The sequence below is a fragment of the Chaetodon trifascialis genome, chromosome 14 (genome assembly GCF_039877785.1).
Source record: "Chaetodon trifascialis isolate fChaTrf1 chromosome 14, fChaTrf1.hap1, whole genome shotgun sequence".
Lineage (NCBI taxonomy): Eukaryota > Metazoa > Chordata > Actinopteri > Chaetodontiformes > Chaetodontidae > Chaetodon > Chaetodon trifascialis.
This window is the reverse complement of record NC_092069.1, coordinates 17783676-17927010: the sequence shown is the minus strand read 5'-3', so window position 1 is coordinate 17927010 and position 143335 is coordinate 17783676. Positions and strand designations below refer to the sequence as shown.

The 143335-nt window shown below is 42.4% G+C and overlaps 11 protein-coding genes across 13 annotated transcripts; 3 read left to right on the top strand and 8 right to left on the bottom strand.

The window, feature by feature from the left end:
* Positions 1–28833: 28833 nt before the first annotated feature.
* On the top strand, positions 28834–62289 carry spred1 (sprouty related EVH1 domain containing 1). Its single transcript, XM_070979958.1, has 6 exons — positions 28834–29670; positions 41958–42234; positions 46716–46884; positions 51360–51406; positions 56760–56915; positions 57085–62289. The coding sequence occupies exons 1-6, from the start codon at positions 29639–29641 to the stop codon at positions 57781–57783; spliced, it is 1380 nt and encodes a 459-aa protein (XP_070836059.1). The 5' UTR covers positions 28834–29638; the 3' UTR covers positions 57784–62289.
* Positions 62290–63802: 1513 nt separating this feature from the next.
* On the top strand, positions 63803–67191 carry fam98b (family with sequence similarity 98 member B). Its single transcript, XM_070979959.1, has 8 exons — positions 63803–64006; positions 64200–64348; positions 64446–64574; positions 64669–64844; positions 65204–65284; positions 65414–65530; positions 65691–65858; positions 65954–67191. Exons 1-8 carry the CDS (start codon positions 63969–63971, stop codon positions 66230–66232), a joined length of 1137 nt encoding a protein of 378 aa, XP_070836060.1. The 5' UTR covers positions 63803–63968; the 3' UTR covers positions 66233–67191.
* Positions 67192–67293: 102 nt separating this feature from the next.
* On the bottom strand, positions 67294–81488 carry ptpn21 (protein tyrosine phosphatase non-receptor type 21). The gene is made up of 20 exons (XM_070979956.1): positions 81319–81488; positions 80175–80471; positions 78531–78700; positions 78240–78337; positions 77135–77202; positions 76955–77025; positions 76567–76654; positions 76285–76373; positions 75648–75735; positions 75233–75312; positions 75013–75120; positions 74151–74211; positions 73967–74048; positions 72277–73805; positions 71635–71775; positions 70570–70788; positions 70152–70280; positions 69823–70057; positions 69467–69627; positions 67294–69342 (listed from the first exon to the last, which is right to left on the bottom strand). The coding sequence occupies exons 2-20, from the start codon at positions 80352–80354 to the stop codon at positions 69214–69216; spliced, it is 3726 nt and encodes a 1241-aa protein (XP_070836057.1). The 5' UTR covers positions 80355–80471; positions 81319–81488; the 3' UTR covers positions 67294–69213.
* A 552-nt stretch (positions 81489–82040) lies between these two features.
* spata7 (spermatogenesis associated 7) lies at positions 82041–88067 on the bottom strand. Of its 2 annotated transcripts, none has more exons than XM_070979992.1 (12): positions 87835–88067; positions 87025–87087; positions 86814–86903; positions 86619–86666; positions 85335–85438; positions 84762–85228; positions 84612–84657; positions 84007–84128; positions 83852–83902; positions 83612–83689; positions 83421–83478; positions 82041–83315 (listed from the first exon to the last, which is right to left on the bottom strand). In XM_070979992.1, the coding sequence occupies exons 1-12, from the start codon at positions 87875–87877 to the stop codon at positions 82674–82676; spliced, it is 1812 nt and encodes a 603-aa protein (XP_070836093.1). In that variant the 5' UTR covers positions 87878–88067; the 3' UTR covers positions 82041–82673. The 2 variants fall into 2 exon arrangements, with proteins under 2 accessions (XP_070836093.1, XP_070836095.1); XM_070979994.1 differs by lacking the exon at positions 87835–88067 and adding an exon at positions 87571–87645 and having other exon boundaries at positions 82042–83315.
* A 3241-nt stretch (positions 88068–91308) lies between these two features.
* kcnk10b (potassium channel, subfamily K, member 10b) lies at positions 91309–109685 on the top strand. 2 transcript variants are annotated; one of them, XM_070980096.1, is made up of 7 exons: positions 91309–91443; positions 95328–95743; positions 103697–103814; positions 105887–106047; positions 106277–106469; positions 106559–106701; positions 107544–109684. In XM_070980096.1, coding segments are annotated over exons 1-7 (1683 nt in total). In that variant the 5' UTR covers positions 91309–91442; the 3' UTR covers positions 108195–109684. The 2 variants fall into 2 exon arrangements, with proteins under 2 accessions (XP_070836197.1, XP_070836196.1); XM_070980095.1 differs by lacking the exon at positions 91309–91443 and adding an exon at positions 91535–92057 and having other exon boundaries at positions 107544–109685.
* An 8502-nt stretch (positions 109686–118187) lies between these two features.
* Positions 118188–119159, bottom strand: gpr65 (G protein-coupled receptor 65). Its single transcript, XM_070978929.1, has one exon. The coding sequence runs from the start codon at positions 119157–119159 to the stop codon at positions 118188–118190; it is 972 nt and encodes a 323-aa protein (XP_070835030.1).
* A 2365-nt stretch (positions 119160–121524) lies between these two features.
* LOC139341852 (G-protein coupled receptor 4-like) lies at positions 121525–122496 on the bottom strand. The gene has a single exon (XM_070978574.1). The coding sequence runs from the start codon at positions 122494–122496 to the stop codon at positions 121525–121527; it is 972 nt and encodes a 323-aa protein (XP_070834675.1).
* A 2888-nt stretch (positions 122497–125384) lies between these two features.
* Positions 125385–128166, bottom strand: LOC139342537 (B2 bradykinin receptor-like). Its single transcript, XM_070979679.1, has 2 exons — positions 128066–128166; positions 125385–126384 (listed from the first exon to the last, which is right to left on the bottom strand). Exons 1-2 carry the CDS (start codon positions 128083–128085, stop codon positions 125406–125408), a joined length of 999 nt encoding a protein of 332 aa, XP_070835780.1. The 5' UTR covers positions 128086–128166; the 3' UTR covers positions 125385–125405.
* Positions 128167–131989: 3823 nt separating this feature from the next.
* On the bottom strand, positions 131990–133099 carry bdkrb1 (bradykinin receptor B1). The gene has a single exon (XM_070980080.1). The coding sequence runs from the start codon at positions 133097–133099 to the stop codon at positions 131990–131992; it is 1110 nt and encodes a 369-aa protein (XP_070836181.1).
* A 2039-nt stretch (positions 133100–135138) lies between these two features.
* LOC139341820 (B2 bradykinin receptor-like) lies at positions 135139–136167 on the bottom strand. Its single transcript, XM_070978518.1, has one exon. The coding sequence runs from the start codon at positions 136165–136167 to the stop codon at positions 135139–135141; it is 1029 nt and encodes a 342-aa protein (XP_070834619.1).
* A 3639-nt stretch (positions 136168–139806) lies between these two features.
* On the bottom strand, positions 139807–142719 carry LOC139342401 (B2 bradykinin receptor-like). The gene is made up of 2 exons (XM_070979484.1): positions 142638–142719; positions 139807–141094 (listed from the first exon to the last, which is right to left on the bottom strand). Exons 1-2 carry the CDS (start codon positions 142655–142657, stop codon positions 140056–140058), a joined length of 1059 nt encoding a protein of 352 aa, XP_070835585.1. The 5' UTR covers positions 142658–142719; the 3' UTR covers positions 139807–140055.
* Between the last annotated feature and the right edge of the window lie 616 nt (positions 142720–143335).

Below are 143335 nucleotides of genomic sequence, written 5' to 3'. Positions count from 1 at the left end.
GCGACCAGCCTTATGAAGAAAGCTTAAATGAACTGTTATTCTATACCTACAGTAAAAGATGTAATAAATCAGTCTCACACATCATATTTCCAATTTACAAACATTTACAAGATGCTGTATAACCCTTGCTATTCCTTCAATCACTGATTCATTTAGGCACTAATACATCTTCAACTCCATATGAATAACTATCACTCATGTAAATGAATTATTAAAATGGCATTTCAGCTTCTCTCAAAGAGAGAACTGACACCCTCATTTTTAACGTTTCATTTCAGCACTCTGTTGCGTGATTATCAGCAGCTGAAATGTTGCGGCGCTATTTCGGGGATTTGATTAATGTTTGTGTTTGCGTATGTTCATTTTGTCTGGAATTACGTAGGCACCTTAATTCCTCAGTGAAAAAATGCCCAATTACCATAAAACGTATGAATGATAATTGTGGAACAATGTAATGTCAATAGCCTTCTGATTAATCCCTCTGAACACAGCCAAATGGCTGGCACAGTAACTCCATAAGTGATAAGCAATTTCATTTGTTCCTAATTACTAAGAGGCCCATTTTGCCACTGTCATGATGAGATTTCTAAACCTCCTTAACCAGCCAAGGCTTATACATTTATAAAAGCATCTTTTTTTTTAGCCTCTCTTCTTTTGGAAGGTATTCAAGTCTAATTACTCACAAGAGGGCATGTGTGCTTACAGTAGCACAAGAGGTGCTTGACAACAAAGTTTATCCCAAACAGCCAGGACTCTAAGTACATTCAGGTACTTTTTGAGAGGAACGGCGGTCGTCCTAATGGGAGAGAATTTGTGTGTGTGAGTGTGTGTATGTGTGCATGCGTCCCCATTGGTCTCTATGTATGAGTATGCACACAGCCGCCATCATGCCTGCATACTATGAGGGTTTTTCTTTTCATGGGGTTTCAGAGCCAATAGAGGAAGCTTGTTTGTGGTCATCCATGAAATAGCCTTGGGCCTACATGCCATAGGTTCTTTAAACAGCCTGACTTTTTTCCCACCTTTCTCTTTCTTTTAGTAATGGATTGTGGAGGAGGTCTGGTCAGATGCGCTCAAATACAGCATCACACAGTTTTTCCTCAAGGCTTCCTCGCTGTCACCCAACAGCACCCTCAAGACCACTATTCTCCTCCTTATCCCAGACCTGAATTCTTCATTTGGTCACACTGCTTGCTCCTGAATAGTCACCTCTGAGGAGATTAACCCTTTCATTAAAAATGCCTGACCAGGGTCAATCTACTGCCTGGCTCTGCAGTCCCTGCGCCTTGCTTTGATCTATCAGCTATGGAGAAATTATTAGCAAACTCTAAGCCGTGCCATGTGATTTGTTTTTGTAAATTTGTAGAAATTATTCATAATCCTATTATGTGGCCAAGGGGCAAACCTGCATAAAATATATGAGGCCTTTGTTATCATGGGGAAGGCAGAAGGAAGAAATGTTGAATGTGGGTGCAGTGGAGTTATGGGAAAGCAGAAGGGTTTGGGATCTGCACTAATCTTCTGGACAAGGCAGTACGCCTTTGATAAATAACTGCCTCTGTAACCACTGACTCCACTCACCTAAAACTGAACAACTAGCATCCATATTTACCCATTTCCCAACTGTACCCCGATCCTAAGTACACCTCTTTTGTTGCAGACAAGGAATGATTGTGACGTTACAAACCTCAGTCCCAGCAGCATGCATTATCAGGAGGGTAATGTATTGCACATAACCAGGGGAAGAGGAGAAATCACAATTTTTACACCTCCCATCTCCCTTTCAGGGGCCAATACTTTGCAGAACAAAAGTCAATGTCTCAGCCCAAATCTTGTCTGACAACGCGTAGCAGCCCGTGCTATTTTGGGCTCTTTGTGGTGCCAATCTCCTATCTCTCCCGTGACATTTTTTCAAAGAAAGAGTAGATTTCCTAGAGACTCTGCCCTTTGCAACTTCCACAGTGTATTCTTGCACATAGAGCAAGGACCCTCCTCCTCAGTCTAATGCCGTCGCTCTCCGCAGTGACCTGAGAAAGGGAAAATTAAGACAGCGTATCAGGCTAAGAGCCCTATCTTTAGCTGGTGGAGTGAAAAGACGTTATACAGATGCTTAATTCCCAGTTACACATTTGGAATAAAAGGTGCAGAACCTGGGAAAATTTGGCCGGCAACTATCCAGTAAGCAAAAGCCAAAAATACTGAGTATAGCATTTGATAGTCTTTAGCTGTCCTAGAACATCTCTGACTTGTAATATGTTCAATGTCTAATTGTCTCTGAAGGTATTCATAAACCCCACTTCTAAATCATCTTGTGCTCTATTCAGAAATAATTTACAGCTTATACAAAAACTTGCCTTCATGCTTTTAATGTCCCCATTTTAGATGGACTGGCTTACTGGCAGGCCACCAACTTCACATTAATTTGCTGCAGTGTCTGAGTGTACAGGTCTTATCTGGGCCCGCTTTTATTCAGGGTGAAAAGCTGAGTCGTTCTAAATAACGCAGGTCTAATTGGCTATGTTTTGCAGTTAATTTCCATAAAGAGCCTAGGAGACTGTCACCTCAGTTTGGGAGGACAAGGTGCTGGAGCTGAAGCCATGTACCTCAGCCAGCCGTTAATCAGGAAACACACTTTCGCCTGCTTCGCAAAGGGCAGAGGTCAAGGAGGAGGGGCCGACACCATATCTGCACCAGAACGCTATAATTGTAGGAGTGTAAATTGCTGTAGAAAAATGCCCTGTCTCTGAAATTCAGCGAAAACTCATGGGGAGGCTCTGTCCAAAGGGTATAACGAAGGACCAAGTGTCTCTTTGTGCAAGCAGAAAAGTAAGACGTAAGAAACTTATTTGGCATGGTTTCCTTATGAGCAGAGCTGAAGTAAGTAAATGTCACAATATTCCATTCCTTCCTTCCTTCCTTCCTTCCTTCCTTCCTTCCTTCCTTCCTTCCTTCCTTCCTTCCTTCCTTCCTTCCTTCCTTCCTTTCCTTTCTACATTCAAGTAATTAACAACCTGTCCAACAATAGCACATCCAAAAACTTCTGATTTAATAAGGCAACATTTATTGTACATGCAAAATTTATGAGAAATCACAGCTATTTTCTTAAAGTGAATCACAATCTGCTGCACCAAATACCTCCATGCACTCTGGTTTTAACCTGTGAAAGCTGTGCCGGTGCCTCAACATCAGTGAGAACATCAACTCGCCTTTGGTATTCTATTTGTGCTCTACTGTACCCTTGTTTGGGGCCGGACTTTCTCTCCTAATGTGGCGTGCTTGATCCCACAGCTGTGATTTTCCGGCTGCCACTTAGCACCCAGTGGCTCTGGGGCCATGAATAGAGGTGGTCTCAACAGAGTCAGGCCCCCTCATTTTATGGCTGCCTGCCTGTGGTCAACAGTCCTCTAGATCACAACAGCATCACAAAAGGAGAGAACATCTGAACTCCAGATCTGCAACCTATAAATTTATGGAGATATATACTCATATCTTGTGATACTCATCCCGTATGCTCTGTGCTGTTTATTTAACTTGTCAGCAGAAAGTCCATATCAAAGACCAGCTACCAAGAAGTTTAAGATATAATACCTAATCTGCTTTAAGCTCACAAGAGGTCAAAAACTGACCTTCCTTCCAGACGTTATCAATACAATCCATTTTTAGAATGCAACGAGAAATACTATAAACATAAGCATGTACTAGAGGTACACTTCACAACTTTATGGCAACACTCACAGCATGCATGAAAAGCCACAAGATTTGAGAGCTGTTTCCTTTACACTGCTTCCCCAAAAAGGGGGCACAGCCTAACTTAACTGGCTTTATTTATTCACTTTAAAGCGACCATATTGGGTCTATGCAACACACTAACCCCCAGTGGTATACTTAAGTGGCTCACAAAGAGATTCAGAGGATGGTGCTGCCAAGTGCGGCTTTATGGGGACAATTTAACATAATGGTCAAATAAATACTGTTGTAAAAAAACACCTGTGAACAGTGGTGGCAGGTTGAGGCCCATTACTATATTTTTTGTGTGACAGTTCAGCGGCGTACAACAGATTTCATTCCATTTTGCTCGAGCAGACGGTCGCGTTTGGGTTTTACATGCAGGATCAGAAAGTACAGCTCAGTGAACCTGGCAAGGCGGTAAAGATGCAACAAGAAATGCAATGATGTGGGAAAATAATGAGAAAGTCTGCTCTTAGTTCCTCATTATACTGTCTAATCATTCTCATACTCATTATTCTCTAGAGCAATATCTATTAACACTTGATGATTCCTCGGCAAAGTCTCAATTTTAGACTCAACCCCGGAAGAAGCTAATTGTGGACTTTATGAAACACGAATTTGACAGCAACACATGAAGAAGCAACCATTGACAGCTCACTGCTGCTGCACTGCTCTCTGTCGGCTCAAACGTTCAAGCCAAACGCTACTCCACAGCATCACAGCTACCACAAAAACACTAAAGTCCTAGTCTGAATTACAAGGTGACTGGTATGTACGAGTGGGAAGATGGTAATTATGCTAACCGTCAGAGGATGTAAACTTGGCACTGAGCCCACTGTGAGTCAGCGTGGATTTAGCCTTTAAATACTTCCTTTACAGGCTGAAAATGTTGATCAATTCAAATCAGAAATTTGAAACTTCTTCCAAAGGTGAATACATTGTGCGTTTTAATGATGTTTTCCTTTCGTGATCCGCAAAGAGACGGCAGCTGATTGAAAAAGTAGCAACACAGAGAGACTCCATGAGTTCTGGTTAGCACACGTGAACAATGGTCAGAGGCACAGGCTCTGATTACTCTGTTTCTGTCACATTTCTGGCACTCAGCTTACTCTCAGGAGGGTCAGAGTGATGACTGCTATCTATGAGCTGTCAAAGTAGTCCAGAATTATCAAGCAAAAGCTAAAATCAATACCACAAAATCAAAATGACAATAATGGTTGTCATTAGAATGGAGATTTAGCATTAGTACTCGTTTCCTGTAATTATGGAGTCAAGTTATTTATAAGCCTTGCTTCTGACTCGAATGGTCTAGCAGCATTTCAAATTCTGCTTTGTCTAAATGGTAACTTCAAATAAGGTTTACTTTAAAGGAGTAAGGCTTCATTAATCATCAATATATGATAAATTAATGCTTTATAGATCAGTAATAACCTAATAATACAAATATTTTCATCCAGATGCATTGCTTCTCTGGGATTTGCAACAATCTTTTTGATCGATTAATCATTTAAGTCATTTTTAATCAAAATGCCAGAAATTCTCTGCGTCCAGCTTCTCAAAAGTGAATATTTGCCAACTTCTTAATGTTCTGTGATTGTTAAGTTTTTCTTGTCTTCGGGTTTTGGACTGTTAGACAAAAAAATATATATATATATGGAGATGTTAATTCAGCCTCTGTAGACTTAGGGTGGAAATGTTTTCATACTTACACTCTTGAACTAACATTTATATTGACTGGGATAGTAATCGATAATGAAAATAATTGGTAGTGATTTTGGTAAATTAAAAAGCTGAATGATGAGAAATTATGAAAAAAACAAGTTTGCACAGGATACCCACTAACTAAATGCATTTTTCACATCCAGGCTAAAGTTGTGCTTAATAATGTCTTATTACTCATTTATAAAGCATTAATTTATTAACCATTAATAAAGCCATTCATTCCACCTTTCAAATCCTATGCTATTAGAAACTAAAAGCATGTATACGCCCTCAGTAAACACTGTTCAAACACAGTTACAAACTGCTACAAGACACGCTCTCTGTTTTTGTTCTGACAGAATAACACCTTGCATAAACCCGACTCCAGACAACAGACGTCACGTCAGAAGTCAGCAGTATTAAGATGCCATGCACCCAAACCCTGATATTTCCTCCTCGTCTCTGTCTCCCACCCCTTCTGCTTGTCACACTTCTTCCACTGTGCATCAGAGGTATGACCCCTGCCTCACCCCCGGCACAGGGTGTGAGCTGGGTGTCCCAGTCAGACCTGTCCTGCTGAATGCCTTATGACAGGTTGTTTGTGAAACTCTTGTGTTCTGTTTGTTCCCTCTCCCCTCCGCCGTCCTTGCTGACAGTGTCCCCATTGTGAATCTGAAGGGCTCTGCTTTGTTTTGCCCGCCTCATTGGAGCCAGTGTTGGTCCAAAGAGAGCTCGCACACACCTCTGTTCACTCTGTGGGAGCATCTGTTGACCTGCCTGCCCATTATTTAACTTTTTCTGCCTATTAATTAACTTTTCTGGGAGGTTCTGGGGGTTCAATGTGCTGCTGACACCGGAATTATTACAATGCAAACATTTTGAAAGTGATGATTGAACCACCGATACACAGAAAACGTACTATACTGTTCTGTAGTTCGTTATTTATTTTTATTTTCGGAGGAAAGCACAAGACATCCATATGTGTAACTAATTGAAATTTACAGGCTGCATACAGCGAGCAAGACCTCAGTCTACGTCATTTGTTTTAACTGAAACATGCTCCTTATAGCTCTTTTTTATATACACATAAAACCACTGATTTGGGGGCAAAAAAAAGACATTATATAAAAACACAATACAATACAAATCCAGCCTCGTGTCTACATTCAGTCATCCACCTAACTCCCCGCCTTTTCCCTCCCTCCACCCCATATCTCCTGTCCCGAACATCAGCGGGGAGCGTGGCTAATTTACGAGCATGGGCAATGCCAACATACTCTGAGGAGGGCCCGTTTTAACACCTCCAAATGCTGTAATGCATCCCAGCTGACCTTAATTATAAAAGCATGTGCCTCCCCTGTGCTTCCCCCATCCCCCCACCCCCTACCCCCTATGCACAATCCACAAGGCCGGGGGTGTGAGCCAGTCTTCTTACCTGCAGAGAACAACACAGCAGCAGCGACCATCGCAGCTCAATGTTAATAGTTGCATCCTGAGAGGAAATCAATAAAGCTATAAAGGGTGATATCACAGTGTGTCTGGGCCTCCACGCACACATTCTCCCCTGCTCCCTCCCTCCTTCAATGGGACCAGTTTATGAGGCGGTCTGGTGGTTGGTGGGAGTAACTGAAAGGTCAGTAGTATGAGGTTTTGATCCAAGGATGAGACGTCCTCCCGGGGAGTAAACGGTGCAGTGGGACCCCTGACTCATCTGGAGAAGAAGTGGATCTTTTCGAGGGCTTATGGCTGCTGTGTGTTGTCAAGGTAGCGAAGCATTAGTGCCTGCAAAGGCCCATCGATGCCGCCTGGTTACGATCAGAGGAGAATCCCAGGAGGTAAAACAGGGCCTTGCTAAACTGCTGATGAACCGAGGGAGATATTAAAAGACCGACTCACCCTCTTCTTCTGTCTGTATTGCAGATTTTTGCCCATAATATTGATATACGCACAGCACGGGGCTCTAGCATCATTGGGCTGATAAACTGCTCACACAATAGATAATCTTTTATGTACCTCCCGTGCACAGCACAAATATTATGACTATTAGTACATTAATTAACTCACTGGCCTGGGGGTCCTCTGCCCAGCCAAGGTTAAGAGCTTCTTTAATTAAAGATCAATACAGTTTTGCAGTATATTTCTACAACACCAAAGGAGACTTGGAGCTCTTTACTGTCTACATGTCAGAATGATATAGAAGTTCACAAGATATGTATAGACAGAGATTCAAGGTGCAAAATTAGACCATTTGCAAGTATAGAACAGTGAGCTGGTATATGTCAACTGGTAACTGCTGAAGTGATGGTGTGAAAGACATAATACCTTCTTTATGGATTGAGTTATGTTTGTAGCCATAATGTGAGTTCACCTTTCTGCAGGTCTGAGCTCGAAACCAAACACACAAACCCATTAGCAGCACAGCTAATGGGTGCAGCATTAATATCCAGCCAGCCAATCCTCCAGTCTTCGTTGACATTCGCCTGTCTAACATCACTTACTAATACACCTATGCACTGTGCAAAGGAGGTGAGCAGCGATGGTGATGGAGGGGATCAAAGCCCAGGCCGTTCTTTCTGCTGCCATCCAGGTGTGTACACCTTCGGATTTAGTCCTTGTTTGTAGAAGATGGCAGGGCCCAAAGCGCACACCTTCACGCTCAAGGCTCCAAAGTTCCCGTCTGATCAGCGTAATCTGCCCGGATTATGCTTGACAGGACAAGGATCCACCTGCTGGCCTGCCCCCGTCTGTTCCAGAGCACAGCCCACAAAGGGTGGCTACAGGCAAAAACCCAACCCCAGACCCAAACCAAGCACCAACCTGCCTTTGTCCATAAGACCCTTGAAAACATCTGCAGCATGTTGCATCTACAGCATATTAATCTACTAACATTCTTTTTCAAATTCCACTTTCAAGTAGCTTAGGATCAAAAGAAACATATTTTTAGGATTTTGGGTCTCTTAATCAACATTTTAAATTAAACATTATATCACATGTGTACATACTATATCAATTAACATTCACTCGATCTGCAACACAAAATAACTGTGTGTGCGAGAGACTTTTATATTTAGAGTATGCTATGTTTATGTTTAGTTTACATATAAATATTGAGGTCAAACTTGATCTCGGGATCAAGTGTCTGTAAATATGTCTGGGGCCCTCGTAATTGATAACTCACTGGTCCATTTGCAAAACACACTGTAGCTACTTATTCTCATGTGCTGTGTATTATAGGCAAGACATGAGGGTTGTAACTGAAGGAGGACCAATATGATTCTGATTTATTAGTCTGAGGTACCCAGGGGAAGCCACTCACAAACACACACAACCTATTATGCATTCTCAGCCTCTCCCTCACACTCACACACACACACACACACACACACACACACACACACACACACACACACACACACACACACACACACACACACACACACACACACACACACACACACACACACACACACGCGCTTTGGTGCTCTAACAACTCCACTGGAGATGTGATGGATAAGGAACCCTCTCTTATCAATGCTGGCCTGGCTCTGGCTTAGCCCACCTGGGTCTCTCTGGGCCTGTTGACCAGTCTCTCTCCAAAACCCTGCTTCCTCTCCCTCCCACCACAGCCTGCACCCCTTTGCCACACAAGACTAAGACAGGTTAAACAGTTAAACACCAGCAAATCCAGCACTGCCCTGTGGGAAATTTGCTTCTAATCCCTAACTTATAGGCACAGAATCAAAGCCAAAAAGCCCGAGCAACAAATCTGATCCTCCCCCTAACAATCTTAGGCCTCTTGGGAGGGCAGGGAGAAGCTCCACAGACAAGGCTGAGATGGATAAATACCTAAATGATGAGACAGTCTGGGGACAGGGGAGTAGTGTCTGGCTATGGCCGTTCACCTCCAATTTGGCATCCGCGCAATGAAAGGCAATTGGGCGGCAGCCCCCACACAGCAGCCAGTCCTTATTATTATATGTTGAAGTGTGGCTTGGGCAATGATTAATGACAGTGTCAGGGCGAAAACAAAGCACAGCGCAAGTTATCTCCAATCCACCTGCTCCTGTGGCCCGATTGGAAGAGAATGCAATAGAGTGCAGGCAGCACATGGCTTGATAATGGGAAAGCGAAGGGGAAAGAGAATGGAAAAGAAAAAGAAGAGAGGAGGAGGAGGAGGAGGGCATAGGCTGGGATAGAGGGTATAGTGAAGGGGACTTACTGACCACAGCAAGGTGACAGTAACTTGGAGAGACACTACATACATACACAAAGGAATTTACAAAAACCAATGCCAAAGTCTGCGCGGTGCACACTACAAATTCTGTCTTACATTCAAGATCAAAATAATTCCTAACAACCCCACAGGGATTTATTCTTTGCATCTTTAAACTAACCGAATGCCAACTCGCAGGTAGTTTCCATGTGAGGTGTGAACATGCAGCTTGTGGCTTGCCGCGGTGATTGATTTGACAGACAGAGTGGACTTTCATGGCGTCTGTGTTTGTTACATCCAGGCCCACTGTCCCCTGCTGTACTGGTGTTGACATTTATGAGACATGTCGGAGGGGGCCTGCTAGACCTCACTAATGAGAGAGCCGAGGCTGACAGCAGGTAGCACAGCCTGACACTGCCATCCAGAGGCGACGCTTGGTAATGCTGCTTTAGTATGGCGGTCAATTACCATGTTTACACTTGTTCCACTTCTGTGATTCTTTAACGGTGTTCTAAATTGCACTGCTTACAGATGATCAGAGAAACTTCGCTTAAACCAAACGGGAGAAGAAAAAATATAATAAACAAACAATTAACTTCTAAACTAAAGGCCAGTAACACACCAGTTGTGGCACTGTGCATGTTGGCTCTCCGGTGTGAATGTGTTTATCAGTGTGATCTGCCTTAACTGCGACAGTGAGTTTATGGCAGCGAGTACCAAGTTCACTGTCAGACGCAGTCCTCTAATTCAGGTCATGATGTGACGGTGAGTCGCAGGCGCCACAGTAACTGTAAGAGAACACTGACTGTAGACTAGAGCTGCCCTAGATAATGTCAGGGTATGGTACAGTATTTTATTTATGCACGTGACCCAGCCCTGAGTTGCAGGAGACAACCCTTACTCGCTCATTTATTCACGCAGCAGGGAAAACTGATTAGTAACCTGCTCACATACAGAGAACCCGCACTATGACCAAAGAGATTAGGGCACTGTCTGATATCTGTCCCTTTCAACAAAGAATGAATGTAAGACGGTCATCTTTTCCACATGTTTTAAGCCCCGTCTAATGACAACGTCTGATCCTCTCTGACAGTGAAAAATGACGAGGCGAAAAAATTCCCTGACACTACCAATTACACCTTTAAACCACATAATATATAACCACAGCAACGAACAACTTCAAATGAGAAAGAATGAGGTTTTCTGTTTTCTCTGTCCTCAGAAGCGGCAGAAAAAAAAAAAACATTAAAGTCTCATTTTGACCCACGTAAGGACCGAGAGACTCTCTCCATTAAAACCAGGAAATGAAAGCGCACCACCCCTGGCTTCACTAATAAATGTCTCTGCACTTTCCAAAGAACCCCTCGCTGGATGTATAATATACACCCTGGCCAACCTAGGTCTGATGCTCCCCCTCAAGTGACACCAAAAACAGCTTTGTGTGAAGCATGCCAGATAAAATATGACTGAAAGAACTTATGTACATGCACGATCATTCACATTTTTTTTTTATTGCCTGAATATCTACATCAATGCATTATTCCCTGGGTTTAATTTATGCGAAAAAACTTACAACAATTAAAATGCAAGTAGAGTTATGGGCCTTAAAAGAAGACTCAATGGAGCAGTAAATACAGTAGTAGTAATCAAATGCATGTGTAGGAAATGTCTTTGTCAACTTTTGGTGCACAGTACATCAGCAGACCCAGCAATGGGCACCAGAACCACAATGGGTTCCCAAACACAACTCCCTCACTGCACGTTTTTTGTCATGCAGCCCTGGGATGCCAGCCAAGTGTATATGCGGTACCTAGTGTACACAAGCCTGTAGACTTTTCTGGCCTTTTAACCATCAGGATCTGTCACGAGGTCTTGACCAGGCGTAAGGTGCAACAACAAGCTGAAAGCATGCAGGCCTCACAAAAAGGCTAGACATTTCTAAACATCAAGAACGCTGAGACTTCTCTGTAAACAACCTGTCAATCATTTCCATTAAAAATGTTTTGTCATTTTTTTTTGTGAACACTTGTTTTGAGCCTTCTCCAACTGTATGCTTTATTTGACAGTTCCAATCATGTAACACTGCATCTTTCAGCTGCAGATGTGGCAAGGGTGTCTTCCCTGTGTAGTTTTCCCGTAGCAGTGTAATCTGTGGAGGAAACAGTAGTGTTTTTAATGAGAAGCCATGGTCTCCTCTTCTTCATAACAGCTCCTGTCTGTCTGTAGCACAGTGCAGCGCGGCACAGCATGCTCCGCTGAAATGTGGTCTGTCTATGTGGGATTGCCGGGGCTCCTTTGAAGTACTGAGCTGCGGCTGTTTCCTTTGTGTGTAACAACGTAAAAAATCAAACCTAAAACCAAAACACCCATAAGAATAACTGAAAGGGGTACAATATAAAGTGCCATATGTATATGATGCTTTACACATCTCTTCTTTGTTTCATCCCCTCCCCTCTGCCATGATTATGCATGTCTTCTGTGAAGAACTGCGCTGCGTCTGGAGAGCCCCTTGAATGGAAACTGTGAGGTACAGAGAGGCACATTAAAATCCTCTAAAGCTCTCAAACGAACAACCTAGGGACAAAACATGAATTCCATGCGGTTTCTCCCCTTGTAGTGGTGCAGCTCAGACAAGTTCACATTTAGCACTGGCTGGCATCTCAGACAGTGGGTCCAGTGGGATGTGTAGCTATGTGTTTATCACAGGATGAACTTCCTCTAATATGTGGCACGTTTCCCCCCCGTTCTCTGCGCCCTCCCCCTCCCCGCCTGCGTCTCCTCTTAGACTGCAGTTGAAGGTGAAGCACCCGAGTTCAGAGAGCAAGAGGAGCAGCCGCCGCCTGAGTCGCACAGAGCTCTGCTCTTTGGGAGCTCAGGGTTTTTGTCCCTGTGTCGATGCCGTGGCACACTTACAGTAATGAGAATATATGATGTATGAATTTATGGCTTATATGATTGTGGCCTACATAGCATCTGTGTTGGCAACCTACCAAATATCATATTGGTAAATTAAATAATTAATGATTAAACTGATAAGGGGCATTAACATGAACCTGAAAACATGACTGCTGGCATTGCGCTCTTGCTACAATCGAATACGTTTAATCTTACACACAGTAAAATCAAATAATAATGTGTTGTATTCCCCTATATATATTTTTAAACATTTTTATCGGTGTGGTTAAAGAGCTTTTCATCTGTTTGATTAGCATTTACTCCCACATAATGAAAGTTAGTTTCAGTAATAAAACATCATAAAATAACAGGTGGTGCGAATATGTTTTACACTTCTACAAAAGCTCATTTCTAACTCATACACAGTTGTAATACAATCTATGTTATTGCTTCTCTACCTTTCTCATTTGATCATCCAATAAGTAAAACATATCAGCTCTATATCAACAAACAAAATGTTTTAATCATAGAACAATATAAGATATAAATCTACTGTAAAACAGTGCTGAGTTACCACAACTGTCAGCTCCAGAGGGTAACACTCAACAATAGTGCTCTCTAGTGGACATTTAGCATCACTGCCACAATGTACAAAGTCCACCAACACATCCAAGAGGGAGAGGAGCCAAAAAATCCAGTTCAGCAAGCAGACGTTCCTTGAGCATTTGTAGTTATCAGACAATATTTCAGGAACCAACCGTGGTTACTGTGGTCTGCCTGAACTACTGAAGCCCAATAATTGGTGGTTCAGATTCACTACTTTGAAACATCATAACTGTGGATATCCTAATCAATTTTTAATATTGGGCATCTCCAATATGGAGCCTGATGCAATGCTTATGTGGATACTACTTGTGGATTAAATATGTATCTGCCTTCTAAACTGGCACACATTATTTTTCACCAGCTCCTTGATCCAAATACTGAAGGTTAATTGGGAGAATGAGACTTCTGACATGAAGCAGTTCACTGCAGATGAGACTTTGCTGGAGTTGATGGGACTACAAGTCCACTTGCGGTTGTACAGCGGTGGGACAAAGTGATGCTTCTTTGACCTCGTAAATAATCTTTGGCCGAGTACAGACACTGCTTGCAGAAAGCACATACACTTTTGTGTGCCAGAGACAGTCAATCACTGGAGCAACCAAATAATTTTTCACATTCAAATTATACTTTTGGCTCTCGCAGCATAGAGCCTGGCTGTCATTAAGAAGAGGAGCTCTGCAGGCTGAGGTGGACAGAACGGTAGAGGACAGTATTGAAAGGATCAGATTTTGAAGTGCTTTATTTTAGCCACACAATCCATTAAAATAAGCCTGGACCCTTAGGATCAGCTCCGGACATCTCTAATCATATCACCCACATGAAACTACATAGAATCTAGACAGAAATTGTGATTTTTAGTATTTAATGATCCTTTATCAATTTCTTTGGTTTCCCACAGCACCACATAGCATATTCCTAGTTCTGCTGACTGAAAAGAATTATGTCAATACACCTTTTCATTCATAATGAGAACACAATGATGAAGTTTGTTCATATCCCAAAACTACCTTGAGACAAGGTGCAGTGAAAAAAAGATGCTGGGCTGACACAAATGAAGTAAGGAAGTAAGAAACTCCCACTCATTCTACACTGCTGGAAACCCAAAAAAGACAACTAGTCTTTATTACTACTCAGCAGCAGGGCCTGTTTGTATATTTTGTTGAACAGGAAGTGAAAGCAGGAAATGCAAGCTGCTGGGACAGCAGTGTGAAATCCTCTGCCTCTCCACTGCACGAGGGCACCTGCCCATTTGGTGTTAACCTATGGAATGTCACATGAAATACTGTATCTCTGAGGAAAGTACAGGTCAGCCAGCAGAGATATTCCAGTCATCAGGCTTGTTTCAAGTAAATTACAACAAAAGTAAACAGGCGTGGAGCACCAGCTCACGGTAGCTGCTTGATCAGAGATGCCAGAATTATTTCAGAGGAACAAAATATTCCAAATGTCCTCTTATGAAAACCTACTAAATACAGCATTACTACACTGATGTAAGTTCCCTCTCAACACCACCAAATGCTGACTTTAAATGCTGCTATTTCTAAAACCACAGTACTGATTCTGATAGCTATAGTGAGTCAAATACGGAGGGCAAATTCCTCCAAAGGGGTGAATAAAATATATTGTAACATGAACATTCACTGAACATAAACAACAGGAGACAGAAATCATTGTATATACAAATGTTAAGATTTTATACAGAGACACATGAGTTTCACACTTTTAAACGACGGAAACTATTGAAAAAACTTTGTCAGCTTCATTTTAAAAGCTTTAAAATTATACAAAAATAATTGCTCAGTACTAAATGACAGATCTATTGTCCACCTCTGAGTCTTGAAGCCCCAGGGGTAAACAAAACAACATTTAGGTCTCATAAGAATTCAAATCTCTTTCAGTAAACAAATACTTGCCCATACGGAGAAGCTATCTTTATAATGAAGCCAAACTACTGCCACCCAAGTTGCAAATTTGCATATTATTTTGGCAACCAAATTCTCCACCACAATTTAAATGAAATCACAACAACTCCTGCTGGAGAAGTAGTGAGAGGTCCGATTTAATCCCTCCTACTAGTGATTACATTTTCATTGTTGTGTATGAACTGACAACATGTTTGCTTTGTGTCAATCAAAATAAGTTTAGCAATAAGATAAACTAAACTTGCACACGCTGATGTACCACAGCAACAAGAAACTTCAACAGCAGTCGACACGTCGGACCACAAGTCAGCCAGTTTCTCTGCTGCCCTGCAGACGTGCACAGGTGTGTTCAATTACTGACTGAATGGACAGGCGCTCAGGAAGAAGCTGGGTGGAACTGTGCAAAGAACTGCATGATAACACTAGAGCTGCAACAATTAGTCGACTGACACAAAATTAATCAACTATTTTCAGAATCATTTCCGTTTTTGCTTAAATTCACAATATGTAACATTATATATTTATAAAGTCAACAAAATCAGAAAAGTAAGTGAAAATACCTGTATGAGTGTACTATGGTTGTGTAGGGGCTCTTACGACATGGCAGCTGTGTTAATGACATCCTCGTGAAGCTTGCTGACAACAGCTGCAGATATCATGTAAAATACTGCAAAATACACCCGTGTATCAGGAACTACTCTACTGACAAAAAACAAACTTTTAACTAGATATCCTCCAAAAAAAAGGTATGGGCAGATAAGATTTTTCCTAAAATGGTAACAAATAACACAAGCAGCAATCTTGTTTTTTAATGAATTGGGAGCAGGATAAACTGAGCGGGTTAATAATCAACTTGTCAGCTCGCTCCGGTGGACAAGCTTTGTAATATCAACACTATTTTTAAATTCCCTCTAACTGTTACTTCATATCTGTGATAAGCTACTATCGGCCAGGCTGATTTAGAGTGAGCTAGAAATTCTTGGTTTTTAGGTTTCTCCTACTATTGCTGTCACAAAAACAAACTGTTTTGAGTCTACAGTTCATTCAGCTTCAACATAAAAGCAGACTCAGAGATAACAGGCAGCATTTAAAAGTCCTTTCTGCAGCCCCTCAACACCTGCCACACCTGGGGTTGTATAAATGGTTCACCTCCTTCCATTTCTCTAAACATCTTTACTATTTGGTAATGAGTGGTTGCTCTGCATCTAGCATGCTGCTCCTTATCGCCAGCGTTAGCAAGCTGAAAAGAATTTTTATCAAGACTCGCTCATCAAGTTGACAAAAGTATACTTCAAACAAACATGACACTGTGGAGGAAGTTGGGATGTTCTTACCAACTACATATTTGGCATAATTTAAGCCAGATGTTGATGTAATGGACAAATGTTTCGCCAAGATGCCACAAACTGACAGAGCTGCTGGTGGAATCAGCTCCTGTGTGTGCATATGTATGTGTGGTTGCACATATAAATGTCTGGGGTACACACTGCTGTTTCTTTGCAAGGGGGTGTGTTAAATGACAATGACACTCATCCCTTCATGGTGACAGGATGAACACATCACTGTGATCAAAGCACCGGTGACAGGCCTTGAGGAGACAGATGCGTGCTTTGCGTGTTAGGGTGGGGGTTTGTTATCCACGAAACAAGCAAAGTTTGTTTTTTTTTACCATCAATAAACATGTGTTTGTCTCTGATAAGGTCATCTCTCCGTCTCTCTCTCTCATTTATGTGTGCATTGCTGCTGTATATTAAGAGCTCTTCACATAACACTGCACAACTCAGCTGAGCTGATTAATCTGTGTAAAAACACAGAAAGAGATCTTAATCTCATCCATACATGCTCAAACAATGAAGCAGTACGAAATATAGCCTGTTAAAAATGTAATAATGCATCAACTATGTTACGATGCCAACACAAAAACTTACAGAGTAGAATAAAGAGATAATAGAAAAGAAATACCAGCTTTTTCTCTTAAACCCTCCAAAATCCTACATTAATAACATGTCATGGTTCATCCCAGCAGATGGCCCCCAAAGGAAGAAACACTTCACAAACTAACCAACTTTTTACAGTTGATGGTAAATGGCCTGCTTTTTTATGGTGCTTTTTTGTAGTCTACCAACCACACAAAGCAATAACACACAGCTCTATGCTCAGCCACTCACATACACACAACCTGAGCCCAGTATCTTGCTGAAAGAAACTGTGACATGCAGACCTCAGAGGCCGGGGATCGAACCACAAACCTGAGCCCAGAAACTGTGCAATGACAAGTCTGGCTTCAGTTAGCCTTTCTGAACCCAATTAAAGCCAAGGATGTGGACACCACGGCCGGTGCTGCATGCTTACATACAAGACTTAGACTAGACTAGACTTAGACTTAGACAGCAGAGATACCACCAAGCAAGACAACACATAAAGCCAAACACAGTTAACACAACAGCAGACGCTGCCGACTTTAACTCACCGTTAGCCGGCGACTCCTCTTGCTAGCTAGCATCTTCCGCTTCCTTTGCTGACGACAATTCGGGGAACAAAATACAATTTCTTTGGTTTGGAAACTTCTTTCTCCAAACTGTGTTGTTGTTTCGTCTGACAGCTAGCCACGCTTCTGCATTTGGACAAACATTCATCTTTTTGAGACAGTTTCACTCCGGGGGACTTGTTGGACGCGCGGTTACCTTGAGGGTGCGTTCGATTTGGGTCACTAAACGTGCTAGTCGGGCGGTGCGGTGAATCATGGATGAATAAAGTTACGGTATATGCAGTCTTTGCTACCTATGCCGAGGTACAATAAATATAAGCCTAACCATTGTCCACAGTTCGTTCATCATTAAGTTTACTGCATGATACAGAACTTCTCTGTACTCATCACATCCAGGTAAGCACAATGGAAATCCACCTGCGCACTAAATCAATGTGCAGGGTTATGCACGTGACGCGGAAGTCAAGCGGTTATTGTCTAATAGTTTAGGTTTATTTAAGCAGGCTGTTAGAAACAGTTGCTACAGTTCACATCATTAGTTGCAATGATACTATCCAGCAGAAAATCTGAAAAAAGAAAAGTCACTCAGAACATATTTCAGTATTTAAGACAGACAGAAGATGAAGACATGAGTTAGATGGATGCAAGTGGAGAGGAAGGAAGACGACACTGTGTGCAGGTGAGCATGGACACCCAGGTATAACTAATAACAACAATGGCTTTGTTTCATTGCGCCATGTGTTTTGCACCAATATTTTGTTCCAATGATGTGCAACGTTTTGCAACAGCTTTGAGATACGCTTGCTCCTGTTTTGGTGCCTTGACTGAGAAACAATACATCCATGGTGAAGATCCAATGGAGCAATAAAGTGTGTAAACAATACACAGTTCTAAATACCCATGAATGCACCATGGAGCACAATCTGCACCTTAACACATGCATTTAAACCTTTACTTTCTGATATGGGACAAGTGGCAAACTACATTCATTATTGCTATATTATCAGCTCATACAAACATATTTTACTACAGTTTTGCATTTACAGTGCAAATGTAAGTTTGCAGACATGTTGAACATGAAGACAAAATTGCATTTTCCATTTTAATGATAGAAATCCTGATGTTGTTGATGGCCTGTTTGGGTCTGCTACAAGCACACGTGTTGATAAATGTGTGTAATGAGTGTGGATCATATTAATAATTATTATATTGCTAGATATGAGAAAACACAATAAACGATGTGGCAAACTGAAAATATCAAGCATCTTGTCCTGGCGTACATCAGAGCAGAATGACAAAGGAAAAAGCATGACTTACACTTCGGGCAGAGACCAGTTTCCTGAACCACACATCATCAGCCACAGGGGGGTGCTAACCACACTTACTTCAACAAACAGTATGTGCTGTGTGCTTTTGAGGATAAAACTGAACCTTGTTGCTTCTGACTCTTGTCCTGTGCTTTGCTTCAGACTTGTCTTAGCCCTGAGTTAGCATGAGTATTTTTGTATCCAACTATGAACTTACACCCGATACCAATGCAAACTAGTGAATAAAATGAGTAGAAATCAAAGCTACATTCTAGACCTGAGTCTTGGCTTAACCTTGGTCCTGGAAATGACTCTAGTCTCTACTTGGGCCTCTCCCGGAAGAGAGCTTGACTTTAACAGTGTGCATCACAGAATAACGGTTACAATATTCACAATACTATCTTCACCCACATGATGGCAGTATAGACCAAAAGAAAGCACTGACAATCAGCCGTTCAGATTTCACCTAGCAACAGGAGCTGCTGCTTGTTCATTCACACACCTACATGGTTACACATGATGCCCTTCCACTGTCACATGTACAATTCATCACAAGTACATACAAGCACATTAGCTCAGGTACAGTTGCACAGGTATATAGGCTGGAGGTAGATTAGCACATAAAACCTTATTTATCGGCAAACACTGACATCCATGTGCAGATGAACAGTGGGTCTCTGCATACGTACACAATAGACAATGGAATTTAACAGGTGATAATCATTACAAATGAACAGAGCAGGCAGCAGTGTTAAGAAGGAGTTGTGTCCATGTGACACCAGGGCTCTGTCATACAGCCCAGTGCCCCAGTGCTACTGTCAGCCCACATAAAGCCACTTTCACTGTGAATGGAAACACTTTGATTTGGCTTTCAGGCCACGGTCAGAGTCAATGCAACAGGCTCTAATAGTAGAATTACTCCCACCACTTTTACCCCTCCGTCTCCCTCTTTCCTCCATTCACCCTCGCCCACATCCCTTTTTTTTCCTCCTCCCTCCCTTCTGTGTTCTCCAATTCTCTTTCCCTCTCCTCATTCTAAATAAACACATGGACCCTGTTTATTTGTGCCATTTGAGAAAATAGTCCAGAGATCCTGGTGCTGTGTTGGAGGTCAAAAAAGCAATGCAAAAATCGATTGGCTCTGCAAGTCTCAAGACTGCTAAATTGTCTCTGAATGAGGCACTATGTGGACCGTCTTTTTTTCATAGGTTTTGAAAAATAAAAACACACTTTGGTGAGTTTGGAGTGCACAACTCTTGTCTTCCTTTCTCGAAAATCATGTCAAGGGACTTTTGACAGAAAGCATGTGATTGGTTTTGTGGTATTGTCATTCCCAAGTGGCCAAACTTACAGAAACCAAGCTTCTGTGGTTTTTGATAATGCTTACGGGAACAAATGATCGTTGTGTTAAATTGACTCCATTTTCTAGACAAATCCATCCACGAATCTTTTCATACATTTGGCTCCTTTAGAAAGCTCAACAACATCACGTTAGTCAAATATCGTCCAAAGGACGCTGAAAAGCCACACACTGTAGGAAACAGACTAATTACTCCCGATCAATTAAGAGACCTAGTTTTCCGGTCTGGATGTGTGCTGGCGGGTGACAGACATATAAACCATAGAGGCCAACTTCCCCCATACTTCCTAGGCTCTTTAATTAACTCTTTGATGTGAGTTCTACGTAGCAAGCTCAGGCCGGAGGCAGCTCTGAAGAGAGAATGGATAACATTTCATATACAGCACACCACAGCAGGAAGAGAGGAAAATGCTGACGTACCCCTACTTGGATCCAAATGAGAGTTTATATTCTTGTTTACTTTGGGTCTAGGTTGGTATTGTGTAAATCCAGTAGAATTCTGGGGGGTTTACACTGTTTGCTACACTGTATACAGCACTTAAGGTTAGCTCTGTGCATGTGGATACAAGATGTGCAAGTTTGTTTCTACAGCAAAATCTGCATTGTCCCCTTTGACTCAAAAATATGTTTTTCTTCTTGTTCCTGCAGTTCAATGTTTGAGCTTCGCTGTGCAGAATGATGTGTGAGCAGGGTTTGACACCATGCGTCTGTTTTCATATTAATCTGCTGAAAGTGGAAGGTTTGTGCTCGTTTTAAATCCAGTTTTAAAGAAGTGGGCCTACGAGCAGGATTTGCGACATCACAAACAGTTTGGAAGCCAATCCTGGTCCAATATTCACCTTAGACAGGTGTGATGTTGAAACTTGAAGTCTCCAATGCACAAATACTGAGAATGAACTTTTCACTAAAAGTACAGTGTTTTATATACATCTTAAAACTTGTCTGGAGCAGATCTTTAAGTCTAAGTTTTTGTGCCATTCAGTTAAATTACAGCACACTAACTGGGTTACTCAGACGCTGTGGGTTAAGGATTTGACCGTCAGCGGAGTGTGTTGGGATTTGAAGGGGTTGAAGTTAAGGACCAGTAGATCTGGCAAGTTTTAAAAGGAGCAGCAAGCTCACTTTGTTGGTTGGAATTTGCAGCACCACGGAACGACTTAATAACAATGCGTGAAGCAATGAAAATTACACAGCTCTTGCTCGAAAGGAAAAATTAATTGCTCTCAGGTTGCACTCTAGAGGAGTTTGTTCATTCAAGCACGTGCATGCATGCACACACACACACACGCACACACAAGTACACTCGGGCAGGCAGGAAAGCAGTTTTACACCGCTGTGCAACACACACACATACACATGCACACAGACACACAGGTGCACGTGGAACCTTGGCTGCAAGCGGAACCAGGCCTTAGGACTGGATGTGCAGCCATGTGTGTGTGTGTCTGTGTGTGTGTGTGTGTGTGAACCTGCAGCTCTCCTGTGGAGGGAAGAATAGGGCCTGGGCCACATTCCAGCCCTGCCTCCCTGGGCGAGAGACAGTATTCAGCATTCCTCTGCCTGCCTATCAGGCCAGGTGCATTCCAGAACACACACACACACAGACACACACACACACACACACACACACACACACACACACACACACACACACAAACACACACACACACACACACACACACACACACACACACACACACACACACATTTAGACAAAAAACACGGAGTTCAGCAACACATATTTATGCTCTATCACAAATACAACATGTGTAGGCATGTACATTCATACCCATGTGTGCATACAACCACTTATAGGCGATCATACAATATAGCTATGTGTATATAACATTCTTCAACTAAATAAAAAGGAGCATGACAACCAAACATGAGACAGCCTATTACCTCATTAGCATTCTGCTAACCACACACCCACCCACATAAATCTGTGCAAGACACACATACAAAGCATACTGTACATACATGTGCTACCTCACTCACATGAACAACATGTAGGCTTAAACCAAGACAAACTAGCATTGTCTGTGCAGGGCTGATGCTGTGTGCTGTCTTAAATGAAAAACTGTTCTCTGGCTCTTTAATTCTTGTATGATTCAGTCATTTTTAATGCATGGATTTTTTTTCTGTTTGGAGGAGGCTGAGCTATTTAAAGAGCAGGGGTTGAATACACTGTGAATGTACAGCCAGCCTCTTTTTGAAGTTCATACGGTGCTGCGATGCACTGTGAGTCACACATGACAGTGCAGACGGGGGTGGTGTGTGTGTGTGTGTGTGTGTGTGTGTGTGTGTGTGTGTGTGTGTGTGTGTGTGTGTGTGTGTGTGTGTGTGTGTGTGTGTGTGTGTCCATCCGGGTCTTTTCTTTCATTTATCAGGAGATTTGCTTAGCTTCTTTTCTTTCTAGACAAGAATAATACAGAAAATCTCAGGTAGTTCTTTATGTGAACCAACGCAGCACACACAGGAAGAACATGAATAATTTAAATCTTCACAAAGGTGAGGCAAGTTAAGGAGATAAAAGTGGTTACTGGGAGACAACTGCAGGAAAAGGGGGTGTAGAGATAGGTGGTTTGATGAGAGAGGGAATGTGACCTCATGCAAAGTCTCATCTACAGACTGGTCAAATGTAAAGGCACAACATCCCCCTTAACAAAAGCTCCATTCAGTGTTAACGCGCTGCTTCCCTTCCACACCATTCCACCATTAGACAGAGAAAAAGGTTGTTGGTTACATGCTATTTGACAGGCACGGGACTCCATGCTTGACAAGCCCTGAATCAGACCATTACTCTCTGGCATTCCTCCCTCACTGTTTCGCTTACTTCCCCTATTCTTGCATTCCCCATCGCTATCCTTATCCTTTTTCTCCTTCCTTGTCTCTCATCCTTCACCTCCCTCCCTTTACATCCCCGTTCATGTCTGCTGGTAGCGCAAGCCAATTCCCGCCCTTCTCCCACTCACCCACCCCCCAACCCCCTCAGCCCACTTCTCATCCATTTCCATGTGGTGACTTTTCATCAGTGAAGTGCCTTCCTGGCCTGACTACCCCCAACCCACCTACTCCCTCCGCCGCTCACTGAATGGATGCAGCATTAAAGAGAGAGGGAGAGAGAGGGCTGAAACCATCCTTCCTTCCTCCTACAAGCGCCACCCCTTTGGCTGTCGCAGAAGTGGTATGTTCCACAGCGAGGACTGCAGAAGTTGAGAGAGCACATTGTTTGTAATCTGGCATTGCAGGGGTCACTTCCTGACTCGTGTGTCCGCTCCCTGAGCCCCGCGCCGATCCCTTCTATTCCCCCTCCTCCCTGTGTGTCCATCCATTGGCCAAGTAGCCTAGGGCTTTTGGACAAACCCTGTTCTTCCCCTTTTGTGTAGGAAAGCTTCAACATCTGAAAACAATCAAATAATCTGGGCACAAAGCGTCTCTTCATGGAGGGGTGCTGGTGGTTCCCAGATGAGCGGGAGGATTAAGTGGAGGAGGCCATGGGGGAGAGAAAGAGAGGGATGGGGATGAGGGCTACACAGCTGACTGGGGGGGGGGGGCAACTTATTGTTACGAGATTTTCATAGCAAAATGTGTGTATGTGTGTGTAGGCAGTTTTGAGTGAGGGGTGAGTTTTGGGAACGGGGAGGCCATCTGAACACTCTTCCAAAGAGTAATGTGAGGAGTCATCTCTGACTCAGAGGTTTTACAGTCATTGATTCCTTCTCGTTTGATGCAGAATGGAAACATTGCAGTGAAAACAACACAGTGAAAATTAATCACTGCTCATCTTTTTTTAAACAGAAAAAATATGAAAGCCTCTAGGGTAAATTCCTTGCAATATTGGACAATCAAAGTATGTAAATGGCCAAAAAAAAAGTGGTGCAATGAGTCAAACTAACTCTAGCAAGCAGGAGGCCATTTGCTTACGCATATTTCCATGTTTCCTGTGAAAACAGGAACTTGTCGATATTGATTGGCATTTACAATAGTTAAAAGCTGACTCTGGGAGCTCCCAGTGAAGACAGCCTCAGAGACCGATGGAGGCCTGAGCCAGCTAATAGGACCGCTAGCTGCATGGCTAACCGAGCTAACTAGCACAAGGCAGCTACACTTAAGAGCATGTGGCAGTTACTTTAGCAACAAGGAAAACTATCTGTCTATCAGGAAACTCTATAAATCACGTATCATAACATTATTCCTGACTGTGAAACTGGCCTCCATCAGTCTCAAAAGTTGTGTTTGGGTAAAGTCCAGCTGTTCATTGGGAGACTGGTTAGCATTTAGCAGTTACTCTCTTTGTACATCCATGGTGGTGTCATAAAAATTCACAAACCTAATTGGACACAAAATTGGTATATGCCCCCAAGTACAGGAAGAGTCTTTTTTTTTTTTTTTTTTTTTTAGCGTTGTGGTTTTATGTTGCGTTATGTGCTGTATCATTTCTTGGCCGTGCTAGCTGTTTCCGCCTGTTTCCAGTCTCTGTACTAAGCTAAGCTAAGCTAACAGGCTGCTGACATAAGAATGGTATCAAGCTTCTCAACTGACTCTTGGCATGAAAGCGAATAAGCCCACTTCTCAAAATGTCAGCTATTCCTTCAAGTTTATTGTAATAAGATATCAATATGAGATAATGATAATGAAAAAATGATGTCTCTTTAGCTCTCTTTCCTTCCTCTTTTTTCTTATATACATAAATGCACACACAACTGCACATGCATGCACTTGCCCACACACACACACACACACATGCAAACTTCTGCTGCGTCTCTCATGCCGTTCCTTCTCATCTCCATGAGAATGGTAAATAGTCATCTGTAACTTCCCCTCCAACATATTCATTAATCCCTTCTATCCTGTGGGGCTGGATGATGATTACAGGGAAGCCAACTGAAGCCGCCCAAATAAACACCCCTCAGGCTGCAACAAAGGCCTGTCCACCTCACCCTAAACACAGCTTCCCCAGCTAGATCAGGTTTCAATCAAGCCCACGCACAACATGCAAACAATAGGAAGTGTCTTGAGCACTGAGAAAGCTAACTGTGGCTGAAACCAATTTAGTTTCCCATTTTTGTAGCTGAGACGTTAGCGACTGGTACAACTTTACTGTAAAGCAGATCTTCAGCTTTAACCGTAATCGAACCAGGCGTCAAAACCAACAGCAAATTGAAAGCAGAGTGACGGACTGTGGTAACCTCATGACACATGTTATGCATGATATATATAGAAAGCTGTATAATAATAATTTACTGCAAAGTCTAGCGCTAAACTTCTGTTTTCTGTTTAATCCAAGCATAAGCAAAAGCATAGCACACAACCTGTGTCCCCCTCTGAAGCACATTCCAGTGCAGTTTTTGCAAGTTCACATAGTTCAAATTCTAACCATTTACAGAATTTACACAATCCCAGAGATGTCTTATCATCAAGAACTTTGCAGCCATAACGACCTTCCATCTGAACCAACATCCTTGTGCGTGATCACAAGACCTGCTCTTTAAGCCTGACACACTTCACTCATCTAGTTATCCACATCCATCTGTCTTCTAAGACATTCTTGAAACAAAATCTTGGGGGGTGGGTGTGGGGGGTGGTGGTGGTGGTGGTGGAAATCCCTTCATGCTGCTTAAATAACATAAAAGATTTCTTTACTAGCATTCTGGGGACGACTAAGGAATATCAGAAATGTTTGCATCTTTAGTTCTGCACTGGTCATGTGCATATACACACAGTCAGAGAGAAAGAGAGAGAGAGCTAGCACACAGCACATAGTCAAACATGCCTGACGGCCCTCACACTTCCTTCCCCTCTAGCCACTACACCTTTTTCTACTCAACACCCTACAATTAGCGTGCCTAAAAGTTGCAGGCTTCCGAGGCCAGGCCCACACTAATCATAGGTATGCATTGTTGTGTTCAGCTGCCAGGTCTTTAAAAATCAGCACCTCTTGTTTAAGCCACACCTCTTTGGCCCGGATTGCCGGGAGTCCACCGCTGTTGTCCGAGGGGTCCCGCAGGCAAACTGGAGAGACTTTACAGGTGTGAGTTTTTAAGAATGGAGAGAAACATTGTACCACTCAGAAAAAAAAAAAACAGAAGTCCACACATCAACAAAAGTTAAATGTGTTTAAAAGTAGCTAATTGGGGAAAAAAGAGGGAGGTAAATATAAGGCAGGGGATCCTAAGATTAGTTTATTTACCAAGAGCTGTCAGCAGCCATCTCCGGTTGTTCTCACTAGAAGCTCTGAGGTCTCTGCAGACTGTATGGCAGCAGCTACACAGACACTGGATTTCCTGTCCATAGTCGCTGTACAAAGAGAGGCCTTCACTTCTCCTCTCTTGTGACCAGAGGCTGCCTGAGCTGGTGATCACATCACCTGTGTTTTGAGGTCATCATCTGATTCTAGTCCCCATGGTCCAATGCTGGGAATGAATCCCCTGTGTTATTTTGAATAAAAGTGGCCATGTAGAGATGTTTCTGTGGGTTTTTAAATGCCATAATAACCTGTGGTTTGTCCCCGTTTGATGTCTGTTGGCTGTCAAGTTCATCTGTGAATTTTCAATTTGTCAATTCAACTTAATTCAAATTCTGTTTATTATCTGCAAACAGCCACTCAAAGTAAGCATTAGAGTCCACTCCAAACCTACACACCTTTCAGATTTACGCAGATTAATTAGGATTCATGTCAACATTACGAAGCTTTCATTCATGCATTTCAAGCGTTAACTCATATCTCAAGTCAGAAATGAAAGCTTTCAAATTCATAAGTGGACTAACAAGTCAAATCTAGCAAAATAAGTTACGAACATGAGTGTCAGCGCTAAAGTAATTACTGACAAATGAAGAAACGTGACCAAACCCCAGACTACGATCTGCAGATCATTTCCGCAATGTTCCTGAAAGTCAAGCACGGTTCTGTTTGTGTTGGACTCTGCTGAATGAGGTTTGTGTTAAGATAGAAACATCCTTTATTCTGCGGTTGCTTGCTGGCAATGTAGGAATGTTAGCTTGTTTACCGTCTTAAAGAGAATTGTGATGACCCTGATTGCACTTAGTGAGGGAAGCCAAGGGATGCCTCTGTTAGCTAAACATCCTGTTGCCTTGTTTAAGTACACTACAGTGTGTTGTGTTCGGTGTGTGAAAAACACAGGAAATGCACTTGGGCCGTACAAATTTGTGAGATGAGAAAGAAGGCTGACTTCCTGAACTCTGAATACTCTAAAGGATACAGGCATGCTAGTGGGAAAATTCATGGTCATCGCTTTTTCTGCTCCATTTGAAACAAGGGACACTTTATTTGCGCTCGCAAGCTCGGTAATGACAGCGGTAACCCAATTCAAAAAAGGACGAAGCGAAAACAAGAGGCCACATTTACTAAAACGCAGACTTGGTGAGAAAGCAATCCCAAGAGACGATTCACCTTCGCTCTCGAGCAGCCATCAGGACAGCAGCACACACCTCAGACAGAAAATCTAATCAGATACCAAAAGGAGTGCACAATATGTGTCAGGGCGACATGTGAGGGCCCTGTGTCCACGGGCTATCTATATACAGTGACACAGAGGGGTGTTTTATATGCTCTGCGACATAAGGCTGTGGCACAAGCCGTATGAAAGCCCGAGAAACACAAAGAAACTTCTCACACAACATGCAGTCACTATGACAACCAGGCAGAATCATTTAGCCCGATCTCTCGCCGTTCCACACAGCACAGAAATCCAATAGCATTTAAGTCTTACGCAACCAAGCCGCCGATTCGCTCTGCAAGCCTTTGAACACATTTGAAAATAAGATTCATAGGTGCACGCATGGGTTTTTTCTGGTTGCTTCTCAGGCTGCTGTGTTTTGGAGTGCGCTCCAGCTGCCTGGTGAGAGTTTGGGGTGCAAGGTGGGGCAGCTTTAAACACAGGACTAGACCTGCTTGTATGTGTTTTAGTCCCCTCCGCAACAAAATTTGCAAGTGCGCCATCTCAAACCCCCTCCCTGTGTTTGTGGTTTAGTGGTGATGGAGTTTAATCTCATGCCTTATTTTTTTTATGCACAATCATAAACCACGGCATTACTAAAACGCCACAATCTTCCCTATCAGAGTAGCCTTCAGAATAATTTCACTTGTGTTTCAGAAAATATCCTCCTTTTCTGAAAAGCCTTTCACTTTCCCTTTTGGTTTGCCGCTAATCATGTATGCATTATAAGTGAATGATGAATCAAAAAACGCTCAGATGCAAACAGCAGCTTGGCTTCAGCCACAGAAATCATGAAAGGGGTCTAATGTACTTCCACGTGCTGCAGCGGTCGTTGCTGTGTGCATTTAAAGCATTCCCCCACAATTTTACACCTTGATTTTAAAAAGTGGTGTCGGGGGCGGTCGATCACGTTGAGGCTGCTTAATGAAAGAAAACAACAGAAATTGTTAATGGCCGAGTGTGTGTGTCAGCCCAAGTCCTTCCTCCAGATTATTTTCTACTTTGCGTGCTATCACACGGACGCTTCCCTCTTGTATCAATGCGTGATTGAAGGGAAACTTCTTTTGGGAAGTGCGGGGACTACTTTAGGTCAACTTTGAAGAGAAACGCTACCAATTTAAAGCACACGGCTACGAGGGAACGCAGGTCAGCACAAAATGCGTTAGTCTTTAACGAGATGCGATGAACTGCGTGCGGGTTGAACATATTTTATCGCAGGAGTGCTATGTTTTTACTACGTCGCGGAAGGATCTAATTTTCTCAAGCGAGGGTCGACACATCCGCCCAGTTTTCCGATGTTTCATTCCCCCCGAGTTGAAAATGGAGTTCGATTAAAGCAGATGTCCAACAACTTCTCAAGGAAATTTCAAGTGTAGAAGCTTTTACTTCACGCGTCAGTGTTCATATCGAGAGCAGCTGAGCCCTTTTTTCCGCTTCGGATGCCTTTACTGCAAATTACTCGGACACGTTGACGGAGCGACGCTCCACAGCGCTTTTTCAAGTGTTGTCCTGGACCTGAAGTTGGCGAATGGATGCTCGACAGCCAGCCATAAATAACCTGCCAAACGTTACAGCCTTCAACAATCTCTACATTTTTTGAGGATCTATTCACGTCTTTGCAACCCGGGGATCTGTGTGTGTTGAGGAGGATGATGCCGATGGCCCGTTTGTTGTGGTCGGATTTTACTTCCAGGGAGGATAAAATGAATCAACGGTTGTCATTCCTCCTCGCGATTTAACGTTAGTTCCAGCCAGCGAAGCTAACGTTAAGCTAGCTCCACTTGCTACTCACAGGGACGCTTAGTGAGGCATGCCCCATTGTACGTGGTTTACTTACTATCCGAAATAGGGGTATTTTCTATATGTGAAGGAAAATGGTGATATTTGTGGTATTTTATCCCGCCGTCACTGCGTCGTCGATGCTATTGCTAGGATTTGGATCCCCGTGAGGAAAAAAATGAGTGAAGATTCAACAAATCCAAACAACGAGTGAGTACTGTTGATGCATTTTCTCCATGTACACGTACAGCTGTAATAATATGTACTTGCATGTCTTTGGGTATTAACACACGCTTTACTCGATGAGCTTTGCACTTCCAATGACATTTCCACCGAGCGACGCTGGTATTTCATCACCCCACTTTCTTAATATCAACAAAAAGAGGCAAAGACGCGTCATTTTGGTTTGTTTTGATGGCTTTATGGGCTAATAGAAAGGTAATCTGTGGATTAAATTAGGAGTTTAGTTAGAGCAGTGGCTGACAAGCAATGGCTCAGGCCCATAGTAACAATAAGATCATCTCATTCTTAATAATTCTTATCATTCAAGTATGCTGTGAGAATTGGATATTATATCACAGTATGTATGTAGACATATGAGTGATCGGCTGCGTATGATTTATTTAAGAGGACAATCACATACACAGGAAACGTATTATTGCTTTCAAGGTTTGCAGTCATAAAACAGCTGATGAGGAATCACTCATTGTAGACATGTTCAAAGCAATAATCCAGTCTAAATGTGAGTATTTTCAGACATCTCTGATCAGTACATCGTGATCGGAAAGCGTTGTAGTCACAATCTAGATGTGTATGTAACTGTCGTCCGCCATGATTTCGGATCATAATCATCGATTAAAATCGCGCACATCATGTTTGCATTTCAGCCCAGCCTTTCTTAAACGAACAACCCTTCGAGCCGATCGCGGCTGTGTCAACGTTGAAAAGCTGAAGATGCCATTTTTTTTTTCTCAATCACACTCATTTACATATCACGATCTCCATTCATAAAAACGCTTAAAAAAAGGCGCCACACGCACGCCCAAATCCCCGCAACCCACGGACATCGGCTGTGATCTGCACATGAGGTGTTTTTGTGCACGTCGCGTCCATTTCGGGTCGCATTTTGGTCTTGTTTTAATGGGCTGATCCCTTGTGTGCGCTTGTTGACAGTCAGTGAGAAATATCTGCTTCGGGAGGTGCTGCGGTCACATGATCCCTTCCATTCATAAAGTACCTGCCTGCCCATTCACAGCACTGTACACTGTTTCGCATTGCACCGCCGATCACACAATGATCACATTTCCTGCATTTCCTGCACAATGCATCTCACATAAAACAGCACTTTCCGTCTGTTAGCTGTTTATTTTGCATAAGCGCCGCACGTGTTTTATTCCAGCGCCGTTTCTTCACTATCTCCGAGGATTTTCTTTGATCGTGTATTTGTCACAGAGGAAGTCATATGCCCCTTTCAGCCTTTTACAGTGTCACGGCTTGATGTTCGAAACACACCCATGTTTTTCCCCATTCCGTTTATCTCGCCGATTATGGCTCTGATTGATTTAATGCATGGAGGCCTTGTCCTTGAACTACACTTCTGTTTTTTTTTTTTTACGTAACATATGTCACGGAGTTCTTTTTCTTCACATCAGGCCACAGCAAATAGTTTACACTTACTCCACTCACCCTCAGTTGACTGTGTTCTGTTCTGGGGAAATTTATGTGACCTGATTTTTAAAGTTAGTCATGATATAACTTAAATTGTGTAATAACCCACAGTGGCATGTTTAATGGCAGTGGGAGGAGTGAAACCTCTGATTCTCGCAGTCTGAATCCGTTTTCTCATCGCCTTAACCTCCAGTGAGACATAATACAGTGAAATGAAACTGTTCCTGAATTTGCCGGGACTCCCCGCAAACCTCAGGGACTCCTCGAGGCCCCCCAGGTCACTCTTTGGGACCTGCTGCCGTAGGCTACAGATCATCTATGGTGTGCAAGCTACAGTAGATGCAGGGTTTGTTCCACGCTGCATGATGGCAGCAGCTAAGATGGCGAAGTGATCCAAACATTGTTGCTATGATTCCACCACCTTTCTGGCTGTTGTATGATTCATAGTAATGGAGTGAACTGAATACCGAGTGTTGCCGGAGCCATTTATTTTTGCTCAACAGAAACACCTTTATAAGCTCTTTCTAATGACACAGTTATTCAGAAAAAATCAGATATTTTGCATCTTGTTTTTTTTTTTTAACCCTCAGGGTTAATAATCAAAATGTTTTTCATGGTTGTAGGTCTGTTTCTACGTTATGCCGCTGTGCTCTCTTCCATTGATAAGATACATTCTGATCTTTGATGAGTCACTTGCTCAATTTCTTTAAGAAATGGAAATTGTCTGCATAAATTCTGGTTATCTTTTAACTTGATGCTTCCATGTAGATGTCTGCTGTCCTGTAGCCTGCACTGTAAACATTTGATTTGAAAATCTCCCAGAAAAATGTGTGAAGCGATAGTCCTGAAGTGGTTTCGTCTGAATGATGGGTGGTAAGCCAAGCTGGTGTACACGCAGCACACCCTTCGCTGAGAACATGCTACTTGGCCTTGGTGCAGCTATGTTCTCAAGGCTGAAATGACAAGAAGGCACATGAAGCCTCGTCAGATTTTGGTTTGCGTCCGCGCCGGGATGCGCGTTGGTGTGGAGAGCGCGGTGTGATGCAAGGCTCATGTGAATTTTTACAGACGAGGACTACGATCGTGCTGAGAGAAGTGGGAGATTTATGAAAGTACGTGCAAGCAGCCTCTCTGCTGAATGTCACGTTTATCTAAAATATTCATCTCAACCAAGGCGGTAGTCTGCTGGGGTGCACTGTACTGCTGCCTTTTATCTGTGTACTGTAGATTCTATTTTTACATAGTCTTTATATGTGAATCGCTCATTCTTACACTTTACATCTTATGCCCTGCTAAGCTAACATTTTACATTACAAGTTCGAGGTTTCTTTTCAGAACCATGAAGAAGATTACATCCAGACAGGCTTCTCTGTCCTCTCTCAATCCATACTATAAGGAAATCAGAAATCAAGGAGGTTGTCATGTCGAGTTCAGTTCATGTAGGCCTCTGTTAAATGAATCCTTCATCCGTTTTTATCAGTGAAGGTCAGTTGCCTCTATATTCCACTGAACATGCACACGGTATGGCCTCATTGTTTTAGATTCCTGCAGTTCTGTGGCATTGTCTGTTGCCAGTCAGGTGATCCCTCCGCGATTCCTCCCTCTGTGTCCTCTTCCTATCTGTGTGATTGATTTGACAGCTCGGCGTTTTATCTGCCAATGTGGGTGTCGTGATCTTATCACCTGAGGGCTGTTTTGCACTCCCATTCCTGTTGCAGAGCTTTCCAAACACATTCCTCCTAAACAACCCCCATCATGTCCTGAAACGACAAAGGGAGACAGCTACTTCAGCTGTTAGGCTAGTGCTTTATGGCCTGGGTAATTGCCTATATCCTGTGGCCCTTATGTTAAGCTAAATAATTTCCTGGCCTTTTTTTTTTTTTTTTTTTTTATAGATGGTATTATTTGAGGTTATTGCCAGTTGTTGGATATGACCTCCATGAACATTAGCTTTACTAGCTGAACTAGTCCAAGCTTACAGACATATGTTACCTTTGACAAAGTCTGCTGAGCTGAACACATCTTTGGTTTTGCTTCTGTATTCTTTTGGGGAAGTGCTGCTTGTGACCACAGTGGTTTATAGAGACTAATGAAATGTGTTATGTGTTATTTGACAAATATACATAAGGGCACTTGTGCCTGAATTTTCCTCAACTGGTTGCTAAGCATGTTCTTACATATTGTTAGATTTAGATATACCTCTAAAATATACATATAATCTAGAAATTAAGGTGTCTACATTGAATTCATCTCAGGTTCCCCTTATTTGCTTGGGGTAAATGCTGAATGATTCTAAAAGTTATTTTGCATACAGTATTTATAGAGTATTTATGTCTGACTGGCTGCTTGTTATATTAGAAGTTGTCGTATTGTTTGCGTGATTAATGACAATGATCCTCTGTATAACCAGAGGGCTTGGGCTGTCTGTAACTGAGACGAGCCAACAGACTGAACAGGCCTTGTATAGTGGTGGACTGTTCCATTCCCATGGCCAGATTTAGGCCTGGATTCTGTATATTTTAAACCCGGGCCACTTCCCTCTTATAATTTTCATTTCCTCTTCAAGTATTTTAGGAGCAAGCATAAATGTAAATGTCAGCAGTGTATTTAGAGCATGTTTCAAACAAAAGTTCTTATTTGTGAGACAGAGACCTGGTGTGTGGACCTGCGCTGTGTATGTAGGCTGTGAAACCCACACTTAAAAACTTGTTTCTTTTTTGCGTGTGTGTGTCTCCATCAAAACATCCAGATCGCAGGGCTTGTCTTTATTTCTTTGTCAAGAAGGGCCTCTGATGTTCGCAGACCATATCTCAGTGCCTCCAAGAAGTGCTTTCAGCGCTAAGTGTCTGAATTGTGGATATTGTTTTCGGTTGTGCTGCATGCGGGAGCATGAAGGCTGGGCCTTGTTGTGAGCTCTTTGCTGCAGCTGGGCTGAGATGGTTCTTTCCTGCGAGGCCACAGACATAAAAGGGCACAGATGTAAATCCTAAACCTTGTGTCTTTGGTCGAGTTTCCAAACACTTTGAAAACAGGAAGGGGTTTCTGTGTGTGCATCTGTGCGCGCACACACACGCACATGTACACACACTTTTGTGTTTATTTCTCTGGGAACATTTGGCATGTGTATGTGTCTCTGGGAGAGATGGGCCCAGATCCTAGATGAGTGAATTCAAGCAAACAGCTTCATGTTATCAAATGAATGAATTAATGAGTCAAGTTTTCAAACAGGATTGAAATTGGAGGCCTGGAAGAACATATATTTTTATCTGCCGAGCAACTTTTGATCAGAGTTTGTCCTGTCTAGTGGCTATATTTAGACTTTGGAACAGACTTTTATTGGTTGGCGAAAGTGTTTCTTGATTCCTTTAAATCTGAGAGACAGAGATTCAGTGGAAAGCTCCTTGAATGTGAATCTAATTGATTTTCAAGATAGACTAATAGGTTGGTTTCTGACGATGCTGATGATAATGATAATGTTATGTTATTCCCAACAACGGCGCATGCTGTGATGGTTTACAACTTGTCATGGCAGTTTCTCTCTACAGCCATGGGCCATCATCATGGTTTGGTGGTTTATCCTTCCCCAGTTGCTCCTGAGACGTATTGATGGTTTCTCCCACAGTTAGACGGCTGCCTTGTTCCCTCAGCTTCCTGTCTCCCCCTTGGTCTCCGAGTAACTGACGAGTAGACACTCGGGTCCCTGGGGACTACTCTTACATCAAAGAAGACCAGAGACACCGCAGCAGTCGAATTTTGTGGTTCCTCTTTTTTTTTCTTTCTTTTTTTTTTATGGCAAGCGCAAGGTTTTAATTTTCCAAATGCTTGCGGTTCAAATTAAGATCATCTCAATATGTGGATTTGATTGATGTTTGAGAATAGTTTTTTGGCATTGAATACACATATGGGATTCTTTTGATTTATAGTGCCACGGCGCAGCGGCACCTCGAACATTGTTGTTGGGGTTGCAGGCCCAATCCAGTAATAGAGGGGTTGGTTAGAAAATCAGTGTTCGAAACCCTGTCTGAGTGAAGAGTTTTGACATGCATTTGTTGGTTTAGGTCTATCTTTGATTTGGGCTACAGGCTTATTTGACCCACAAAGTGCTGCCTGTGACGGATGCTACCAGAAGTGACTATGATCGGTTAATTTGTCGTCATATTAGGCGGTATTTCTGTGAAAGGACGGTGGTGAGCTTCAAGTGTATAGCTTCAGTGTGTGGTGCAGCAGCAGAGTAGGCTTGTTCTGTTTTTTTTTTGTTTTTTTTTTCCTGAGTCAGTTGGTAGCTAAGCTGAATGTTCTTGTGAGGGAGATGACTCACCAGCAGCCTGAGGTGTTGAGAGGAGATAGGGCAAATTTCTCTTTCACTTCTCTTTCTATAGCCAACATATTAGTTTTCACTGCAGCTAATGTAGCAGGCCTGTGATGCCGGCTGCCTGTTGGTGCTTCTGAAGGCATTGTTCCTCTCATTAGTTCTGTTTTATTAATGGCTGACAGACAGCCCCTTCAAAAGTGTCTTGTTCTGGCCTTATGTCATAATTTGCACTGCATCCATGTTGGGTCATGTTGGTGTTTGTTTTGGGTATGTCTGTGCCCTTGAGTTTGCCACTGGTTATTTAGGGGATTTGAACCATGGCTAATTGGCCAGCTAGTTTGCACCGTTCAGATTAGATGCACTGCTGGAATCGACGGTTGAGTCCCAGATTGCATGTTATTCATTTCTTCAATGAGGCGTGATCACAATGAAGGAAACTGCACCACTTTATCCGCTTACAGCTTTAGCTCCAACTTGCCGTTTGTTACTCTAGATTTTGATCTTGGAGGGAAATATTATGCTGGATTACATTTTATAAATTCTTGTCTGCATTCAAATATTACATACTTTCCTGCTGCATTATTTCTGCAAGCCTTGAACTTGTGTAGATCTTTTGGCAAGTTGATCTACATTGAATGCATCCAAGACGTATCGCATTTTAGGCAAGGTTAAAGCTGTTAAGGAGATGTAAAAGAAGCATATTTTATCTATGATAACAGCTGGTGAAGATGGCCACACATTGTAGTAAGCATAGCGAGTGAGTCACGCAGAGTAGCTTTTCACGCCATCTTCCATTCCCCCCTCTACTTTCCTAGTGATTGCTTCCTTTTGGAGGATAATCTATAGAATCGGATTGGGATAAGTAGCTTGTGTTTATTTTCCCAATGATATTTTAATGATTTTTCTCCCCCTCAAAAGTCTTACGAACCAAAGTGGCCTAGTGGAGCTTGACCGAGCTTGACAGCTTTCCTCCGGTTTTGATACAGGGGAGAGATGGGGAGGAAAGGGGGCAATGGAAAAAAGAGGTTTGTTGGGGGGGGGGGGGACTTTTCTCCCCTTTTCTGATGCTAATGAAAGGAGGAATGGTTTTCCAGCTTTTAGCTTGCAGAGTGTGTCTCCCCTGCAGCATGCTCCGCTGCCTGGACATTGTGGGAGGACAAAACTCCAGGCCCGGGATCCAATAACGTGAAATTTCAGCAGAGAAGCGGCCATTGTGTAGAGAGAGGCAGCCGGGGAGGGGTTGGGTAGAAGGGGGAGACGAAGTGGAGGAAAGGGAGGGTGACTTGGCGAGCACCCAGGGCTCAGGCCACATCCTTTTTCTCTCTCCTCTCCTCCTGCACTCCTCCTCTTCCTTCTCCTCCTTCCCTTCTTCTCACCCTTCTGTCTTCCTTTCATAACCCCCCTCCCCAATGCCCCTGTCCTCGCCCACCCCCACCACTCCCCTCTGGGGTGGGAAGCCCAAGGCTGAGACAGGAGCAAAGCATGATGGCATGCTGGAGCCCAGTGAGCCATGGGCCGGAGCAGCAGACAAACGGCCACTTTGTCAACTTAGGAAATGGTTGTCCCAGGATCCCCCTTCTCCACCGTACACTGGAGCAGCCGGCCTCGAGGCCCAGGCCTGCCTGGTCTGCACGTGCTCCCCCATCACGCCTTCTCCTCTCTTCTTTTCTCTCCTCTTCTCCTAAGTCATGCTGTTTTGTTTGCTCGTTGTTCTCACTTTAAATAAGGTTTGAAATAGGGAGATACTGCTAACTCTCTCATTGTCATATGCTATATTATATAAAGGCCAAGAAGGCGCATCTTTTTTATGAATTGGAAAAGGCCATATTCAAATGCGGGAGGGAGCATTTGACTGTCACCTTGGTCTCCACCCTGTTCCCATCCACCGCCACCTCCTCCTCCCCCCACAGTCCTCCGTTACACTCTCACCCCTCCCTCCGTTTTTCTGTCCTGCTTTTGGTCGGAAATGAAGTCAGTCATCCAGCAGAATAACTTGGAATAATTTGGAATGGGGGGCTCCTTTCTCTCTATCTCTCCCTCCCCCCCTTCTCCTCCCTCTCTCCCCTGCTTGCAAGCCCAGGCCAGCTGATCTGCTTCCGCTCTCAATTGTGTGTCCAGTCGACTGTGTGCTCGCAGCAAGGGGCGTGGAGGCCAGCCTTTGTCTCCACTATCCCACTCTGAACTCTCTCTCTCTTCTGTGTGTGTGTGTGTGTGTGTGTGTGTGTGTGTGTGTGTGTGTGTGTGTGTGTGTGTGTGTGTGTGTGTGTGTGTGTGTGTGTGTGTGTGTGTGTGTGTGTGTGTGTGTGTGTGTGTGTGTGTGTGTGTGTGTGCGTGCGTGCCGCTCAAATATCTTTTTGGACCTCTTACTGTTTTTACCATAAGAAAGTAAAGGTTTATACGTGAGGGAGAAGAAGAGGAGCTGATGGAAGCTTTATTTCCCTGTTTTATAGACTTTGTTAAATTGATCTCGTTGGCTTGATTTCTGTTGGTTGGGTTGAGTTTAGCTGTTGGTCTGCAGATTATTGAAAATTTCAGTGCAGAAATGGCCAGTTCTTGTTTCAGGTATTTGTCTTGCTCTTAAAATGAGGTTGACATGGGCAGTTTAAGCTCGATGCAAAATGCACATATACAAAGTTCACTTAACTTCCTCTCGGGGCCCGGCCCCCCTCCCTGTGAGTGTCATGGTTGCTGGCATGTGTGTGATGCTAGGTCTGAAGGGTCAGGCCCTGGTCATTGTGCCCTGGTCATGGCTGAGCGACACCACCGCCTGCCTTCTGTTCACCCCAGGGACCCCTGCCTGATTGACAGCCCCTCCTGCACCCATCACCCGCATCCTTTATTGGGGGCCATAGAGGGGTGTAACAGCAGCAGTATTTCCCTCTTTTACTGCCTGTTATGCTGCTCAAAAATGAGTTTTTCTTCTGTTGTTGTCTCAGTTTAAGCACTACTTCTGTGGCGATGTTAAAAGGTGTAACCAGAAAGGGTGTTGCTGGGAGGTTGCAAGGGGGAAGTGAGTTGTGGTTGTGTTTTTGTGTCACTCTCCCACGACTGGCTACTGCTCAAACTTTGGGGCAGCACATGAGAGATAAAACCGATGTGAATATGAGTACATGTAGGCTACTAAGAGTTTGATCATGTTAGTAATTTGGTGAATTCTGTATGTTATTGTCCATCTCTACTATCCATTATTATTTGCTCATATTTAATTAATTGGCAGAATAGTTGCTTATTTTTGGATCAGTTCACTCATTAAGTGGCAGAAAAATGACAAAATGATATTTGAAAATGTCCTTGGAAGCGTGATGATTGTAATAACGACTAAAGACTTCCAGTGTTGTCCACTTTTGTTTGCACCATGACTGACGAGGCCTTGCTGAGAGCTTACAAAGACTGGCAAGGCAGCGGTGTGCACAGTTCTACCTTAAATCATTGAAGGATTTGATAGGCATTCGGTCTGAATTCAGGATTGGTTGGATGTATTTTGTGTGAGTAGATGTGGGACAGACAAAACAAGGACAGATAGTCAAGAATATTAAATGAATTAGTATAACATAATAATTGCTATTAGATCAATAATATTACAAATGTGTCTTTCACCACTGACAGAAGCGCGGCGAATCACCTGACTTGGATTTGAAGCAATAATATAAACAGAAGTAATTCAGCAGAATGATGTAAAACTTTTTTGGCCTCTTGGTGCATGCGGAAAACAAGTTTACACAACACTGATGTATCATCACCTTTCAATTTGATATGGCCATATCAGCTGTTATGGAGCAACATTAGGATTTATTTGGAGTCATATCTCTGGCTAATTGATGAATGTAAATCCATATTTACCCTCTTTTTAGCTCTGCTTTTGGTCTCTACCATCTCTGTTTAAGTGGTAAATGCTCCACTGTATTTACCAGCTAGTTGTTAGCAGAGCAGGAATTGTACAGTGGGCTTTTAAAGTGTTTTTGCTGAAAAGAATGCTAAGAGAGCAGTGAGAGTGAACCAAAACAGTGAAGCTGTGGACCAGACAGCACCTCTGTCTGTGTGAAGTAGAGGTCACTGGCCAATGGCTAAGTAGTCTCCACTGGTCATGCTGGTATATACATCAGGTTTTGCATGGAAGTCAGGGTAATGTCATTGTGTACCTGAGATCATTTATATTTAAATCAAAGTTAGCTTCATATAACAGCTGTATTTGTAAATTCTGAGCGTGATAAAGGTGTTGGTCATAGTATGACATTATTAACACATGGTGAGCAAGGCAAGTCCTCTTTGAGGTCCTAGTATCCACAGCACCATGGAAAAAACGTTACCATGTGACCGTCGACTCAGACAAGTTCACAAGCAGCACTCTGACCTGAAGCAGTGTGAAAATCCACAAACAGAGCAGAAAGAAGTGACAGTCTCTATGTCTCTCACATATCCTTATCTGTTATCTTTATGATTATCTGTCCCACACAGTCTGTCTTATGCCACCACTTACACCAACTGTGGGGGAGTCGGGCAGTTTGGCGGTGTGTGTATTGGCCTTAAAAAAATCCACAATTGGTCAACCTCTAGTCTGAACAAGCTAGAACTAGACAGAACCTAGAGTGTGGTTTTCAAAAATGCTGTCTGTTTTATTGATTGTCACCCGTGTTTTTGATGTTCATCAGTCAAGTGTTTCCAGGTGCCAAGATATCAGAGCCTTCACACGAAGAAAAACATAGCTTCAGATTTAATGCTCCCTGGCTCTCAGATGAATTACTAAACAATAACCTGTGTGCTGAGGTTTACCTAGGGTGTGGAAGGCAGGGGGCCAAAGGTTAGCCTTATTGAGTCAGCCAAGATTTAGACAGGAGAGGCTGTGAGGGGTAGGACGCAGCCATTGTTCTTTTTAGAGCAGGAGCTACTAATTAACTGTGTAATGTATTACGTGGTGTAAGTCAGTGACATTCCTCTCCCTTAATCACCGTTTCATATTTGGCCAAAATCAGAGAAGAGATTCTTTACAGAACACTCAGGACCCTGTGACATCATCCTCATTGGTCAGCCCGAATGGCAGTCAGAGAGCAATGTGTTACAGGAAGACATCCGGCAGTCACATTCTTGACTGTCTTTGCCCGTTTCTGTCAGCACTCAGATCTTTCTGTCTTTAATATGTTACCAGAAGTTTCTGCAAAATGCTGCCCTCAGCACACCCTGACCTTTGTCATTTCCGGTGGCCCAGTTCAGTCTGTGTTATCTAATCAGAGAAACATCTGACTCCAAGTGAAGGGACGGAGAGGCAAAGAAGGTGGGCAGGGAGAGAAACATGGCGTAAGGGACAAATAGACACAGTACAGTTGTGATGTATTTATAATAGTCTTTATCAAGGTATGAGTGTGATACAGTCTACTGATAAACTTGGACCAGTGTGGCAATGCATTCAGCTGTGATATTGTAGTAGAGGTTTATTACACTGTTCAGCCTTTTTCTGGTTTGTGGCTATTTGACATTTGAATGATAATGCATGCGTTCGCGTTGCTGTGTGTTTGAAAAAAACCTAAAGTTTTATACATTTTTGAATGCACCGCCTCATGTCAAACCTCTGAGACTTAAAGGCTTTCATAACACAGTGAAAAATCCCTCCAATGTTTCATTCCTGCTTTGTTATTGGTATGTTTTCCTTTAGTTGCATAGATAATTTTATGTATTACAGATAACTGCAGTGTACCGTCATTCAAAGCATGAGAAAGATGAGAATATAGCACCAGAATATGATTGAGAATAAGAAAGGGAAGGGATTGACGTGGGCTTGAGCAGCCGTCATGTGCTGTCAAGTTTGAAACCACCTGCTTTAGGGGAAATGTTGGAAATGAGCAGTGGCCACAGCCTGAACTTGGCCACATGGTCAGTCACCCCCTGGCCGGGGTTAAACATAAACTGACAGCTCCACGCTTTAAAAATTGTAGCCAGTAGTCTATTATATAATGCACTAAAACCAAAATATACATTTAATCCAGAGTTGAATTGTTGTCTGTGCTCCTTCACAGTCTATTTTTAGATTTGTTGCAGATTTTATGCTCACTTGTTACTAGTAATAGCACCTGCCACCACCCAGATTTCCCCACGGTTTCATTTGTTTTATTCGATCCTGGCATCAGAGTCGTTCTGGTGTGTGGTGAACTCTTTTTAAATGTGATGTGGACATTTTAGACCCATCTCCTCCTCATTTTTGTGTCTGCATAGTGTCTTCCTCACTACACATTCACAACCATTTTGTGTAGGCTACATGTGCTGTGCTGAGGCTGGTTTATGCTGCGGTTCAGCTGTATTATGTGGGCTGGTATTCCATGTAGGCTGTCCACTTCTGATGATGATTTTGTAATCCAAGTGATAAAAGGTCACCAGAAAAGACCCTCAAGGAAAAAACCCTGATTGAGAATTTTAAAAGCTGATTACTGCTGATTATACTCACTAAAAGCATTGTTTTGTCTTTTGCTCTTTCCCTCTCTTCTTATTCCTTCCACCCTCCTCGTCTTCCTCCCTTCCTCCTCCACAGTGACAGTTATGCGCGTGTGAGAGCAGTGGTCATGACTCGGGATGACTCCAGCGGTGGGTGGCTTCCCCTGGGGGGCGGAGGCCTTAGCTGTGTCACCGTCTATAAGGTCAGCCGGGCGGAGGACAGCAGCAGCACCCACAGTGGAGGCAGTGGAGGAAGCAGCAGCAACCTCAGCCCCTGTAGCCCCAGTCCCAGTCCCAGCCCCAGCCCCAGCCCTAGTCCCAGCCCCACTGCTGTGGAGTTCCACATCAAGGGCGAGAGGCTCAAAGACAAATTGGTAAGCTCATTTGAATGTATTAGATTATGCTACACTGCATAAATTCATATTAACACAACACAAGTTGATACGTTTACTTTCTCCTTTACTCAGTCGTTCCTTCTCTTTCCTGCACATTCAGGTGCACAAACCAGAGATGGTGCATTCTCATGCATGAGATCACCCTGAGCCCCCCTTTCCCAGACTCCCCTCTCTCTGTCTCACTCACACACACACACACACACACACACACACACACACACACACACACACACACAGGAAGTGGTTGTTTGGCTTTCCTCCATGGCGCAGGTATCTGAAAATAGGAGCGAACTGCGTGATGCTGTGATGCATGATGATGATATCATCAGGGAGAAGGGCAGATTACTCAGGAGAAAAGAATGTGGGATGAGGGATGTGGGAAACGCACAAAGAGCTTGGAAGGGACCTAAATTATGGAATAGGGGCTGGAAATTCACACTCACTCCGGTTTTCCATGAGTACACAAGTATTTGCCCACCTTTTTTTACAGTAAGCATTTCCTCTTTCTTGATGTGTGGTGTAAAGACTACATGTCTGTAAATTAAGCCAGGAAAATATGTTCCTGGTTATTCTAACAGTAAAAAACGATGTGAAGCGCTCTGAAGTGAATATAGTTAAACTGTGAGGAAAATGGGATTTTAGACATGCTCATATTACCCTCTGTAATCTTTGTTAGTTGCCGTGTGGATTGACACACTGACTATTGGATAAATGTTCAAAAAGATTAGGATTTTGTTCAAAAAGCTGTTTTCATTTGTAGTATGGCTACAGTTGACAGTTATTTTCATTATTGATTTCATTTGCTCAACAGAACATGTTGAAAAATAGCCACCACAATGTTCCAGAGCCCGAGATGACATAAACACAATGCTTGTTTGTCTGAACAAAAGTCAAAAATCCAATGATATTCAATCAACTGTCATGTAAGACAAAGAAAAGCAACACATCCTCACATTTGAGAAGCTGGAGCCAGCAAACTCATTAATCAACTGCTATAGGGCTTCATTCGCCTTGCAGCGCTTCACTTTATAAGAGATGTGTATATGAGCAAAAAGACAATACAACAACGTCATGTACAACATGTACACATACAAACACATCACCTTCAAAGCGCGGGGTCATTTTGTTCTGTACTTTTAATCCTTATGGCTTTTGCTGTACGTGCTGTAAAGCTCATGACCTTCTTGTCACAGACTCATTCTGTGTTGTAGATGTGAAACAGATCCAGTAGATGCACTGGGATAATCCTGCTCTGTGGTAATGAGAGTGTAAATCTGTGCGTCTGTCAGATGTCAGGGGACCGAGGAGGCCACCATGATGCACAGAATCTGGCTGCTCCTGACGATCAGACATCAGAGGCTTGTTACAGCTGGGCGTCTAAATCACCTTTTTTTAAATCTTCTTTGACTGAACACATTTTATGTGTGTTTTGTGTTGACGGCGTGTTTGTGCGTTGCTATCCAGGCGTGTGTGTGTGAGGCACAGGAAAGGGTGTGACGGGAATGCTGTTGTTCAGACAGGGTACAGACATGGCTCAGAGACCCCGGCAACTCTGCTGGGATGTGGTAAAACACCCCTATCACCGTCAGAGTCTACCCCCAGCCACCACAACAAACACCCAGCCATATGTAGGTCTGTCGGGATGCCACCCAGTGCCATGCCGTCGGCGTCAACCACAGCGCTACCGACAGTCTGAGGGCATCAGAGGAGAGGCGGAGTGATGAGTCCATGAAAACAACAGCAGTAGAAAAGAACACATAGGAATATGTTAGTCAGTCAGGAATAATGCAGGACCATATCAGTACTTGTGTTGTCTAAAACAGCACCGTTTTGATTTCAGAGGTAAATGAAAGACCATAATTATGTTGCATGAGTGATGTTGAAAACAGAAAAAAAAGAGGTTCAGGGAAGAGCTTCTGAGTGTTTGAGGCTGTTTGGTCTGATTTGTTATGTCTAAAACACAGAAAAGGAGAGTACAGTTCAGTGTTTTAGATGCTGTTCGTTGTCGTCTTAAAGGATATAATTCCAGCGTTTTAATTCAGCCGGAAACTGACAGAACAGCAACCTGGTAGGAACCTGAGCTCGACGGAGGGAAAACAGATTAGAGACGCAGTTATTTTGAAATCACAAAGGCACGATTTTGGCTGCTAGAAAAGAGGTGATTGGGGTGCATAAGATATGAGATGAATCAGGGAAAGAAATGTGTGTAGTCAAAGAGCAGGAAACAGAGGTGGAGCCAGATAGACGGGAGACGGAAGAGGTGGAGGGGATCTGTCTATAAGCGCAGTGATGCGGCACAGAGTGTACTGGTGATGACTCAGCTGGCTCTCCATATAGCTACCAATCACTCTCCTCCTTACCCCCCTTCTCTCTCCGTCTCCCCACTTCACTCTGATTCTCTGACTCTCTTTAAAACTACAGCTCTAATTGGTCGATGATTACTAACCGCACTGGCTCTCGGATTATGACAGATCTCTTGGTTCAGCTCTCACCTCGCTTCCTGTCGTCCGTAGTCTTCCTGATTGATACAGCTGGGAATGTGGTGGAGCCCAGGCTTACTCTCAAAAGCTTTGCCATGGGGCGAGGGCCCTGTCAATACGGTCTCTACTGTTAACCTTGTCATGTGATTGTTTTGAATTGCAAGCAAAATATGGTTTATTAGCTGTAACTCGTGCTTGAAGGGAAAATGTGTATCAGTTGCAACCAATGCCCTCAAAACTCAGTGCCTAAATATTAATGCACACCATCCTTTTATGCTATATCTACATATTTGATGCACCAATTCATTGCATATTACATTATACTCTCAAAACAAACACAATTTTGTTCCAAGATTATAATATATCCTTTTATTTCAAGCATTGTTATTGAAATGTCTTGGAAATGATTATCAGGTTGTGGCATAATTATAATTCTGATGGCAAAGGCTGTGTTTATAGATAATAGGCTGATTTCTCCCTCTTGGTTTCTTGCCTGCATGTAAACATCTCTCTCCCTCTCATCCACTTCCCCCCCATTTCCGCTCTCACGCTATCTCTACTCTCTGCACGTCTTACCTCCGTCTGTCTGTGTCCGTTCCTCGCCTCCTCTAAGATCTCTAGCCTCCATTCTGCTTCTATCTCTTTTGTGAACCTAAGTCAGGGTGGCTCCTCCTCTCTTTTCTCAGAGCGCAGTGTGGAATGTGGTGTTAAGTGTCGTCCTTCCATGCAACTGTGATACTTCCTCCTCTGTCGGCCTCGCTGCGCGCTCACCTTACCTGCTCCGGCTCCATTCAGTCTCGCCTCCACAATCAGCCCCAGAGGCACAGCGGACTCCCCCCCCCACACCTACCCCACCCCTTCCTTGCCACCCCATCCTCCTCACATCCATCCCTCTCATCCACTGGTTCTGAGTAAACACACAGGCTTAACCTTTGCCCTCTTTTACTCAGGGAGGCATGCATGCAGTTGTGACACAAGGACAGATATTGTTAGACGCATCTTCCACATGCACAAAAATGATGTTGCGGTACACTTGCAAAAGAGCATAAAAAAGCAGCTCTCAGTCAGACATTCAGAATGAAATGTAGACCTGTGTGCACCCTCTCTGACACACATATCACATATCATCAACCTCTCACACAGCTGCCACGTATCAGCCTCTTTAAGTGCGCGTGTTGACTGTTGTCCGGATCGACGGCGAACCGTGCCATCTGCTTTCAGTTGTCCCCCGACGAGGCATTTGCGGTGCGAAGATGCACAGGGCAGCACGCGGGTCATCGAGGTTTTCATCACACCGGCTCCTGCGCTCACGCATTCTCTCGCCACGCGCACGCTCACACATTCACACCCCATTAAGCCACCCCTCGTGCACGACGGTAAAAAAGCCTCAAAGACGGTAATGGCCGTCTCTCATTTCATTTAATCTGCCTAGAGGAAGGCCGGGAGGCGGCCCAGTAGCCCTGATTAATAATAGGCTTTGGAAACACAGTCTTTCTGCCACACACTTGGCTTGCATGGCTCCAAAACATACTCAACCTCCCCTTCTTCTGCCACCACCGCTGCTCTCCAACTTTATCATCAACTGTAATGAAAACCCCACCATTTAGAATGTGTTTTACAAATTATCCAAAGACGTACGTTAAATTATTGGGTTTAGGATGATTTTTTTTTTCGTTTTCTATTTTAGAAACTCTGGAGTTATGTGGTTCCAGATGCAGGCCCCTGCTCTCAATCTTTTTCTCTCTTTTCTCTTCCTCGCGGTGCTCTGGAATGATTGAAAGTGACACATTTAAATAGCTTAGGGTGAGGAGTAAGATGAAGGATTTACATGCGTGTTACCCAGTGAGTTTCCTCATCAAGCCTTTAAATGATGCTTCCAGTTTTCATACTAACAACTTAAGCTTGACCAAATGTAATCATGGTGTCGTTGAGTGCTAATGTGCCTTGTTTCACTGTGAAACTCTGTGTGTGTGTCGTCAGGTGGTTCTGGAGTGTGTCCTGCAGAAAGACTTAGTATACAACAAGGTCAACCCCATCTTCCACCACTGGAGGATCAACGACAAGAAGTTCGGACTGACCTTCCAGAGCCCCGCTGACGCCCGTGCCTTTGACCGGGGCATACGTCGGGCCATTGAGGACATCAACCAAGGTATGTGTTGGCGGGTAGTTAATGGTGCCTGCATGTGTGTGTTTTTGGAGTTTAGAACCCTATCAGCAAAACACCAGATTTGTTTGGAATTCCCTCTAAGAGGTCGCACTATACTGTGTATGTTGGCAGCCATCCAGCATGTGTAAAATAATGCGGGTGTATGTGTATGAACATGCCATGCATTCTGTTAGCGGGTATCTACAGCCTGTATTCCTGCCTGCCTGTGTGTCATTGGCTTTGTAATGGCTGACCTAGCATCTGTTCTAGGAGAGATGCATAGCGTTGATTAGCGTTGATGACTTCCCCCCACTGCTACCTGCTCACTCACCCAAGCATTACCCCTCCCGCGTTATCTTATCAGCGCCAGCTGCCCAGATAAACTCTCCGCTTCCTGTAGAGACTGGCAAGGCAAAGCTGTGCCCAGACAGTGGGTGATATGGGGGGGGGGGTTGTTAAGAAAGAGGTAGGGCAGCAGTTGGGACACATAGGAGTGGCAACCTGAGATAGGGGCAGCGCTCTAGTCACAAGAAACTTGACCAGGTTGGGCTTTTGTGCTGTGTAGACTTGGTAAGTTTGAGGACTGGCTAGTCCAGTCTTCAAAAAAAGGGTTTGTTGTGTCTTTGTTCAGTGTGGCATTCATACACTTTTTTTCAAAGTTAAACTAGATACTACACTTTGGCGGAGTTGAGTGTCTTGAGTTCAGTTCGCAGCTCTGGGTCCTGATAAGCATTATTTTTCAGTACGGTGCCAGAGGTAGCAAAGTCATCCAATTAGCAGGAGAATTGCCAGCTCAGCAATCTGCCACCCAGCCGCAGCCTGTTACACAAGACGCTGGCTGGCTGGCTGGCTGGCTGGCTGGCTGGCTGGCTGGCTGGCTGGCTGGCTGGCTGGCTGGCTGGCTGGCTGGCTGGGGAACTATAATCTCCTTTACTCTCTAGACCTGGGAACCCTGGGGAGCATAGAGGAGGTATAGGAGAGCATATCGTAAAAGGCTTATCACTGCGAGGCATCGGTCGCTTCATGCCCACAAGCCTTTATCTGAGATTTGCACTTCCTGGGCACAAGTCCACACATAGTCTAGGTGAAAGGTAATCATGGACAACAGCTGGAAGGCTGGCCTTGCAAATAGCTCTGCCTGCGAATTTTAGCTGAAGATGGAAAACAAAGAGGCTGTTTTACTGGATTTCATATATTAGTCGACAGACAGAAAATTAATCAATGTTTTGATAGTATATTATAACTGTCAAAATTGGCTAAAAATGAATTTTTTAAATTGGTCTAGTATCGAGTGACCGTGCTGCAGCCCATGTAATACCTATGGCCGTTAATGTACAATGTCAATGTACGTCCACTAAAAGTGTTTGTTTTTGCCACTGACAGCCTCAGATTGTTTTTCTAAGTGTCTGACAACGTTATGGAAAGGATCCCTACAGAGATAGACCTTTTTGTTAAAGAGTAAGATCCTTTTTATTTAACCAGAAACAACTGCTATGTTGCTCTCGCCAAAGCCACCAGACTCCATTTACAGAAACAGTCATTTTAGCATCGTAAAACACACTTCATTCAAACTCCACAGAAACAAAATAAAACTCACCAAAACTGTCTTGGTTTGTCTTTCACTGTTCCAACCATCACCACCAAGTCTGCTTTGGTCGAAATAAACTCTTAATTCACCAAACTGGGAGAGGAGCGAGCGGACATCAGCAGCAGGATAAACAGCATGTAGAGACGCAGTATTTTTACATCTAAGTCAGACTTCAGCAGACTTTCCCAGTGAAAAAACAGTAGTGGCCAGACAACGCAAACTCTGGTTGTGTGACTCTTGTCCGTCATGCAGTGCATTCAGTGCAGCGGCGCAGGCCCGTTACTTTAATTCTTATGAAGGACTGCTATTTATGTATAATAGAGTATTTTTACACATCGGTACTGCTACTTTTACTCAACTAATAGATCTGAATATCACTGCCTTTAACCCCAAAAGGCCCCTTCTTCGCCCTTGTCATATAGCACACTGACTGTTATTGGATTTTGGGGTGTCTGTAGAAGTCTCCCTGGACTCCTTGAAGCTGTACAGTTTCTGCGTGCTTGTAAACGCTTCCACTCTTTCCTGTGCATGTCAGCTAGAGCAGCTGATGGAGACTTTCTTCTCCCCAGTGCCCCTCTCTCTCTCTCTCTCTCTCTCTCTCTCTCCTTCCCCTGCTGTCCTCTCCTGCCTCTGCTCTCCTTTCTCTCCTGGCATCTTCTGTATTCTGCCAGTGTTGTGTAATGCCTCTCCTCAGCTCAGGCAGGCAGCTTCTTCTGTATTCCTGTTGCATCGTTCTGCTGCTGGACTGCTGCGTGAATGTGTGTGGGGAGAGAGAAGAGGCAGAGAGAGAATATGTTTTGCCCGTGTGTATGTGTGCGCACGTGTGTGTACCAGTCTTGCAGTCCTCTGTTGCCATGGCAACGCCGGGCACATGGCTCAGGCAGCTTCGCAGCCCAGCACCGCCAGAGTCGTGCTGCAGGAAGCCTCTTTCTCTCTGTAGTGGAGAAATGCGCAAACACACACACACACACACACACACACACACACACACACACACACACACACACACACACACACACACACACACACCTTTCTCCGTGTGATTCAGACGGACAGACTGATGGACTGACTCAAGCCCAGTGAATTCTTCTGGCCTCTCTGTGGCAGAGACGGCACTGCTGCCTATTGCTGCATTTCCTCCCTGAATACAGACAGACTGACTGATGCCCCACAGCTTCAAACGAGGCCTCGGTGATCCTAATTAAGTGAACCTAAGTTTTAAAAAGAACCTCTTGATGCCCCAGGTACAAACAGTTTCCCCTCCATCCCAGTGGAAATGGGTTAATCCCTGTTTTCCCTAACGTTGCCGAGACAGTAGCCCCAACCATTTTCCCCTCTATTAAGTTTCTTTAAGAGTGTTTTCTTTTCTAATGAATATTCTGGCTGCTGTTGCCGCTTGAATATCAAGTGCTAGGTTTGTTTTCATGAGACGTGCACTAGTGTTGTGTGTAAAATTACAATACTAGTCTGAATATCAGTCTTGTAAAGTAATATTATAGTAAACAGTACTATATTTTAATCTTAATCATACAGCTGGAAGCGCGTGGGTATAACACACGTCATGTCCCTTTAAAACGCCATTTGGCAGTTGAGCCTGCTGTTCAACTTGCAGCACATCTCAAAACAGATCTGGGGCCAGACATGTCATAATATCTGAGTACTTAGCATGTTGCAGGTATAAATTCTGTGTTTTTTCTGAACACTTGCATTGCAAAGTAGACCGTATCAGAAAACCTTTCATTCGCACAAGTAATGAGACCAAGAATGCAGAATTGAAACAAATAACATCAGCTCACAAGTTACACACAGAGCTAGGTATGACATCATTCAGTGAATATCTTGCATACAGCACAGTTTGACACCAGTCGTTCACTCCTTTTATTTGCCAGACTTTCACTGCAGTATGTCATGCATTGCTCATGAAATGCTGCACTTTGAACTCCCACAGTGAAGTGTGGTGCTTTCGCATTGACACATATTAACACAATTACAATTTACAGCAAAATCTGATACGGTATTTAAGTAGAGCTTATGGGTAGTGTTGTTTTATAAAGGGCAGTAATACTACAATATTGCCAGTATAACAATATTATCTATGTAACAGCGGCGTTCTCAATCGGAAAAACATCTTCCTGCGTGAGTGGAAAAAGGGTTTAACAAAACAGCACTTAGTGCTAAAATATCAGTAACATTAGTGTCCTTCCTCGGGTTACGCCATCCACTGTTTCATTCTCTATAGTAATGAAAAGCTGTAACATGGTCGGCCCGGTACCTGAAACATAAGCTGTGGCTCCAGCATCAGCAGACGAGGTGTTTTGGATGCGGAAATGGCACATGGTGCTTTAGTATAGGTTGGGGTTTCTTTATTCTAGGCATGCATATTTCATTAACTTCTGTGTGTCCCACTGACACAAAGCAGCTTTCATTTCCCCATTAGGCTACAGTCAAGAGGAAAGCAGAAGTCTTGTCTTATTCTGGCCTGATGAGAATCAGCAGCGAAAATCTGTTGGCTCAGACGTGCGTTGAGATGTCATCCTTTGAGAGTGAAATGGTTTTTGATAAATACATTTCGATTACACATATTCTTAGAAATGTAGCTACGGTTTGAAAATGGGACAAGGAAGTCAGCACGTCTGGTGCAAGCTTTCACTGGTGTTCCATGAGGTTTCGCCCCCTAGTGGTAAAGTTCCAAAAATTAGTCACTCCAATTAAGCTATCCAAGACACTATGTGTGAGGAGGTTTTAATGCCATAGATAATGACGATGTATTGTTTTAAGCTGTTAATCACTTATTTAACTGCAGCAGTGCCTGTATTGGTTTGAGTGTTTAAAACGATCAAATTGGGTCTCTGATCTGTTTCCCGTCTGGGTTCTTTGTTCTCTCTTCCAGGTTGTCGGTCGTTTGGGGAAGGGGACACTCCCGAGGATGGACTACCGGTGAGTGAGATAAAAGCCGAGAGCTTCTGTCTGAAAAAAATGTGTTTGTGTGCGTGCAGATGAGTCCATTTTTATGTTTTCTTGACTTGGAGGAGTCTAGCTTCTCTGTTTGAGTGTGTTGGAGAAAATTTATTTAGGCTAACGGCATTTCTTTTTGTCAGAAAATGCATTACACTGTAAAACATTTACAAAAAAACTAAACATTAAACATGACGATTCATTTTTAATGATGTGTCTTCGTGTCACGGAGTGGGAAATGGATGATTATAATGTTGAAGTGCACCTGGTGTAGATTTTTGTGAAATAAGATTCATCGCTCGGCTCTCCCTCGCGATTAAAGATGAGGCAGGTCATAGCTAGAACCTGAGCCATATGTTTGAGCCCTGATGCGTCCCACCCAGGTGCTGACACCTGCCTTTGTTTTCTAACAGTTGTTCTTGAAGATTTACAGGTGTTTAACTAGTGCCAGCCAGACCCTGAGGTGAAGCTGGGTGTTGGCCAGCAAATGTGTTAGAGCAGGCTCGGCTGTCTCTATCAATCTAACTTGGTTGCTGTCACTCTTGTTACAATTGATGCCGATATAATAAGTATTGCCTCAGGAGCTGGTTGTTCAAAGGCAGTTGTGGTGAAAATACTTTGTGACTGCAGTGGTCTCCAAACTGGATGCGTTGCTTCATGAGCTGGGCCTCTTTTTGTCGACAGGTTGAGATCTGTTAAGGTGCGTTATGTTAAGAAATGTATATGTTTGCCCTGTTCCCGGCATGTGGCGCTCTATTGACTGCTGATGTGTGGTTAAGAATGCCGTCGTCTGTTCAGCAGAGAAAGGCAGCAGGTCTATAGTTCACGTCTACACACCCATGTTGATTTGTTTTAGATATCAGGCTGTTACAGGAACACCGGTCACCTGTTCTACTTCTGATTGCAAGTAGGTGAAAAGACACCTTTGTGGGCGTGAAGGGCCGTTCTTGCAATGCACACTTACACTGAGTGACAAGAAATGCAGAAACCTCAGACAACAGTCCTGCAGTAGGTGCTACCTTTGTGAAACATGTTATTAATTACTGTTGACACAGTGTCAGAGAGGTGTTGATTCAACTCTGGTCATTTTTTACACTGTAGTTTATGGTGCACACAAAGGCACAGCTTCAGAACATACTTAAGAATTGAGTCAGCACACAAATAACTCAAATAGTAGCCTCAACAAGTATTACTGTCCGGGCCGCTGTGTTGCATTGCATTGTGTTTCTAGTTTTTGCTGACTATTGAAACTGCCCCACCAGATCTTTGACACTACCCGGTGCCTCCTAAGAGTTGTTTGCTAGCGTTGTCAGAGTCAAGTCATCACCTTTGACCTGCCCTGGTATCTTACATCCTGTGCATCGTGGACGAGAGGAGCATTGAAGGAGGGAGAGCTGCGTTCCTGTTCCTGTGGCGAAGTTCCTCTTTAAGGAATCAGCCTGAACATACAGGAAATCCAATGGCACCACTGTTGCTAGGCAGCAGGAGGGGGGTAGAAGGGGGTGTTCACAAGGTTCAGTGAGTGAGCCACCGAGGGTGTCACCATGGTGATTTGGCATCCGAATGTTGCGGTCGGAGACCTGGGCTACAGAGAAGGAGAAGTGAACCAGTGGCAAGTGCTGCAGCCAAGGAACTAGCAAATACCAGCACACAACAAGGCGCAATGTTAGCCGCGGTGCACCACTGTAGTCACCCCCCCCCCCCCCCCCCCCATAGAAGCAGGAGATGGGTCCTGAGTAGCCTTGACCTTGTTGAGAAAGCAGACACTGTCTCATCAGCATGGGAGGTCACCATCCAGCCTCCTTCTCTTCCTTGATTAGATTCAGACATGTTTAAAAAGAATCTCTTGGTCTTTACTGGAATTCACGATAGCCTTGCATTGCTGCAAGCGCCGGACTCCTGTGTGTGTGTGGTGGTGAGCCGGCTTGTCCGTGCGTGTGTGTCAGTGTTCAAGACGGTCCTCTCCACCCACATCCTGCCTACTGAGGCTCAACACCCTCTTGAATGCCCTTCACAAGCTTACCACATTCTTCCTGTCACTCAGAAACACACACCACACGCAACATGTTTAACCCATATTTTTTTAAAAAAACAACAACAACAACAAAAATGTGGTTGCACAACACCCCACTCAGCTGTGATGACCCACTGCCAGGAATTATGCCGTACCACCACAGTCCTTCCGCTTGTACAAAGTAAAACGCATTTTTTCCGAATGCCACAGGAAAGCATCCGCTTCTAATTTAGCTCTGGCAGGAAGTTTTCTCTTATCAGTTTAGTACACAGAGGTTTTGTTGGCCAGTTGACTTTTACAGCCTCGCTCATAGACCAGAGACTCAGCCATGCTTCATAAAGCACCCTGGAGCCAGGAGGAAGAGCACTTTAAAGGAATAGTTTGACATTTTGGCTTTGTTAGAAGAGCTGTATGAGAGCTGATACCACTCCTCATATATGAGAAGCTTAGAATAAACACTGGAAGCGGGGAAACGTCAAGCCTGGCTCTAGTTTTACTGGTTAGGTGGTCATTTTTGGCCAAGCAAAGCAGCCACAACTTTTACACTTTGTTTTTTGTACATATTAAACAGCCAAAATATAAAGTGTTGATTAGTGAGCTTTAGAGGCAGCGGTAGCCAGGCTAGCTGTGTCCAGTCTGTATGCTAAGCTAAGCTAACCAGCCGCTGGCTATAGCTTAATATTTAGCCTACAGACCTGAGATCGCCGTCTTCTTCTTATCTAACTCTGGGCAACAAAGCCAATAGGCATATTTGAGGGATACATGGGGAGGTGCCTGGACCTTTTTCCTGTTAACAAGACACAGAGATGAGCGCTCCTCATGATTTGCCTCATTTACCCTATTTCTAGAGTGTGTATACATGTATACAGACGTAAAGCAGTCAGTGTTTGTGATGAAACAGCCGGACATGCACACCATCACCTCTGCTCCTCTTCATGTCTACTTTCGAGATCCAGCATGTTCTCTGGGTTTTCAGTATGTGGGCCGACCCCAGCCTTCCCTGTCCTGAGCCCCTGCGCCTTTTAGGGCGGAAGTGCATGGAGCCAGGTTGCCCATGGCTCCCACCACCTCCATCCCTCGTCTCCCCCTCCCCTCCCTCACCCAGCCACATCTCCAGGGTCAGCTCTGCTCCAGATTGGCCCCCACGCATGCCTTTGAATGGTGGGGCTTAGGCAAGCGCTTTAAAAGGAAGCCCGAGTCTGTTTCCCATTTCACCCCCCCACCCCCCACCCCACCCCTCGCTCCTTTCTTTCTTTCTCTCACATACACACACAGCTGTCATCTGGCTTTTTAAGTTCTGTGCTGCATTTCTCCAGCTGGAGCTGGTTTATGACATTCCCTCGGCAGACTCTTTGGCCTCCCGCTCTCCTTCTCCCTTTCTCTCTCTTCCTCTCTCTCTCTCTCTCTCTCTCTCTCTCTCTCTCTCACACACACATACACACACACACACACACACACACCCAAACATGAATACAACACAAAGTCATTTTTTCCTGTTCTGTTCTTTCTCTTCTCTCCCTCCACTGTCTCCTATTCCTCACATTCCCCTGCAGACACTCTGGATGTGCGTTACACCACTTGGTATGTTTGGAGGCAAAGAAGGAGCAAAGTCTCACACACACTCACACACACACACACACACACACACACACACCATGTGTTAGCAGTCTAGAGGTGGGGGGGCAAGCAGAGGAGAGAGAGAGGAAAAAAAGAAGAGAAAGAGAGGGAAAAAAAAGAAGTCAAAGGAAGCATCTCTTAGCAACCACAGGACAGTAATTACTGTAGCAGCAGCTGGGAGCAAACCAGATTTCCGCTGTGCGTTAAAGCACTGGCGTGGGCTACTTTACACACGGCACTGACTAACCAGAGCCAGCAGCCTCCTCCACACGCAGAGCAGAGAGAGAGAGAGAGAGAGGGAGGGTGGGAGAAGGAGAGGAGAGGAGGACTAACCCTGCCTTGATGAGGTCGGGGTGTGTGTGGGAAAAGAGGGACAGCGAGCCAGTGTGTGCGAGGCTCGACTGTGGTTGGATCGAACTCGTACGTGTGAAGATACCTCGGCGCGTGTCCATGTTTGTGTATTTCTGAGTGGAAGAGAGATGTAACCTTGAAGACATTTATTTTGCAGTTTTGCTTGATTGATTTTCTTGAATGGTTTTCAGACTGCCTCTAAAGGCTGCACTGAGGAGGAAGGCGCAGTTTTAATTTTCCGTTGTGAATCGAATCGGCCCCAGTTCTGCTCGTTTTCACAGGATTTGCGTGTGTGATGTGAGGTTTGGTGCGCGGACGTTGTCCAGTTGGTTGTGCTTAAATAACGCTGGACATGAAATATCATCACACGGCTCTTGATGTAATAACCGACTATCCTCCCCCATCTCTCATCACCTCTGCACACATGAATCATGAATAGCCCTCACTTTTGATTTTGTTGCCATGAGCACTGAAGTATCGGACTAATCCTATTGGATCTTTAACTATTTACTTTATTTCCATCAATGTGTAGAAATACATTTTTGCAGTGTTTATATTTTCAAATGCATTTGCAGTCTGTAGCATTCAAAAAGATGTTATTTATAGCCCCCTCGTTCTGATTGATGCCAACAGTGAGCTTCCCTCTTGTAATTAAAAGGTTGTTTGGTGTGAGGTGGAAGGAATGCTCACACGGTTTCCAACGTTTCTCTCGCTTTATTTTCGCATGTTTCGAGTGCCTCTTTTTTTAGGCCCGTGTTTGTAGATTTTGCATCAGCTAAAATGTTTGTGGGAACACATGCAAGGCTGATGGGAACTCTGAGTTCTTAACAGAAGGGGCCTTGAGTCATCACCACACAGCACAGTCATTTGGGCAGGCGTGGGCGCAGGATGCCCCCTGGTGGTTTAAAGTGGAACACACACACACAGCCTACACACCTTGAGTCAAAACAGTTGTGGTCATGGAAAGTGAACTGATGGACCATTAGTGCTTTTGACAGGGTAATGGTAACACAGAATGTGAGAGTGATGGATGTGAAGGGCTTCAACTGATCATTTTTAGCATGTGCATATAAAATAATGATGATTGCACATCACCGTTTAGCAGAGCCTGAGGTGATACCTTAAAATAGTATATAACTGCTTTGAGTGCTTGCAAAAATTCCCCAAAGTATTCACGTATTCTAAAAATGTTTTTGTTAGCAACTAATTAATTGATGAATCAAGGCGGCGCACAGATGTTTCTTTGATGTGCGTCCTTCTGAAGGCAAACATGAGTTTTCCTTTGAATGTGTTTCCACAAGCCGTCTGTCAAACTCAGCTGGCTGACTTGAATTATTGTCTGTGTTTCTGTAGGTGTGTGATGAGCCTCCCTCCATCTGTACCCCAATGAAAGAGCCCTTCTCTCCCCTGAACAACGTCGTCTCCACCGAGCCATTCAGGGGCTGCTACGTCCGCGCCCAACCCTTCGACGAGTTCCCCTCCAGCAACCGGCGCTACCTGCCTCCACAGGTCTGCCTCTCCTTCATCCAACCAGTCACATCTTTGATGTTCTATAGAATTTATATATGATTGTTATAACGATGTCTTGGAGCAAGATTGAAGCCTGTGAGATAAGTTAGTTACTACAACAAAAAATTGTATTCTTGTTGAGTAATTCTCACTTTCTCCTCCTTCCAAGGTCTCCTTTAAGTCCACCCGTCATGTCAGCTTTCATATGGACGAAGAGGAGATCGTTCGCATCAACCCACGCAAGGACGTGCTCATCCGCGGCTACGAGGACTATCGCCACCCTGTCATGTGGAAGCAGGAGGCCGACCGCGAGGACCTGGACTTCCCCACCGCCTTCCACAAACTGGACAGTAAGAAGTGCGAGTACCTCTTCCCCGACGGCCCCGGCGGGGACTCCCACTCTGGCCCCGGTATGGGCCTCGGAACGGGCATGGGGCTGGGTCTGGGTAAGGACACGGCCATCAAGACCCAGCCCTCTCCCCTGCTGAAGTCCAAGAAGGGCAGACGGCGGCGGGAGGACGGCGAGCGTTCGCGCTGCATCTACTGTCGGGAGATGTTCAACCACGAAGACAACTGGCGGGGGCAGTGCCAAGACGCCCCCGACCCGATCAAGCAGTGCATCTACAAAGTCAGCTGCATGCTGTGTGCCGAGAGCATGCTGTACCACTGCATGTCCGACTCTGAGGGCGACTTCTCAGACCCCTGCTCGTGTGACACGTCTGACGAGCAGTTCTGTCTGCGCTGGCTGGCCCTGGTGGCGCTCTCCTTCATTGCGCCCTGCATGTGCTGCTACCTGCCTCTGCGCGCCTGCCACCACTGTGGCGAGGCCTGCCGCTGCTGTGGGGGCAAGCACAAGGCCGCAGGGTGACCTGACGACGGACTCTGGGACACCCTCAAAGCTAGCTAACACAGGAAGTGGATAAAAGCGGAAAATTAAAAGCCGGCGTCCTTTTTTCATTCCCTCTCAGACGGGGTGATATGTTGTTGATCCCCAGCTCTGAGGGCTTTTGGAGATTTCAGTTTGTGTTTGTCGCCGACAAGCAGCAGTGGAGGACAAACCATATGCTTTGTGGGGGCTCTGAGCACCAAGCTAAGTTCAGGAGCTTAATCTGAGGAGAAGAGTAGGAGGAGGCTTCAAGATTAATAGACTTGGAGATGTTACTAAACACACCTGTACACTCACACATACTCTCTCTCTCTCTCTCTCTCTCTCTCTCTCTCTCTCTCTCTCTCTCTCTCTCTCTCTCTCTCTCTCTCTCTCTCTCTCTCTCTCTCACACACACACACACACACACACCCCTCTCACATTCACACTCATGCATTGACAAAGCCAGGCCACAAACGTCAGAACTCTACTACAAGTAATGTGTAACTTTATGAAGGAAAATTGTCTTTTGTACAGAGAGCGACAACTTGATGACAAAAAAAGAAAACAAAACTATTCTGCGTTGAGAAAAAATACTTGCTGTTTGAGTATGCTAAAAGGGATCTGTTCTTGCTTTTTTGTGAATTTGCAGTTGGGTAACAGTGGCCTTTCCTTCATGGCTTAAGCATTTGCTGACAATGTAATTACTAGACAGAGAAAAGTGCACTAGAAATGGTATTCCCCATCCCCTCCGCCCCCTCCGACTTAAGGTAACCCTCTCAAATTCTTGTGGTACATTAACCACCGTATTTAGTGTAATTTTAACATTTGAGAGACGTTGCTGTGGTGGATGTATGGCCAATTCCTTGTTTTCCTTTCCATTGAATGTTGAAAAAAAAAAGAAGAAGAACAAATCAAAGAGTTAACAGCTTGTTTTTGAAGGTACAGCTTCTGACATTCAGCGAGAAGATGTTAAAATAACGACTTTCCCGACGTGATTTAGACCATTTGATTGCATTCCAAAATAAAGGGATTGACTCCATGATTAGAAGGGAAAAAATGGTAACGACTCTACCATGCCGACTTCCCCAAAACAGTTTTTCCACATCTTGCAAACAGCATTAGAACCTCTTGAACCATTTGAATTGAAACCAATACGTGACAATTTCATCCACTTCAGTGAATTTCAGTTTTAGTCCGGTTATTTACTGCTGTAGTGAAATTGTTTGGTGTTTTTGTTTCTTCACTGTTATTTTCCTGCTCATTTTATAATTACTTTCGAACAAATGCTGAAAATGTTGCTCAACCAGCAAGTTTTGTTTTGGTGAGTAAAGGGGTGACAGTGCTCCTTGGTTAGATGATGAGGCACTTAAAGTAGGCTCTTCTTTTATTGAGAATCCCACAGATTTTAAACTTAATTTCGACTTAATTTAACATCCAATTTGGCATGAAAGCACTGCTCTCCAAGCTTTGGTTGCAGCACCCTCTCCAAATTTCAATGTTTGTCCCATGAATTGGTGGTTTTCTTTGTTTTACTTTCCCCTCTTCTCCTGTGTAAATGTCGTTGTAACCACGTTGTTCCTCAGAAGTTCAAGTCCACTCCATCCGTGTGTCTTCATGTAACAGGCCCTGAATGAGTGAATGCATTGTGTCAGGAATGCTGAGTATCTTAGCTATTAAAAAACATACAGATGTGATGTATGTGTGTGTGTGTGTGTGAGTGTGCATAGGTCTGCATATGCACTGTTTGATTTGATGTCATGTAACGTCGCCACTGACTATGTGATGAAGGCTTTGACTTGTGACGGCACGAACCAGCTTCCTGTTTCCCGAAGCATCTTCGTCTGTTGGCTCCAGTGAACAAAGAGACGAGCAGACTGCTGAAGGAGTCGTTAACTAATTTGCTTTCTTTCCCAAAGTTAGATGAGAAGATCAAGACCGCTGCTTTAGCTTCCTGTTCAGTATTAAGCTGGAGCTAGCAGCCGCTTAGCTTAGCATAGCATAAAAAGTGGATATGTGGGGAAAAGGCTCGCTTGGCTCTGTCCAAATGTAACAGAATCTGTCTGCCTGCACCTTTAAAGGTCACTAATCAGCGTGTTTCATCTCATTTGGATAATTCGTACCTCCAGGATTGTTCTGTGTTGGTGTTTTGTACAAATGATGTAACATGTTATTTAGTGAGCTTTAGCCGTGGTGGTAGGTGGATTCTGTTACCTTCAGACGTAGTCAGGCTAGCTGTTTCCCCCTGTTTCCCTCCTAATGCTATGCTAAGTTAACTAGCTGCTGGCTCTCCCTTAACATTTAACAGATTTAACAGCGGTAACAATCATCTCACCTAACTCGGATTAACTCAACTACTCCTTTAAGATCCTTTGGGAAACAGAGGCTCGGCTCGGCTCGGCTCGGCTCGGCTCGGCACACCAGAGTCCAGCTGTGTTTGAACCCCACCTCCCACCCAGAAGAACAACACTTAGACCAGAACAAACTCCCAGCAGTGATAACGGTTCAGTTTGGACGTCTGGCTGCAATAACTGAAATCATCCCTAACTCTGAGGCACGTTTAAAGTTCGATTTGGTGCAGCTGTTGGGCTGTTGCTGGCAGACGTGCACCTCGCCTCAGCTCCTGTCACTCCTGGTTAAAAACGACGTAGTGGCACCTCTTAGTTTTCCTAATTCCACCCCGACCAACGCTCCCTTTACTTTCTATGCAAACTTTCTAACGTGGGAAACACATTGACCTCTCCACAGACTGAGTCAGTGACGGGACAGGACACTTTAACGCTATATAGGTAGACGAGCAACCCCTGGTACCAAACTCCAAACACCTGTAAATACTTAACGCTATATTTAAGTTCTGATAATAATCCCAGCTTTTTCTGTCTTTGAAATTTTGAAGACGGAGCTGTATTTATCGTTGCTGTCAGCATATACTGTAGCTTCAATTGACAGCATTATGTACATAGGTCACCTTTTAGTATTATTTCACATTGAAAAGTAGAGGGCGTTTGTGATGGAAATGACTATTGAGCTTCTAATAGAGTTTCTCTCTAGTTTTGTACGGTAGAAAGAAGGATAGTGCTAACACGGTACAGTAGTGGCAGTCCACTTGTTTCAAAAGTTTGATATATATAAATATATATATACATACATACGTATAAAGCTGCTAGATACAATCACTAATTTTATTGTTTTGACAGAGAAAATCAGCTATGAACGACTGTTAAACCCTAATTCTCCAACAGCATATAACCATGACGGTGAGTTTTTAAATGTTTGATGCTGCGTGTGTGATGAAGTGGACACTTGTGCGTGTGTGTGGGTGCGCGAGTGTTACTATATATGTGCGTTCTTGTGTGCCCACCAGTGCGTGAGCCGCGTGTGTGTTAGTTTCCGGCGGGCTGGCGGTGCGTGTGCGTGCGTGCGGGGTTGGTGTGTAACCAAATGTTTGGTTGGTTGTCATATTCTCCCATTGGAATTGGATTGCCCTGCATTATTGCAAGCTGAACCAAGGTTTGATGAACCTGATTAAAACTTGCTGGCTGAGAAGCAAAATGTAGGACGTGCATTTATACAAAGTGTAGAGAATGCTGAAATAACACTTCTCATTCTGCATTAACCAGCACAGTGCAACTTCCTGTCATGTACTGTATTATATATGCAACATGTGTCTGTCTGCTTTAATATATATATTTTTTTGACCTGCATTATATAAGACTTCAGTTTTAACCACTTTGCTGCTAGTCTTTTATCCTCTTTCAATCTTGGAAATTGTGCATATCTTTGGGAATGCATACAAGTGTACATTCTTGACATTGTGTAGATTAAAAAAGAAAAAAGCTATATAAACCTGTTTCTCTTCAGTGTATTGTTTTAAAAAGGTTACTTTTCACAGCAGTTGAGTGGTTATGTTTCAATTCTCCGATGCTTTGGTGCACTGATGATACTATATGTAAGCTTTTTTTCATCTTACAGCGCTTGATGTAACATTTATGTGATTAGTTCTAAATAGTGGAAGACATTTGTGTTTTGAAACTTGCAGTATAAATGGTACTACTCTTAACTATTCTGTAAACACTGCCTGTTTTCTTTCTTTTTCTTTCTCTCTCTCTCTTTGTGCATATTTCTTTCCTGTGCATCCTTTTGGTTTTCTTGAAGTTTCTTAGTGCCATCGCTTTTTCACATCCTGACAACCTCAAAAAAGTGCCTCACGTCCATCCTAGTTTCCATTTTATAATTTAACATCTCTCGTTCTGGTTCTATTGGTTTCTACACGTCTAGGTATTTCTTATCATGGTTCGAGAATACCAAGTATATGATGTAAAATTTATAGTCCCAATAACTCATGTCATAGTTGTATTTTCTTTATACAGATGTAGCTCGTTACTTTTCATAAATATATAATGTAAATATGCATACATATGTTTGTAACTGTTTTTATGTTACATCATACACTTGTAATTTGACATATCAAATAACATTATCATAATAAAATGGTGAGTTTTAATCTTTTGCCGTGCAGGCTTCCTTGTATTTCTTTTCACCAGTGCTTGTGCATGTCGAAAGCCTGGACTGGAAGTGAGAAAGTCTGCAGACAGCAAACAGGGATGAGACGAGTCCAGCGTGATTAGAGGAAGGTTTAAATGACCTTCTCCCTCTTTGAGATCTCCAGTACACATATTCGACCAGTATATCAAAAGTAGAGCTGAAATGATTTGTCGGGCAACATAGAATGAATCTGCAGCAGTTCTGACACATTAATGTTCGTGTTTTAATCAAACTCTTTTCAGTTCCAGCTTCTAACCCAAATACTTCAAGGTGGCGACAAGACACTGTTATGATTAGCAGGCGTGGAAGCTGTGAAAATACTCCTACATTCAAAACCTCACTGAAATAAAAGTATGTATTATCAGCAAAATGGACTTATCAAAAGTACAAGTACTCATTGTGCAGTAAAAAGTTTCTGTCAGTGTTTTATTATCATATACGATACTGCTGCATTCATGTGAATGTTAATCTACAGTAATGCATCATCTATAAAATCATCACGTTTGTGGTGTCGTCCTGTGAGTACTGTGTATCTGTAGAAAGTCAACTTCTCCTGAGCTCAGAAGAGCAAACCGTTTTCTGCTCTCTGATGATGCATTTTCCAGATAATCCAAGAGGGTTGAAATAGTTTACTTTAACCCACAAGGGACAATTAATCCTTCAGTTTATCAGAGACATTTGCTCCTGAGATGTAGTGAAGTGTGTGTAGAGTTGCATAACATAGTACTGAAGGAAAATACTAGTACCTCAAATTTGTACTTGAGTCCGGTGTGAGTAAATGTTACATTCAACCAACAGTTCTTACACATAAGGAGATGATGGTTTGTATTGAGAGAAGTTACACAGAGAAACTACTTTTGACTCGATACAGTTCATTATGTTATTGTTAGTGAACCTTGAATGAAACCTAAAACAAGCATTTACAACAACTGAATTGGAAAGAAGTAACTAAGTACATTTAGTACATAAGTACATAAGTACTTGATTTTAATTTAGATCATTTTAGGCACTATTTTATGTATTTCCATTCCCTCTGACTTGCTTTTACTCCACTACATTTACCTGATAACTGTACTAATTACTCTACCAGATTAATATTTTACTGTCAGCATGATGAGGGATCATAAAATACAGTAAGGTCTAGTAAAAATAAACTTTTCAGGAGCCTTGTTTTAACTCATCAACAAATTCAGACATAATGATTTTTCTCAGCTATAAATAACTGTCCTTCAAGTGCTTTGAAAGCAAGCAACTCACGAATTTACAAATTTGGACAATTTTCCTTATTAACGTCATTCCTCACAGTGAATGCTTTTACTTCAAAAAAAAATTAAACACATTTTATTTTAAAAATCTGGGTCGAATTCTGACTGAAATTGCAGTTTTTTATTGTGGTATATCTACGTATTTACACATGCAGTACTGGAGCGGAACCATCGCCGCGGAACGACATATTCAACGTCGAACGTTTCACTTCGGCTAACATACGAAATCGGAACAGCAAGGAGGCACTACAGCTTCCAGGCATGTTGGCACCGCAGAAATGAATGGGTACACAGACTGTAAATGTTGACGTTGTTGTAGCTTTAACGTCGTCATGTTTTAAGTAGACAAACACATGTACAAACCTCACGGATTCGGCCATGGAGTGTGACATTTTGGACTCGTTAGAGCAGCTTGGGTAAGCTAATTACTGTTAGCATGTTAGCATTGCGTCTAACTTCACAGTCACTGTCAGGTTTAAGCCTGTGTGTTTGAAAGCAACTGAGTGACTTCTATAGCTGAGTGTAAAGTAGCTGATGGGAACAATACCTCCGTATAATATCTGGGTGTTTTGCTAATTTGACTCCTCTCACTACGGTACTGGTCCGTAGGTATGACGGCCCTCTGCTGGAGGAGAAGGCGCTGCTCACAGCCGCAGAGGGAGGCCTGTCTTCGGCTAAGTTTGTGGAGCTCTGCAGGTGGCTGGCATCCAGGTTAAAGCCGCTGTGCGATCTGGAGGAGAGCATTACTTCCGGTCCAGGTGAGCCATATCCATTCACACCTGATTCTGATGCCCAAAACTGTCACTGATGTCTCATTTTCTCTCAACCTCTCCTCTGTCTGCCCCCGCCCTCCAGACGACATGGACAGCCTTCAGGTGGAGATGAGTGGTTTGCTGAAGGAGTTGCACTGTCCTTACAAAGACGTCGTTTCAAGGATCCTCAAGGGCAGTGTGCCAAATGCAAAAGACCATCTCAAGTTTGTCTGTATGTAATCACTGGTACTTTGATCAGTGTGCTCTGCGCTCCCTGTGCGGTCAGTGAGTCACTAAAGAATTTGATCGTTGTGTCTCCTATCAAGTGTTTCTGAGCTCTGAGCTCCAGGCAGCTCAGATCGTGAAGAGCAGAGGAGTCACTGATGAACAAACTGAAGAGAGTCCAGCGTGTCAGGAGCTCCGGACGATCTGTGAAACCCTGAATCTACCAGAGCCCAGAGGACAGGACGCGGCAGGAGTATTCTCTCAAGTCCAAGACAAGGTGGGACTCTTTAATACTGCTTATGTACATTCATCAACATTAACCTGTTGGAATTTGATAATAGAGGATAAAAAGATGCATCTTCACTAACAGACTTTTTGCTTTTTATCTATAACTCAAGCCCAATAAAGTTATGTGTTGTAGCTGTGCATGCCGGCGAAAAATGTTTTACGCATGCCCCTTGTGTTCACTTCCTGTTTGGTGTCATGTTGATTGTAAAATTTAAGTAGCAATGTTTAAAGCATTAAATGTTAACTGGGTCCATGTGTGTGTCCTGTCTGCAATGATCTCTATCATTGTAATGAAAAAGATTTGTTTTTGTATCGTGCTAATGCATCAAACCCGGTGTGTCACTGTAGGTTGATAAAGTACTTGAAGAGCTTCCAAATGGCTCCATTGGAAACCCGGTGCTAAAAAAACCTCTATGCAGTGAACAGTGGGTGAGTAGATCTGAAATTTAGACTGCATCTTCTGAACTGTTGTATCTGTGTATTAGTTGCTGGGTGTGATTTGTATCATGTAAAGTGTATTTGGATGTTAGCTCACTTTGGCTTGTTTCCTCTCTGCAGGAGAAGTTGCGCAGCATAAACGCGGTCCTGTCTTCGGAGTACGAGTGTCGGCGCAGGATGCTGATCAAACGGCTCGACGTCACAGTTCAGTCTTTCGGCTGGTCAGACAGAGCCAAGGCACGTTCAGATAATAACACACAAGTTTTTATACTCTGCTCCTGTCCAGGGGAATCTAAACGGGTGGAAATCAGATTCCAACATTTCAGATTTTGCTGGGAATGATCGTTTTCTAATGAACAGCGCTCTATCTCTCTAACGTGTGCCTGTGGTTTGTTAGGTAAAGGTGGACAGCATGGCGAGGGCCTACCAGCCTAAGAGACACTCTCTGAGGCCACAGTCCACAGTGGACATGGCCGAGCTGCTGGCTGCCAGAGAAGACATCTGCAACGTGGTGAAGACCAGCAGCGGCTCCAGCCGGGAGAAGACGACTTGTGCTGTCAACAAGGTGCAGAAGAACGTTTCCACTTTCCTGATAAACGCTTTAAATCTGATGTTTTTGTCTGAAACAACCATGTGTCTGGTCTTCTCATATATCCACAGATCCTGATGGGGAGAGTCCCGGACAGAGGAGGACGTCCCTCGGAGATAGAAGCACCACCTCCTGAGATGCCACCATGGCAAAAAAGACAAGACGGTGGAGGAGGTGGCGGCTGGGGAGGCCGTGGTGGAAGAGGAGGAGGTGGTTGGGGGGGAGGAAGAGGAGGAGGAGGCGGTGGAGGTTGGAAAGGAGGTGGATGGAACCAAGGAGGACATGGTGGACATGGTAGCTATGGAGGACATGGTGGACACGGAGGAAAAAGAGGACGGTACCAGTATTAATTTCTCTTCTGCTTCCACTTTTAGCATCTCGCGTGAAGTCAGTTCTGTTTTTCGGTGGAGGGAGAAAACTGAACTTCCAGTGAAACTTCTTCCTCTTTTAGATGATTCATAAATGCTCCGATTTTCATTTTTATTAGTTTTTCCTTTTGCTTTTTTAATATTGTCATGAGTGTTTTTGAAGTGAAAACACCAGTGTTACTGTACAAGTACCCTTTTTAACACAAAACAACTGATGCAATGTGCACTGGGCCATAATTCTGCAACTCTGTCCCAAATCCAGACTACATAACAATGTTGGGTCCTTTTCTCCCACAATGAAACGCACAGTGGAAATGGAGTAGCAGCTGCTGTGGAAGACGGGAACATCACGAGAAACCAAAAACTGTTATTAAAAAGATTTTAGGAAAAACATTTTAATCTTTGAAGTCAGCGGATTTCTGTTATACTGAAATAAGTAGTGTGTAGTGTGGAACTGGGACACGGGTTGCATTTTTGACAAAGTTCAGGCACCGCTGAGTGGACTCAGAGGGACAAAGACACTACATCAGTTTTGCTCAGCATAAAATACGAATTCTATACACTGAAGGTTTTGCTTTTTAAGCTCATGTAATTGGACTGTTTGATGGATTCAAGGATTGAGTGGAGGATGTTGAAGATGATGATGTTTATAAAACCTCAAAGGCAAATGATGAGAAGCCATCTTTGCCCGGGAGAGTTGTCACCCTGATGACTGAAACCACTGCTACTGGTAAGGAATCAGTAATACCGGTTAGGAAGGCTGAGGACACTGTAAAAACATTGGACAAAAAAAGTGTCCTCAAGACTCTCTTTAAACCCATATTTACATTTCGGACTGATAAAAATCTCTCGCCACATTTCCATGAAGATTCTGTACCAGCTATCATGACTGTGATCCGTTTTCACCTCAATTTATTTAATAAAGATCTCTTCCAATGATGTAAGCTCCCTCTTATGTTGATGTAATTAACAGATACAGAAATAGTGCAACCAGAGATGGAGAGAGCCACTGGCTAATTCCAACCACAAGGTGGCATGATAGTGACGTGAAGAAGAAACAGTTTATTCCAAATATTTATTCTTGGCTGAAAAGACTTTCTACACTTGTTTTTTTTTCCAATGGCATACCATTTTCTGTTCAATAGATACAGTTTATACATAGTTTGTACAATAACCAATATTCATAAAAGCAGAATTTTACATTGTGTACATTATGAACAACATACCTGTACATGGACAAAACACAGCACCGTGGCCACATAACTCACTTTTCAGTGTCCACGCTAAGACTCGATCAGTATCTTAAAACCAAAAAACACAAAGCAAATTTACACAGGACTTAAAAAGATCCAGTTAAAATACGCCTCAGCATCTGCTGACACGTATTTTTCTCCAGTTAAGTAAGATCGCTGCCCGTGTGTGTGACACCAACAACAAAAACATGAGGGTAAGACAAATGAGGGATTAACAGTCACTTCACTTTGGCCATTTACAACTTAAGTTGGCGCCTTGAATTGATAATACAGGCAAAATATTCCAAATTAACGTTTGTAAAAAGATACTTTATGTAAACTTTGTGATGCCCGTAAGCATCGTTTCTGTACAGGTGAAGTTTGTCATTCTAAAGCTGCAGCAGGCAGTGGACACGTACTGGTTAGATATGCTCATTAAGAGTCAGGAGGCCATTTGTAACAGTGGCTCTGCAGAGCAACGTGTCTCACCGGAGTGAAAACACGTGTTAACTAGAGCTTCACACCAATACTGAACTCCACAGCCAGCTGCACTGCGCGGTGAGTTACATCCAAACACTGTCACAACTTACGGGATCTAAGCCAAATTCAGTGTGTTTATGTGTAATTTCATTGTTTTTCGGCATCGATTGGCATTAATGAACGCACATCACTGCAATCAAACAAGCAATAAATGACACTGAAAGAGAAAACGTTCCTTCATATTGTCCAAAAAAAATAACACAGTTTACAATGTAGACATTTAGGCACTTTGTCTTGACAGAATATTTAAAGGTTCAGCACTCCACAGTTTTCATGATTTCAAAAAAAGGGATGAAAACAAAGAGTATAAAATTAATTGTCCAGTTTTACTCTCAACCCAAAAAACCTGCTCTGTCAATCTCTTACTTTATTAATCAGCTGTGCGATGCATTTCTGCTTCCCATTAATCCAGTGTTTTACAAAGACTGACCCACCATCTCCCACCCCTCTCTGCAAGGACAACCCTACTTGTGCACTCAGAGAATATGTACATTTGTTTTTTTGCTTTGTTGTTTGGTGGGTACTGGGACTTTTTCAACATGAAAACTGCCCGTAGCAAGCAAGTAGCACAGCCAAATCACAGGCTATACATTAGCATCGCTCTGCTAAATGTAGCCCTGTATATTCCTATTAAGTTAAATGCAGCAACAAAGCCATCATGTGACCTCTGGTGTACCACCAGTTCGAATCATCTGAGCTCTGAGCTCCACCATCAAACCTTCATATGACACAGTCCGAGCTTAATCCGCTCTGTCTTCATTAGTACAGAATCATCCTTCATTATCAGAACCAATTACCAAACAGCAATCCAAAACATATCCATTTCAAAAGTGACCTTCATCAGCTGTTTTTGATGCCCATCTATAATAAAGACTTTTTTTTGTTAATGCAGTTTAACATTGGTTCATTATGTACAGCTAAGTACTGTGAAAGTGCTGGGCTTTATTAAGCAATAATGTATGCAAAAACTAATATAATACTGTTTTGAGGCAGGTCACAAGTCTATGCTCCTTCATGTGACGTCACGTCTTTCTTCTCTATCCACATATATTCCTTCAGCCCTGTCTGATTTAATACAGCCAAATACTGACCGCTACACTGAAGCTGCATCATCACAGTGCAGTTTGGCATAAACCTGGAGCTCCATCCCACCGTCATCTGTGATGACTCGGGCCAGACAGACACCTGTGCTCATATGAGCCTGGAGTTGCGGAGGTACTGGATGAGGACCCTGTAGATGAAGGTGTACTGAGCCAAGGTCTGAACCATCATCATTCTCTGAGCACGAACCTTCAGCAGGACCTTTGGGATGTCCAGCGTCTGAAAGAGACAGACTTTTAGTATGAGGCAGACAGCAACCAAGGGCAAGTGCACCAGATGGGGTCATAACTCGGAAAAAGCTGCACTGCACAGCTTTTATAGTTCGGGACGGCGAGGAGCTCACCTCATTGTGCTCTAGACAGGCTATCATGATCTCAGACAGGATGACCACTCCAGATCGTCCCACTCCAGCACTGCAGTGGACCACCACGGGCAGGTTGGTGTTCTTTGGGTCACTGATGCTGTTTGTGTGTCTCCTCACAGACTGGACCTCCTCCAGATAAGCTGGAAGATGAAAACACTCATTTTAAGGCACATGAGAAATGGATACAGCCTTTTCAGACCTCTACAAGCTCATCTTCACCAGCTGTCTTTACTTCCTAAAAGACTGATTTTGTGCCGTTGCACTGCATGGATTTATTTTTCCGGGTAGATCATAAAAGCATGATGACCACAGAAGGATTAACTGGTCCCACTCACTGAGGAAGCCTTTGAAGTCCTCCGGACAGCCGTGGTCAGGCCAGTCTGTGTACTGCAGGTGCCAGACAGTCCTCTCCTGGCCCGTCAGGAGGTGTTTGATCTTCAGCCCTGTGGTGGCGTAGCAGCTGGACTCTGTGCGGAACCGCGTCGTGATCTTGAAGCGGCCGTATGTCACCGTGTTGTGACGCGAGCCAAGTCGGGGCCAATAGCGGAAGCTCTTTTCTCTTCCGCTCTCCTGGAGGAAGCGGATGACACACAAAAAGGGTCAGTCTGGGCAGTGACGAGGAACTCGAAAAAAATGCGGAGGCGTAAACATTAAACAGACGCACCTCCTCAGCAGTGACCATGGCGATGATGGAGACACCCTGTTCCCACACCATCTGCCAGAAGTCCTGACACGTGTTTGGCAGCGGACCCTGCGTGGCGATGTAGCTCCACTCCTGTCCACCCACTGTTATCTAAGGACACAGGACACAAGTTACCAGTCACAGGATCTCATCTGTGATTCTTCTAATAGCTGAGAGCCAGATCAGCAGAAAATGGAAATGACTCTGCATCAGAACAGTCTATTGTGTCAGAGACAGAGGAGTGAATGTGACTGAGCAGCAGTCAGTACCTTCCCACAAGCCACCAAACAGACCTGTGCGAGTAGCATGCCTGCTACTCATGAGCAGATGTAATGCACAGGAGTATTTGGATGTCTGGTCATCCGGTCTGGATGATAAGATGAATCTCTGCACAACTTACTTTAATATGTGATGCATTGATGTATCCTGTGTTGTTCTCTTTGGTGGGAACCAGCTCCACGCGGGTGCTGTCATAGGGGAGGACGTCTTGGAAGCGGTTTTTGTCTCCGCTCTCCGGCAGCTGGGCGATGGTATATTCCGCTGACGGATGGCGCTTTGGGATACTCTCGTACTCCTTTAACAGCTCTCCTCGCTCCATATGCTGCTCTAGAAATTTACACTAACACACACAAAGAAGGAAACAGTAAATACATCACCCCCATGGACAGGTTCACCTCATTTTGACTTTGCCTTTGAGATGCATAGTATCAATTCCTGATCTTTGGTCAAGATTTAATCAGTGATACTTTGCATGACATATAAATGCATGAATGAGAATATTTTGATTATTCACAAAGAGGCAAAAATCAAAAATCCCTGTGCAAAGTGGAGCAGAAAACAAATCTGCAGAGATACTGAAACATAATTAGCAGCTCATTGGTGCTTTACTTTCTATTCCTGTGGTTTTACTTTCTATTACTGTGGAAAAAGTGGGAGTTATGCATTCCATAAGAGGACATACTTTACTATAAACTGGTGACTGGTGTTGCAGCAGGATTTTGGATGCATGATAACATAAAATCTGGTACTGAAAACCAGTTTGTATGGATCTCTTCCTTTAAAACTGTTTTCTTGCTCTCTTGCTTAGTTACTTTTGCAACTGCCAAAGCACCAAAGTGAGACGCAATATAATCCTAAAGTTTCCTCATGATCACGATCATGATGCATCACGATTAAGAAGGCTGACCAGGGCAGCTGTGTGTCCTTCATGTACCCTTCAGGAAGAGGCCTAACATACCGGGAGGTTATGAACACTAACACAACCAGCAGCTCCTGCTAATGAGCTTGTCCTGGCCATAACAAGGTGCCTAAATGGGAAGTCATTAACAATGCACATGTAGCAACCCTCACATATTTCCTAATAAGTCCTCCATAAGTCCCCACTGCCTAAAAAAAGCGTTACATTTGTTTTTGCTTTACGAATCCATATTTCAAGAAGCCAACCACAAGCTCTGAAGTGCCCTACCTTCTCGTCATTAGAGGCTCTCTCCGGCTCGTCCTTGATCTCGTTGTGCATTGGCTGCCTGGACACGGACAGGCCGTTGAGATGGGCCACCTTCAGAGGGCCCATCTTCTTCACTTCTGACCTCGCTCCTTTCTTCATGCCCTGGTAAGACAACAGAGTGGAGACAGAGAAAAAAGTGAGGATGACTGTGTGTGAGCCTCACTGACACAAAGCAAGCATACAAGAGGGAGGGACAGCGCAGCCTCGCTGGGTGCTTTCTGGGAGAATGTCACCTATCCGGTTCTCCAGAGCGGTCCAGCTACATTCTTTCAATACGTGTCAAAGTGAAGACTGCTTGCGTCATTCAAAGATGGCCAATGAAACTACCCATAATACTTTGTACTTGCACACTCACATGATCTCAGTATGAGACATAGATGTGTTGAAAAAAAAAAAAAACCACAGGTTAACAACCCATTATTTTAGAGAACTGAACAAGACACCAGGAGGAGGGGTTGTTTGCTTTCTGGAACTGGTTCTCTGAAGTATTACAGTGCAGCTACAAGGAAGACAACGCTGGAGTGTGACTGAATGTTGTGATATGTTAGCCGTGAATTAAATAAGACATTAATACGATGGCTCTAAGCTTAGCCGGAGACTCACCGCAGGGGGCAAGCCCTCTACTGTTTTCTTCCCAGGAGGCACATCGGACACAGGCCTCTTCTTGAAGTCTTTCTTAGTCTTCTGTTTGGCCTGGCCACTCAGGTCACCCTCGGAGACCGACGGCATAATCCTGGGCTGTCGTAAATCTGACAGCAGGTACAGAGGCTCGCTCTCCTGGATCAGGGGGTGAACCTTGTAGGTCAGGGAGCTGGTCATAGAGGGGTCGAGAGAGGAGCCTATGGGGTACGCTGGGGGCGGCTCCATGGGAGTCTGTTGCTGAGGCGTCAGAGAGGAGAGAGAAGTCAAGCTGTGATGCTGCTGTGGCGGCTGGTCGGGAACAATCGCTGCTACCGTATCCTGAGAAAGAGGAGTGTGACGTCCGCTGTCGTCCTCAAACTCCTCTTCTTCACCGCTGCTGTGAACCAGCATGGTGGCATCCGAAAGGGACTTTTTGTGCCCATACTGTACGTCCTCCTTTATGTCACCCCTGTCCTCTGTCTTTGTACGTTCCAGAAACACGTTGAGCTGAGAGCCCTGAGAGCGGCCGCCACGCAGGACGGGAGGGGGCGTGGCGGTTTCAGCCGCTGAGGAGGACATGGTCCGCTCTTTGACCCTCATCCCCTCGAGACTGTGCGCTAATCCAGCAATCTCAATGGAGTTACGCTTCTGAGCGTGGTATGGGTGTCTTTGCGGGGGTCCGCTGAAGAGAGGCTCTGACACTTCTTGTAAAGAGTGGGCAACAGGCAGGCTGTCCTCCTGGAAAGTCTGGACTGAGTGGTGCACACGCCTCGTGATGATCAGGTCCGGGTTACTACTGCTCACATACAGGTGACGCGACAGGTCAGGCGTACTGTTGGCAGGCCGGGGATGGGCGTATGGGTAGGGTGGAGGTGGTCTGTACACATGTGTTCTCATGATGTTAGGGGCTGGATACTCCTGTGCCTGCTGTAACTGGACATTGGTGAGCTCTGGGACACTGACTGCTCCCACTACAGGCCTCCTCTCTGTGGGGTAGGGGTATGGAGAGGGGCTGTGGAAGCTGGAGCCCAGATGGAAGGGATAGTGGTGGTGCTGGGCTGCTCCGCCATGCTCCCCTCTGATCTCTGGCTGGCTGTAAACTAGAGGGTCTGGTCTGCTGTAGGCGTACGAGTTTCCAATGTTCAGGTTCCTCATGGAGTGGCTCTGCCGGTGCTCTTGAGACAAAACCATCCCTCCTCCTGCTCCTCGGGTCTTCTGACGCATCACTGTCTCATAATCAGGAGTAGCACGGTAGGAGGGTGGGATGAGAGCGCTGTGGCGATGCGAGGGGACGTAGTCCGGCCTGGTGATATCACTAGTGATAGAGGGGTTGGAAGACATGGGTGAGGGCTGCAGGTAGTGCTGGGGATTAGTTAACGAGCTGGTGCTGTGGGCGCTGTACACGCTGCCGTTCCGTAAACGCCCTCCGCTGCCATATTCCAGAGGAGAGCAGTCCAGGCTGGTCTGGGAGTGGTAGTAATAACCATTCTGACTGTTCATGTACAGGTTGTCTGTGAGAGAGCAAAACAGCGCTGCATTAAAATCTAGCTGACCACGGTGCAGCCAATCACAGTGCAAAAAACTTATGAGCATCATGTAATAACTTTCAATGTTACCCCATGCGGCCATTTTCAGGTTGCTACTTGCAAGCCATTCTCTATAGAGGAGTTACCTTGTGATGATGTGTAAGGCTCTGTGAAATGTCCATTGTAGTGCATTTGCGGAGGGGGCATCATGTAGGCCTGAGGCTTTGGCTGTAAATCAACGAGAGGCGTTCAGTTGCAGCAATACAACCGTGAGGCTGCACACCCTTGATAATGATTTCAATATATCATGTTGTGCAATGCAAGCATTACCAGAGATATTCTAGTAGAGGATCTCCGTCTGACCGGGTTGACGACTGTGGGCTGGGTTTGGCTGGTGGGAAGACAAGGGTTGGTCACAAAGACATGACAATACAATACTAATAACATTTCTTCCAATACCTTAACTGTGCCCTTCTGCCATTTAACTTTTAAAACATATACATACAACGAAATGCAGATCGGGTCAACCCATCAAACTTAACATATGTCGCTCAAGTTCACAAAGCAACGTTTTTGCTGCAGTACTGGAGAACAATTTTGTTTGACCTGTATTGACCAAAACACACCAAACTTCTCTGTTAAATGTCAAATAAGAAGCCAAATAAGGACATGGCCTGAATAAAATACAGGCAAAACATTGAAAATTCGAGCTATTTGCACAAAGAAAAATTACAAAGTGACTAAGAATCTGAAAAAACAGTCAGTGCTAACTTTCAATACTTGATTCTATTGACACACTTCAGTCAGCACTCTACAAGCCCTGAAGTTTGATATCTAGGCCAAGTAAAAGGTTGACTAAGACCAAGATTAAAGATAGATGCTGAATGAATTACAGGACTCTAACGCGTACTGAATCACAGATTGTATTTCAAAAATATAAAATGACCTTTAAGTCAAAACTGCTGGTCCAACATACACAACCACAATAAATAACAAATAATAGATCAACTATAATAAATTTATTATTCTTGGATGAACAATCATTACATGCTTGACAGGCCAAAGCCCCTTTCAGACAGATACAGACAGCCTGTTTGCTGTGGCACTGATGGGCTAGGCTAACCAGAAGGGGGTGGGCGCTGGCACCTGCTTAATAGGCATTCTGTAGGTGGTGGCTGACAGTGTTGCTCACCCCTTATTAGAAGGCAGAGAGGGACGAGAGAGCATTGGAAAGCGAGGAAAGGATAGAGTGAGAAGGGACTTCTGGGAGCCCTCAGAAGGCAGGGGGTCACACTCCTCTCTGAAGAGAGAGGAGGGTAGAAAAGTGAGGCTACACCAAAGAGGAGACACACGCACGAGACGACAAAGAACAAAGAGACAGGAACTCGGCTAGACGTGTTAAAAACACTTACAGGCTACTCTTGTTAATCTTATAAAACTTGAGCCTGGCCAGACACATCCGGCACACATATTTGGAGGTTTCCATGTCTTCCTGCACAAAAAAGGAGAAACAAAAAACATTAGATGGTGAAACAATTAGTACAGAGGTTGTGTTTGTTCAGTTATCTCAGACCATTCCTGTGTTTGCCCTCAAATACTTCTGCGTTGAGTTTCAGCTAATGGCATGTGACTTGATGACCCACACATTCATAACATACCCAAGCAGCCTCGCTTACAGCTCTACCCACACACAAACACAGGTGTATTGTTGAGACTAGCTGATGGTAAGCTCCGCAGCAAATTGCAATTTTGCTAAATCAAATCAGAGCCTGAAATGTCCCAGGGGACGGTGAGAGAAGAGAAGGTGCGACGGCAGCAGAGACTTACAGTCTGGAACTGAACACTCTCCTCTCTGTTGGTTAGCTCCAGGGCAAAGAAGGACCTGTTGTGACTCATGTTGTTAATTTCATTCCACCTACACAGCCAATTTAAGCACAGTGGCAGAGAGAGAAAGAGGGGGGAAAAAAAAAAAACATGAAGTCACAAAATCTTGTCGCACTTTTAAAGAGACTGTGGTGCTGCTTTAACAATGCATAACAAAAACCACACGTGTGGGAGTCAATCAGAAAGGTATCTAGTACTCATAATGGTATGTAGATAGATACAACTCAGCCGAGGTCAAGAATGTTCATGTGCTCACTTGAATGACAGACAATGGTCCCACAGTTCTTATCAGCCACCACAATCTACCCCACTCATTTCCTCTTGGGCCACATTCACGTGTAGAAAGCATTAAGTGATGTAGCAGGAAGCAACCTTCACCTAAGAATAGCTGTGAGCTGTGCCCCAAAATTCAGCCTACACCGACAGAATCATCTGATTCAATATAATTACTGCTCAGTCACAAGTTTCCAGAGAGAGCTTTAATTTGGCGTTTCATATTTAGAAGTAGATCTTATTTTGTGACATTTAAGCAATGATGTAAGAGCCGAACAAACATTCTCCAATTTGTTTCTGGACTTACCTAAATAAGAGAAGCGGCCTGCCATTTTTGTGCTTGACAAAGATGCCCTCGAGGCAGGATCCCAGGCTGACATCTGTGCCTGTACTGTCCTGTTCAGATGAAATGAGAAGATAAAGACATTCAGAATAGACTTGTGGGTGGAAGAATCCAGAGTATTTGTGTTTTCTTATAGTTCTCTGATCAAGCTGCGCAGCAGTAGGGATAATATGTAGCTTACACATAAGCCAACATCATGCTTCTTCAGTACTGTTGGGGCCCACAGGTTGGACCTCATAAACTTACCTTGGCTTGATAGCTTTCCTGGCCATAGCCTTCCATCTTCTCCACCTCCTGCATGTACAACATCTCCGCCTCTGGGGCTGATAAACCCCTGAAAAAGACAAAAACATGAAGACATAAACGTCAAAACCCACCAAACCGACATCAAACGCCAACACAGGAAGACAACCAGGCAAAGCAGTGTGTAAATGTATGATACAGTCATTCAAACAAGTCACTGTGTAATGGTAACAAGTTGAGCAGTGAAGAAATATTTCCAGTGTAACTTAGAATGAAACGGGATAAATGGAGTGACGAGAGGCAGCCATCCTTTAAGACAGAGTGCTAAAAAAGGATCTGGTACCAGGCCACACACACAACAGGCTGGCTGATGATGTGAACATCTGCTCACCTGAAGGACTGATAAAGAAGAGCCACTTTCTGAGTGGCCTCTTCCAGCACTCGCTCATCCTGGATCCAGTCCTGCAAAGACAGAAAGACACAGGATTAACACAACGCTGGAGTCAAACACACATGAGCACAAGACAGCTGCAACATCTTTGATTTCACACGTAGAAAATAAAACACTTACTATAGGAAACAACACAAACTTCTGGAGGAACTCCTGGGAATCATACCGATTGAAGTCCCCAAAGTCAGCTGAGGACCAAAGAAAAAACAGACAATAAATGAGTAAATACAGCAATGCTTTACATGTTCATTTCTGGATTTAGCACGAGGCAAAATAGGCATGCAACAATTGCAGAATGGTGTCATGCCTTTTGGAAAGCTGCAACTTTGATGACAAGAAAGACTAATTTTAGGAGAGAAGGGGTCTGTTTGTTATGAAAGGGAATTGCTTCAGTGTCTGACAATGTGGAAGTCCAAAACTGGTACCAGCTTCAGCCTGCCTGCTGGCAACATTCACAACAATGTTGGGTATCCCAAGCATCAGCACTGCTCAAAAGCTGCAACTGCCCTTCACTCCAAAATATCCTCACCAGGGACACAAAGTAGGAACTAAACAACTTCCCTAGCATCATAAGGCTGCATGACAACTTGGCAAAAACTAAATCTTAAAGGGGTTTTTTGCAAGAAGTCTCCAATGGCGTTGCTCCAGGGCACATATTGCACACTGGTCATTTGAACATGGCTGCAACAGTAAGTGATCTCAGTGGCTCTGCTATGCTAACACCCAGGCCGGCAAGTTGCAGTGCCTGATATAACTTTGCCAGCAGTGTTTGAGATTCTTCTGGCTGGGCAAAAGTTGGAGGACGTGTCAGGGCTAGAGCTCATGCAAGGGGAGTTCACATTCTCACTCTCACACTCACACTCACACTCACACTCACACTCACACTCACACACACACACACACACATCCCAATGTCCAATTTAATATGCTTATTAAGTGCTGTATATTACAAGAATCGTCACACTGTTCTTTTAAAGCCTTGGGCAAGTGGTTGAACAGAGCTTTTAGACAAACTACAGTGAGCAGCAGACACTCGACAAGACACGAGGTGGAAATAAAAAAAAAAATGTCGTTAAGAATACTTGAAATTCCACACTAAGACCCATTTTTTGAGCCATGCTTCTAGCCAATTTAGCAAAAATCTTAACAAACAGGATCAAACTTCCTGTTTCAGAAATCATGCTGAAGGTCCTATTACACAGCAAATATTATACATTCATATTACCTTGCACTGCCAGGCTAGCTAAACGAATAGCTTGTTCTAGTGAACATGAGATCCTGCCCTCCAGAACATCCTTCTTCAGCTGTAGATAATACTGATATCTGTGGAGAAAGAGAGGGTTACTTAAGAGTTGAGAATACACAAGCAGCCACTGACCAAATGTGTTCTGGTTTGAAGAAACAGCTGAAAAGATATTATGGAGCAAAACTTCTCAAATACAGAGGCTAAATTGCCGCAAAGCTAATAAGGTTAGGAGGTTAGACAAGACACCTGGTGTCACTGTAGGAACATCACCTTGTGATCTCCTGTTGCAGTTGGGTGACACTGGGTATGTAAAACACGACTCCAAAGTAAACGGTGGGCTCCAGCCCGTACTTGTCCAGCTGCTTTTTCAGCGGCTTCTCCAAGTCAATCCATCTCTGCTGGTTCTGCTTGTTGAAGTACCACAGGCTGAAGTATGTGATCTGCCAAGCAAAGACAGCGAGCACAAACATCATGCCTGAACAACGCTGTGAATGTGGAAATTCTAGGGCATCTTAAATGTTTTGCACACCAATATTGGTTTTACTACTGTAGTAAACTACAAGGAATGCATACTTATCAAAACATGAAATATTAAACTTTAAACACTATTATTTGACTGCTCGAGATCAATATCACACATATCTCCCGTTTGATCGCTTATTTTAAGTGCACAAAACTGCAGGTCTTCACCTGATCATCTACAGAACATTCAAAACATATGCAAACCCGAAAATTTAACCACTGCAATTTTATCCACATTTATAGGCTGCTGGCTCTCCCTGTTCGGTCTTGTGACTGTCTGAACATCCCACAATAAACACTGGTACAGGAAGTAACCCCTGTAGGCTCGCTGTTTTACGAAGGACAACTGAGCTGATCTGCAGCCACTCTCAAACCACAACGTGAAAAGAACTTGCCAAAATAAGTGTTTTACTGTAGATAATATTGATTAGCAACTATGAGGAAATGCCCTCATTACATATTGCCAACATCAGGTTGAAGCTGAATACACACAGATTTTTAAACACAGGACTGTTTATCTATGTAGCACAATCATTAGCTGTGGCTGCAGTGTGTGCAGTGAACTCTGGTTGTCTGATGACTGAAAACAAATATCAGTCCAAGTGTTGACAAAAATCTACTTTCTAAATGAATTACAGTGACAGAGCCTGCACAACCATTCGATCGAAGACTGAGAGAACCACATGATTGCACAATTGTCCCAGGCATTTGCCACCGCATACTAGACGATCTCTAAACGAGGGTGGAGGCCTGTCAGAAGCACAACTACAGACCACTGACAAATGAAGCCTTGCTACATTACGCAGCAAAATAACAGACACTGTCACATAATGCAAGTTCCCACGTCAGATTGTCTGCACAGTCAGCAGTCTCTACTGTGGATATGAGGTGCAACTGGGAATGACAGCACTCAGGCTTTCATCTCTTTCAGTTCATGATTAACAGGTGGTGGCACTGTGTGACTATAGACACCGTATGCAGAAAAAAAGCTTGGTGCATTATTCAGCCCTGACTCAGAACTGCTTTTCTTGGACCACATTGTCCATGCTATGTGAGAGCTGACACTTCTGTCTGAATTCAGATTTCAAAAGCGAACACAATATGTTTGCTAGTGATGAGGTGGTTACATAAATGTAATACATGTAAATGCAGTGTACGTAGTCAATGAGTTCCTAAGTTATGTCATCAGCAGGACGAGGATTATGAGACACTACATAATATGAGTAAACAATGACGAACTGGTTATCTCGGATTCTGTGGTCCCGCTCACCAGTTCCAAGACAGGATGTGACAACCTGAACGTCAACACTTTCTTGCTGAGGCGGGGAGTCTCAAAAAAAGTCTGTAAAAAAGAACAATCAGTACTTGTAATGTGTGAAAACACGTACATACCTCTCTTAACTCGAGTCTCTGAGCAACTGCCTCCAAACATTCCTGCCCAGTGCTCTCCACCGAAAGTGTGAACTCAACAAACTCCCCACTGAGCTGCTGAATCCGAGTGACGAGACAGCTCTTGCTTGAAACAGTATACCTTCGAGTCCTTTTGAGTTTTAAGCCAAATGGCAAGGGCATGTTTCACACTTCTTCGAGAGGGTCTTCACTTAGTCCAGAGAAATTATTCTCCTTGCTGACCTCACGAAAACTGTGCAGATGCTCCAAGGCGTGAGGTTCATCATCAGACAGACTGACCTGAGAAGTCAGAGAGGACACATGTCAGAGCGTCTCTAGAATACTACAATACACAACACACAAGCTAGAAAAGGGGATGCAAAACATGGTGAATCACAACTTGAGTGGTCATACTCATCACCAAGGACTACGTTACCATACTTTGGCATATGGAACAAGATTTGACACCCGGTCTGTCACCCTGGAACAGATGCCAGACTAGGCAAACACAAGTCTTAAAGAAAGTAATCCTCTTAAATGCAGCATTTTGTTTTAAGTGACCCAACTCTCTGATTTGCTACCAATTGGATTCGCTTAACGTTACCATCTCTCATACAGTTAATGGGTTTAAACACTGCAAAAACTTTTAAAAGCAAATGGCAATTTGAGGTGGGCTACCTGGCCTGTGTTATTAAGGTTGTCTATAATAAGGTTTGCTAGCCTTTTTTCCCAAGATTGTGGTTAGGTTAAGCCCCTTCCGGTGCATAGCCTGATCCAAACACTGACAAGAGGGACCTGGTTCAATACGCAGCAAGCTACAACTGTCGAACACAACACTGCAAATTCCCTGCTGCTTTCCACCTCAACCATGCATCCATTTTATTACAAATTATCTACTTTACAACGTACAGCGTACTTCACTACGAAGTTCGAAGGACTTTGTTTCAATAGTTTTACATTTCCCACACTAACTCGCTAATTTTCATTGATAGCTTCCATATATCACCAACTTACACCGTTAACTAACTACAACTAGCATTACATTAGCTTTACCACTTGCATGCTAACCTATGTTCCAGCAAATAGACGACACCCTTGGGAAGCTGACGTCGCCGGTAAATATTTTGGCCAAAAACATTAACGTTACCGTTAGCCGCCAGATGCAGTTTAGTACTCCAACAAGGATTCGGTCCAGAGAGATTCCGCCATCAAGGTTAATGGATTACTACTTTTTAGACTCTTATCGGAAATGGGTTGCTCATTTCTCTGTAGTTTGTTTATGGATCAAAAGTAGTTAACGTTGCACTCCATGCCTCTTGCTCCGACAGTTCACTCAAGTTCCAAGCGTGTTTCGCTTCCTGGGATTGGTGGAGCAACAAGCGTATTCCGTCTACATCCGCGGATCTATAGCTCTAACAACAGAGGTTCAGGGATCGATAACTAACCAAATAACGCTGGAACATTATCTGACTCGTTAGTAACTTCCTACAAGACATATGGTTTATCGTACTTTCTTGAGTAGACGCTTCCAAATGTATTGTAGTGCTTCCGCGGCGGAGGAATACATGGAGGTTTACAGAGCCATGACATCAGACAGCTGGAATGCCGAGCGGTGAAAATGCCAGAAATGGGACAGCTGCCTGGAACTGCTGGTCGCTGATCTGTCTGTTTACCTTTTACATCGACTGACAGCTGTACTGGCAAACACAGAATATTGTGCAATGGAGTTCCCCCCCTCAATTGTTTGCAAAATGGTTCACGACCCTCAAATGTAGTAATAATGGCCGAGTTGGTTTTACTGCAGGTTGCAGGCTGAGAGATTGGCAGTTTGTAAGACGGTCTTAACAGTCAGATACAAGGACACAAGGAGCAGAAGAATAGAAAATTTATTGCAAATGTAAAGACACTTTCTGGTGACAGTCAGCTCCTAGTAGCTACACGTCAGAGGCATATATCAAGTCAAACACATCAAACAATTTATGTTTCTTTACAACAGTTTCTCTAGAAATCTGAAAGTGTAAACTGCTGCTACATCATACTTAAGACTGACTGGGTGGGAACACACTGCAATCCACTCAATCTAAAGGATACTACACTAATTCCACACACCTGACATCAGTGCAGTACTATTTATTTCAGATTTGCTCATAGTTAAAGGGCAATAATTGAGAAATGTTTAGAAGTCAGTTAGAGCTCAACCATCACTTTACAATATCCTAAATGAGAGATTCAAGTCTCTGATGTACTCACAAACACATTGTTGTTTAGGTGAAATTTTCATTATAATTTTGGAAAAAGCTAAAAAAAAAATAAAATACAATAAACAAAAACAGAATGGGACTACAACACCCCACTGGTGAAGCTTGTAAAAACTTGGAAAACACAACCAAATTACAAAACTATATTTTCAGAAACTCCAAATATTACATTTCTCTCTGGAAAAACACTCAACTGGTAACGAAAAAACATTAAAGGACATTCAATCCCTGAATACAGCAAAGCTCAGAACTCATCATCACTGACAGAAGCAGCTGTATTTGTATGTTGCTCAGCAGTCTCCATGTTGTTGTACGGTGTATTGCTGGACACATGAAGCGACTGTGACAAACTTCTCCCCAGATCCTCAAGCTCTCCGGACTGTCCATCACAACTGACCTCATCTCGGTCCTGATGAAACCCTCGGTCACTGGTTATACTGGTGTACTCATGGTTTTCATTGCTGACTTCACCGGTCGCAGTTGCGCCTTTGTGATTTTGATGGAAATCCTCTTCACTGATTCCTGTATTATCGGAAATGTGCTCACTGAGCCAAGGAGAGCTAATGCCTTTTTCCTGATTGTCATCGTCTTCGTCCTTTTCATTTGTTTTAGTCGTCGAAGCAGTCCTTTCAGGAGAGCCTAAGGGCGTGGACACCAGTAGGGGATCAGCATAATCTGGTGAATTGCAGTATTTAATTAGTGACGCATAAGGGAATAAGTCATTGTTTTTTGTGGTCTTCACTTGGTTCCCCCCCGATTCTTGATGTGGTAGGAATGCATCAAGCAGACCATTCTCCTCTTTTTCAAGCTCTGTGCTGAAAGTGGATATGTTGGCTGGCTCTTCAAAATCTTTACGCAGCACTTCCAGGAGGTGGCGCATTTTGCCCTAAAAACAAACAACACAAGCAGATGCATGAGAAGAAGCCGAGGAGCTCTTTGTGAAAAGACTTGCTTCACATGGTTAGTATTCTGCATGACGCTACACACTCACCTCATCAAGCTGATGCTGATTCATGTCAATATGGCGCTTTATCACCCGGTCTAAGACCCTGGAGGAGGACACAAACACTTGGACTAAAGCAATGACTCTGAAGATAGTCACAGGGATTAGCCACTGTCACCTGGGTTGCACATGTTAAGATAACATTAAAGCACAGACATTTCAACACCTCAACAACAAACCTGTTTGAAATGTGCCCCCGAGACAAGATGTCCTCTGTTACAGCAGAAATGAATTCAAGGTACATCAATTCTTCCTCCCTGTTGAAGAACAGATCATTCTCTTCACACGCACATTATTTCCGATGGTTCTTAACATTCACAGAAGCGTCATGCTGTCAAATCCTTATATGTATGGCAATCATTTCCCACCATATCAATTAAAAGTTGTATAAGCATCAGACGTCATTGAAGAGAACTTACTCTGCAGATACGCTCTTCATAATGGGAGATTTCCCGCCATCTGGTGAGACCCTAGAGGGTGACACTTAAATTCTTTTACAACTTCACACAGAAAATACACAAGATACAACATTGGGCTTAAAGTGGAACACAGTATTTGCATGTCGTAATTTTACCCCGATAAGAAGTCAAAGAAATCGCGGTCTCTGCTCTTGTTTGCTCGACTGTGTTGTCGAGATGCTGAGAAATATGTGCCATTGAAGTCATCCTCAGACCACGCGTGCTCTGTGCTAAATCCCTGTAAAACAAAAAGAACTGTACGATGAGAAGGGATATTCAGTATTATCAAGATTAACTCATGACCAAATGTTTAACGTGGCTGTTAACATTTCGGTTAAAGAGCTGTTTATAGAGACGATAAACCAAACAAAGATTACTGACCTTAAGCAACAAATAATTACAGCCCACTGTTTTTGACTCTCTTTGTTTGGATACTGTGTCATCTGCTGTGAGTAATACTTAACTTGTTGTAGTAATGTTCACTGAAATAATTACGCAATAACTACTAAGGCTTGGATCAGATTTTAGGCCTGGTATAAGCTGTATCTTACACTATATACCCAGGAAGTGCAGTGCAAGCACAAACGCCCTGATCACTAATCACCAATGATGTGAGGCAAAACATTTAAAAATGAGTCACACCACTTTGACACATGTTTTAAAGATGTCTGTGACTCACAAGAAAATTGTCGGAATAATCAATTTAAATCCTCAAAATTACCTGAGATGGCTCATACAGTTCCTGTGTGCATTCCTTGGTTTTTGTGCTGCATGAAACATCAGAATTCAAGTTATTTTTAACACATTAGAAAATATTGTTGACTGTTTAAAAGACACAAATCTATTTGAGATTCACTGTGATGTTTGGTACCTTCCATGAAATGTCTCCTGTCGCATCAGTGTTGACTGAGCGCAATCCTGAGTAGGTTTCCTCCTTGGTGCTCTGTAGTAGCGATAACTTGACAGGTATGAACTCTTATCTGACTTCAGCGTCTTAGGGGTGAAAGGTTTGTCTTGGGTAAAGTGCTGTGAATGTTTCTGGAGTAGGTCTCCGCTGTATGTCTTCTGAACGGGGTCCTGGAAAGCCTTGTCGCAACTCTGCTCTCCCAGAGCTGCCAGTGAACACGCTGACTGCTTTCTGTGTGAAGACGCTTCTGGGCTCCGGTACTTTCTTTCTGATGCTGGACGGCCGTGATGAAACTGGTTCTGTGAAGCGACTTTAAACGACGGATAAACTATCTCCTTGGCGTGAAAGGAAGTGCTGAACCTTGGGCTGGAGACCGTGGAACTCCTTGAGCAGAGGTAGCGGCTGTCATCATACTGCACAGATAATCTACTCTAAAAAGCAAACACAGAATCAGATATTATCCATAGTGAAAAGTTTGAATTAAAAATAAAAAATGTAGGCTTTGCATCTAAAGCTTCTGAGCACTTGATTTCTTACCTGGGCTGAGGAACAGGAGGCTCTGCTATTCCTCTGTGAGAGAGAGTGGGCTGACTGAGGACGACCCCCTTTCCTCAATCGCTCCTGTCTGATCTGGTCATTGTCTGCAATCAGACAATGAAAAAAATGAATAGACACAGGAATTAGTCCACTTTGAACTGTATAACTATCGCTGGAAGCAAACAGGTTCTCACATACAATGCAACATGGGCTATTAAAGACTCCAATGGCAATTAAGTTTTTAATCTTGTTAACTTGTCCATGTGGTGTTTTTCAATGCTACAACTTTTCCAGAGCATCATTTTGCCACAAAACTTAAATTGAAGCCTGATGCGATTCCATCCATTTATCACACACAGGGACACAGCGAGCATAAGCCAACATGTTGGTAATTTTTTCTCGTATTTCATCCATTGACTGTGCCCAAACAAATCTGCGGTGTGCTAGATAGTGTTAGCCAACGTTAGCCTGCCAAGTTACATGATGATTCATGTCGAATGCTGACAGAACATTTTATATGGCTTGAGGGTGCTGACGAAGAAAGTTACAGCAAGCGTTACTCAAAATAGTGTGTCAGATAGCTGAGCTGCTGAATGAGGCGACGGCTACATTCATTACAATAACTCTGACAGAAAACTTCACATGAAGTTCATGAAGAAAGCATGTCACGATAAAGGTCATCCTCATAAGCTGTTAGTGCAGTGTGAGCAAAATACGGTAAGGTAATTCAAGTGCATATAGCATGTGGGAGAAGTTTCCCTTCGGGGCTTCATACATCCACACATTGTAAATGAAGGCAAAGGTACAGAGTTACATCTAGACCATTTATTGGCATGAAGTGGGCATGACATTTAGATTTTAACTTTTATGAATGGAGAGTTTTTAGGGTTTCAATCAATGCCAGGAGAGGAACTTCAAAAGAAAAAAGTCACCTTTGAATAATCGAACACAATTATGTAAACTGATTCTCATTATCTCCCATGAGTTCTTCTGTCACAAAATGTAATTTACATTAATGTTGAACCCACATGTCCTCTACTTGCTGTGTGATTTGTTTCATGGCCTCACATGACTTTAGGTCGCCCTGAGAGGACAACCAAAGATTCACTGCACCTGATTGTGAGGTATGTGAGAGAATGGCAAAGCATGACTTTTACTATTAAAAGTGAGAAATATACTACTTACAGAAATGAGCCCAGAAATGTGAGATACATCTTCATTTCAACAGCAAAAAAGTGTTTTGAGTTCAAGTAATCATTTAATATTTGATGCTTGGTTACTTACACTTTACACTATGTATCAAGCTTTTGGGTACTGAGGCATCAATGGCAGCTGAGGAACAAGGCAAAAATATAGGATCACAACATATTATTAATTTAATTTTCATGCAACAGAGATACATGTTTTAAAAACTGCAACATATTAGGACTACTGAATGTCATTGTAAAGATCATCATGTACTCCTGCCATGGAGCTCACCTTTAGCTGAGTAAACCTTTTTGTAGTGAGACACCATGTGGTCTTTAATGATTGACTGTGTCAACTTGCTGGAGGAGCGAGGGCAGAAAGCTAAAAACACAAAACAGCGAGCAGCATTAAATACACTGTAAAATCAAGCTCTTATCTCACAAATGACCAGTTCTCATTTCACTTATTTCACCTTATAATTTTAGCACATATTAATACTTACGGCTACTTTTCAAAGTCTGTCCTCTCATACCAGGGCTGCATCCCAGTCCAGATGATACACTCCCTAAAATGAATGAGATTTAAATAAATGCTTAACATTTACCTCATTTATCAAGTAAGTCTTTGGTGCATTCAGCTTACATCTTTGTAAAGTGAATACCATTGATGGTCAGAAATCAAGCGAGTTTAAGACATCGCTTTAGGCTGTGATGGCTTGTGAAAGGACAGTGTCACTATTGCAAGGACAGTGTCACTATTGCATTTACTTACTGACTAAGCAATCAAAAGTAATCATATCAGTATTATTGCACTGATTAATACTCAATAAATAAATAAAAAATCCTACAGTCCTTCAGTCAGAGTAATTACTATTTATCCTGTGTTTATCCTGTGATATTTCTGTTCTGGCTATTGCGTTTAATTATTATTAGTAGTATCATAAGTAGAATGTAGTTGGTTTTTCCACGTAAGTAATGTAAATACTAATACACACAGCAAACAAGTAAAGCGATTATAAATTTCAAAAACCAAAATAATGAGGCCTTACGTGAACTTACGTTAACTGAAGCGTCGTGTTACGAGCTAACGTTACTGTTTTAGGTCTGGTCTTCAAGTTTAGCTAAGTCTTGACAACAAGCAATGCGAGTAAAAGGCTGAACACTGTCTAAATAAACTTGAAGCCATATTAGTCAGTGTCTACGTTGTCAGCATGAGTTTATCTTTGAGCTGCTGTCTCAGCATAGTTTGAATTTGCTTCCATCTGCCGATTAACTAGCCAAACCGCTAGCTAATGCTAATAGCATCTCCATACCTATTCTCGATTCCATGACAATGTTGCCCTCAGCGTATCCCATTTTCCTTAGAAATACTCTGGGGCAGCGGCGGCAGAGCTTGTATACATCTAGAAACTACAGTGTACTTAACTGTGAACATTTTAATGCTGTAACATAATCAAGTAACATAAAGCTAACGACCTAATACTAGCTCATTAGCAGACGAGGAGGGAAGCGACGCTTCCCCGTCGCCATGCTGGTTGCTATGAATGCCTTCGTCATCACGCTCGTGCGTAAGAGGAAGGGCACGTAACAAACCATCCATCCCGCGAGCGCAGACACACTCACGCCTCTCACTTGACGGGGAAAAGTGAACTGAAATAACACATTGCACACATGGCAGAAATTATTTAACTCAGTTAGTTCAATAAAATCCAGCAAATTAATAATTATCTAAAGCAATGTCATACAATACATGTTTGCCTTTATTTTAATCCCAAATGCAGACATCCACCAGAAATGATATTGTAAATAATTATTTGAGTCCATAGTATGTAACACATTTGCTAATGACAGCAGAAAGAACAATAGACAAAATAACTAATCCCACATGTATAATTGTGTTTCAACATTATGGGATTCCTGGGTGGGGGTGTGATATTTTTGGAGCCACAGCCAGCTTGTATTGTCCTCACTGGTCATAAAACACAGTGGCATGAGCCACTGTGTCTGCCAATTAAGAGCAGGGTGACTCAGAAATGGCCTTGTACTTACACTGATGTGCAATTATATACAACTGTTCTCCAAATAATTCAGTTATTTAAATTTGTCTCAGCAAGAAACAAGGCAGTAGCTAGAAATTCATTTCTCAGAAAATAGCTCTCAAGGGCCGGAAACAGTAGAACTGGTCTATAACGCTTGACATGTTCCAGGGACCTCTGTCTAGCATCAAGATGAGAGAAGACAGTAGAATGATGCATAAAACATTTGGGGGTTTTATTTTGTCATTAGAAAATGGGACTTAGGGGCAAATTGCAACTGAAGACGCTGCATTTCTCCTTCAGTGAAGGAGGAATAGGCACATTACCGATGTACACAGTTCTCACTAACCATAGACCATTTTCACAGCAGGCATTTTGACTTGTCATAGTAGGAAAGACACAGGGACAATGATGATGGCTACGCTCTTTTCAAGTGCTCCAGGGTCCAAAACATCTAGCAGGTGCACCATGTTTATGAATAACCATGAGATGGCTGGTAGCCATCTTGTTTATTACCAGTGTGCTGTTTTCCTGGCAGTTTGCGGCACGCACACACACACCATCTGGCCTGCTGAAAACAAAAACCACTCAAAGTTGCCTCATTTATAGTAATAGTGTGAAAAACGGACCGATGTGGGAAAACACGGTGCAACAAATATAAATTCTGAGTCAACCCACTGTCATGAGAACGATCTGTCAGCGGCACATTGTTAGTTCTGCCATGTTCCTTCTATTGTTTGATTGACCTTTTAACCCCTCACGTCATTTACCAACAAAGGACGGTGAATTACTTAGTAGTGAAACCAACATCATGTGAAATAGAGTGTTTTTCAGTGTATTAACATTTAAATCTATCTAAAACGGTCTACTCATACATCATGCTGCACTCTCTGATTGAAGCACACTGAGCAATAACTACATCCCTAATGTTTTCTCATGCTGTTTAAGGCCTGTAAAGACTAGTCGGCTTATCCTTGGAGTGTACCGGGCTTTATTTTCAATTATGATGAGCTGAGAAAATCCTCATTTGGCTTTGATCACAAAAATTACAGTTTGAGCCATTAAGGCTCCGAAACAATTTAATGTCATTTGGCTGAATAAATGTTGCTACCCTGAATCTTAATCTTGTGTCTTTATCTTTCTCTTGTGAATCAGATTCAGAGAACCTTTGCAGGAAAAGCACAGGTAGAACATACGACATTAACAATGGTTCCATTGCAGCCATTAATAAAATACCATGTAGTTGTTAATGTTATTAGTTAAACCTTCATCTGACAAGTCAAGTGTCTATTCAACAGTTTTACTCCATGTTTTCCGTGAATACACACCTGCCCTCCCCTGCCTTGGTTCTGCATGCTGAGTCTGACATTACTGCACTCTTTTCAATAATAATAATAATAATAATAATAATAATAATAATAATAATAATAATAATAATAATAATAATAATAAGAGCCTGAGTGTTTTGAATCTTCTTCCAACTTACTACTGCCACACCACTGCATATAGACCTAACTCTTACTATATATGTTTTCACATACCCATGTATACTTATACTACTGTCCAGACTGTCCATATCTGGCCTGTATTCATATTCATATCCATATCTGTCTATACTGCATATATCTGATCTATAGTGTATATTCATATGGCCAGGTGTTTTGTATTATTTTGTATACCAAGTCATTCTCTGGGGCAGCACGGTGGCGCGGCAGGTAGTGCGCGTGCCTCACAGCAAGAAGGATGCTGGTTTGACTGGCGACTGGTCCAGGGTGTACCACCGAAAGGGATAGGCGGTATAGAAAATGAATGGATGGAAGTCATGTTCTTCATTACACACACACACACACACACACACACACACACACACACACACACACACACACACACACACACACACACACACACACACACACACACACACACACACACACACAACTGTATGCATTCACATCACTCTGCACTGAACTGCTTTTTGCACCTGTGGTCAGATGCTGAACTGCATCTGGTTGTCTCAGTACTTGCACTCAGCGCAGCGACATCAATCAAAGGTGGATATAATTTAATCTAATTTATTTAAACAATGAGCAACTTTAGTGTCTTATATTGGGCTTATTTTTCTCTAGTGTTTCCCTGCTAACATGTTATATTCTGTTCATTTTGTGTGTGTTGTAAAGCAATAAGTAACTGTGATGTAAAAACGGTCAAATAAAGATTTTTACTATTATCAACATTAGCATTAGTGCTAGTAATAGTAGCACTGGGATGCATTTGCAAGTGAAGATTGTATTGTCGTTAGAATAACACAACCTTGACAAAATAAAAGAGGTTTTGAAGCATGTTTCTTTGTAAGGTCCGTTGAAATTAATGGAAATCAATGGCTGCCTGGAGAAAACTTATCAAGATCATCTAAATAATGCTCGAATGAATTAACAAAAACATAAAAAAAACAAAAAAAACAAAAACAAGAATATGTTCCTTTACATGCAACACTTGTTCACACTTGCAACACCTACAGCACAGTTTGGCTTCATATGCATCAAAACAAAAGCGCAAAGTTTTGAGTTTCACATAATCTACAGACTTATTCTGTACTCTGATCGATATTTCCTAAAAATAATTTATCCTCGGTCTTTATGAATTGCTCCCCGATGGCCAGCCTCATCATTTGACTTAGCAGGCCACACAGTTTAGGAAGGGGGGGCTGACGGGTCTGAGGCGATTTGTTAAATAATGCACTGTTTCTCATACATGTGAATGATGTAATGGTTCAAGTCTGCTGCTGATTTGGCGAACATCTCTGAGTTGCCACCCTGCGCCATGCGCTCAGTCACCGGTTGCCAAACGATGAGAAGATAATCCTTATTTGGGGTGAAAAACACAACAGTGAGTATTAAAAATTGATCATATAAATGAGCGAAAATGTATCTGGTGCAAAGCTAGAAGCTAATTTCCTCCGCTGGTTACAGTGAAAGGCAGGTGGAGCGGTGCGCTTTGGGAACGACAGGGAGGCGAGCATCCTTCCCCGTTGTTCTCTCCGCTGGTGTAACGCATGGGTAAAGTTGTTCATTTGGACGCACTCCGGCTGTGTTTGTGGACCGGACCGCTGTGGTGTGTGTGTGTGTGTGTGTGTGTGTGTGTGTGTGTTTCTGAGTGTGAGACGGGATGCGGTTTGGTGCGCCAGCTCAGTGATGGTGTCACAAGTATCTCAGTCTGTCAGGCGAACACCACGCGTCCAAGCGAGGTGGAGAAAAAAGAGGAGGGGGGGACAGCAGAAGCAGACAATGCGGGTTATTCCTCCGTACAAATTACACCCACAATCCACGAAATCATGATGTGCCGGAGACGTGGGAGAAGAATTCCTCGTGATTTGGCTGTTTTTCCTGTTTATTGATAATCGCGCTGAACAAATTCTTCTACGTTTTGACTGAGAACAAATATAGAAATGAAATTTCCAATAGAAAACCCAAGGAAACAAGTTAACTGGGACCCCGAACAAGGTTGGTAAATACTGCTTTTTCATTGCCTTATAAGTTTAGATCCTTAAATAGCTACTCCTAATCTCAGCAGTATCTTATTGAGATACATGACACAATGAATTACATCAAGCTACGTTATTCACCCGCTAAAACAGTTTTGCACAATTTCTGATTCACAATTTATTTTTTTTTTTTCATTTCGGGAGATATTTTCTCTTGTTTGTACGTTTCTATTATGAAAAAAGGAGCTTTAACACAAGACAAAGCGGCTGGGGGTATTTCTTTATTCTCCATCCTCCTTGTGCTCAGCTGTGGAAGGCAGCGCTGCTGGGAGCGAAGCTACAACCCCGTAAAACTAACAGAAATAACGAGCACGAAACCGGAAGTTAAATAAAATAAAAGCATGTAACATTGCTGCCTAACAAATGTTGGGTGGAAAAACTTGCCGCACAAAAATTCTCTGCGTAAGGCTATAATTTCCACGTTTTACTGCCATGCAGAGACATGGCTGTACAATACGATGGATTATAACCATTTTACAGGAAATAAGCCACGACTCCTTTTAGATACCGTCTGATGTATAGGGACGCTTTCGGTCTTCAGTCTCTCATGAAATTAAATGGTGCTATTTTGTTTTGAGATATACAAACAGATCGATGTACTCTTTGCAACTTCCTCAGTGGGTGTTATATATTGAAATTATTTTCACCGGAAGTTGTGTTATTCAGTCTGACTTGACGCTTCATTTTGAGGCTCAGCTGGTGAGTAAAACGCCTACAACCTGTCTAGTGCCTTAGGGATTAACTGAGCCAAGGGCCGACCTGAGCCAACCCAAAATTGGCCCTCATGTTTACTATGCCTAGACTTAGTATTGAATTTTGTCCATCAGTGGGTAAATAATGCCTTTGTGCACAAAAATACGCAGCTGACATGCTGAAGTGTTGACAATCTCAAGTCCCACCACAACTGTGCCCCACTAAACAGTTTGGTAAATGGTTGATGCAACATTTTATCGCCATCATCTATCCCCATTATGGTCCACTTTTCTTTTTTTTTCCCATTCCTTCTGTGGCTCAATTGAGAAAAGTGGATGATGGACCTGAGTCTTCAGTGAACATTTCCCCTGCTTTGGCCAGACTGGAGAAAAACAGTGAGGGCTGAGAGAGAAGGGGGATCAGATAGTATCCGATAGAAAGCACTGCCTTGCACTCAGCCCTTATCTAATTTGCAAAAATCAATATGAAGCAAATTCAGTGGCATGGAAACGATGTTAGATCAATGACACAGCCTTAGAAATTTGAAACCAAATTAGGTTCATAGTTTTTCTTTTGCCTCTATGGTGAAAAATTTCTTCCTTTACTTCTGATTTTATTGTTTCTTTTAATCACGTAGCTGTACTAGAGTCAAACAGAGACAGCTTTCCGAACTATCCCTCAGTGTATGGCTGCCTCTGCCCCGCTGCATATCTGATTTATTCAATTTCGCTCCCTCATAAGATGAGATGAAAAGCAATTAATGTCTTTTTGTAAGACTAGTCATGGACTTTGCAGTTCATTTACCAGCTTACTACTGCATCCATCAAAACGACTGCACCAAATACAGCAGAAGATATTGATGTCAGATCACGGTCTTTCTGCTTCACCTCTCCTCTTAATTTTCTAATTCATCTCATGTTCTAAAAATAGCCATAACCACCGCCCTTAAAGGCACATACTGTAAATTGAAAGTGGCAGTTTGCACCTACCAAAGCTTGTGACACCACTTTGCTGTAATTGGCTCTCTCATGATAGAGGGGTTAACTAACCGGATTCATAGCTGCTGGATCAGAGAACGAGACACTTCCTGGATGTCCTTGACTCATCGGGGTGGGGTGTCTGAGTGCATGCATTTTACTCAGCATATCCCATCAGTGATGCTATGCCATTAAACAAAAGAGTTCCTCTCTCAAACAGATCAATTTCTTTTTCCTACCTTCCAGAGTTGCACCACTGTAGATAACAGACTCCGCCCATGGCGGTGAGACAGGTCGTCAGATCTGAGACAGGTGGGGGCATCATGGGGTGAAGGCCAGGCTCTGAATAGCTTATTCAATGCTTTATGCACATTAAAGGAATCTAAATTTGGCTACCTCCAAGGTGCTGCTTGCCACCTGGCTGACCTGCTCCACCACACATGCATTTATTATAAAACCCCATCCAGAAGCCAATGACTGAAAGTGGCACTTATCCCTCTCTTACAGTCTATTAGAAAAATTGAATCCTGCCTCCCAGCAAAGAGGGTAACTCAGTTTTCACCTCCACCTTGCAGTACTGTAAGGGTTTAGCTGCAAAGTGGTGTGTGTGTGTGTGCCTAAAATGTTTTTCTTATTTTGCCTTATCCATCCGTATAATCTTCAGATCTGATTACTGCCCTCAACTCAGGAATTTCCAGGTTTGCCATTCATTCATTTAATGACGAGGTTTTCTGCATTTGTGATTAAGGTGGTCGCTGTGGTTGTTTGTGGCTCCATTTCACACGACTAATGGCTTTTATGTGCAGAACACGAAATAGATTCTCAGCATGGCGAGATGTTGAGGTGACGGAGTCTCGCTGTGGTCGAGCTTTGACACAGCCGTATGCTGGATAACAAGCATTTGAGTGTCAGCTTTGTGAAGAGCCCTTTACTCGCTCAGAGTAATGGAAGGAAATCACCTTGTAATGCTTCGTGCAGGAGGTTACAGGCTTTCGATGGCTGTAATGAGCTTGTGTTTATGCCATTATGAAACAGTGTTCAGTCTAAACCTGTATGGTAACTCAATACACCTGTAAAATGAATTACCTTATTCCATGCAGGAAAAGTACAATGTTTTGAAGGAGAGATCTTTTATATGTCCTACTTGCTGTTACTGTATTTGATATCAAGGCCACATGAAAGCTTAAATGTTGGAGAAAATACTGCAATTAAACACATTCCATGCATTCATTTTAATTCCTCTTATTATTGCAACACACTGGTTATCACAGACAGGGGGTGTGTAAACTGGATATGCCCTGTGGAATCATTTCAAACTCAGTCAAAAAGCCTCAAGGCTGCTTAGAAAACAACATGTCAGAAGATTGTTGTCACATTTCTTCCTGTCCAGTCTGTCACAGATTCATTTGACCAATTACTGGAACAGTCTGTTAATAAATAAATAAATAATAAATCATCGCAATCCTTCCAGAAGATACAGAATCTCCCCCTAAAAATTAAATTTTCCAAGCTAAATAAAACATAAATGAACCTTCTTTGTGCCTCTCATTCTTTCCTAGTGGCGGTCCAAACCAACTTGGTCCCTCCCAAAAAGGTCCAGCCTGGCATGGCGAAGTCCAGTCTAGTCCAGGCCAGCGTGGCCACCATGCAGAACCCCATGGGCTGTGATTCTAAGACCAACGGCCACTGTCCACTGCCACGCCTGTCCATCTCCTCCCGCTCTGCCAGCGTGGTGGCCAGCATGGACGCCAGCTGCGACGGCTCGGCTGCGGCGCTCCACTCCGTAATGAAGTGGAAGACGGTGCTGGCGGTGTTCATCGTGGTCGTTCTCTACCTGGTTTGTGGAGGTCTGGCATTCAATGCGCTGGAGCAGCCCTTTGAGAGCAACCAGAAGACCAGCATCACTCTGGAGAAGGCTTCTTTCCTGGAGAGACACCCCTGCGTTACTCCTGATGAGCTGGAGGCGCTCATCAAGGTGAGTGGAGATGAGCTTTTGGAGTTTTTAAGATGTGCCTTTCTTGTGTTCTCCTTCCAGCTGCTCAGACAGCATTGGATTAGTACATTGCATGTGCTGAATCTATTCATCACCAACTGATTAGTTTGTGAGAAGACAGAAAGTCAAGAAAATGATCTCTTAAATAATACTGGATGTCAAAAGAAGAAAGTCAGAGGACTGACCTCTGCAGCTGCAGTTTTCTAGATGGTGATTGCTATCAGGGGTAATTAGAGGCGTTCAGGGTAATTAATTTTGGTTTCATTAACTTGCCACATGATCTTGAAAAGCTTGAATGATACTTCCTTTCATACCCAGATTGTCCTCCAGCAAATTAACCCTTTAATTCCAGTGTCTGTGAAGTGTCCACTGTCTATCGTCCATCGGTCACTCTCACTACTCTCATGCATCTCTTCAGCTGCCTGCTGCAGCTGTGTTCAGAGAAAACAGCTTTAATAAACTCATTTTACACTACTTGGAGCAGACGTAGTTAGCGAGCATCTGGTGAACATAGTGGGGCATTTAGCAGGTAAAGAACAAGATATTCCCTTCAGGAGTTGGCAGAGAACAAATGTTGCTCTGGGTCTGATCAGCAAAATGGACCAGCTCAGGGTTCATGTCATGACTGAAGAGTGGAACATGGTTGTAAATGGATATTTATATGCTGATGACACCTGTGTCAGTTCCATTCGTTAATGAAAATTATGACATGCAGTTAAAACTGTTTTGTCACATTTACTGTTCCCATGGTCAAGAATGAACTTCCATGCTTAAACTCATGTTGGCTGCTTGTTTTCTTCTCATAAATCTGTATTTATGGGGTCAGGCATCATAATTACAGATTGTGTAAGCGCTAACCAGTTGTTAGTTCAGTTGTTACTGCAGAGACGGACACTCGAGAAAGATCTTTTTGGAAGTTGCTATCAGCTTGTCATGATGCAGCTCCACTTCTCAGCCACTCTACTATTGTGAAACACCGCCATTCTAAGTTTGTACTTTGGATTTTTAGTATTATACTTCTCTATTTAGGTGCACTGAGCACATGGATGCACGTGGGCGGGTTGCATTTATCCACTCACGAAATCAAAGGCACCCAGATGAGATTTTACAAGTCTTAAGAGCTACATAGAACCCAGGCACATCTTTTTAGTAGCAGTTTCATCAGCTTTCTTCCAGCTGCATTGATGAGTCAATGGATTGATTATATAATAACTAAAGCTCCATCAGAAGATACACCCCCTACTCTCTGCCCCCTGGTTGCTTACAGTTGATGGGTAAATGTCATGAGCAGACTTAGAGGCAGGTCCATCCTGTAGCAGAGATACCCATAATTCTCTGTGACACTTCACATAAGCTGGCAAACACCATATACAGTACATGCTCGCACATGCAAGTATTATGTTACGTAACAGTATATTAAAGAAATCTCACAGAAAAGAGCACATAACTGTCTGAGTCCTAAGACGTTTATCCTGATTGAAAATAAGGTGACCTACATGCTGAATCCACAGGTAATCCATTGGAGGATGTGAGTTGTATGCTCTATATTGATTTTGTTGTGTCTGGTAAAGAGAAAGCAATAATAGAAAACAAGACTGACATTTTTTTTTTCATTACAAAAGCATAACAGGTTGTTATGAGGAATAGATTTTATAACAAAGTGGTATCTGAATATTCAGTTCAATATTCCTTTATTGGTCCCGCAAGGGGAAATTCCAGTTTACAGCAGCACCAATAAAGAGGACAGAGTAGTATCCTCCATAACAAATGTATTAGCGTGGTAAAAAATTCCAGAGCAAGGCTTTAACAACACCCACACGTTTTAAATAAGGAAACTAGCTCACGGCCACAACAGCACTGTTATTTTTACTGGAGGAAACTGTGGTGTTTCTTGAACTTTAAGTTGCAATTTAATAAAATGTAGGGGATTGAAAGAAGATTTCAGGATCCGAGTCACACTATGACACTTAATAATCTACAACCCTGTTTCCTAAAAAGTTGGGACGCTGTGTAAAAACAGTACAAAGACATTATATTTAATATTTTACCCCATCAACTTGATTGATTTTTGTAAATATCTGCTTATTCTGAATTTGATGCAGCAACATGTTTTAAACAAGTTGGGACAGGAGCAACTAAAGACTGGGAAAGATGTGGAACGCTCCAAAAACACCTGTTTGGAACATTCCACAGGTAAACAGGTTCGTTGAAAACAGGTGAGAGTATCATGATTGGGTATGAGAGGGGCATCCTGGAAAGGCTCAGTCGTTCACAAAGAGGGTTGGCGCGAATAGGAAGGATATTATTAGGATACCGACCATCAAACTGAATATGGCATCTATAAGAATGAATCATTTTGTGGCAGATCTCTCACCTATGAACCTGATCAAACAGCCTGTTAAAAACTGCCCTTTAACTGTGACATTGAGGCTGATTTAAGCTGACTTGAAACATGCTGCTCCTGCGCCTGTGTGAACTGAACCACATAGCAAGCAGATTGTGAAAATAAAATGAAAAAAAATTCCATCACATCATGACTTAACTGTGCATTTTACGATGCCTTTTTACAGTGTCAGCCACTTTATAACACAGGGTATGGCGGTGCTTCACGCTGCTTGTTGGTATCACATCCAGAATTATGGGTCAAGACTTAAGGTCACTACATCAAGCTGACATGTTCAACTGGAAGTGGGATTGGAAAATGATTTAAGGCGTGTCGGCGTGCAGTTGGCAGAGCGGAAAGTTTGATTTGTGAGGGGGTGCGGCGATAGAAAATGAGTGGGACTGGATCAGACAAACACTCCTTTGCAGAAGTTGCTCAGAAAGATAAGAGAAGGACCTGATGTCAAATCCCTCTTATTGACAAGACAACCTACTTTGCAGCATTCTTCAGAGAGCGTATAGAAATACAGTAGATGCACTGCAAATATTTGAAGCAGAGCCACAGTATGTGACACACAAGTCAGAGAGCAGAGCATTTTGGAAGTAATGTGCTTTCCATGTTTTCCTCATTTTATCTGAGAATACTAAATACAAGATGCAGATTAGTGCCACAGTGGGCTCTTCTGATTCTGTTGAGCTTGAAAAAAACCCAAGAGAGGACGAACCACATGGCATTTGGTGTGCTCCACTTTCCGCTAGAATGGCTCCAGTTGATGTTACCTTCTTCAACACTGCTCCAGTGAATGCTGGACTGCCTAACTGTCTCTTTCCTCCTCTCAACACCCACCTCCGTTCTTTTCTTCCCTCTTGGTGAAGCATCATTTCTTCTTCTTTGCTTGCAGTGCTCAACCTTTGAGCCACAAAAGTGCTATCATGAGTTTGAAAAAATCAATGACAGTATTTCCCGAGGAGAAGAGTGGAAATAAAAACCTTTAGCATGGTGTGCCTGGGGTCCAGAGGGAATCAATTATTCATTGCACAGGCCAGCAGTCACAGACCTCCTGCTGCAAAGCAGTACTTGCAGCAGCAGCAGCAGCAGCTGAATCATAGACAAGACTGTCTCCTGGATAAATGATCAAATTCAGATACATGAGATAATGTATGACATGTCTCACCAGCAACTAAAGGCTGACAAGTTATTTCCCAGTATGAAATTTCCTTGTGACATTTGACAAATTGAATGTATTAAAAGAATAATCGGTGTTGGAATATTTGCTTTTTTGCAGAGAGTTAGATGAGAAGATCAACACCAGTCCAATGTCTATACAGTAAATATAAAGCTACCACCAGCCACCAGTTAGCTTAGCTTAGCTTTATTTAGAATAAAGACTCGAAGCACAGGGAAACAGCCAACTTGGCTCTGTCCATAGGTAACAAAACCTGCCACCTGGCATCTCTAAAACACACAAATTAACATAAATTTGCCTTCTCTGTTTCATTTATACAAAAGCAAATATGTAAAAATGAAAAGTTGTGCTTTGTGTACCACAGATTTTTTTTAGCTGGGGGCAGTGGTTGCTGAAACACAGCTTGTTGTACTTACATTTCTGCTTGTGTGCTCATTAAACAAACAAGATGTGACAGCTTAATTATGAGCTTTAGAGGTGCTGGTGGGCATGTTTCCAGTGTTTGTGCTAAGCTAAGCTAACCGGCTGCTGTAGTTTCATATTTACTTTACAGATGTGAAAGTGGGATCGTTCCTCTCAGCTAACTCTCAGCGAGAAAGGGAGTAAGTGTGTTTCCCAAAATGTCAAGCAATTTAAATCAGAAGAAATCATATTGATTTTTCACCATACTATATAAGAACTGCTAAAATCACAAATATCATGCCATTTATGAAGCTCAGCCTTACGAATAACACCTCTTTCTTCCCGGCTGTCTGAAGAAAAGGCCTTCAGGACATGCTGCTTCGCAAGCACTCCATCAAGGAGTCTGTCTGGTCCTCTAACGGGTGCCATTATCGGGCTGTTGGTGCTGTGTCAAGCTTGTCACTCAGACAAAGATCCTCTGTGGCAACACAGCCGTGGTGACTCAGTATCAGGTGGAGGAGTTGACAGAAAAATGGCAGCCTTGGGAAGGGTGCGTGTATATGCAGCGTGCGGGTCTGTGAGATGGAAGACGACGATGTATTAGAGGACGGTCCACAGCATGTGTTTACTTAATGTGTGTGAGTGTGTGTAGACAGTCGTCTGTTGACCCTCACGTCTGCTTCACTATCTGTACTGTCCACCTACCCGCTGTGCACCCACAAAGGCAGCAGACCTTATTGGCTTTCTCAGCGCCGTCGGGATGACTCACACTGTGGCGCGATGTGGGGCCGCGCTGTTATTGACACCAGTCAAGCCTCGCTTATTGATGAGTCACCTACCTACAAATGAACTTTTATAAACACTGAGCTACCTGCAGTAAAAGTACGTCAGGACACGCAACCAACACCGTCATCAAGCTTTCAAAGCGTGAATTACATGATTCTCAGTTGTTTCTTTTAAACATATGAATTTGTAGTTGTTTGTGAGGAGTACTATCAAAGAGTGACTCATGATGAATCAGCTGTTCAGGTATCTGCGCAATGTGCACCAAGTAATGAAAATACTATAAATATTGACATAACTGTGCAGTTATTATTGACTCTGTCTTCAGATGTCTCAACACACATTACTGGTCATGTAGTGGTGGAATACAACTCAATTACTGCACTTAAATATGATTTTGAAGTACTTGATTTCCATTTAGTGCTTCACCACATTTCAGAGGGAAGAACTCTACCTTTTGTTCCACTGCGTTCATTTTTACATACAGAAATTAAACTACCTAACAATACATAGAGTAGTTAAATTGACTCTCCTTTGACCCTGCACAAACTTAAAAATTCAGCATAAATGTTGATGCCGTAACACTTTAATATACACTCAGGGGCCACTTTGACCCCATTTACAAACACGAGGGGGGAGAATATTAGAAACACATGTGATTACAATGCAGCCTAGTTCGGCACCACTGCAGCCTCAATAATTAACAAAGAGTTAATTAACACCTCTCTGACAGTCAATCAAAACCAAACATTATTATCTTTGAAAAGGTGGACTTTATGGCAGAGTCTTTGTATTGGATCACATTGGGTTTTACAGGCGTACCAAAGACAGGAGCTCTATAATGAGCAGTTCCACTTTGGATAATTTAAGTACAATTTGCTGGTAATACTTTTGCATTTGTACTTAAGATTTTGAATGCAGGTGTATTGCAGATGGAGTATTATTACAGTATTATAATGGAGTATTTTTCCAGTGTGGTAGTTCTACTTTCACATCATAAAACATAAAAATCAGAAAAAAATAGATCAAAAGTATGTCATTAATGTCAAAGCAAAGCCAAAAACAGGCAGCGCTCAGTGCTCACTTCAAAAACAGTTTGATCAGCTTTATCTGAGATGGACCAGTCTTCCTGTTTGGCAGTCATTTGTGCAGCTTTAACGCTTCAAGGTGGTAAAGCAATGGGTATTAGTGAACGTGCTACAGAGGAGAGTGCTTGGCACCCGCTCCCAGTGAAGGTGGGTGAAGGAGAGCGTGAGGCACCATGCTGGCAGGATCACCGCCATCACCTGCTGAGGGGCAGAAAGACACACTGAGAGGATAAAGATCTGAAGTGAGTTAGCTCTCTAATGACCCTGCAGTGTGGAAAATGAAAACACACATTAGCGAAAAGAGCCCGTCACCATTGTGTGTCCGCAGGAAAATGCTGGTGCAGTCAAAATGGAGGAGAGCCTGTGCGAAACAAAAACATCATTTGATGATCTAATTAACAGGCTGCAACACAATCAAAGTCATCATCCTCATGCCTCAAAAGTGCACGTGGAGAGGGAGGATTTTCCACATTTCTAATGCAGCGTGAACTTGGCTGCGAAAACAGTGAGAGACAAAAATAGGCCCTCTCATAAAGTATTCAGATACATTGTGAGGCTATTTATAGCTCTCCCTTGACTCCAGAATTAGGTTATTTGGGGTTTATTTTATAATTACTGCTTTGATTTCGCTCCTGCAAAGTAGCTGCATCTGCTAAAACCTATGAAATAGCATTACTGTAATTGGCTAATTTTAGATACAAAAATCAGCCTCATTAAGGGGGGGGGGGGCTGCACTGATGGAGCTGAGGTAATCACATGCAAGATTATGAGTAGGCATGTGCAGCGATGCTTGTAGAAGTGGTCCTCCTCTCTGTCTGCTCTGAAATGTATGTCACGAGAGTTGATACATATTTCATAAGATGGACGTGCATCTCACTAACAGCTTGCATGGACAGTTTCGGGGTTGCTCTGAATGAAGAAGCTGTGTGTTATATCCCGCCAGGAATGTTGGTAAATGCACTGAAGCTATTTCATACCAAAGGCATCCCTCACAATGACTTCCATGCCATCATAACTGGTGTTTATTTGAGCCCAGAGGCATAATTCAAACTATACATTTCCACAGAGATAAGAAAATAAATGCCTTTCGCATAAAAATACCCATAAACAGGGAGTTCAGAGAGAGTGTGCAAGTATCTTAACATCTCATGGCTACATAATGGAGCACAGAGGGAGATCAGTGGGAATAATGATGCAGTAAACGCAGAAGCCATTGTGGCTTCTTAATGTTTTCCTGCCAGTACACAGGCGTGGGGATAACGAAAAGCTGGGGGACTAAAGAAAACGGCTGACATTGAAGAAAAGAGCGATAAAGGTCTCTCTGCTGCAAGAGAAAGTCTGTGTAGATTTAGTCAGTGTGAACGAAAAAACATGCAAATTGGGCAGGAATGCTGAGAGGAGCAACGGCTCCATGTGAGGAGCCAGACACTGAATAATTTCAACAGATCTCGCGCTACGTGTTTGTGCATATATTTACTGCACTACTGAGATTGCAATGGTTGTTTTTTCATGTGCATTAAAAACAGTGATGGTTTATTACTTTTAATCTAAAAACAGCTGGAACAGAATTTTTGCTTGCAGGGGATATTTTCTTAAATAAACTGAGAAGACCACGCTGGAGGACAGTGGTTCCTAACATGGGAGTCCACTTACCTCCACCACCTCTGTTATTACACTTTTATGAAACGGGTCAAGGATTGATTCAGTTCTCTCCGTCCTCATTCATATCCCCCTCCCCCATTTTCAGGACCTTTCCAGCGCTCTTTCCTCTCCTTTCTCACTCTCTTTTATCAGGCAGCGTGACCTTCCAGGTTGATCTGGAGATAGTCACGCTCAATGTATCCTCAGTTACATCAGGAGTGTTATGCAATCAGTGGCAGGGGTCACACATGAACACACATCAACAGACACCTGGACACGCACACACATAAACATTGGCAGGAGGTGGGTTAACGCGCTCGCTCTCTTCCAGCCATCAGGACACGTGTGTTTGTTGTGGTTCCATCAGCTGAGCTGGCACGCAATCGTTACCCTGATTTCCTCTGCTTACGATAATTATGATGACTATAATTCATGCGTTTTGCTCTTTCCAGCATGCCATAGATGCTGTGAGTGCAGGAGTGAGTCCTATTGGAGACACATCCTACAATTCCAGTTACTGGGACCTGGGCAGTGCCTTCTTCTTCGCTGGAACTGTCATCACAACCATAGGTGAAGTTTTAAGTCATCCACTCTTTAACACCCTTGTCAAAGCTGTCGGCATTAAAAACAACTTATACGTGCTGATGTATGATAATTCATTTTTAACACATGTCTGCCTCATTGCCTTCAACTTCAGCTAATGCTTTTACATTCCCAGACAGAATTTTAGTAAATCTCTAAAGAGAAATTATGCATTTGATCCGAAGACGTGTCTCCAGTCTTCTGTTTAATCAGTAAAGGTTAAAGCTAATGACAAACCACATGATGAGAAATTATTGCCACAATCCTTTTTGAATTATAATACATTAAATGCCAAAAGTCTCCCTTTATATGCTCAGATCTAACAGCTTTTACACGGTATTATCACAGAGATACGACTTATGAATTACTTGAATAAGAATAAAAATCTTCAGCTAAGATTTGATGAACTGAAATGACTTCTGAGCCGGCTGCTGCCCCGCCACTCTCAGTCACATGAGCAGAGGAGGGGCAGATGCAGTATAATGCAGTGTAATGCTAATTATTGAAAAGGTACAACCCAGTGAGATAAAAAGTTACCTGCCTGTGCAGAAAGCTATGGAAACCCAAAGAGTTCAATATTAAAGCAATAAAACATGAGACGAAACATGAAATAAATATTGAATATTAATTTATTGTGCTTATGTGTAAATTAACCAACAATTTGCAAGATATTTTTAAAAATAATGAAAACTAATTTTTATTAAATGTTATGTCATCATTCTTATTTTCATAATAGGTTTATTGATTTATTTAAATCTCTAAATAGTCGGTTGTATAAATTTGGTGATGAACAAAATTCTCCACCAAATTATATGAGCTCATAAATTAAAGGATGATGGGCCGTCATTCATTTTTGAATGGAGCACTTCAGATGGGATTTGTCCTTTCTGTTTGTCAAAGGTGTTTTCTCATTACAACTGTCTGTACGGCTGTAAATCCTTCCCTCTTATTGCCCTCAGGTGAGTTTCACAAATCCCTCTGCCCCAGTGAGCTGCTGCTAAATGATGCAGAGCCAAAGCACTGTGGGATTTAACAACCTGTGAAGATCAACATTATCGAGGATGCTGACAAAACACTGCTGACATAGACGATGTGCTTTTACTTTATGTCAAACTCTCACAGACGCTCTTGTCCCCCTCAAATGCTTTGTGGCTTTTACAACAAAAACATATTCTCAATCTGTGATTCGAAATCCTTTTTAAATGAAAGCGACGAACCTGAAAGCTTTGATCAGATGAGACCATTCACAATACACACAGTTCCATTTAGGAGCCACAATTTCACATCAAAGCTGATGATGTGTTCTTTCTATTGGCTGCACCTCCCTTTATTTAAGGGACTAGAAAAACACAATGTCCCTGACCTGTTGCCTGTGCTTTGGTCCAGAGATTTAATTAACTATGGCATTTGCTAATATGCTGCTGAGCTGTGGCCTTCAGTGGTACTTCACCGCTATATTATTATGAAATATCAGAAGTTTTAATTAAATAATTAATACTTCCAAATTCAGATTAACTCACAGTTCAAATACAAAACGCAAAGATGTGCTCAAACTAGTTTAAATAAAATTCAATGCAAAATGTTCATTTCAAAACTGTGAGAAAATCAGAAAAGCACAGGAAGGTGGAAGTAAACATGCTCCTGACAGCATGATGTGTTAATACTGTAATCCCATAAGGATGAAATGGGAGCAGTTGGGTAAAACATACTGTATGCTTTGTCCCCTGCCTGCCCTGCTTCTTCGTTGTTGCTCTGTCACTGTAGGGCCATAATTAATGCAATTATATCTAAGGGGAACCTAATTGTTGTCGCTCTAGGAGCTTATTTACTGCAGACCCCTGCTACAGGAACTAAGAGGCATTATTTAAGGGCTTCGGTTGTTTATGTTCCATCAGAAAGTCTTGATTGTCTTTGTCTGCTTCTCATCTTACACTTAATGCTCCAACACCACCTCCTCCTCCTCCTTATGTCCTCCCAGCCCTCTTTTTGTTCATAATGTTAATTTCTTCACTCATTTACCCCCTTTTTCTCTCTCCCCTGCGCTCTCCTTGTTTTGACAGGTTATGGAAACATAGCTCCAAGCACGGAGGGCGGGAAAATCTTCTGCATCCTTTATGCGATATTTGGCATCCCTCTCTTTGGCTTCTTGTTGGCGGGGATTGGAGACCAGCTGGGGACCATCTTTGTGAAAAGCATCTTGAGAGTTGAGAAGATATTCAGGGTGAGTTGCAAGTATCACGATGACTTGCCTTTTCTTTGTTCATGTCTTTGTAGTTCTTATTATCCCAAAACTACAGTTAACAATAGTTTTAATTGTTTTTAGTCATATTTGCTACTTTTTTCAGCACCTCTGGGCCTTTGCTGATCAGACTGTCACCCTCAGATGATATTTTTTAATTGCTTGTATTAGTTCTCTGTACCAACTCTATTACCATTTTGTCCTTTTTCAGCAAAAACACAAGCAGATCAGCCAGACTAAGATCAGAGTGACGTCCACCATCCTGTTCATCCTGGCTGGCTGCATTGTTTTCGTCACCATCCCCGCTGTCATCTTTAAACACATCGAGGGCTGGACGACACTGGAGGCCATCTACTTTGTCGTGATCACTCTCACCACAGTGGGAATTGGAGACTATGTGGCAGGTAGAGCTACGGCTGTTCTGTCATGAACCGCTTCGTCAAACTACCATGACTTACATTTGACCGTGCTGCTGTTTTCCCTTCCCCTCCAGGTGGAAACAGTAGGATCGACTATATGAAATGGTACAAGCCTCTGGTGTGGTTCTGGATCTTGGTGGGGTTGGCGTACTTTGCGGCTGTCCTCAGCATGATTGGAGACTGGCTTCGAGTACTGTCTAAAAAGACCAAAGAGGAGGTGGGGTTCATTCAATTACTCTGCTCAGTATTACATTAGAGAGGCAGAAAATAAAAGGTCACTCAGCTGCTGCTTCCTCCGTGTCTCCTGTCTGCTCTCGCATTTTGCCTAATAATTGCTGCTTAGGCTTTGTCAAAAGGTTTTGTAACAGGCTGCTATTGTTCAAGGTGTTCAAGCTCTTTTAAAGAAGTCCAGACAGAAGATACAATGACGTTCAGTATCCATCCTCTGGACGCATCTCTCTAAAGCATTAAATATTTATGTCTAAATAAGCATCAATCAAAGTTTGGGGGAAAAAAAAACATCCTCCATCAGTGTGTGGTTAGGGTTTGATCACATTTGAATGACACCACATTCATTTGTGATATGGTGTTTACATGGAACATGAAAAACCCTGTATACAAAGTCAGAAGTATCCAGTATCCAGGTTTTCTTGTCGTTCACTGCAGTTGTGTATTGATTTCTCAACATCTCAGTCACTATGTTCTGTTACCACAGAGAATCTTCAGAAACCTAAATAAGGTGTTGACATGTCACATCCTGGTTACCCCAGGTGGCAAATCCAGGTTTTTCAAAACCTGGTTTGTGAAACCAGGATAAGCTGGTTAAATGCACAAAGCACAGAACCTACCCCCGAACCCGAACCCAAAATACATCATAACCAGGATCCTGGTGCACGTGAACACACTCGTTCAGGAGCCCATCACTCATACTAAGAAGCTGATTGAGAAATTTGTTCAAGCCCTTTAGCAGAAAGTAACTTAACACAATGACAATGTCTTGTACCCCGCATGCTTTCTTCATCTGTTCCTGATCCTTTCCTTACTGTACTGTCATCACAGGTTGGAGAGTTTAAAGCTCACGCGGCTGAATGGAAAGCAAATGTACGAGCAGAGTTCCGTGAAACGCGCCGGCGCCTGAGTGTTGAGATCCATGACAAGCTCCAGCGGGCTGCTACCATCCGCAGCATGGAGCGCCGCCAGCTTGGCCTGGAGCAGCGAGCTCACTCCCTGGACATGCTGTCTCCGGAGAAGCGGGCCTTGTTTGCCAGCCTGGATGCTGGCCGCTTCAAGACTTCCTCCCAAGAGAGCATTGACACCAAGCTCAACAACCTGAGGCTGAAGGGGGCCTGTGAGCCGTACGACCATCAGGGGGGAGAGCAAACGCAACAGACAGCATCCTCCTCAGAGGAGAATCTCTTCAACCTGCGCTTCGGATCCCTCACCAAGCTGGCCAGGCGCAACAAGAACCGCGAGCTGCGGAGGAACATTCCCGAGGACGCGCGACGGGCGAGCGTAGGCATAAACAACGGCAGTGCCATGCTAGGTGAGGAGAGGACGGAAGAGGAAGATGAAGACGGGGAGCCAGATGAGGAGAGCGGGGAAAGGAAAGAGGGAAACACCAGTCTGACAAACCTATCACAGTACGCAAAGGAGCGCACCAAGTTGAATGGGTTCTTACCAGTACAGGCCAAAGATGGAGAGAACGACTAGATACTGAATGGAAGAGTGCTTCAGAGACAGAAACAGAGTGAGACAGACAGAGAACAAGAGTGCATGGTCCTGTGAAAAGTCGAGAAATGTGCCTTTCTGTTTCCTATACTTGGATTGGAACTGCTCCCAGGAAATTCAGTCATCGTGCCATAGCCGTGGGAAGAAAGAGTGCTGCCAAAAATGAATGAATAGAAGAGACAGAAAAGGCTGTAGTTAAATACCTCATATTGGATGTTACTGTAGAATGGGCTACTTAAGAACTTTGATTTCTACAGGAGCTACCTTCACAGCTTCGTCGTCTTTGAGCCCCGATGACTCTTACGAGACACTCGGGCGACGGCTGTCTGCTAATGTTAAATTTTATTTTTAACAACGTGGGCAAGACTTCCCGAGAGCTAGCTTCATGTCATCCATCTTCAGGAACATTATCGATCTCCACTTTGTCATCTCATACCGGCTATTTTTAGCTGGGAGGCCTGCTGCAAAAGGACTTCCACGTTTAATGAATGGAGGGTAGGAGGTTGTGTTTCTGCTGGATCAATAGACAATGCGAGCATTTACCGCGCTGACTTGTACAATTACTCCTACATGGTTTGTGACTTTGAAAATGTAGCCCTAGGGCACACTGCATACTAAGAGCTCCTAAAAACAAAATACTCGCCTTGATTGTGCATGGTTATTAAAAACACAACCATAGCAGCTAACAGTAAACTAACTTGAAAGCTTGGAATCACAGCTGTAATAATGTTTTATTTAAATAAAATGAAATGTACAGCTTTTATTCAAACGGTGAAAAACCCATGTATTTCAGTAATGATTGGCTCCATTTTCTTAGTTGTGGATCAACGCTGAGCTGGAATTCACCCGACAGACACATGTTTAACCACCTTTGGCCATGAGATTGTCAGGAATGTTGAAAACACTTTTTTTCTTTTTTTGTTTTTTGTATATGACATTCAACTTTAGCACAAATGTCTTGCGACTGCTTAAGTGACTTTTTAATTGATGAATTTGATGCTGTTGATTTTGTACTCACCAAGCATGTTTGCATCTGTGTTGACTCCTTTTTATATCAGCCAAGCACTTGAGTTGAATTTTCCATTGAGCTGTAAAATATGAACTAAATATGCCATGTTTCTTTTTCCTGTTTCCTTTCTGAATGTTTTCCCGTAGTTCCTAGACGTTTACGCACACATGACCATTTTAAACTTTATTTGCATTTTGCAAACAGATAATACTACCCAACACCTACTTTAAATTTTACAGAAGTATAAAATGTATCACTAGCGTGCACTGCATGCATTTCCAAAGCTGGATTACACATGCACTGGTTGTACTTGTAACCTGTTCACCTGATATGAATATCATTAACCTTTCCATGACCATGACCTGTGAGCGAATATTTGTTGTGTACAGTTTATTTTATGAACAGATCACATTAAATGTAGTGAGTGCCTTTTTCCAGATAAATAAACATGTGAAAGAAATTCAAAAGCTGGTTATTGCTATACTCATAATAACATTAGCATATTAATTCAATATACACCGACCGGTGGTCTTGCAGGGTGTCCTGTAAGGGGATTGCTTTTCCAAGGGCATTGCTACAAAATAGATTGCAGAATTAAAGCCTTCACAGGACTTGTCATAATAGAAACAAGTGTTACCACATTAAAGTTAATAGCATTTTTTCAATTAAAGCGACAGTGAATCACGGCACCGTGACAGGGAGCACGATAACAAGAACCTCAAACTGCTAAATGGGATTCAGCCATCATTGGTTTTATTATCCAGGCATGCGCTTTTCTCACTTTGACATGTCAAAATATCTGTAATGAAAACAGCACAAAGACATATTTCATGTTTGACCTCATCAGCTTCATTGATTTTTGTAAATATCTGCTCATTGATTAGTAACAGGTGATAGTATCATGATTGGGTATGAAAGGGGCATCCTGGAAAGGCTCAGTTGTTCACAGGTAAGTTCATAGGTTACAGTCTTCCCTTGCTAACATCTTTTGTATTTTTTTATGCATTTTATGTAGTTAAACGTCATTATCCAAACATCTCTACACTTATTAAAAAAAGTGCTACTATGTGCCCTGCCAGTACTAATACTATATACCGAACTATTTAATGATCTCAGAGTTTTGCCCTTTAAAAAAAGTCGTGACACATGTTCCCATAAGTCAGCACACACTGCAAATGCTCTCAATTTACTGAATTTATTCCAACACAATATGTCAACAAAGCATCCCTTCTCTGCACACTGGAATTTATTTTTATCCCGCTCCTCTTTTCACTCCTCTCGAAATTTTAGCCCAGCCAATCTTTTTAAATATACATTATCACTGTGGATTTCCCTTGATGCAGCTTTTGGGTAATTACATGACAGAATTCATTATTATGTAAGTGACTCTGTTGCAGGATGCTGGAGCCCAAGGTCTCCAGTCCGTGCATGTCTAGCCCAGAGCCACAGTCACGTGTGTCAAAATGTGTACGGCACCCAGGAAAAAGACCCAGCTGACAGCACCACAAAAGAAATTAATCAGGGAGGCAGGTCAGAAAAGGCAGGGCTATAAATTTCATGTAATGGAAAGGGTGTGGGTGTGTGCGTGTGTGTGTGTTTGTGGAGGTTTTATCTTCAAGGTGGAAGTGACCTCAACCCCCCTCCTCCAATTCTCTTTTGTCTGTCTCTCACTATCTTTCTGTATCTCTTTTCCTCCCCCACACATGATGAATCCATCACTTTATCCTCACAGTGTTTTATTTATTTATTTCAGTTTGTGCATTGTTCATTAGTCTATGAACTCAATCAGCTGTCAACATGGAAGAAGCTCATAGAGTCAGTCTTTCTGCAAAGCAGGAGGCAGAAAAACATCAATCTCTGTCTATAAAACATTGAGCGGTGCATCAAAATGCTCTAAAAGTATATTTTTCGACCTTGTAAGTTACAGAAATATTCACAACTGAAGACTTATAGATGAAAATAAGCATTTATGTGTTCCAAGAATAATTAAATAAATAAATAAATATAAAAGTATCCGCCCCCATCATGTGCAGTATTTACAGTAACCAGGCATGTACAAACGTTTTGCGATATACTGTAGCACTATACAACACCACCACTTAGTACAGACTGAGAGACGATCAACACCTCGCAAGAGCAGTGTCACTGAAAACTGAGAAAGAGGCTGTTGTGTTGGATTTCACAGTGTTTGATCCAGCTGCTTTGAGGCTCATATTAACCTTCTACTGCATATCACCGCTCTGAGGTAATGGAGAGCGTTTTTTAACCCACACACCCTCCCATTTAAAAACATTAAAATATTTACATCGTGTCATACGATGGCATGTTTCTGATGAATCAAACAAGGTGCTGAAGTAGGTATGGTGTTGCATTTTGGGGTTGGGAGTGCATCTTCACATGTGGTTAAATGTGCTGCACTGCTTGAAATAGATGAAGAATCCCAAATAACTTGCTAAAAAACATTTGATATAATCGTCTAATTTAAAGACATGTTTCATTTTCCTGCATATTAACAAATTGTGCATTTGCATTTGCAGCCTCGCGTGGGTGGGATGACACATTATTGGGTCATACATGAAACCCTGTGAAAGTAACTGTAATTTTACACTTTCACTCTTGGAGGCATCAGATCGCTCTGGCGCTTGTTGCATGCGTTTCCTTTGCAGACTGCACCCACATCTGCTGCTCTCGCTGCTCACCGGACTGGTGTCCGTCCCTCCACTGCTTATCTGTCTGTGTACTTTCCTGTCTTCTTACTTCTTTTGCTTCCTTGCTTCCATGTGAACAAATCAAAACCACAATCTATTAACTTACTCTACAACCTGTAGGGGGAGAATGGCAGCTGTGATGGGTGGTGCTGACATCTGAATGCACCCAAAGGCCTTCGTTCATGACTCGTCAAAATGGAAGGTGAGAAGGAAGAGTTCCATCTTGGTGCCTCAGGACCAGACTTGTGATTTATACCTCACAACAGTCCTCATAGTGGTATATCTACTGTATGTGGCATTATCGTGTTGTGTTTAAGTTTTTAATAATTTTTACATAAGACACAAATTTAATGTGATGTTTAAACAAGGTTGGAGTTTGAATGCAACAGAAAAAAAACATTTGGCAAAATAATTTCATCCATCTGGTCTTCATCTATATTAGGACACTTTGCCAGATTCAGTCTTAAAACTTCCCTGATGGAAAAAAAAGGATCTTTTATTTCTAACATGCTGGCAGTTAAGGAAACATTATCCGCGGTGTCGCAGCTTTACTGCTCTTTCTCCCATTAGAGAGCTGTGCAGCTCACCCTGAGGGATCCTGCAGAATCACGAATCCATCAAACTAGAATTGTTTTAGAGTGTGCATGAATGAGAACAAAGGCTCGAGTGTCGCGCCCAGAGAGGGTGGCCCAGCATGCATGGGCACACATCCTAATCTTACCATGTTTACAAAGTGCTCTTAAATAAAGGCGCTCTCAGCGAGGGCAGCCACAGCTACAACAGAAAAATTACTCCCTTTTGAACTGAACGATGAAAGGCTCGAAATGGATTCGTCCCCTGTTGCCAATGGTGAAAGTTGCCCACTTTCAGTTCCTTTTAAACATGTTCAAAGGGGCCATGAATCACCCAGAAGGAGTGTTTCTATGGGGGCTAACACAGCCCCCTATGTTTGTGCATCTTTAGTTATGCTTACATGCAGCAGGCTATTCTGCAGCTTTCCTGTGGCAGAAATTGGACTTGGCTCGCTCTTGTTTGTATAAGTAGGATTTCAAACCATTCCTCTTTTGCAGAGACCCAAAATGTACTGTGACTCATCAAGGCCGTGGGTGGGATTGACCTCCCTGGAGGAAGTATTCTAGCTATTTCAGGTAATCCCTAAAACAGTAAAAATAGCTAGCTAGACACAGCCAAAGTACATTTACCTACATTATGGTAGCAACCCAAATAATTCAGGCAACACTATCATCAATTTGACCCTGTTAACTGGGTTTACTGGGATGTACAAGAACAAATCTTTGATTCTGCCATGTGAGACATTTAAGCATAACAACCCCCTGTAGCCTATTGAAAAATAACCCCCCCCCACACACACACACTGAATCAAACAATGCAGCATGTGTATGCGATGTGTCCATCAACTGAAATTATTATTTTGAATTTTTACTGTGGCAGTGAGTTTGCATAGCCAAATTATTATATTTTACAGTGTGTGCTGAAGGAGATACAAGAGGAAGCCCTGAGATACTTTCCTTGGCATTTAGAGAACTCAGCCAGCTCTAATCATTGGCTGACATTTAAATATTTCCAGGTCATTTCACTGAGTTATGAACCGAATTGAAAAATAAATAAATAAATAAATAAATAAATAAATAAATAAATATGGAGTAAGATGGAAACAGGTAAATCTGACACATAATCAGTCAACCTGATTAGCTACAACTGATCTGCACCACTGGAGCCTATAAAAGCCTGGCTTTTCAAACATTGCTGATTATTTTTGCTGGTTGCTTCAGCTGTGCCACCATTTGATTTGTTATTTGTTTTTACATTTTCTCATCTTTTTAACACATCACAACTTTGACTTCAAAAAACAGACATTGTTCAGATTGTTGAGTCTATATTTGGTCTAGATGACATAAGCTGGAGCCAAGAACCTGTAGAAAACTGAAAGTAGAGACAGAATTTCATCTAATACATTAATATATGACTGCATTATGATGCCAAGAGTTGCTGCCCCCCTTTAAGTGATTCTAATCTCCTCACTCTGTAGATTTTGAGAGGTTGTTGGCAGCACAAGGGGCTGTCGTGAGGAAGGGAGAAGTGTGAAAGTGCTGAGAGCGATGGGGAGGATGATGAGGAGGAAAGGCTGGAGGGAGTGTCAGACAGTCCCCCGGAGGAGCCCAGCACGCTCCACATCCACAGGAGACAGATATGAAATCTGCCTGACGATGTGTCTGGCAGCTGAGATACTTAAGAGAAGTGTGATATGATGTCAGGAGAAACTGACAAATCAAGTGCATCATGTGACACTGAAGTGTTGCAGAAGGCTTCAGCTCACACCTGGAGTTGGGTTTGAATTTAAGACACATTTTGGATCGATTGGGCTTGACAGTGACAGTGAAACGGTTTAGGTAAAGATAACAAATGTCACTGCGTGCTGATGGCCGTCGGGTCTGATACTGTAAATGCAACATCTCCAGTTGGAGTCATTTCCTCTATTTTCCTCCACATTGATGCAAATTTAAAGGGGCAATGGGCACAATTTACCACAATTATATTGTATTATGTCGCCAATGTGTTGGAAATATACTTAAATATACGAGCTAAAATGAAGTATACTTTGTTACTATTAAAAGTATTTGTAATTAAGTGTAGTTTTTAAAAAAGCTTTTAAAAGCTTAAGTGCATTTTTTTATTAATACACTTACACTAAAGTACACCTTTTATAAGTACTTTGAAATACCACTTTAAGTATTTCAGAATTATTATATTAACTTTTAATAATTTAAGTATAACAATGTAGAAGTACACTTTTTAAAAGAGGGACGCATTTAAAAGCTGCAAGCAAAGCAATACAAAACAGATAAACCACATCATCATGTTTAATTCATTAGATTAATCATGTTGTTTATATACATGTACATGCAGTATGTTCACCACGTGATTCTTCACATTCTTCTTTGACTTCTCTTGATGGGAATAGAAATATGTTATTTTTAAATAATCCAGTTTGGAGTGAAAAAAGGCATAATTCTAATAATTTTATTAAAAATGAATGCGACCAGTGTTCTTTCAACTCCCTCTGCTCAGAGCTGAATGTGACTTGATGCCCCTGTAGAAAAATAAAACAATCACATTCACAGAGGTCTTTTTTTTAGAGACATTGTGTCGCACAAACTAATAAACCATTCAGATACTTTGAAAGCAGCCGCGGTGAAACAAAGAGCTCTTCGCTCCTCTGCTCTCCGGTGACTAAAGATGAACTTTAGTTATTAGAACTGTTATTTAGAACTGTTATTACGGCTGAGTCAGACAAGTGGGAAAGGGAGACAGCGAGACAGTTTGGCTTATAGATTGGGAGATAGCTGGAGAGAGATATGTGTGGGAAAAGCAGATTTACAAAAGCTTTTAGATTAGAATAATGAATGAAATTGACAAAACGGCGGTGAAAGAGTGGTAGGAGGAAAAAGATTTCAGGCTAATGAATCAACGAGGAATGAAACGTTCAAATATCCGACTAAAATCACATTGGTCGCCTGATTTATTCATAAACCTACTGCAGTAAATACAGTAAAACCAGAGTGATTCTATTCTTAGCTTACATTACAAAAATCTTACATAATGTTGGAACTGCGCAGCTCTACACTGCTATATTTGTCCATCTGTTTCCTTTTTTAGCACGTGTGTTATTTGGTTCAGATTTTCTCTGCAGCACGTGTACAGTATGTGTATAGAACTGCAAATATTCCCACAGCCTGTCTGCCAACACCCAGCACCGCTCACAGCTGCCATGACTGGGACTGTGCATCCCAATTCACGACTCATTTTTCCTTCCAATCAAATCTCAAAGGGCTTGTTGCATGAAGTGGGCCATTTTAGTGACAAGGTAGTCTGCTAAATACATCCAGGTTCACCACAGAGGTTTCGTCCTGCACCAACACTTTGACTTTGAACACAGACTCACCTTTTTATTCCAACAAGGATGGTGTTTCTTTTACATGTGTGTGCATACACTCAGATCACCAGAGGAGATTACAGTCCCATTCATTCATCATGCCTGAGAGGGGGCAGACTCACACACGTGCCACTGCTGAAACTCTGCCAACATCCAGGTGGAGGCTGGGGCTGACTGACAAAACATATTGATCTTCAGTTCCCTCCGTCTCCAGACATGTGTGTCCTTTATATCTCAAGAAGGCTGTCTGTTATAGAGTCAAGGACAGTGGAAGGTGAGAAAATGGGTATTTAGATAGGCTCTACAGCCCCCAGGTTCTGCTGATACAGGTTATTCAGTGTTAGGTGAAGCATATTATTTGACATGGATGGATGGCGGGAAGAAAGAGGCAGGAGGAGGACTCACATGGAAGCGCACATGTGCCTCCAGCCTTTGTTGTTATGAAGGCGTGATGGCAAAGTGAGAAGAATCACACATCTTTAAAACAAAAAAACAATATGGGGAGTCACCTGCTGTCTGGGGACATAAAGTTAGTCCCTATTTTAGTTGATCAAATCTATGTGTATGTTTGCATGTTTCTTCACTTGTGTGTGCATGAGCTATGAGGACATGTGTTTGACCTGTGTCATGCAATATCAATAAAGATGCAATAAGTGGATGCAATGTTTATGGAACGCATGAATTTCTATATTAGGTGTGCTTGCTGCAATAAAACACATTATATGTGCAGGGGTGGACAGTAAAGAAGTGTATTTATTTACTGTACTGTTTTAAGTGTATTTTTCAAGAATTTTTATTGAATATTGAATATTTTTTCAAACTTAATGACTTTTACTCCGCTACATTTCAATGAGGTAGCAGTTAACTGTTTTTATGCTTTGAAGTGGATTAATTTTCTTTTGTTTTCTAAAATGCGGTTGTCTGTTTGCTGTGTTCATCAAAGTGCAGAAACCAGTCACAGTAAAGTGAAGAGATCTGAGATGGTCCAATCAAAGAGTAAACAGTGCAGACAACTTGCTGCACTTCCATAATTGTCCACTAGAGAGCTTCATACATCCACGTTTGAGTTTGCTACACCTTAAACCAGCGATTAAAAGCACTTACAGACAAGACACAGCCAACAGATAAAGAAAAGAATTCAATGATGCATCTGCATTACATTTACATTTTACAATGACAGATACATTTTCGGTATGTTCGGTATGGACTTTCATTTCATTTCATTTTAAAATCATAAGACTTCATGGGATAATCATCAGAATCAGGGTAAGAAAGCTCTCTTGTGACTTTTATTTTTCCTCCCAAACGCTGAGGAGACAAAAATGTGAAATGACATGAACTCAAACACACACAGTTCGTAAATTACACACTGGAGGCTGCACATTGAAACTGTAGCCTGTTATTACTGAATGATTCCAGCCATGGCACTGAATTCACACACACACACACACACACACACACACACACACACACACACACACACACACACACACACACACACACACACACACACACACACACAAAAGCACACAGGAAATAACAGACAAAATGCTTTGCCAAATAGTCACGTAACGAAATTTTTAGAAAATAAAAATGAACTATTTTCCTACTATGAATGTATTCAAATGGTGTATAGCATCACATTTGCATTAAAAAGTCTGTTAAGTCCGTTAAGAGTAGGTTTACAGAAGCGAACGACTGTGATGTTTGTCCATACAGTTACAGTTACAGATAACTTTATTAATTCCACCAGGGGCAATTGTTATTCCATGATGGAACAGCTGTGCTCCATGACGCAGTGCTGATAAGAAGTACATGCTGTAGTTAATAAAGTACCCTGCTCAGATGTACAGTGCAAGCAAAAGTAAACTGTCAGTTTAAACATATTGCACAACAACGTGGTTTTATTAAATGCAAAGCAAATTAAGTGCAAGCTTTGATGTGAGCTTTGAGCTTTTGCCAGCCTCCTCACCAGGAAAATGGCTATAAATGTCATCTGTGTAAGTAGGTTGTTAAAATCCACATAGGACAAGCGTGATTTTGCGACCTCGCAGCTGTTTTGGAAGCCAAAGTCCAATTTGCCACTTAATTAATAATTAATGCTCAGACTCCTTAAACATAGATTTCGTTTGATAGTCATTTTAAAACTTTTCAACAAGGTAATTGAACATTTTTTGTTCAAGAATCAGGCTCAGATTTTCATTCAAAGCAGAGAATTATTGCATGTTAAAAATCCATGTGCTCATGAGGAATGAATCAAATCACGAGGTTGTTGCATTATTTAGTCATGTACTTAATTTAACTTAAACCACACCTTGATTTTTGCTTCTTTTCTTTATCTGGAAGAAGAGAATAAGCTGATTGACATTTGCCTTCCCTATTTTAGTAATGAAGCAGTAAAGGACAGGGTCCATGAGGCAGTTGAGGCTTGATATAGCTAGGCTGATCTCATCTAGATAGAAGAGCCATTGAGCATTGCTGCAGTCTTCCACTAGTGCGGTGAGAAGCATTGTGATGTGGGTAGGTCCTAAGAATAAGAAATGGCAGAGCATAATGACTGTCAGCAGCTTCAAAATCCGTTTACGCTCCCATTTCTCTGTAGCCTGGTTGGATTTCACTGCCTCACAGATCCCAACGGTGGAAAACACCACTAGGAGGACAGGAACAAGAAAGGCCAGGAAGAAGCGTGCTACATTAGCCCGAGCCAGCCTCTCTGAAATGGGCAGGTAAAAATCAAAGCATGTTGGAAACTTGTTGTTTTCACGGTATATGTCCTCCCAAGTGATGGTGGTGACATTGAAACTGACCACCAACACCCAAATGACAATGCTGACTGCTACTGCAGTGCCAACTTTCCTCAAGCAAGTATACTGTAATGGGTGAACCACTGCCAGGTAGCGGTCAACAGCAATGCAGCAGAGGAGGGCATCGCTGGTGTAAAAGTTACTGAAGAGCATGCTGATAGATAGCACACAAACATAGGGTCCGTAGACCCAAACTCCTCTCCAAATGAAGTCCAACCACATGCAAAGGCCGATAGTGAAGGCCAGATCACTCAGGGCCAGGTTGAATAGATACACGCCAAGCTCGTTCTTCTGCCTAATGTGCTGCCAGGACACGTAGACGGAGAAGGTGTTGGACGGGATGCCGATGATGATGATGATAGCCAGGTAGAAAATCTGAAACTTATTCCTATTGAGTGTGCTGTTAACTGAGTAACATTTTGAGAAACTGGCATCCAGGGTTAAGTTTTCCATTGCAGATGTGGTGTTCATGTGCTCATACCTTGTAAACAAAGAAGAAATAAAGGAAGGAACACAGCAATGCATTTAAATACATTAAACTAAAGGGGCGCTGCACAGATTCTACACATTAAGTTCAATTTACTCATCAAGATCACTGGTCTGAAAACGGTTATATCATGTCTTCTGAGGCTTTGTTTAAGGCTTTCTACCCAGTTCAATAGGTAGTATACTTTAGGGTATTAGAAATATAATCTAAGTATAGTATCTAAGTACACTTAATTAAATATATTCCAACACATTAGCGATATAATGCAATTGTACTGCGAGTGTGTTTTGAATGCTCGTGAATCATAGTTTTTACTGGTGTTCCTCAGTACGCTTAAAGTTTGTTAAAAATTGTGCCAATTTAGCATACTATTTACACTTCAAATGTACTAAAGTACACAGTCCAGTATTATTCAAGTGGTACTCAAGGACTTATTGACTACACTTAAGTATACTTGAAGGCAACAAAGACAGCACAAAGTACTTCATTTTTCAAAAAGTATAATTTCATTATAAGCCTTAATCTGGCAAAATGACATTACCTTCTACTGTCAGCAACTCAGAGAAGTCTACCTAATTCACTCATTCACTTTTTTTTTTACATACACAAACAAGAAGGTAATTTCACCACACATCCTGCTGGCAAATGCAGTGCCACATGACAGCAACGAAACAAAAAATTTTCAAGTGTCAACCCTTAACCACACATTGACTCAGCAAGCATATTACAGGGAAAAGAATGAACTCAGCTCAACTCATATGAACGTCCACTTACATCTTATTCAGTTGTAACTCCGCTCTGATTTAATAGTAGTTCAAACGGAAACGTTAACACAGACGCAGAGAGGATTCATTCAGATGCCTTCCACTGCTTCATAAGACAGCTGAAAGAAACAGAGTCAGCAGCTGCCTCCTTGTCGTCCCTGACGACCGTATGCATTTACTGGTTGACAGGCCATGACAGAACAAACTACCGGTGTTATCATTCAGGCACTAAATCTATGTGAGGCTGCTGGTCTTTATGTTTGGTGTGTCAATACCCACATGAACTCAGGTAAAGGTAATGCTGATTATTGTCTGTAAAAGCATTACATCGGCTTCACTAGCTGTTTCCATAGCATGTTGTTACAGCATAATGACGGATAGGTACAAATTATTATGTCTGTGCATTGGAAGTTAATATGATGCTTCAGCAAAGGTAGATAAATAAAATGGTTATCCTGTAAAGTTATGCTGTTTAGTACTGAATTTCCTCTTAGTGTCGGTATCCTTCTGCTGTGGCACTGCAAATAAACACTGCCCACTGAAGCACAAAGAAGAAAAAAGACCAATAACCCCGTACATAGTATCCATCAATGCGATATGCACCAGAAGAGGTGCATTTTGATTTTTGATTTCCTCTATTCAACTCAAAAAATCCATTAAAAAATAAATGTGAATGTAATCTTGTTTGCACCACATTCAACCATCGTACATTGCAACAATAAAGGAGATGATCTGTGCAATAAAGCAATAAAATTTTCACACACTTCTGGAAGGGGTGGGGGCACAATAAAGAAAAACCACAACGAGCTCTGTGCTTTATCTTTGACTCATGTTCAATTCCTGTGTTTCTTTAAAGTAAATATTAACTGTGAAGAACAGATTTCATTTTTTTCGCAGAAAAATATATTGAAGTTTGGCCCTATTTCTTCTTTAGCCCTAAGTAAAGTCTGCAGTTATTTGTCTCAGGCTGCATTCATCCCCAACAAATGTCATAAAGAAAAATAATAATAATTGATATATATGACTTTTCAAAAACAGATGTTACAAACAGCTTCACAAGACAATAAAAACAGGATAAATGAATTAACAAAAACAATAAAATAGCTATTGAAACTGAGCTGCACAAAAGTGATCACTGCCAGTGTGGTAGTAAAATAGTTAAAGATGTTGATAAAAGCAAATATGCACTGTGGAAACAGAAAGACATCAGTAAGGTTGGGCAGTCTGTTTGTAGTCTGAGAGCCAAAAAGTTTTCAGAGCATTGGCTGCTGCTGTTTAAGCTTTGACTTTATCAACAAGTGAAGTGTGAAAAATGTAAAGGGACATGTATATATATATATGTATATGTGTGTGTATATATATATATATATATATATATATATATGTGTGTGTGTGTGTGTGTGTGTGTGTGTGTGTGTGTGAGTGTGTGTGTGTGTGTGTGTGTGTGTGTGTGTGTGTGAATGCTTACTTACCACCTCAAAATTAAGGTAATACACCTCAAAATTTACAAATGTACAAATATAGTCCCAAATAATATATAGTTTTCCATTTGATTTGCAGTTAATGGCAAAAAATACAACAGTGATCATGAAACTGACTGAATTCCAGGAGAGCTCTCTTTCTGTTTCCTCCTCCTAAAAACTCCCCTACCTTTCTCTAAAGCCTTTACAATCTCTTTATGAGCTCTCTCACTAATTAAACAGTATATTATAGGATCTAGTGTACTGTTTATGGTGGTCGTGGCAACTGTGACCAGGTATGGATCTCTGAGCCTGGTGGCCCAGACGCAGGCCCCGGGCTCCAGTATGGCCCTGAGCAGCATGACAGTCTGGTAGGGCACAAAGGCCACTATGTAGGTTGTGAGAAGGAAAAGCAAAAGCAGTCCCACTTTCCTGCGCTCCTGTGCCAGGATGGAGGTGCTCTGTCGGAGTGATCGCATGATCTGCTCAAAACAGAAGACCATGATGAGGATAGGGACCAGGAAACCCAGGGTGACTCGTGTAAGAGCGAGGTTGGCATCTTCCTTCGTCATTGGTACGCGCTCCTCACACAAGTATCTTGAGGAGAATGCTTGCAGTGCCCCCGTGTGGTCGAGCAAGATAATGTGGACGGCAATCTCTAAAGTCCAAACAGCAATACTCACAACTGCTGCAGTCCGCACCTCTCGGACCCAGTGGAAGTGGAGAGGGTAGACCACCGCTAGGTAGCGATCGACGGAGATGCAGCAAAGGAGGCCCGAGCCCACGTAAAAGCTGTTGTGCATGACCACAGCCACCAAACTGCAGAGGCCACCCAGAGGCCTCGGCAGGGCCAGCTCAATCCACACAGGCAGAGAGATTATGTAGAGCAGGTCAGAGATGGACAGGTTGATGAGGTAGACCGCTGTGTTGTTCCCATTCCTCATCAGCATCCAGGCTACATACAGAGACAGGCAGTTAGCCGGAAAGCCCACGATAAAAAAAAGAGAATAGACAGCTGGATACATGTGCTTTCCCACTCCGGACTCCATGGTGCAGGAGCTAGATGCGTTTGTGTGGTTGAGAAGAGCTGCATCCATCCTAATGTGATGATGAGCAAACCTCGAGCCTGTGTGGAAATGGAAAGCTTGGTGCTGTGTCAAACTGAGATAAACGCCGCAATGCAAATAGTTCCTGGAAAAACATGTTTGGCAGTGCTAAAAAAGAAATTAGCATCCAGTGCTTTCATTGTGGCCGTCATTTTGTTACCGCTGTGTTGACGTTCGACACAGGATCTACCCAAAGCTCAAACTGTATCCAGACATTTGTAGGACATAGTAATGGATACAGTAATAATACATTTTAACAGTCATGGGGGGCTTTTTTTTGCATTTTGACTACTTTTTCTTTTGATAATCTTGTGTATTTTGTTGATAATACATCTGTATGTTTACTTAAACAGGATTTTGAATACAGATCTTTTACTTAAAAGTGGAGTATGGTACTTCTACTTAAGTAAAGGATTTGAATACTCCTTCCACCAAAGCAAAAGAAAAAAGAAAAAGTGACAGCTGGCTAGTCTAAAACAAACAATAATGGACTTTCCAGGAACAGCATGTATTTGCATATTCTATCATCTGTGTTTGTGTGGTGCAGTGGAGGATCCTGTTAGTTCAGTTGTGCTTCAAAGCATTCTGCTCTGAGACAAGGCAGCCACTGCCAAGAAGCAGTGGAACAGTAATCTGGTGAGTTGTTTACTTTATAAAATGAATCTGTTGATAATAAGCATCCTAGAGACTGAGTTTTTAGTCCAAATAAAGGCATTGTGGACGTGCTGGAGCTGTAATTCCATATTAAGGCTAAAATAAACCATGAATAACTTCGCGGAGGCGTGAACCATCCTCCGCTTCATGTCGGACTGTTCACGCCTCCGCGTCATCCATTAATTTCTGATAATGGACACCTCATTGGGCATTATCCCTTACTCAACTGCTCCAGAACCAGAGATATTTTTTTCATTCTTCTTTGTCAAAATCGGGTGCCTACATTACCCACAATGCAACTTAGCCACCAACAGTTCACTCTGAAATTCGGGTAAAAAATTTGTTATGCTAGTAGCTGCTAATGTAGCCTCGAGCCTCAAGCAGAGAAGAGGAGGTCTGGTCAGCTCTCTTCTGTCTAACTCCACGCTTGCAGAGCTTTTCCTTTTTCAAACAATTTCTCATCAGCGCCCTCTGGAGTCTGTATGCAGTAGTACTCCCCAAGACCTGTAAACACACTCTGATGTATAAAAATGTTCCCTTTTAAAACGTAAGTCTGTTTTTTCCCTCCAGACTTTTGGTTATTCTTCCTATTGGCTGTTTTCCTATTGGCTATGGCCTATGTAAACACCTAACTCACTGCTAAACTCTGGGTACACTGTGTACAATTACTCTGGGGACTGGCCAAGAACCATACCCTTTCATACTGCTTCTGTTTCTTACCTGGTCTGACTCTTTTTAGTGATGTGGTTAGAAATTTCAGGGATTTACTTGGTGTGATAACTGATCACAGATGTCAGCTGGAAAAATATTTCCCACATTCCTCATCGGTAACATCTGTCAATAGTTTATTCATCTCTGTCAAAACTTTGCAGACAAAAAGGCCAGCAACAAATAACATCTTAGACTTTTGCATTTATGCCACTACAGGTGTTACATTAAATAGATTATGCAAAAAGTATCACAGTTGATACACAGGGGTTGTTTTCAGAGTCGAGAGGCTGCACTGAACAGTAAATAAACTGCCCAGCAACAAACTGTACAAGCATGGACATGTTTGTGTATAGACAGCATATTGAAATTTGGTTTTGGAGTCAAAAGGAAAGATGCCAAGGAGAAATATTACATGAATATAAAACACGGCCAGGTTTTGTTTTCGGTGAGTTCAGTATTAAATAACACAAGTACAGAGAAACAGATTCAGAAACATGTCATGCACACAGACAAACATCTTACCATTAAAGTGTCATATTACAACTGTCAAGCCTTGTGGTTACACAGAGACACAAAGTCTGTGTCCATCTCTTTTGTACATTTCCATTAGCTTGAGCCCATTACCTTTGGAGTATAAAACAATCTGGTAGTACTGTTTAATTATGTATCAGTATTTTTATTGTGTTAGAATGGAAGATAAAGTCATTTGAATGAAGTTGCACCAGAAGTTGTATGAAAAATGAAAAAGATGTCAGATCGAATCTCTTGTGCTGAATGACCACATCCTTGATTTATTCTTGCCTGTTGATGTTAGTAGACACGACAGAGCATTGATATGTGGCTGCATATGATCACCTGTGATCACGTTTTGCCCTCCTGCTCCTCAAATTCCCTCCTGAAGTGTTGCCCAGAGAAGAGAAGGGCTCAGGAGGCTGCTGAGAACGACACCCAGCATAATAAAGGACACAGTGCCAGAAGATACTTTGCATTAAAAATGACCACAGTCTGAATTTGCTTGTCGTATCTGATTCTCTATAATGACGCCTCGTCCTCCTCTAGATTGAAATAATGTTCCTCCTAAAGTAACGCCCTGAGAAGACAAACAGCAGTGGTTTCAGGCACCAAAACCTGACCTGTAATTTGAAAATGTGGGACCACGTCTTCTCACTTGTTCATCACAGAATGTATTGAAAAGGTTTAAGACCTGGAACAGACCTCAACAACAGTAAGAAGCGTAACGTGACAGCATACACCAGTGCCACCCTCGGCACACAGTCATGCTACAGTCATACCAAGCAGGACCTAATGGCGGTATATCAGGCTTCTAATCAAGTAGACATTGCCTGGAGTTTGCCTTTTTGCAAACACTACTTAAAACTCATTATTCAGACTGCTCAAACATAACTTCGACATAACTTCAAATATTTTTCTGATCTTTCTTCTGGGAAAATAGGAGCCCATTTTCCTTATGTTAAAGTGTTAAAGATAAAATCATACTAGTTTTAGCTTTTAAAAAAAGAAATTAATCCTGCAGATCACCTTCGGACAGTTGTGGTGGACGTGTTTGAGCGTAAGGAGACCATGCTGAAAGTCACTCCACTGCTCCACTGCGTCGAGAGTTCCTTTACTTTTTTGCGGAAGTTGTCCCCTATAATGACGTAGAGGATGGGGTTGAGAACACTGTTGAAGAAGGCCAAGTAGGTGAAGATCTGGAGGCAGATGCCTAGGACTGCTGGGTTTACACTCGGTTGATTAGGATTTTCCAACATGTCTACTATCCCAAACAGGTGGTATGGCAGCCAGCAGATCAGGAAGGCCAGGACGACCGCTAGCACCAGAGAGGTGGCCTTGCGCTCCCTTCTCCTCTTGTTTGACCGCTCCTGTAGCCGGTTATTCAGAGCTTGAATAATCTTTACAGTGCAGTAAGAAATAACGGAAATGGGGATGATGAAGATGAACATAGTTAGCAGCCCCTGAAACAGCTTGTATACAGAGGCATTTTGGCTGCTAATGGAGCAGGTATTACATTCTGTTTTCACTTCTCTGTAGATGAGTGTGGGGATGCTCAGGAGCAAACCCAACCCCCACACCATCACACAGCCCAGTTTGGCATCCTTTGAACTACGCATTCTGCCAAAGGACATGGCATGCACCAGTGCCACATAGCGATCTATGCTAACCAGAACAAGGAAGTAGATGCTACAGTAGGCGTTCATGCTGATGCCCAGGCTGACGACTTTGCACAGGAACTGACCGAAAGGCCATCTGAAATTATTGGATACGTTGACCGCCCAGAACGGTAAACAGGACACCAGGACAAGGTCAGCCGCAGCCAGGTTGCTCAAGTAGATCTCAGCCACGGTGCAGGGCTTCTTATGAAACCAGAAAACCACCAGGACAAACACATTGAACACAATTCCCAGTGCAGTGATGAGTAGGATATATATCGGTACCACAGTGATGATCCATTCCTTGTATGGTGTTTCAGAACAGTTTGTGTTGTTAGCAGGGACGCTGCGGAGAGGAGGGAGGAGGAAGGCAAACAACACAAAACATTAAAAGCAAAGACAATTTTGAACATTTTCTTTAAAATATTGTCATGATCATAACATTTAAGACTGAAATATTGAATTCTGAGTAACACTGAGCACTGAAAAATACTGAGTAATACTGAATACTGAGTTAACAGTGTCTACTGTTAAAGAAGTGTCTACTATTCTATATTCTGAGTGACATGGAACATTGTAAAATAGTCATGTTTTCCCAGTATAATGCAGTTCCCCGAGAAGCTGATTGTGGATTAAAAATGGTGGTAAAATTTAGGCTCAGTATGAATTTTACAATGACATACTGAGACTGTGTGTGGTAATAGATGTACACCTAATGCAAAGTTATGTTTTTGTCAAAAAAAAACCAAAACTCCAAAACTTTAAATTTGATTTGATTGACTTTACAAAAAGAAAAGATTCATAAAACGAATAAATCTGTTTTTGCTAATTAAAGCTTCTCATTCACAATTTCTCATCTGTTTAAGTAAGTTGATCATCAAATTATTTATCATTCTGTTGTATGCTGTCTATAAGATGTTAAGTGCTGATAAACTAACCATTAACAAATCGTTTTCACACTTATTATTTGTTGGATACCTGACGCACTATTTTTTGGTTGTTTGTTGTTTTTTTGGTATTGCAAGCTGACATGACTCTTAACAAAATAATGAAAACCAGGCAAAAAAAAATGGAATTAGTGGTAGGATAAGTCTCACAAAGAAAATCATCAGCCAACAAAACAAAATCAGTCTTGCAAACAATGAACAAGGTGAACAAAAATCACTTCACTGCTGAGAGAAATAAGGCAAATAACATCTGAGTAATAAGAGTAGACAGCAGCTTTCTTGACAATAAGCGCTGAAAGATAACATTCACTGGGATGTCCTGCCGGCTTTGGGGATGCTGACTATGAACTGCAGTGTTTCTGTTTCCTATCTGGCTGAGGATGTTTGTTGCATGTCAGCAACAAAGGTCCTCTCTCTATGGAAAAGCTATTGTTGCATTTGTCCAACACCTTTGTCTGTCTGTTGCTCTTTGTACGCACGCCATGAACATGCGGTTTACCACAAATTTCACATCTGAAATATTGCATTCATAAGTGTAATTCAATTGAATTTAATGCATGTATAAATATATTTATGTATCAACCAAACACAAACTTTTATTGTTTTCTGTAGCTATGAATTTGTTTGGCGTACTATTTAGCTCTTAACACTACCCAATCTTTGAAATCTACTGTATCCATTGTTCCAGCATGTTCTCACCTACATTTACAAGCATTAAGATACTTTCTCTTTAAATGCATAAAGGCTTCTTTTTTAAACTCTTGATTCTATCTCCTGCAAACGTGTTGAGACAGATACAGTGAAAGGGCTGTGGGCTGGATATTAGACATAATAGTGGCTTTTGTGTGAGCAGCTTGTGTCCGCCCATGTGTTTGTCATTTAGGTTCAACCGTTTTCTGTTATAGGGAGCTTTTTTTTGTTTTTTTTTATAAAAGCTCAGTACATTCTCAAAAAGCGTCTGCATACTCACATTCACAGACAATGCCATGAAGCTAGTTTTGAGCACTGTTAAGTTAACTACAGTGAAAAGTGGCAAAATCTAGAAAAGTAAAATAAAGACCGAATAAAGTTTATGCATACCTTGTCGGCTGAGGAGTCATCTCCCGATTCAGATGTTATCCAGATGTTGAGTATCCAGATACGTAACTCTGTTCCAGTGCCTTCTGCTCCGGTCCTCTCTGTCCCTGACTCAGTCTCTTAAAGGAGAAAGGAAACTGATATCAAAGTGATGTCAGACAAATCTTTGGGAATATCACTGGGTGTGTTGTACTGACCTCCTCCCCCACCGTCGTTTTTTCCTGTTATACTTGAAATAGCATTATCTACACATCTGGCTCTTTGCAGTGACATTTGTGTCTTTGTGATTCTTGTTTTTTTAATCATCTGCGTTCTCTTCGAGGTCAACACTGTATTTTTGACTTCGATGCAGATGTGTCTGCACAAATGTGGATGATATTTTATCTGCTCTACACATGCCAGACATTAAAGTTACCCCCTGCACATGCCAAATTCCTTTCAAGTTGTTAATAGTTGTTTAATGTTGTTGTTATCAGCAAGATCTCTTCACTGAAGATATTTTTTAGATATACATTACTCACACACACCCTCTTCTCCCTCCCCCTTCTCATCAATCTGACTGTTGCATAATAGCAGTCAAAATCCAGGGGGAATCAGCAGCATGTGAAAAGAGAATGATGAGGATGTATGGAGCTAGAACAGTGTCTTTAAATTTTGACACTGACAATAAATTTTGGCAATGAAAAAGGAAACAGAGGGCTTGTCGTTGAAACACCTGTATTGGAAAAAGTTGTATTGGCACTGAAAAATAAAATACAAACATAACATTTTCTTCATGTCTGTCTTTTTTCAGTGACAATTTTTTTTTTTATGCTGTACTTTTTTGATTTGTATTCAGTATCACTGGTTTTCAGTTTGCATTAAAGTAAACTTTTTACTGATGTTATGCTGGTGTGAGAGTGGTCTGCTGGAACGAGCGCTAACATTAGCTAATCAGCTATTAGAGCGAACGCTGGCTAATGTCAGCTATCAGAGCTAATCTTAGGTTCTTTGTGACACCTTTTTTATTTATATCTATTTGGTATATAAAATTTGAGACATTGTTTCTGTAAATGTTTCTTTGTCTTTTTAGATCACTTCTGTATTGTAACAGCATGAATGGACATGCAATCATAACGTTTCCTTTTTCAATGCCAGATTTGATTTTCAATGCCAGGATTTACAGTCACTGTTGTAGCCCCATAGAGGTAGAGCATCTGGCAAAATTCAGCTGAAATATATCTATGTTGACAACACAAGCTATAATTCATAGAGTCTCTGCATTGTCTTGAGTCTGCACAGCACAAATGCATTACATAACTTAGACTTCCGCTGTAAAATCCTCTTCAGTCTTTTCCAAGAACCTTTCAAGTAATTAAAGGCGTAGGAAGCTGTGGAAATTGGATGATCACAACAATAGATGGGCATAAACAAGATCAAACCAAGCCAAAACCAAGCCTCACAGTAATTCGCAATGATTGTTTATGTTATTAGATTTAGATTATATGCCCCTGGAAATGGATATCAATAAGGAACCTACAGGAGACGTAATTGCTGACACGTGTTTTTAACAACTGCTAAATGTCAAACCGACATATAATAATATACAAATATTGTAAGACACTTGGCCCATTAAAGAATTTCAGTGGGTATGGTAATTAGTTCACTTTACAGTAGCATACCAACATTAGCATGTTTGCATGACATATTTATTTATCTCAAGGCTTACAAAACTTGGTTTAATACTTTTGTTAAGTATAACCTCTCATGAACCGATGTGTTGACATTGAACACTGAATGTCATGGTGGGTGCTGTATGAAACCCACAAGAAGAACACGAAAACAGGAAATACAGCTTACAAGAGTTTATTGCAGAAATACAGACATATAATGTTCTGATCCAGGCGTGCTGAGCCAAGTGGCTGCTGGGGAGTGGCAGGAGTAATGAGACAGAGTGAGAGTTGGCTGGCTTATGGCAGAGGATTCAGGTGTGGTATAGCTCGAGGCAGTCTAAGGTGGAGAGGGAAAAAACTTGAGAGTCAAATCCATAATCAAAGAAATCACTGAAGCAAAGTTATCACACAGGGTTAATGGATGATCTGGTGGAGACTGGAGTGAAGAGCTGGGTTTCTACTGCAGTAGTTGTTTGCTTGATGAGCCTCAGGTGTGCAGTTGGATAGGCAGCAGGAGGGAGGAAGTGGCCATGGCCAGCTCATCACAGACACAAAAACACAAGGCAGGGGAAACATAGGAAACACAGGGAAAACTAAAAGGCTGATGAATGTCTCCACCAAATTATTGCAACCATGTCAAAGCTGACCATTTGCTCCACCTTTCTCCCCTCAATTACTGTTGCTACACCAGTCAGACCTTCCATTCTGGCACGACACACACACAGTGTACAAGGACAGTGGTGGCATAAGTAGATGAAGGCAGCATTGTTATTTTTACACAAAGGTGAGAATTATGATTTTTGAGGTATTTTCACTTTTACATTCACAAGAAGATTAATAAACCAGGACTGCTCACATAAACTTCCATATCATACAGACTCCCTTTTTACAGCATGTTCCAGTTTAAAGTGGAAACACAACTTCTCAAACCTCCCCCCAGTGTTTCTAAGTGGTATTACTGCTGGTGCTGCTGTAGCAAAGACAAGCCCGACAACTACCAAAAATGTATACTGTATTTGTTTCTGTATTTCAAATTTCCAGTCAAAGCTTCCCATCCGGCGCATAGAATATTAATAAATTCAGAAAATGTGTGCATCTAATGGTACTAACTGGTGGAAGAAGTCCATTTCATCCTGGGAGTGACTGTTGATTAGCTTTCCAACCCCTGGCAACAAGCCAAAATGTGCATAATTGATAGTTCACCCGCTCTATGGATACTCACTAAGCTTATCTATTATATGAATGAGTGATAATGATCACTTGGGTTTATTTTTGTCGTACTGAGTGTTGTTTCCTGCTATCCTGAGTTGAAGAGGGGTGTTTTTGTTAAGATACAGACTCTTTCATTCTTAGCTGAGCTGGGGGTTTTGTACCAAACACTGATCTGAAATCATTTCCTAGTTCAGTGTTTAGTGATCATTATGGAATTTTTGGCCCGTTCACACTGATTTAGACATTTAAATAACAAATAACATTAATTTATTAAAAGAGTGAAAATATGAAACAATAATTGGCTAATTAGATGGTTCTCCTTTTTTTTTTTTTTTCCTTTTTCTTTTTTTAAGTTCAGCCCCCTGTGTCTGCTTGGAAGAAATTTGGCTCTTAGACAATTGCAGTTGAGGACCCCTACCTCATGTTACATCATGTCTTAGCATTCAGGATTAATGTTTTCATTACTTATTATAGTACTTAAGCTGTTCAGTTGAGTGGATGACACAAATTATTCCAGTAATATGTAGAAATAGCGAAAGAAATGGATATTGATGATTGTCACTACTGAACAGATGTTTTGTGTACACACTGAGATATACTGTGCAACGTAAACGTACACAAGGTAGACATGTGGCCATTCTCTCATGTTAACCTGTCTCTCATGTAAGCTGTTTTGTGGAGTCAGGAGAAAGAATGAACACGAAAAAAAAAGACATTCGTTAGTTAACATTTAAAAAATGGCTGGTTTTGTTTTGGTTTTGTGTTTAACATTAAAACATCACAACAGTAAGACTATGTAAAAGTGCAAAGAGACAGATTCAGACACATATTGTGTTTCCACAGAGCAAGACATAAGTCCATTTCTTCTACAGATTATGTCCATTACCTCTGATTGGGTCCATTACACAGTATAAAACTCATCTGTTAGTGCTGCTTAACCCCATAACAGCATTATTGTTGTGTTAAGTTTCCAGACATAACAATCTGAGGCTCATATCCTGTGAATTGCATCTTTTTTTCCCATAAGCAGCAACAGAAGTTGAGGAGAGAATGTCATGAAGAATCACATCTCATCATTGGCATTAAAAATGACTACAGGCTTAATTTGCTCCACTCTGTTGACGTAAGTTGACACAACAGAGCGCTGGTATGTTGTCATATCTGATCCTCTGCGATGCTGTCTAGTCCTCCTGTAGATGGCACTAACTTTCTTCCTAAAGTACTGTCCTGAGAAGACATACAGCAGTGGGTTCAGAGCACTGTTGAGAAAGGCCAGATACACTGAGACCTGGCCTCCGATGTTGAGGGTGTGGGACCACAGCATCTCATCCAATGCTTGGATGTCACAGAGTGTGTCGAGGAAAGTGATTACCTGGAAGGGACCCCAACACAGCAAGAATAGTAATGTGACAATATACACCAGTACTGTAGCCTTTGTGTCATTGAGGCCATGACAACCTACACTCTCCTTCCTCTGAGCTAAAGACTTGATTATGTTCCCACTGCAGAAAACAATGACCAGAACAGGGAGCATGAAGCCCATCACGTTCAGCAGTATCTGATGGGCCAACTTCCAAAAGCTGCCATGATTATAATCCAGCACACAGGACATTGTCTCTAAGTCCTCAATGAACTTCACCTTTCTGTGAACCATGGTTGGTGTGCTCAGTAAGAACCCTAATATCCACAAGATGAAGCAGATCACCTTGGCGTAAAGTGTCCGTCTCAGCCACCTGGCCTTCATAGTCTTCACTAGTGCCAGGTAGCGATCAACACTAATCATGACCAGGGTGTAGCTGCTGGTGTAGAAATTGATGATTATGATGGAGTTGACTATTTTGCACAAGGTTTCTCCATACAGCCAGTTAAAGTCATTGAGGATGTACATCGCCCAGAAGGGGAGGCCACACAGGAGAATAAAGTCAGCTAGTGCCAGGTTGCTCAGGTAGATCTCCGCCACAGTCAGTCGATCCTTGTGGGCGAGGTACACTGCCAGGACAAAGCTGTTAAAGAGAAGGCCCAGCAGGGATAAGGTGAAGATGTAAGGGGGGATGATGGTCTGGACAATCTCCCATTCCACAGAGACTGGAGACTCTGATGGATCGAAGGGCAGGGACACACTGGAGTTTTCAGACCACAGTTTCACCACAGATACAAGTGTCACTGGCTCCATGGGCTAGGAAACAAATAATTATATACAATTCATCAGTAAAATGCTGACAAAAATAAAGTAATTTGATTTAAAACACATTAGCATATGTGAAGTACTGACCCAATGTTACATTTGAACATGTAAGTTAATCAGTTCCAGTTTACATGCAATAAAATAAAACATGTTGTGAAATGATACACATATGCTAAAAATTCACCCAACACAATGACATGTTTATTCACAATTAGATGACAGATTTTGATTCTTAAAGCAAAAAACAGGACAGAACGTGAAAAATTCTTACCGTAAGTTTCAGGAAAATGTTCCTCCAATGGTCAAAATGCTAATGAAAAAGGCATGTGGAACAGGACTCATTTGTGTACACTGAGCTCCTTGTAAGAGTACACAGTGAGTCGGAGGAGAGATCAGCTGCGAGCGTTTTTGTATACATAGTCGCATTCTTCCACACCCATGGCCAAGGGCTTCAATATATCACCTTGTTTATCAAAACCCTCAAAAATTTGTTCCGTGCACATCAGAGACAAGCTGAAGCACCACATGTGGAGGAGGAAGATAAAGCTGCAGACAGCAGGCATTGACTTCATCTGAAAGGAAGTGTTACTTTATTGTGTCTAATGATTATTTTAAAGGAAGTTTTATTTCATTACTTGACAACTAAAATGATCACTCATGTGATACTGATACAGTGAGTGGTTTCCTGTAATCACAGCATTCCTCAAGGCCAAAAGGAAGATTAGCTCACTGCATTATGTGCAGTTGTGGTACCCATCTATCTGATTTAACTACTTATCAGGATTATTGCCTGTTTATACAGTCCGCAGTAACTCTGTCTATGCTCTGCTGTTGAGATACTGGAATAATCAATTTATGAACAATTTTTGAATATATATGGAATAAAAACTGATGTATCCCTACACACACATCCTTAATTCATGTGTAATGCTATCCTAATCTATTCTAAATGTCATGCTAACTCAAGATGATAACAAACTTGATGTGCCTTGATGAAACCAAATAACCATCAAATCACTTAGAAGATAAAATATAGACAGTATTTTTCGTCAGTATGCAATGAGAAGTGTTATATAAAAGTGAACATGATTGAGGCCATGGTATCCCTTTTATGGACAAAATCCTAACAGTGCCATTGAATCATTAAGACCTTCTGAAAGGAAATATGACTCACTGTCATCCAATATAAACAACTTTCTTATCAAAACAAAGACACTCAATTCTTCTAATAGTCATAGATGATGCTTTATTGAAGACTACAACACTCATTCATAGTTACATTATGTTAAAAGCATTCCACACTTTAGATATATCGATAGTGCAGAAGTTAAAATCAGATTTCACTCTTTTCATACAGCTGTACAGTTGCAAGCTTAAACACAATGATGGATTGATTACAGCATAGGTGATACTTCAAATATTTTTCTTATCTTACATCTGTTGGGGTGAGAGCCAGTTTCAGTTTCAGCATGTGAAATTGTAAACGAAAACAAACCCCAACATTTCAGAGAAACTACTCAGCTTCCTGACAGTAGCTGTAAAAATACAAAGCCCGGCCTGAGACAACATTTTATTAAGAGAGCCAACCAACAGATTTAAAACAGATCTGAAAGACCGGACGACTGCTTACAACAATTAAATATAGCATCAAGATCAAGACTGACAAGCACGATACAATACAGTGGCAAACATTATGACACTAATTAACATTAACAGCTAAAATAAATTAGCAACAAAACTGTGGAGCAGCAAAATTTCACACACATTCATCTGATATTCTTTTGCGCCTCAACAGATAACTTAACTGGCTGCAGGCTGTAGCTTCCTATTAGATGTGAGAGTGGTATCGACCTTCTCATCTAACTCTTGGCAGGAAAGTGAATGAACTATTGTTGAACTATTCCTTTAGGTGGCAAACTGTTAATGAGTGACTGTGTAATTTATACAAAAAAAATGCTAATTACATGTTAAGAAACAGATTTCTTTAACAGCCATTTCTGATCAAACCTTTCTCTATATGTGTAGCTTTAGATTTTAGTACTCTGAGTTTGTTTAGTTAAGTTGAGATTGGCATTGGACTGACCGGACTTCCCCCATTGCTGTTTCCTCCTGCACAGCACACATCTAGAGACCTCCCTTGCCCTCTGCTTAAAGTGCTTCCCCACAATCACATACAGGAAAGGATTCAATGAACTGTTACTGTAACCAAGGTAAGTGGCTAACTGGTTGCCAATGTCCAACACGTATGCCCACGTACATCCAGAGATGACCTCGTAGAAATCCAAGGTGTCCAAAAAGATCAGAATCTGGTAGGGCAGCCAGCAGAGAATAAACACAGCAAGAACAACAAGAACAAGGCACGCAGCCTTCCTTTCCACGCTGTCTCTGCTGCCCTTTTTCATCTTCTTGCTGCTCCGAAGGACTTTAGTAACGTGGAAGCTACAAAAGGATATAATGGGAACAGGGATAAGGAAGCCAACTATGCCGACAGTCATGTTGTAGCGCAGTCTCCAGCCTTCATGGGGATACGCTATGTAGCATGCGTCAATGCCCAGATGAGGGAAGAACTGGACAGAGCGGAAGAGGATAGCAGGGAAGCTGAGCAAGACCCCGGCAATCCAGATGCTGAAGCAAATCCCACGTGCCCAGATGGCCCGTCTCCCCCTCCCCTGGGTTAGGGGTCTAGTGAGGGCCAGGTATCTGTCCACGCTCACAACTGTCAGGAACAGCACACTGCAATAATAATTCATCCCAATGACAATGTTGATAAGCTGGCACATAGGCTTCCCAAACCTCCAGTGGAACTTGTTGATAATAGTTGCAACCCAGAACGGCAGACAGGAAACCATGAGGAGATCGGCTGCTGCCAGGTTGCTCAGGTAGATGTCAGCCACAGAGCTGCGCCGCTTCTGCAGACAGAACACACAAAGCACAAAGGAGTTGCCGATCACTCCAAGAAGACAGATGATGGACATGTAGGCAGGCTGCATGGTGTAAACCCAATCCCATGCATCTGTGTGGTTGCAGACAAGCTCAGCACTCTCAGCGCTCTCCATAAGTGACACACCTATTGATCACTGTGAAAGCTGGTGCACAGAAACGGGGGGTTTAGAGGCAGAAAAAAAAGGGTGTGTTCTAAACGAATGCATAGACTAGTAAGACCATTTAATTGTGTCAACACAGGTTTAACGTCTGCGTTGCTAGTGTCACGTCATGATTTGAGTTTCAAAGTGTGAAAGGATAATAGGTTAAATGGAGTGTGGATAAAGGTGGTTTATCAGTCAGAGCACACAGCACACACATGCCATCGTCAAAGAGGGGGGTCTCAGCAACAGATACTGTATGCAGCATCTGTGTGATTAAACAGAACCAAGGCCACACATTCATGCCTGCGTGGACTTACAAACACATACAGTATACAAGCCAACATACTGTAGCGCTGGTTATGTACCCTTTGTAATTTAAACTGCCTCTTTATGACATTCAAGGTTTGACCAATATATGTTTTTATTCCACTCATTAAGAGGAAGTTAGCAAGCCAAGGTAACTAGCATTTGCTTGGATAGTGGAAGCTTTACAATAATCTACTTGAGAAGAAATAAAATCATGAATGAACTTCTTGAGATCAGGCTGGCAGAGAAATTAGCTGATTTTGAGATGATCCTCAATTGATTAAAAACAAGATTGAATAACATAATTTGTTTTTCAGATGAAAGGTCACCGTCAGATATTCCACCCAGATTTCTCAGTGTAGGTTTTAAATTTGTGTACAGGGAGCCAAGAAGCTTTTGTGAAATAGGGATTAACATTTGAGGAACACCCAGCCCTTTATTTCTGACTCTTAATGGGACATAAATGTGTGACATTTGCATAACAGTGGTTATTGAATTTGTATTTATGCACAGTATGTCAGAGTGGCAGCATGTATACACAGAATAACAGAGGGTCAAGCATGCAGCCTTGGGGAATACTGCAGGTTAGAGGGGCCACAGAGGAGGGGGCATCACCAACCACTACTGAAAAAGTCTGTTCAGGTAAAATCTGAACCAGTCAAGGTCAGTATCTCTGTTGCCAACCCATTTTTCAAAGCAATCCAATTGGCTAAAATGATCAACTGTGAAGAATTATAACTTGCAGGTATAGAGTGAAGTTTTGGTGCTGTGACATGCATGGAAACCTGATTGAAATTTGTCAAAAATATTATGATCATTCATGAAATAAATCAACTCAGAGTGAACAACATTCTCTAAATTATTTATATATATGGTAATTTAGACATGGGTTCAGAACGTTTTAAATTCAGAGGGTCAAGACTGGGTATTTTAAGAAATGGGTGCACCATTGCATGCTTAAAACAGAACCAAACACCAGAAATGAGAGTCCTTACTGCATTTTGAAAAGTGGACAGCTTGTCTGCATTTTCACTTTATTTCCTTGGTACTGTTATTTAGCCAGGGTGTGCTCCAAGTTGGTTTTTGGTCAATGCCAAGTGCAGTGGTGTAAGCCTTATGAAAGTTGCCAGCAGAGTTTGTACTAGGGAAACATCAGTAGACAGTGTGGGAGCAGGAGGTGTAAGGAAGGCCTTAAAAATAATAGTTTTGTGGTCAGAAACACATAAGCTGACCTCGCACAGATTAACACTTTCAAGAATAAAATCAGAGGAGAGAGCAATGTCCAGGGTGTGTCCCTTTAAGTGAGCAGGACCCTTAACTGACTAGGCAAGACTGAAGGATTTCACAATATCATAAATCTAGTAAAAGGGGAATCAAAGGAGGAATCATACACACAGTTAGATTTTAGGGGTCGGTAGATTAAAACACAAAGTAAAGGGGTCTTGCTTTTTATCATAAATGATTCAAATGAGGAAAAATGTCAGAGAGAATATGGGGAACACTTAAAATGATCTCTGTGCAGCGACTACCTGAAATCCATGGCTGGTGGAAATACCATACCAAAAAAAATCAAAATAAAATAAAAAATAAAATAAAATTTAAAAATCTAACTGGTTTGGCAAAGTGGCATCATGGAGGAAAAATTAGTTATTTTCCAGTGACATTTAACAACACAAACACAACAGGATGAGAAGATGGCGTGAGGACTCACGAGGTGAAGCAGCAAGGTTGACCGGGACCACATTATAAGCATTTACTGTGCACTTGTGTTGGTGGAGGACTCTTTTAGCAGTAGCACTGTGAATAGCCTTAACAGGTGACACTGAATGATATCACAATTGCAGACATTTTTTAATGTTTGTAGACAGCATCTGTGATCCTAATCTGCTTGGATGCAGACCATCAAGACTGTGGAAGCCATCATGAAGCCAGAAAAAAAATCCAAAGTTGTGTACACATTCAAACTATTTGGATGAGGCAGCTGAAAATCTCTCTCTGAATCATGCTGACAGAGATTTGGTATGGGACTGGGGAACACAACATTGTGTTTCAGGGACTCTTAAGACTCAACCAATAGACAATAGACACTGCTATCAATTAAAAGTACCAATCAACACTGCTTTGAAAACATTTATCTTAAGTATGTTGGCATAACTATGCATCAGTGTCGACTTAGAAGGACATTAGATTCAGCTGCATATGTCGGTCCCTGGTGACTCGATTGGGAAAATCAAATCCCCCCCGCATGGAAATCTGTTAAATGGAGGCAACATCAGACTGAAGTTGGAGACGGAGGGTAACGAGTTGACAGTTCTGTGTGATATCTGATAATTCTGTGGGGACACAGCAGAAAAACAAATAAACCTTAAAATTCCTTATATATCCCAGATTTTAAAGAATTCAGTGAAACCCTGAAAGGACCCTGAAAGGCAGACAAAAATACATGGAACGAGGTCAAACCGTATATTTATGGCATACATTTTACCCTTTGAAGCAAATTTGACTGCCTGCATGTTTTTTGTTCCACAATAATTTTCCAGCCCTAGCAATGGTGGTAAAGCCTGACTCCTAACAAAGGTTTCCTGTTTGGCATGACATGTCTTAATTTTGGTTACAACTAGGGGTGTACCCTTGACCACAGCCCACAATGAGTCAACATTCAGCCATTAAAAGGTGGTGTGGGGAGAAATGTGTAATGAGACAACTGATGTCCATACAGCCAACAAAAAGGAACATGTTTGTGTGCCGCCACTGGAAACTCTTTGACAAAGTCCTGTTTTTAAACTCTGCAGACAATGAGTCAGAAACACCAGAAAACACTTAGCAAGCATTTGTTGGGGCCCCCTCACATTCGGGTTTTTGTGCTCAACTTAACATTTAAATGCATTATAAAGATTCAATAATTCATCCATAAAACCATATATATATTTTTTATTTGATGGTTATGTACAGAGAGAAACAAATACTGGTACTATTTACAATATGAGTCATCATCAATATAAGATAAAATATAAAAATTGTATTTACATAAAGTACTTCAGATCACACCACCTGGACATTCAAGATACTGATGCTTTCCGGTTTTTGTTACAAATGGAGAGCTGTAGTTTATTGCATGAGATGAAACTGTTATAAAAGTGAGAAAAACAACTGTATGTGGTCAGGTGTTCCAGCTTACGATAAGTGACATAGTAATTTAACACAGTTGTGACACATTAATACTTTTTTTTTTTTTTTTTTTTTTTTTTTTTAGCAATATGTAACACCTCCCCCAGGAGGAAAGATTCACTCCTGGCTTGTACAGTATGGCCTCACACAAATAATTACTTTCCCTGCAAATAATTAAAGCCAAAGTTTATCTTTATCTAAGACGTCTCATCAAAGATTGAGTCAAGGAAGGATGATTTGGTCCCATTACTACACAATTACATGAGCTACTATCCTAATCATGAGTTCCTCTTATCATCTCAATCATTTACATTGTCGCAAGACAATTAAGTGACTTTCTCCAACAGTCACCTTTATGCAAAGTCTATTTTTGAGAGCAGAATTTTATGCCAAAGTTTTCAGTGTAGAGGACAAGTTTGACCGCGTGGACTCAGAGGACTCTTTTTTCTTATTATTCCACTGGTTGAGGACTTCCCGAACTTTTTTCCGGAAGTTCTTTCCTACAATGACGTAGAGGATGGGGTTGAGAACACTGTTAAAGAAGGCGAAGTAGGTGAAGATCTGGTTGCAGATTTCTAGGACATTCGTCAGGTGACACCCTTGCAGGATATTAGCTTGTAATAGCACGTCCAGTATGGTGATCATGTGGAATGGCACCCAGCAGATCAGGAATGCCAGGAGGACCACCAGCATCAGAGTGGTGGCTCTCTGCTCCGTTTTCTCAGCATTGAACCTTTCTAATGCCTGGATCTTCAAAGCCTGAATAATCTTGATAGTGCAAAATAAGATGATTGAAATGGGGATGATGAAACTAAAAACAATCAACATCCCATTACAGACCTGCTGTACAGTACGGTTAGGGTAGTCCAGAAAGCATGCATGTACACCATATTCAGGGAAGTGTTCGACTTTCCTGAAGATGAGCGTGGGGACAGTCAGGAGCAAGCCAAAACCCCACATCAGCAGGCAGCCCAGTTTGGCGTATTTTGGCCTACGCATTCTGCCATAGGACATCGTATGCACCAGGGCCACATAGCGATCTATGCTAACCAGAACAAGGAAGTAGATGCTGGAATAGGCGTTCATCTTAATGCCCTGGTTGACGACTTTGCACAGGAACTGACCAAAAGGCCAGTTGAAACCGTTGGCTATGTTGATGGCCCAGAAAGGCAAACAAGACACCAGAACAAGGTCAGCGGCAGCCAGGTTGCTCAAGTAGATCTCAGCCACGGTGCAGGGCTTCTTATGAAGGCAGAAAACCATCAGGACAAACACATTAAACACAATTCCCAGCACAGTGATGAACAGGATATACACCGGCTGGCTGGTGTTGAGCCACTCCCAGGCATCCAGGTCAGGACACTCAGTCCCATTGGGGTTGCTTTGGTCTCCATATGAAGCTGTGGTGGCGAAGCCTGGGATGCTGTGGAGAACAGAAAGCAAAGGCAATTAAACACTGACATTAAAGCAGCTTCAGAATTTATTAAATAGGCTTGCTGAGAGTTAGATTAAAGGATCAATACAACCCTCATGATTGTACAGTAAGTATGTAACCGGGCTGATTAGCCTAGCTTAGCAGAAAGACATACAGTGTAGCACCGATCCTATCGTCTAACTCTTGGCAGAAAGTGAATGATTTTAATCAGCGAAATACTGAACTATTCCTTTACACATTTGAGCAAAGACCACGTATAATATAGAATATGTATTTTTTATACTTATACTTTTATTTTTTATACTTTTCAAGTCAAGCCATATGCACAGCGTGTATTCATATCATAGAGCATGAAACATTTACACTTTTGTCCACTTGGGAAATGTTCAATAGGGTCACCCCCTGACTTGGCTTTTATGTGCACGGGAGCTGATTTAAAAACAGTCTCTACTTGTACCGCTTGTTACTTTCCAGCAGTGAGCTTTCTACTGCACTAAAACAAGATAAGCTACCATTATAAAATTACTGAACAATTACTGTGGTAATTGAGCATCTACAAACAGCTGATCAACACCTGAGCTCTGTGAGCACCAGCTACACACCCAATCATAAAACACAGCGGGGCATTTAAATGCCCATCTCCATTCTGTAAATCTTACTGCAACTGCAATTTGCTGAATTGTGATCTTTACATGCACCACCTACCAGCCCTGCCTGTCCCCATAAATCCCATAAGTGCTGGTGTCTAAGTCGCACAGTACATGTTTGCGATGTTGCAGTAATGAGCAACAGGCTTCACTCCACTCACTGTTCCCCCTAATTCCTCTGCGGTTGTTTGATATCGTCTTACTCATCCAGGAATTAGTTTTACACTGAAGCATTACTTCACAGTCATCTGTATTTTTGAATGATACTCAACACATATGAAAGCGATTTTGAATGAGAATGAAAAAGAATCAATAACTGCAAGTTAAGAATGTAGCTCTTCATCAAAAGTGTCAAGAGTTTGTTTTTGTTGCCATAAACAGAAGATACCATCTCCATGGCAGTGGGCAAACTGAGGGCATGAGCAACTGTTGCGAAACGCAACATGTGTTCTCCAATAACCAAGTTTTGACATTTATAAAACTATGATCTTCAGTAAACTTCTAATACATAACACAAAGAAGTCAGTGTCATTTGAATTCAATTCTCTGCTCTTTTCTGCTACTATTGGTTTATCAGCATAGTACAAACAAACTTTTCTAGAAAATGTATATTCCAAAAAGAGAGGGGGGTACTGCTCCCTGACATGTAACACTAATCATGTTTGCTAAAAAACACATCTCTTCTGGAAAATTCCAGTTTTTCATCTCCTTGAGATTTTTTTGCTGTGTTTTGCTGTTCTGTTTACTGTTATGCAAGTTAAGATTGACATGAAATTATTATAAAGCACAACACCACTGTAAGTTGTCAGTTCTCAGTGTTTAAGCAGAGAATGTATCAATGCCATTGTGACATTTTTTATAAACCAAATGAAGCTTATACATACCTTGTCGGTTGAAGAGTCATTCTTCCTGAGTATGTCCAGATGTGAAATGTCCAGATGCCTGGTTACACTGCTCCAGTGCCCTCCCTTACTCTACTCAGTCTGTGTCTGACTCGCTCTCTTCAAGGCAACTATAATTAAACTGATGTCAGCCAAAACGTCATACTTCAGTCTACATACTGTTTGTCTCTCTCTTCTGTTTGTCCCCTATCCACCTCTTAGTAAGATTACACACAGCATGTTTATGTGTTTGTGACCTTGCATAGTTAATGTTTACTTGCTGCATGTTTTATAGCTGGAGAAAGATCTCCAGGATTGTAAATGTGTTCAGATATGCATAATCATCCTGCCCATGTTGGAAGTGTTAAAAGATTTTGCTGCTGAATGCTCGGTGTTGAAAACTATATTGCAACTTAAATTTTTTAAATCTTTCTTATTTCCTTGTCATTATGCAGCCACTTGTGCAGGCAGTTGATGTTAAAAACACAAATGCATAAAGACAAGTTTCTTTTTGAACACACAGTCGTTCAAGTGTCAGAAACAGACAAAATCGTCTTGCCGAGGACTGAGGTAGCATTTTGCCCACTGGCAATGTTGGTAAACTACTTTCATTAGTAATAAGGAATAAGGAATATTTCAAGATTTCTCTTTTACACTGTCACACTTGTATGTGGGGGTGCAAGGGGTCAAGCATACAGGCA

Coding starts and splice junctions, on each gene's coding strand:
- fam98b (XM_070979959.1), top strand. CDS start 63,969: ATGGAGTGTGACATTTTGGACTCGTTAGAGCAGCTTGG. Junction 64,575..64,668: donor AGACCATCTCAAGTTTGTCT/GTATGTAATCAC, acceptor TCTCCTATCAAG/TGTTTCTGAGCTCTGAGCTC. Junction 65,531..65,690: donor GCTGGTCAGACAGAGCCAAG/GCACGTTCAGAT, acceptor GTGGTTTGTTAG/GTAAAGGTGGACAGCATGGC.
- ptpn21 (XM_070979956.1), bottom strand. CDS start 80,354: ATGCCCTTGCCATTTGGCTTAAAACTCAAAAGGACTCGAAGGTATACT. Junction 78,701..80,174: donor AGAGACTCGAGTTAAGAGAG/GTATGTACGTGT, acceptor TTTGCTTGGCAG/ATCACATACTTCAGCCTGTG. Junction 78,338..78,530: donor CTGCAACAGGAGATCACAAG/GTGATGTTCCTA, acceptor CTTTCTCCACAG/ATATCAGTATTATCTACAGC.
- spred1 (XM_070979958.1), top strand. CDS start 29,639: ATGAGTGAAGATTCAACAAATCCAAACAACGA. Junction 29,671..41,957: donor TCAACAAATCCAAACAACGA/GTGAGTACTGTT, acceptor CCTCCTCCACAG/TGACAGTTATGCGCGTGTGA. Junction 56,916..57,084: donor GGCGCTACCTGCCTCCACAG/GTCTGCCTCTCC, acceptor CCTCCTTCCAAG/GTCTCCTTTAAGTCCACCCG.
- LOC139341852 (XM_070978574.1), bottom strand. CDS start 122,496: ATGGATGCAGCTCTTCTCAACCACACAAACGCATCTAGCTCCTGCACC.
- LOC139342401 (XM_070979484.1), bottom strand. CDS start 142,657: ATGACTCTTCAACCGACAAG. Junction 141,095..142,637: donor ATGACTCTTCAACCGACAAG/GTATGTATAAGC, acceptor TGTTCTCCACAG/CATCCCAGGCTTCGCCACCA.
- LOC139341820 (XM_070978518.1), bottom strand. CDS start 136,167: ATGGAGAGCGCTGAGAGTGCTGAGCTTGTCTGCAACCACACAGATGCA.
- bdkrb1 (XM_070980080.1), bottom strand. CDS start 133,099: ATGGAGCCAGTGACACTTGTATCTGTGGTGAAACTGTGGTCTGAAAAC.
- kcnk10b (XM_070980095.1), top strand. CDS start 92,003: ATGAAATTTCCAATAGAAAACCCAAGGAAACAAGTTAACTGGGACCCC. Junction 92,058..95,327: donor TAACTGGGACCCCGAACAAG/GTTGGTAAATAC, acceptor ATTCTTTCCTAG/TGGCGGTCCAAACCAACTTG. Junction 106,048..106,276: donor GAGTTGAGAAGATATTCAGG/GTGAGTTGCAAG, acceptor GTCCTTTTTCAG/CAAAAACACAAGCAGATCAG.
- gpr65 (XM_070978929.1), bottom strand. CDS start 119,159: ATGAACACCACATCTGCAATGGAAAACTTAACCCTGGATGCCAGTTTC.
- spata7 (XM_070979992.1), bottom strand. CDS start 87,877: ATGGGATACGCTGAGGGCAACATTGTCATGGAATCGAGAATAG. Junction 84,129..84,611: donor AACTGTATGAGCCATCTCAG/GTAATTTTGAGG, acceptor TTTGTTTTACAG/GGATTTAGCACAGAGCACGC. Junction 83,690..83,851: donor ATGAAGAGCGTATCTGCAGA/GTAAGTTCTCTT, acceptor GTTCTTCAACAG/GGAGGAAGAATTGATGTACC.
- LOC139342537 (XM_070979679.1), bottom strand. CDS start 128,085: ATGACTCCTCAGCCGACAAG. Junction 126,385..128,065: donor ATGACTCCTCAGCCGACAAG/GTATGCATAAAC, acceptor TCCTCTCCGCAG/CGTCCCTGCTAACAACACAA.